This window comes from Saccopteryx bilineata, chromosome 1 (assembly GCF_036850765.1).
Source record: "Saccopteryx bilineata isolate mSacBil1 chromosome 1, mSacBil1_pri_phased_curated, whole genome shotgun sequence".
Classification (NCBI taxonomy): domain Eukaryota; kingdom Metazoa; phylum Chordata; class Mammalia; order Chiroptera; family Emballonuridae; genus Saccopteryx; species Saccopteryx bilineata.
Window position 1 is genome coordinate 388,589,131 of NC_089490.1, and position 143,721 is coordinate 388,732,851.

General features: G+C 47.6%; 2 protein-coding genes, 1 long non-coding RNA gene and 3 pseudogenes across 8 annotated transcripts in view; 2 read left to right on the forward strand and 4 right to left on the reverse strand.

Moving 5' to 3' along the window:
* Positions 1–4,088: 4,088 nt before the first annotated feature.
* Positions 4,089–23,803, reverse strand: CHST1 (carbohydrate sulfotransferase 1). Of its 5 annotated transcripts, XM_066251351.1 has the most exons (5): positions 23,713–23,803; positions 23,366–23,457; positions 8,020–8,124; positions 7,304–7,375; positions 4,089–6,198 (listed from the first exon to the last, which is right to left on the reverse strand). In XM_066251351.1, exon 5 carries the CDS (start codon positions 6,154–6,156, stop codon positions 4,921–4,923), a length of 1,236 nt encoding a protein of 411 aa, XP_066107448.1. In that variant the 5' UTR covers positions 6,157–6,198; positions 7,304–7,375; positions 8,020–8,124; positions 23,366–23,457; positions 23,713–23,803; the 3' UTR covers positions 4,089–4,920. The 5 variants fall into 5 exon arrangements, with proteins under 5 accessions (XP_066107448.1, XP_066107446.1, XP_066107447.1 ...); XM_066251349.1 differs by lacking the exons at positions 23,366–23,457; positions 23,713–23,803 and adding an exon at positions 20,505–20,929; XM_066251350.1 differs by lacking the exons at positions 23,366–23,457; positions 23,713–23,803 and adding an exon at positions 20,505–20,929 and having other exon boundaries at positions 8,020–8,130.
* Positions 23,804–26,793: 2,990 nt separating this feature from the next.
* LOC136319680 (large ribosomal subunit protein uL6 pseudogene) lies at positions 26,794–30,327 on the reverse strand (annotated as a pseudogene).
* A 1,329-nt stretch (positions 30,328–31,656) lies between these two features.
* Positions 31,657–91,572, reverse strand: LOC136319681 (wee1-like protein kinase 2; annotated as a pseudogene).
* A 25,882-nt stretch (positions 91,573–117,454) lies between these two features.
* LOC136320743 (uncharacterized) lies at positions 117,455–128,381 on the reverse strand. Its single transcript, XR_010728374.1, has 3 exons — positions 128,328–128,381; positions 121,553–121,623; positions 117,455–117,650 (listed from the first exon to the last, which is right to left on the reverse strand). It is a non-coding gene; the product is annotated as an uncharacterized lncRNA (long non-coding RNA).
* A 5,935-nt stretch (positions 128,382–134,316) lies between these two features.
* On the forward strand, positions 134,317–134,446 carry LOC136321534 (U4 spliceosomal RNA; annotated as a pseudogene).
* Positions 134,447–143,631: 9,185 nt separating this feature from the next.
* The window catches only part of SLC35C1 (solute carrier family 35 member C1), a 7,798-nt gene continuing 7,708 nt past the window's right edge, over positions 143,632–143,721 (forward strand). Inside the window, exon 1 of one of the 2 annotated variants that reach the window (XM_066251357.1) lies at positions 143,632–143,656. The gene's annotated coding sequence lies outside the window, so the exon portion shown is untranslated. Of the gene's footprint in view, positions 143,657–143,686 lie in introns of those variants that run through there. The other variant, XM_066251356.1, reaches the window with a different exon arrangement.

Sequence of the window (143,721 nt, forward strand, 5' to 3'; positions counted from 1 at the left end):
TGCCAGGCCTTGCCCACCCTATCGAGAAGGCCGGAAACAAGCAAGTTATTTTATCAGGTGCAGAGCACCTGTTTTATTCATGTTTTTATTCATTCTTTTATTCATGCAGCCAGTATTTATTGGATACCTATTGTGTGCCAGTTCCTGTAATAAAAAATGTGATTATAACTGTAGTGAGCACCATAAAAGAGATGTACACAGGGCCAGAAGGGCCTAAAGTTGGGATATGTAAGATATATTATCAGTTACATAAGGGCCTGGCATCAGGATAACTGGACTCTGGACTCTTAAAACTGAGGAAGAGCCCTGGCCGGTTGGCTCAGCGGTAGAGCGTCGGCCTAGCGTGCAGAGGACCCGGGTTCGATTCCCGGCCAGGACACACAGGAGAAGCGCCCATTTGCTTCTCCACCCCTCCGCCGCGCTTTCCTCTCTGTCTCTCTCTTCCCCTCCCGCAGCCAAGGCTCCATTGGAGCAAAGATGGCCCGGGCGCTGGGGATGGCTCTGTGGCCTCTGCCTCAGGCGCTAGAGTGGCTCTGGTCGCAACATGGCGACACCCAGGATGGGCAGAGCATCGCCCCCTGGTGGGCAGAGCGTTGCCCCTGGTGGGCGTGCCGGGTGGATCCCGGTCGGGCACATGTGGGAGTCTGTCTGACTATCTCTCCCTGTTTCCAGCTTCAGAAAAATGAAAAAAAAAAAACAAAAAAACCTGAGGAAGAGTGAATAATGACACTGAGCTCCACATGATGAGGGCATTAATTAGGTAAATGGGAATAAGAGAATAACCCAGGCATAAGGAACGGTCTGTGCAAAGATCCTGTAAAGAGACAGAGAACAGTTTGTGTATCGGTTAGCTTTTACCGCGTAACAAGTTGCTCCAAAACTTCATGGCTACAAACGGCAACCACTTTGTTTAACCCACAGTTTTGTGGGCCAGGCATTAGACTGAGGTCCACTAAAGAGTTCCAACAATGTTGGAGTTCTAGGTAACATTGTAGCTGATCTTGGCAGAGGCTGTCTTGTGCATCTGTGTCCCCTGGCTGACCCCTGGCAAGGTCCTTTAGTTTTTCCCCTCGTGATCTGTAGTTCTCCAACAAGCTACCCTGGTTTCCTATCCACACAATGACAGGCTTCCACAGGGCAGCCAAAAGGACACCTTCCAAAGCTCAGGCACTTTTCATGTCTCTGCATCCGTCCCACTTGCTATTGTCCCAGAGGGCACGTGGCTAAGCCCAGTGTCAGGTGTGCACACATTGGAAGCTATAGCTGCAATAATCTACTCAGTGTGTTCAAGGAATTGAAAGAAAGTGGAGAACTAGAGAGGGGGGAGGAAAGGGAGTATGGGCAGGTAAAACTAGAGGTGGGTGGGAGCCGGGACATGCAGGGCCTCCGAGAGCACACTAAGAGTTTGACCTTCACCCTAAAAGTGGGCAAGCCTTCTGGTTTCTGGTCCTCTGTCTTGTGGGTCTGGTCAGCATACATAAGTCCCTTGAAGGCCAAACTGCCCTGGATGAACTAGGAAAATGGATTTTTCTAAGCTTCAGAAGCTGAGGACAGAATTTAGGGCCTGGTTTACCCCACACAGCCCTGCCCATAGCGCACCCAGATATAAATGCCCATGCTTTCCAACCTCTGTGCCTTGGCACCTGCTTGTCCCTCAGCTGGGGACAATCTTCTCACACCATCCCCAAAGCCAGTTCCTGCCTCCCAAGCCTCAGCTCAAGCATCACCACCTCAGAGAAATCCTCCCTGACTTCTCTAAGCCCCAAAACCAAGGACACATCCAATGACACCATGAGGCTTAGGGAATAATTCTGTCACTTATTGTAGTGACTTTGTGATTTCTAAAACCAAGTTGCTGTGAGGTCCAGCCTGCCTGCGTGGCACACACCTGTGGGCACGGTGCTTTGTCCATGCTGAAACCATCTTTTTATGTTTACCCCCTACTAGATGACCTTTCTTAAAGGAGCCTCCATAAACCCAGGACCCACACATAGAAGAGGCAGAAATACTTGAATGAATGAATGAATGAATGAATGATTCCATCATTAAACAAGACTCTCCTCTTAAAGCACCAACGAATGTTTATTTTAGTCTCTGTCATGACATTTGAGGGGAGGGTGTCTTTCCAGCTATGCCAGGAGGTCCAGTGTTTCCTACTTTCAACATAAAGCCACCCACTTAGAGAAGAAAAGCCCCATGCTCTGGAACAATCCAAGGCAAGGCAGCGGGAGAATGAAAAGAGAGGAGCTCCTTGGGAGACAAGTACCACAGCATCATTTATGTAACAGAGAGAGAACCAACCAACCAACCTGCAGTGACTTCCCCGGGAGTAGGTCTTCCCTGGGCATTAAAACCACTGACCAGGGGCACTGAGGAGGCACTTATGCCAAGAAGCCAATTTATAGGTTGAAGCACTCGCCACAAGCTAAAAAGTAGCCCCTGTGGACCAGGGGATGAAAAGTGGGCACCAAAACCTCTAGGCCCTGCCCACCAGACTTAACCGAGACTTCTCCATATCAGCTTCCTGGTCTTGAAACATGAGAGTTTCAATCATACTGTCTCTCTTTTATAGAAAAGGAAACTGAAGCCCAGAGAGATAAGCCTTTGACCCATTGGCCACTTTAATAGTCATGAGCACCCAGATAAAAAAACTACATTTCCCAGCTCTCCTTGAAGCTAAGTGTGAGACAAGACTGGAAGTAATGTCTATAATTTTAGAGTTTTGCTCACAAAAGAGAGAATAATGCTTTGCTTTTCTCCTTACCACTGCCCAGTGAGCCATCTTGGACCATACAGCCCAGGGCAACAGCTTAGAACAATGGAGCAGCAACAACCTAGAAAGAACCAGGGTCCTGGATATCCAGGCACACACCTGGGAGCCACATCAGCCCTAACCAGCTTATCCCAGCATGCACTGCTAAGTGAGAATGAGATCAAATAGCCTGTCTTGATTAAGCTACTGTTATCTAAGGTATTTGCTATAGCAGCTGAATCTATATCCCCCGGACTCATATTCCAACTTTCCTCAGGAAGCTCTGGACCACTGGGACTGCCTGATCCCAGGTACTCTTATTGTCCCAGGAAAAACAGAGCTGTGACCTCCACCCCAGGAACTAGCTGTTTTCTTGGAAAAGGAGATGGAGAGGCTGCTTGGAGGGAGCTGCTAGGTTGCCAAGGATGGGAAGGAAAATAAGCACATTTGATATTTCACCAGTGTAGACACCAGCGCAGCGGCACTAGTTGTTAAAATGCTGAAATATGGCCCTGGCCGGTTGGCTCAGCGGTAGAGCGTCGGCCTGGCGTGCAGGGGACCCGGGTTCAATTCCCGGCCAGGGCACATAGGAGAAGCGCCCATTTGCTTCTCCACCCCACCCCCTCCTTCCTCTCTGTCTCTCTCTTCCCCTCCCGCAGCCAAGGTTCCATTGGAGCAAAGATGGCCCAGGCGCTGGGGATGGCTCCTTGGCCTCTGCCCCAGGCACTAGAGTGGCTCTGGTCGCTGCAGAGCAACGCCCTGGAGGGGCAGAGCATCGCCCCCTGGTGGGCAGAGTGTCGCCCCTGGTGGGCGTGCCGGGTGGATCCCGGTCGGGCGCATGCGGGAGTCTGTCTGACTGTCTCTCCCTGTTTCCAGCTTCAGAAAAATACAAAAAAAAAAATGCTGAAATATTCCCAGGCCAGATGATGCAAGGCCATTGCCCTGACCCAACCCATCCCTCAAATGTTTCCCCTCCCCAGCTATCTTTGCCCCCAACCCAGCATTTAAGGGAGTAACACCTGGCACAGGTAGGGGTAACCAGGACCTCTTCCTGACCTCTGGGCATTGATTCAGCAAGCCATACTACTTGTTCAAAGCTTTGAACATCACCCCGCGCTATAAGATGTATAAGATGTCTGGTCTCAACTGACTGAATGGAAATGAAGCCCTGACCTCAGCGCAGAGAGTGATGAGGATGACATGAGTTCTGAAAGCTGGAGACTGGTCATTGGACGTCTCCCCCTCCACCTCCCTCTCTCCTCCCAAAGCCAGAAACATCTAGACCCCACCCAGGTCTGCCCGCACTCGTGCAGAATATCCCACAATCACACCCAGATATTATTGCACTCTTTTATTTACAGAAAACACAAAAGCATCTCAATGTTCATTTAGCAAACTGATCCACTTTTTTTTTTCTTTTTGGCACAAAGAAATATCACAGATAGACCCCAAGATCAATCAGAAACCCACAAGATTTATCAGCCATCACTGGTCCAGGGGCAGCCACAAGACTCAGACAGACAGACAGCATAGCCACAGTCTGGGAAAAATAAACAAGGTCCACATTCACCTCACAGTAAAAGCCTGCTCACCGGCAGGCGAGGGTGGGCAGGAGGGGGCAGTTTCTCTGCTCCAAAGGGGGCGAGGGCTTTGTGGGCAGGAAGCAGGATGAGGAGGGGTAGACACCATTCATAAAATTAGAGAGAGGGAGACTCTTTGTTTTTAACCTCTTACCTTGCAGAAGTAAGAGAGTGTAAGAACTACCATACCCTGACCACTCGTCCATTCAAAAAGCTTCAGTTGTGTGGTTTGGGGTGTCTCTCCTTGTGGGCCTCTGTGTGTGTGTGTGTGTGCACGTATGTGAATGTGTGAGTGTGGTGCTTGTAAACATTGTCACCATCCACACAGAGACCCAACATCCTTGTATCTGAATGGGGTGGGGTGGGGGCTGTACCCCACTTCACTCCCTCTCTGCCCCAGTGATTCCTGTCCAAGACATAGTGCAAATTTCTGAGACAAAAGAGGCAGAAGGAAGTGGAAGTGGGGGGTGGGCAGGGGACAGGAAGGACACAAAGATAGGATGGGGGGGAATAAGGCAACAGTTAAAAACGGTCCATTTTATCAAAACCGACACCATGTGCCCCTCACCCCCACCCATGAAGCCCTTGTCACGAGAAAGGGCGGAAGTCCCGCTCCTCCACCAGACTGATGGAGGGGTTCTTGAGCTCCTCCTCCGAGGTGGCCATCTTGTAGCCCAGCTGCGCCAGAACCCGCTGACAGGCGTTCTGGGCAAAGGCCACAATGTCATAGGAGAGGCGGAAGCGCCACTTCTCGGCCGTGGCCGCCGAGTTGCGCACGGTGCCGTACTTGTGCTTGCCCAAGGCGGGGTCGCCCTGCGTGTTGTTCTGGATCCAGCGGGCCACGTGGCTGTCCAGGGGGATCCCCAGGAACCCGTAGATCTCCTCGGTCTTCTTCATGGGATTCCTGGCCAGGTCCTCATAGCGCACCAACATGTACTTGCCTTTGAGCCACGAGGGCCGCGTGAGGCCGGTGGACACGGAGTTGGAGAAGTCCTCGCACACCGTGGTCAGCTGCGTCACGTCCAGGTTGTAGGGCTTCCTCCCGGTGCCGTACCAGAGCCGCCAGAGCCGGTAGGTGTCGCGGAAGGTCTCGCTGCGGGAGGCCAGAATGCCACGCGGGTCCCGGACCAGCTGGATGACCTTGAGGTTTAGCCGCGGGTCCTCCACCAGGGCCCGCAAGTCATTGATCTCCGGCACGCGCACGGTCTTGATGGCCACGTGGCTGTGCTCGCGACAGGCCTCGGCCGCCACCGTCAGGTTCAGCAGGCCGCACTTGCGCACGCAGTCCCCCTCCTCCAGCGCCAGGTCGGCGGGGCCCGGGGGGTCGCACGCGGGGCGCGAGCACAGCACCCTGCTGGCCCCGCGCCGGAAGATCTTGTCCGTGGTGTGGTTGATGGGCGGGGGCTTGATGTAGTTCTCCAGGAAGTGCAGGTCGCAGTCATAGAGGCTCCGCAGCAGGTCGCGGCTGGCGCCCAGCATGACCCGCCGGTCCGCGGGGCTCTTGCCCTGGGTGAAGCGGGGGATGAGCGTGTTCTGGACGTGGTAGAGGGGCTCGAACAGGTAGAAGACGTCCAGGTGCTGGTTGAAGAGCTGGCCCACGAAGGAGGAGCCGCTGCGAGTGGTGGCCAGGATGAGGATGTGGGTCTTGCGGGAGAGGTTGTAGGAAAAGGTGGGGCCCTCCTCGCACAGCCGCTCGGCCAGCCCCGCCTCGGCCAGCCCGGGGCAGGTGTGGAAGGACTTGGCGGTGAAGGTGCGGATGGCCGTGTACTGGATGGCGATGGAGGCCAGGGCAAGGAGGAGGACGGCCTTCCAGGAACATTGCATGGCTGGGCACCTTCATGGGGCTGTTTCTCCACCTTTCGAGGTCTGCGGGCAAAGGCAGTGGTCAGGGGAGAGCCAGGCTTGGGTGCCTCACATGGAAGGGTTGGTTTCAAGTGGGTCCAGGGAAGTACCTCCAGCTCCCTGCCCAGTGCTCCCTCCTGCGTCTAAGGCCTGAGCAGCTGTTACGCTAAACACTGTCCTCTGGGGGAATAGTGGAGACTGAACAGGCTGCTTCCCAGTACCCTGTTCTGCAGGGTTTAGCCTATAGGGGCTTCCTGGCAGGAATGATCAGTTCCTTAGTGGGGTCCCACTGGGCAAGAAACTACTAACTCCTCCAACTCCCAAACACAGGGAATGGCCAGTTCCTGCCTCCAGCCATTCCCCTGCCACTGCTTGTGACCCCTGTTGGCATCTCCTGGGCTCACATGCACCTTCTTCCACCCTCACAAACTGACCCATGCGGTCATCTTCCTGTCCAAACCCCACGCAGAAAGCACCCTGGCACTCTGTGAGTCGGTGAGCTGCCAGCATCTGCTTACCCATGCCCTCTGGGCCAGGAAAGGCAGACAGCGGTGTCAAGCACCACCATCCCCTGACTTAGGGATGCAGGTGACTAACTTGCTCCAGATGAGGACTCCTGAGGCCCCTGGGGTCTCTAAGAGTCACCTGGCCCAGAGCAGAGACAAATCGAGGAGCTGAGAAGCATCCCTTCCCAGGCCCCAGTGTCCCGCTGGATTTGCACCTAACCACAGGGGAAAGAGGTGCAGGCCATGGGGCAAGTGACCCCAATGACAGGAGAGTGGACTGGCCCCTCTCCCTCGGCCAGTCCTCATAGGCCTTCACCGTTCAGCCATCAGCTCCTATCCACAAGGTGAGACTGGGAATCCACCGGTAACCCAGCAATGGTCCCAGAAACCAAGCAGGACAGAGAGAAGAGGAAGGGGTGGAACAGAAGGAGCACTTCCAGAAAGCATGGAGGATGAGAGCGCCCCAGGAGAGCTCTGAAAGTGAAGGATGTGCCCAGGGTCAGGGCAGGGAGCCAACTCAAACATCTGGAGGTCCCCCAAGAGCGGTTGTTAGCTCAGCTACTAGGCCTGGGGAGGGCAGGGGTTGCTCCACGAGCGAATGCAGGGAGGGGTCCGCCACTCACCAAAGGGGCTGCTCCGAGCTGAGGAGTCCACAGCCACCAGGTCTCCGGTGTGGCAGCCCTATGGCCAGCAGACTGCAGGGAAACAAGGAGAGGAGGGGTCCTGAAAAGGGGCTGGGCTCCCAGCAGCTCCCTTCCTACCCTTGCCCTCTTATGTCCTGTGCCCTGCTGACTGCCCCCTGCCAGAGCTGGGTGATGAGGGCCCTGCGTGCTCTCCCAGATCTGTCACTGACTCGGAGTTCCAAATAACCCAGTGCCATCTCTGGTCCCTTTCATCCGGCCCTCGAAGTCCAGAGCTACATCCCACTCACTCTACCCACCCATACCCTCCTAGCAAGCCATAGTCCCCTGCTCACACCAGAACCCAGTGGGCAGGGAGCTGGCACACCTGCACGCCCAGCTGACCCAGAGCTGGTGACCCCCACACTCACTACCCAATGGAGCAGCAAAGAAACCCACTGGCCACAAACACCCCCAGGCCTAGCTAGCTCTGTTCACTCAGCTCCAGTGACCAGACTGACCCAACCATCCACAGGGCTCAGCCTCCAGCCTTGGAACAGACCGTCAGAGTCAAAGTTATCCCAAGAACTGGGCTGGCACACAACCTCAGTTGGTTCTATATTTAAAATCAATAGAACAGCCTGACCTTTCAAAATTCCACTTGTTCAGTGACTACCCAGAAGGGGTTTAGTGGAAATCAGTATGGGCAGGGGCCTCACCTCACACCTGCAGGTGGAAAGGGCAGCAACAGCCCAGATGCTGAGGCCCACGTGGAGGGACAGCTGGGGAGGGAGCTTCTTCCAGCCTCAGGGGAGCCGGGCTACCTGAAACTCAGAGCAGAAGTGCACCAGGGAGCGTTCCTGACCATCACACTCTCTGCACATTCTAAGCTAAAATGCCAAGATCGTAGCATTATTTTGGTCAGCACCCACTGAGTACGGTGAAAGTGCTAAGCCGTCCACCAGGGAGCTCATTTATTCCCCGCGGGACCTCGTGTGGAAGCAGCACAAGCCCCACGGGGCGAGAAAGCGGAGGCGCGGAGGCTGAGTAACCCGCCCGAGCACAATGCCTGGCTGCACCCACGGCTAGCAGGTTCCCCACAGCCCACACTCTTCCCTCGAAGGAGATTTGACTTTCTGTTTCTCCAGCTTACACGTACTTGTCCTTCAAACATACATTCGATTATTGTCCCCATCCCATTTGTGAATCGGTGTGACAGGGACTGGGCATTAGAAGGAGGCGGACGGATGGGTTCTGAGACTTGGCATGTTCCTTCCTGTTGCTGTCTGGTCTCGTTGTTCAGTTGGTTTATGGGTGAGGGGCTGAACTCGTGTGCTTTGTGAATCGTCTTCCCTCATTTTGCATTTCGGTTTGACTTCTTTGGGGGTGGAGCAAAGGGGTCCTCACTTCTCAAACCTGAAGCAATGCCTGGCTCTGCTCACCCTACTCTCAACACCACATTATTCTTTACAACTGCCTGCGGATGGAGAAATTGAACCTCAAAGACTAAGCATACATATAAGCAAATAAGAAGTAGCCAAAACTCAAATCTGTCTGGTTCAGACCCTCTGGCCAGTGCTCGGCCCCTTCACCATCAGCTTATGGGGAGGGGGTTGGTGAGAAACAGAGTGGGAGCTTCTGCTTGCCTGGGGGAGGGGCACAGAGGCAAGGCTGAGATGCAATGGGCCAGCTGAAGCTCTGGGTCTAGGAGTCCTTTTTTAAGTATGAAACTCCCCTTAGAACCTTTAGGAAGCAGCACCACATCCCCAGGTGGCAGTAAATAGGGAAGGAGCACACTCTAGATTCCTGGGAGCCTCCAATGTGAGGAGAGAAAAACCCTAATCCTGACCACACCCCATCCGGCCTCTACTTCACCCCATGACAGCAGAGGATGCTGGGTTGGATGTGGTACCCAGAGAAAACAGCTACTCTGCCTAAATCCCACTCGCCTGCAAAGTGCCAGCCTGCCCTAAGTACCCCAAGACAAGCATGAACGCCTTTGAAGATCAAGTCGGGAACACCATCAGTAATCGTGCTACGTACTATTTAAGGGACTATTCTTTAGTTGCAATGCCACACTGCCTTTGTTGGTACTTCCTTTGTATTTACTCACAACATCTGTCAGCTACCCAGCATGAGACAGGCACTATGGGTAAAACAGCACAAAGGAAGGTGAGTGCTTACTGGGCATTCACGATATTTCTCTGGGGCATATGCTCCCTCCACAGGCACCAGCTCACCTCACCCTCACGCCAACCCTGTAAGACTGATGCTGTCATATCCCCATTTTACAGATGAGGAAGCTGAGGCTCTGTAAGGTTAGATAAATTTCCCAAGTTCACACGCCTGGTAAGGGGTAGAGCCAGGATTCCAGCCCAGACACTGTGCTCTGGAGACTGTGCTTGAATCCTCCTCCCTGATCCCTATTCCACTCACATTTTATACCCTTTGATCCTCACCAAGACAAGAAACAGACCCTTAAAGAGACTTCATTTAACTATAAGGTTCCGGTTCCAAAAAGAGAATAAAGAGGAGCATGCTGCAGGGAGAGGACCATTTCAGTCTTCCCTCCGCTCTCTCTCCCCTTCCCCACCCAGAGAACCTTAAGGCAGGGTTGGAAGCTGCTGCCTTTACTAATAAATTAGAAGTAACTGAAGCATCTTGATATTATAAACCCTAAGAGAGTGGCACTCGACTTCATATGGTGTAGCCTGGGTGGGTACCAAGGAGGGGAATGTGTTCAAAGGCCCCATTACCAGACACCCCCTGCCCCCCAGAAGGGCAAAGCCAGGGCATGGGAATGGGAGGATGGAGGAAGTCAGGTCCTCCTAGAAATGTCCTCGCTGTCCTGCCAGCCTGGCAGAGCAGGGGCCAGGGCTGGCCAAACCTTCTTGGTATGCTAGAGGCATATGCCCTGAAAACCAAAGGCCCCCGGGCCAGGTCCCATTGTTCCCAGGAGAGCTTCGGTCACTGTAAGTGACTCCTCAATGCCCTCCACCTCAAAGCCAGACTGCGAGCCTCCGGCCCCCTCCCGGAGCCTCTAGTAGCCTCTGATATGGCCTCCCTCCACGTCTGGTTACTAGAAATCCAGGCAAAGCTTACACCCAGAATCTGTAACTTCTGTTTGGAAAGCAGGGGAGTTGGTGAACTCCTACTCCCAACAGAAAGCTCGGAGTCCGTGTCAGCCACCTCAATATTAAGGCACAGGCATAGTGGAGGGGTGGTGACAAGCACCTCTCTGTTGAAGAACTACAAGTCAGAGCTCAGGCCGTGGAACCACGCCCACTTAGATGTCATTTAGGTGTGTGGGTCTGGGTGACTCACTGCCACTGAGGTTCAGTTTCCCCATCTGTAAAGTGGGTATAATCCTAGAATTGAAAAACATAAAGCATTTAGTCAATGCCAGGCATAGAATATAGCACTGCCTCATGCTTGTGCGTGAGACACAGGCTCTGACACCAGCCCCACTGATAGCCAGATTTCTTAATATCTCTTGGTCTCCATTTTCCCCTGCAAAATGGGGATAATTTTAACAAGGCTGTTGTGAGGATTAATTCGTTAGTAGTATGTAGCACAGAGTAAGCACTCAACTAATGTAACTTACTACGTATTATCACCATTAAATGTATTATTTGATTTTTGTTTTTGAGAAATGCCTCAGAACAAATCATCACTGCCTCTGGCTCACACTCCCCTTGACCACTGTGCCCAGACCTCTGCCAGGCAGGTCTCTGCCCACTGCCCCTTCTTCCCTGGCTCCTCTCCCAGCAGGAACTCACTCACGCTGAGCTACCGCAGTGGCTCTCCTGCTGTCCTCTAGTGGCCATAAGCTGTAGTGCAGCCTCTTAGACCTGCACCTTTGCTGTGTTCAGAATTCCGGGCAGGTTGGTTGGCTGCAGCTTAATGTGACGATGCAGCCAACGGGAGGTGATGTTGCAGGATGCAATGAGGTGTGGTGATTTCACACCCACCCTGGCTGTGGCCTCTGCTCTGTGCACCCCCTCTTCCTTATCCACACACCGAGAGGCAAGCAGCAACAGGCAGCCAGACCTCATCGCAAGGGCTGCTGCTCCCCGGCCCCACTCTGCTGTGGCCAGGGAAGGAACGCTGAGCTGAATGCGCTGACCAGAATGGCACAGCAGGAGCAGCTCACAGCCCCTGCCTTTCCTTGGTTTGGGGATCCCAGACTCACCCTCTGGTCTCTCTGTGCCTGTTTTTCCACAGATCCAGCAACTCTGAGGCCTCCCAGCTCTGCCCACGGAGGTTTTCTGATCCCAGGACGGCTCCATACTCACTCTCAGAGCCAGGGCCACTCCCATTGGAGGTCGGGGGACCCTTCTCTGGGAGTGGGAATGTCCAGTCATCTTCCGAGAAGATTCAGGACGGGGCAGCTCTGCCCTATCTCATCCATGGCTGTCCCAGTGGGGCCGAAGGAACAAGGGCTGTGCCCTCCTAAGTTAGTGCCACCCTGCCCCCAGCCTCTCCCCTCCCTCCTCCGTGAAATCCCCCATAACCCAGAGTGGGGACTGCATTTTCTGGGCCACAATAACCCCAGGAGAGATGCAATCGTTCCTCCCAGAAAGATCCATCTGTGGCCACAATTCCACACACAATTGGAGAGGTTAAGCCTCTAGGGAAATGCAGGGCACTCATGGGTGGCCTCTAGAAGGTTCAGGAACCTTCTACTAGCAGCATCCTCCCAACCCTAGGATTTTCTTTTTAACTAACTCTATCAGAGAAGGTTCCACAGATACCACCCAAGATATTTTAAAAAAAAAACAAAACAAAACAAAAAAAACACCTAGGGCCAGAAAACACATATGCCATAGTGCACTGCCACTTCTGACTTTTTCACAGGCTGTGTGTACATCAATACTTGTAAGTGTGTAAAACAGCCACTGCAAGGACCTGTGCGGAGCCAGTAACTAGAAGCCCCGGTCGGGGAGCTAGGAGACAGGGGAGTGATGGAGACACAGTTTACACTGAGCTTTTTGATCCAGTTTAAGTTTATTAACTTTTGGGGACAGAGTGAAGCCACCCATGCAAGAACTGGAGGACTAGTGGCAGGGTGGGGCCTCAAAAATCAGCACTGGCACCTCACTGTGCCAACTATTCTCTCCCCAGGGCACTGCCAGCCACATCTCTCCTCCCTCGTTTCTGAGGCACCAGGGTCAGAGTCGCTACCTTTCTGCCAGAATGGGGCTCTGTCTGCTCAGACAGTCCACTGAGTGTCAGCTATGGCTTCTGAGACAGGGCAGGAGCTGGGAGAGGGCGAGGCCTCAAAGGGGACCCACGGGTGCGGGGAGCAGCTGAGGCCTGAGTGGGGGGACAACTGTCCTCCCAGCTTTCTCTCCCTAAAAACAGCTCGTGAAGCTCTGAGGACGTCCGGAAAGCAAAGGAAAACATCTGAATATCGTATTTCTAACCACACTCACGAGCCAGTAAGCAAGGAGGGGCCCCACGGCTCTAAGGTCTCAGGAACCGGAGCAAGGGGCAGGGGACACTGGACAGCGAGGGAGGAGTTGGCAAACAGGCCTCTGGGATGGAGACTGGAGAAAGGAAATGCTTAATCCCTGCGTCTGCGTAGCCAGCGCTGATCCACCTTAGGCGTTTGTTTAGTTAAGGCTAAAACACATAATGCAACAAGGTTTTTTCTTCCCAAGGAAAATGAGGTGACGAAATGAGGCAGGCAGAAAACAAGGATGTGACAGTCTGAGAGAACTAGGAGCCAGGTCAGCGCCCAAGAGTCCAGCCACTCCTGGGATACACACGTAGGTCAGAGCTACCTAGCAGCCAATGGGGAAGGAAAATACTTCATGTATATATTTCATAGGATCCATGAGGTTAAGGTTAAAGCATCTGCTCAAGAGCTACCCAGCTATTCCTGATACTGAATTCAGCACCAGACTTCTCCTGAGGGGTCTCCGAGAGAGCCCCGAGTGGTAACGCGGTCCTCGAGAGCCCACACCTAGTAAGCCCAAGGACAGGCTTCCTGGGGCTGTGTTCTACCATCCTTTAAGGTAAGCAGTATGCCAACACATGATTCATCCACTGCAGCCTTGGAGGTGAGGTGAGCTGATGGTGTCTCCGGACTAGCCTCTGTGGTTGGGTCAGCCCAGGGGAGACAGGAGGCACAGTGCTTCTCTCTGGGGCCATGTCCCCTCTACTGGAAACACGGTCAGGTCGATGGACCTTCTCCCCAGAATCTGCACCAGCACAAACGTAGTATTTATGTGCAATCTCAACAGAGTCCCTCAGCCCCACGAACTAGCCACCGACCCCATGGGCGAGGAACCAGCTCATCCTCAGGCACGTGCAGCGGGGACGAGTTCCCACAATCCTGGTTCCAAGGCAAGCACACAGGGGGGACTGAGCTGCTGGTTTTTCAGACTGACTTTTCAGCAGAGCTCCTCAGCTGTCTCTTACGAGCTCCTGTGTCTCCAGAGCAGGTCACTGCAGTGTCCACGTGTGATGACAATGGGGACACCGGTCAGTGTCTCCAGCCGCCTCCAGCAGTCACCCACAGGCATGGGAAGCCGCAGGCTGCGGGGCCGGCTGGCTGGCCTGGTCTGGACTCTCATGCTGTCGCTTTACAGCTGGGAGACCTTGTCAAGGCGCGTGCCCTCCACAGGCCCCAGCTGTTCTTATCTATGGAATGAGAAAGACAATCACATAACCTTTCACCTAGTCGGGTTGTGAGACAGAAAGGTGACGAATGCCGACAGCTTAGCACAGTGCTGGGTCCAGAACAGCACCCAAACTAGGAACCCTGAGTGGGATTTTTAGGGGATACTCTAACCTACAAACAGGCCACAGTGGCCTGGAAGTGTTTAAGGAATAACATAGCCGCCACTGGCTCCCCCACTAAAGCTCGCACAACTTGTGTGCCTGGGGACATCCGCTGTTTGGGTGACAGAGGCCACCTCAGGTTCCTGCCTGCACCCAGCCGGTTGGTGGCATCGCAGCTGCCCAACCTGAAGAAAGTTTTCCCTGGCAGTGGGGAGAATGACTGACCTCCTGGCACAGGGCCTCAGTGTGCCCAGCACCTCTCGGGACAGGGATGAGTCAGAAGGGTCCAGTTCCCTCAGGCCTGTCCTGCAGCCTGGCCTGTGGTAGGCGGAACCCTCCTGCCCCGCCACTGGGCGGAAGGCCCTGGTTTCCTGTCCTCCCTCCCCTCCTGGCAGCCACCGTCAGAGTCGGAACAGTACTGAGGCCCTGCCCCCTGGACACCGAGCCTTGAGCTCATCCTCCCATTTCAAGAATGGGAAATCACAGACAGGAGCTGGAGCACAGGCAGCTGCTGCCAGATGAGCCGGGAGACAGAGGCAGTGTCCCCGGATCCTGACCCACAGATTCCAGCCGCAGAGCCACCTGCATGAGTCCCTGCTGGCCCCTGAGATGAGGGAGGGCTAGGCCGGGGGAGGCTCACCTGATGCTTGGGGCTCTAATGCACGATGGAGGGGCTACAGGGGATACCCAGAGACGATCGGGGTTCTGGTTCCCATCAGCTGGTTCCTTACAATGGCCACCACTGCCATCTTTCACAGATGAGGAACAGGGAGGCCCAAGCAAGGGAGGGGGCTCTCCAAGCATATGCCAGCTAGTCCGTGGTCAGGCCAGGATTCAAGCTCAGCCCCAAGGGCTGGCCCTAGCCCTAACCACAAAGTTAAGCCCCCAGACCACACCCAAGAACACGAGCATCAGCCAGCACCTGGAGACCAGAGGGGAAGAGAAGGGAATGCAGGGCCCAGGTGGACACCAGTGTGTCCTGGGACCCTGGCGGCCACCTTGGCCTCGGCATTCACCCCACCCCAGGCATGGGCTCAACAAACACCCATTGACCATCTCTAAGAATTAGGCCCCTGGGGTGTCAGCTGGAGCCATGGGAGGCTGCCTAGGGCCCTTCTTGCTGTTCCGTGGCACACCAAACTGTGCTAGAGACTGTGCTAGCTCACCACTTCCCAGGGGTTTTTCTCTCCCGAGCTGAATGACAAGAAGGAAGATTATCACAAAGATTAGAAGAGGATGGGTGGAGCCAGGCCTGGTGCAGTGTGATGTGTGGTAGGCAATAGCCAAAACACACTCTGCTCCCGGGCTGGGGCTCCAGGTCGGGCTAAGAAAGTCAGGGAGGAGGGAGTGGGTTCATGTCCAGGGAGCCCGGGAATGCTGCACCCCTGTGCAGCCTGGAGGACACCGAAAGATGGCGTTGTTACCATCTGGCCAGAAACGGTGTGGACTGGGACACAAGGTCTGGGCTGAAGGCCCAGAGAAGGCCCCCTGCCCCCTAAGCTCAGAACTTATCACCAGCCCCGCAGCTGGTCACGAGGATGCCAGCAAGGCTCAGCCTGTCACTCTATCTCCTAGACAAGGAGCATCAGGGAGAGCCACCCACCGGTAGCCTGACAGCCGATGACTATCCTTGCCCCGATATCAACAGGGACCTGCGTGAGTTGACATAATGGCAGCTGCTCTTCAGGGATCCGTTTCACAGGTGTGGGACAAGGCTCACAGAGGTTAAGTGACTTGCTTCCACAGCTGGAAGGTGGCAGGGTGGGAACTGGATTCAGATATGGGGCACTGTGTGTGAGGTGCGTATACAAGGTTCTCCCTAACGACTTCCTAAAACCCTTGATCGTTCCCCTGATCCTGTACATACCCCTTAAGCGCTTAGGAAAAACAGCAGAGTGTGAAACCAGACCTTGGGTCCTGGGCAGCCTGGCCCTGTCTGAGCCCAACGTAGCTGGCGAGGAGAGATCATGCCCACCTCCCAGGGCAGGTGAGGGGCTTACATGAGACCTTCTGGCCCATAATGCTTTTGGCATACTTCCTAGTACATGGTAATCACTTACATAATGATACCTTCAAATGTTGGCATCATACTTGTCTGTCATTGTCACTTACCTACAGAATCCATGAGGCCCTGCCTCCATCCAGCCCGCCCCCCGGTGTTCAGTTTGGAGACCCCAGGCCACTGCAGGAACTCAGTGTGCACTAGACCACTCTCTGGCCCCAGCAGAGATCCAGAGTAGAGCAGGGCTGTGCCCTGTTCCCCAGCCCCGAGGAGGAGACAGGTAGGCATCGCGGCAGTTCCCGCCCACAGCCTTCCGGCTCTAATCAAGGAGCAGACACAAAGAGGGAATCTCGCAACATTTAGAAAACGCGGGAACTCTGTGCCCCATGTGACACGGTGGGGATTTATAAAGAACAAATCATGCCTGACAAACTTGATAGCTTTTTTGATAGAATTACAAGACTGGTAGATGAAGGAAGTGCAGGCAGGGTAATATATCTTGATTTTTAGCAAAGCATTTGATACAGTGCCTCGAGTAATCTCACAAAATTAATTCACACAGACTTGGCCCTAAGCACTTGTCATGTGGCCAAAGCGGGAGGGGCAGGTCCCGAAGGTCCCAGGTGGGGGAGGCGCGCCCAGGGTGAGGAGGCTGAGGGGACAGAGTCGGGAGAGGGAGCAGGGCTGCCCAGACCCAGCTCTGGGTCAGAGCTTATCTAACATCTTCATTAATGATCCTGAGAGAGGGAGTAAACAGTCCGTTAATGAAATTTGCAGAGGATATTAAATTGGAAGGTGTTGTGAACGCCAATGAGGACAGTAAAATGGTCCAGAGAGACCCGGGGGGAAGGACCCTGGCAGGAGACAGAGCGTGGGGGAGGGCATGGGGGCTGCAGGCCAGCATCAGGGCTACCTGGAGAGCCAGGAAGAGAGACGGGCAGCCCAGGGCCTGTGTGGAACTGGGAGACCCACGGCCAGCTTGGGTTCTGGCCAAACAGGCGGCCCAGAGAATCTCAGTTTTCCCATCTACGAAATAGAAGGGCTGGCAGATAGGAAGGCTGTCTTGCAGCTCTAAGAGCTGGATGCGATGGGAGCCTGGAGCTGAAGGCACCTCACAGAAGGAGAGGAGAGGAACAGCGACACAAAGAGAAAGGAATGACTGCAGGCCAGGGAGGGGCGGGCCGCAGTGGAGGGGCTGGCGAGGGAGACTCGGGCCAAGCCGTTTCTAGCACCCAGAACGTCAGGAGCTGCTGCCCCGAGGCAGGTGCTGCTGAGGTAAGCAGCCGTGGAAGGCCTCTCTCCCTGCCTGCTGGTGGGGAGGGCTGGAGACCTGAGCCTGTCCAGACCTGTAGGGTATGCTGGGAACATTTCAGTGATAGAGGTTTAACTTCGGCCGTGGGGGAGGGGGCGGGTTGGGGGAAAAGGTCAGGGTCTGTTATCTTTTTGGAGAGTTCTCAATCCCTTTTGGGCAGATCACCGGGAGGGAGATGGCCTTCAGTCAGATGAACTAGCTTCTCCAGGACCAAGGAAAGTTGCACCAATCCCTGCTCTCTGTCCTCAGAGCTGGGACCCCTCCTGTCCCTCTCCCTCTGACACCAAGCAAGCTGAAGCAAGAAGCTGCCCATTCATCTGGACTTGGATTTGTTCCCACAAGGCTCCTAGACAGGTGGGGTCTCAACCCGAGCCAAAGCTCCCTAGCATGGTGCCAGGCTCCCAGCACCCTAAATAAATGCTCCGTGGAAGGAAGAGATGGATGGCTGGTGCCCAGCTGGGGGTGTACTGGGGCTGCCGAGGGCAGCTCTCCCGAAGCAGGAGGCCAGCTCTGCCAGATGTCAAGACAACCTACCAGTACACACAAGATAGATCCAAGGGACTGTGCTGGGGAAGTTCCTTTCAAGCCCCAGAATTAGTAACAATGACACTTATTGAGCACTTGCTATGACTCCATCCAGAGTGTGCTCCTCATATTAATGCATCTGACCTCACAACAGCCCTAGGAGACAGGTGCTTGTTTTCTCCATTTCACAGAGGCAGAAACTGAGGCACAGAGTAGCAGCCAGGAGCCTTGGCACCGAGCCAGAAGGGCCACGAGAGAAGCAGCGGCCTGCCAAGAGCCATGGGGGGGAGATGAGCAGCTCCTGATGGGGGCCCCCACCGGGTGGGGAGTGGTAGCCCCTCCTAGGGGCCCCCACAGCCTTACCCAGTCTCCCTCTCTGTCCCCTTTGAAAGGAGTTGGTCCAACTCCTGCCACACTTGTGGAGCCTGATTTTACTATATGTTTCCCTCTCCCCCACCACTGCCGCGCTACAGCGAGTCCTCTGAACAAGTCTGTTTCCATGGAAACCATACAGTGACTCAGGGCTTCGGGACCTTCTCTGAACCAAAGATTATGAATATCAAATGCTCCCTCCCCGCACCAATGCAGAGTTGGAAAAGTAAAGAAGACACAGTGGGAAAGGGAGGAAGAGAGGGAAGTGAGCGAGGAGAAGGGGGTCACAAGCCTGGCCCCCCAGTGACAGCCTGACATCTGGGTTCCTTGCAGATTAAGAGAGCACAGATGCACACCTCCTCCATATGTGCACAGCCAACATCTACACCATCAGCTCCAGCCTTGTCATGGAACTAGGGCTCTATGGGGGGCAGGAAGGTAAGGGGGCTCTACCTTTCTCCTAATGCGACCTCACATGGCAGAGGGGGTGGAGGGACCAGAGAGGAGGGAAGCTGTCCACAAGAGAAGCTTGACTTCAGATGCTAAGGAGGAGACCTCTGGCCAAAAGCTTTGCAGTATTCAGCAAAGAGGAAAATTCTGATTTTAGGGGGGAAATGTGTTCCTGCATGAAGAGGAGGAGGCCAGGTGTTAGCCTATGTGCCAGGAGGGAGCATTGGACATGATTTCAAAGTCCTCCTGCAGCACTAGGTGGATCATTAGGTGACACTTCTTGTCATTTGCCCTCCATCCAGGCTTGGCCAATGGCCATTCACCTGCCGTAATTGGGACAATAGCAAGGAAATGAAAGTTTGCAGTGCCAGGCTCTGGGCCTCCCACATGGGACTAAGGTCCCCAAATCTGGCCCCTCCTTTCCCTAGTAGCTCCCTGAAGTCCCAGGAGGGAAGGGGAAAAAAGATTTTGGAAGCTTGATACCTCCTTGGTAAATCCAATGTGTGAGTCACGACCATGAGAGCACTTAGAAGAAGAAACAGGGTCATGGTGATACCTGTCAAGGTCCCCAGCTGTTGACGACTGGAGTCTGCCCAGGTGAGCTCTCAGACATCTGGCCCCACCTTGAGAGGGTGAGGATCCCCTGCAAGCAGGTACCTGATTCCTTGGCCCCCACTTGCTTGCCTCCCTTACACCTACTGGTTCCTTTGGTTTTGCCAAAGCAGCTAGCTACCTTCCCAGCCAGGGTGCCCACTTCATGCCCCAAGTCCTGGGTCCCCGCCGCTCCCCACCCTTACCAGCCCTCAGAAAGATGCTGAGCTTAATGTTTGCCCATTTCCTGCCTCCACCTCCGTGCCCACATACTCAGCCTCTGGCACCTAGACTCCCCAGCAGCCCTTCTTAGGAGCCTGCCGTCTAAGAGCAGTGTTTAAGTCCATCTAAGAAAACCTGCACCAGAGCTGAGGGACCTAATCCTGGGAAAGGGCAGGCCCGGGATGGGGCGGGGGAGGCGCTGGAGGGAGGAAGGGGCACCCTGTGGCACCGCAAATCAGGCCACCAAGATGCCACCCTAGGAGGACCGTCAGGTCTTACCATTTAACCCTTAGCTTCCCAGCCAGGACTATTCTGGGCTGTTGCTGTGAAAGCGGTCATTGGGTTCCCAGAGCCTGGGAAGCGGTGCTCCCGGCGTCCTACCCAGAGAAGAGCGGGAGTCTGACTCCGGCTTCCCGTGGGGGGCTTTGCACCATCCGAGGACCTGGGCCCCACCGGGAGCAAGCTCATCGCAAAGTGGTCGTGCGGGTGCGGAGCCGGGACTGGGAGCAGCTAGCAGGGGGCAGCCCCCGGATTCTGAGTGCAGCCTTGGTTTGGAAAGTTGTGCAGGAGTGGGGACCTCAGGGTCTCGAGGCGAGTCAGCAGACCGGAGCCGCACAGGCTGTGGGACAGTGAGCCCCAGCAGCCCCCGAGTGCTCCGCAGCGGAAAGCAGCCGGGCGCCTCGGGGCCGCCGCGCGTCTCAAGTTTGCTGCCCTCCCTGAATGGAGGCGGGGTGGGCCGGGGTGATCGCGGCGTTCGCCCGCCACTAGCCTAAGGAGCCCCGTCCCGCGCCCAACACGCTGCTGTCCTCCCGCAGCCCCGCACCGCCGGTGGCGACTGTCCGCAAGCGGAGGGGCGTCTCCCACCGCGCCCGCGCCCCTCCCGCCCGCTGCAGCGAGGGTCCGCTCCCGCCCGCCCGGGGCCAGCCGGGCCCGGCCGATACCTGGTCGGGGGCGCGCGGGGAGCCGCTGCAGCGCCCAGCGCCGGCTCCATCCTCGGGTCTGGAGTCAGGCTCGCCCGGGGTCGGCGGGCGGCGGTGGCGGCGGCGGCATCCTCCGCCTCCCGCGCCCTCCTTCTTGGCCTCCCTCCTCCTCTGCCGCCTCCGCGCGCCCCTCACGGGCCCCTCTTCATGGCCCGGGGTCGCGAACCCGGGGCGGTTCGGCTGGCGGAGAGCTTTCCCCAGAGCAGGGCGCGAGACCGGGGAAGAAGGGTCGCCGGGCCAGCGGCCAGGACCCAGAGCGCTGCAGCCCCGTGCACGGGAGAAGAGCAGCAGCCGCAGGCGCCGGAGCCCCACCGAACGCCTGCCGCCCGCCTGGAGTCCCGAGCCCAGAGCGGCGGCGGCGGCGGCGGCTCCAGCGCCGATAGAACGGCGGGCGCTGCGGTCCCGGCTCCACCCCCCACAAAGCCGCCCGCCCCTCGGCGGCTGCCCGCCCCTTGCTCTTCCCCACCCCGCCCGCGCGCCCTCCGCTCCCTGCCGGCTCCCGCCCTCGCCCCCTCCGCGCCCTGTGCTGCCCCACCACTGGCGCTGCGGACACCCCCTCGGCAGGCCCCTCCTGTGCGAGAGTCCGGCTCCTCCCGAGGGGAGCCACACCCACACCCCGGGTTTTGGAAGGCGCACGATCGAGGACGCAGGCTGCCCGCTGGCATCTCTTCCCATACTGTCCCACCCATCCCCCACCGAGGGCGCTCACTGAGGGCTTCCCGCCTAAATGCCACCCTCCCAAGTCCGTCTGGTGCTCTATCCTCACCCCGGGCCCGAATGTCCTCTCTCTTACCCAGCCAACGCAACCGAGGCACTCCAGAACCCAGAACAAGAGTCAACCACCACCTTTCGGTATCAACACCCCAATACATACCCCGAGGCCATCCATCCCTCACCCCTTTGAATCTAGTTGTGCCTCTTGGCCAGAGTCGGGGGTAAAGGAGGGTTTAGGGGATGTTAGAGTGGATTTGCTGTCGGACAGCCTTCCAGGCCAATCCCACACCCCGCCCACCTTCTTCCTGCTGGACTGCCAGTAGCCTCCTAGGTGGGAATCTGGAGCCACTGCTGCCCCTATATAGGGACACCAGGTGGCATAGCCCGTAGGCTATCTCAGTCCTCATTCTCTGTATAAATATTGACTGAGCATCTCTCACAGGCCAGGATTGCATGGGCACCAGGGACTCGGTGACAAGACAAACGGGACTTCTGGCCTCCCAGAGTGTAGTGGAGTAGAAGCAGGGTAAACAGGCAGAGGACACCATGTAATCAGTGGCCCCTGGGCTAGAGAAGACAGGGGTAGTACCAGTCCTGCCCTCACCTCTGACTGGGGGCTGGCCACCTTAGAGGCCACACCTCATCAGGCTGTTGTAAAACACCAGATGGGAAAATGCATGTAAAACACTCAGCACAGTGTCTGGCACATCATAAGTGCTCAATAATCATGCAGTGTTGTTACTGTTATTGGCTGCTTGGTGTTCAGGGTAGCCAGGAACAAACATTTGCTCACTCACCCTGAGGAAAATGTGGCCTCTGTGCTCCCCTGAAGGACTCAGGCAGACCATCAAGTCTCTCTGTACACCCAGAACCCCAGGGTCCCACCAAACCAAATGGTCGTTTATCTTGGTCACAACTGCAAATTCATAATTATAAGCTCCTACAACCACCACCCGCCTGGCAATGTATCCCCATCGAGCTAGAGTGTGAACCCGTGTGATCCCTGATCACCTTCCAGGGTTTTCCTGCAGTGGCAGCAGCCTGGCCCCAGCCCTGACTACCCTTCACCCACAGCCAGGGTGGCAGTGCCAGTCCTTAATCCTAACCTCAAGGTGACCAGATCTGTTTCCTTCTCTGCGTCCCCCCCCCTCAAGAAGTGCCAGTGCTCTGAGGTGCCTAACAAAAGTGCTGACCTTCCAAGAAGCAAGGACTTCATATTTCAAAATCCCGTTTGTCCCTCCATAGAAAACCAACCTCCAACAGCCTCGAGCTGAGCCATCAGAACATTCCCTTTCACCCAGAGCTAATTCCTCCCCAAGTCTTCAGCCTGACGAGAACAGTCAGGGTTTAGAGAGCACTTCTCTATCTCGCATTCTCAGATACAGCGCCTCATTTTTCAAACTCGGGTGTATTTTGGGGAGAGGAGGGAAATGTACATCTGGCTGACATGAAGATTGGTGTGGCTGTAATATAAAGACAGAGTGGAATTTGGAATTTTTTAAGGAACATTTAAACTCTAAAAATAGACAAAAAGCCTCACCTCGGGAACACCGGGATTCTGTTTCCAGTTTCCTGGAATCTCCCAGTTGAAAAGCATAAATATTTCTTGAGCACCTACTGTGTGTACTACCCTGTGGCAAGTGTTATAGGGGAAAGAGAGGAGGGAGAAAGCACAAGCAGAGGGGCTTTGTTCAGAAAATTTTGATCCCACACAATGAAGCTGCAAAGAACAGTTGCTGCAAACAAGATTGAGTCCAAAATATGTAACCTTCAAAATCAGAGAAAGATGGAGCTTAGGAGAGTCATTCAAGGAAGACTTCCTGGAGGAGGCAGTTAAACTGCAATTTGAGGGATGGACAGGGCATAAAGAGGCAAAAGAGCCAGAGAGCCCATGAGAGAGAGGAAACAGCAGCCAGATGGAGGTTATGTGTGGGATAATAGGAAGATAATATTAATGACTAATGTTTGAGATCTTACTGTGTCAGGCACTATGCTATTTGTTTTGTGTGGGTTATTTTGTTTAACTCTTAAAACAATGCTGTGAAGTAGGTGTGGCCATTCCTCTTTTATAGACAAGGAAACAGAGACTAAGAAATTAGGCAGCTTACCTAGGTTCGCAGAGCTGGTACTGAGTGGAGTCAGGATTTGAGTGAACTGCTTTGCTGGGCCATGTGTGGCAGCCTGACCCTAGTGGAGATGCCTGCAGGGAGGACCAGGAGGTGGAATGGGTTAGGGAGGACAGTGGCAGGACAGAGCCTTCAGAAGCCCGCAGACAGAGAGTTTTCTGAAATAGAATCCCCAAGCCTTGCTGGGAAATCTAAAATGAGGCATTCCCTCTTCTCTCAGCAGGCAGATCCCTGGGTATTTGGAAATTGGCTACGGGACTTGGGGGCTCCAGATCTCAGCTTTTTAATATCTCTCGCCTGTCCATGCAGTGGCAGTCTGTGCCACCCACCTTGTTATTTCAGTCTCTTCTGAGAGATTGATGGCCTGGGCTTTGATTTAAGATCTGTGTCTGCGATTCTCAATTTCCGCTGTCTCACAGGGGATGATGACAAGGCAGCCACCACATAGACGATGGCTCCTTCTTCCCGAACTTCAGGCCTGAGAGCTCACAGCACCTGTAGAGAAAGTTCCAATCAAAGAAGCCTGGGCAGAGGCCGCCAGGCCCAGGGCACTCGTCTTCTGGGCTTCAGTTTCCCCATAGGTGGTGTGAGAAGGTGCCGCTCAGGAGGCCCATCCAGTACTAGGGTTAGAGGAGCCCTTGGTGGTAAGCTGAACCAACTCCCTCATTTCACAGATGAGCAAAGCAAAGCCCAGAGAGATTAAGCAACTTACCCAGTGTCACCAGAAAGTGAGCTGAGCCTTCAGCTGGGTCTCCAGCAGAGACAGATTAAGGTCGATTGAGGTGCAGAAGAAAATATTGGGCACCTTAAAAAAGAGAGAGACAGGGAAGATAAAAATACATGTTAACCATATTTTTAAATAAATAAAAAATATTATGTACTATTAATGTTAAAATTGCACATATGAAACCAAACTTGGTGTCCTTAGAAAAAAGTGTTAAGTTGGGGTTTTGCGGGGCCGTTCAGAAGTCGGAGCCCAGGGCGCGCACCCGGTGCTCCCGCTGTTAAATCTGCCTCTGGTCTCCTGCTGTTTGAGCGAAAGGACTCTCACATACCTTTTATCCTTCCATTCTTCCCTGTTCTAGGTGAATTTTTGTTCTGGGTGAATCAGGGACTTGAACTCCTCTGTGGTTGAAGTAAAACAAATATTTGAGGCCTTACCTCGGGGCAGATAGTAAATGGTTTCCTCAGGTACATAGGATCCCCATTTTTTCCTCATAAGACCGCCGTGGGTCACTGGGCCCAGAAGTTGCCAGGCGTGGCCAGCACCTGGATTCAGAAGACAATATCTTTTTGTCCAAATCCTTAAAATTCCTGTTCTTGTCCTTTCCCATCCTATCAGTTCCTCAGCCAAAGCCCCTTGAAAAGTCAACTTACTGCCCCATGAACAAGGGTTTCCTTTAGTCCCCCAAAGGAACGTTGTGTTGCTCCTAGCCCAGCCTATCAGCTGTAGTCACCACTGGCTATCTGTCATGCTCACCTGTTCCTATCCTAGAACTTGCCAAAGGCCACAAGGTTACTTGAGGGAATCCCCTTACCCCATGCCATGCCTATCTGACTATGGCTCTTGTGGAGAAGTTAATGTCCAGTCCAAGGGTGACTCCTGATGCTCCCATAGCCCCAGTCCTTGGGCTGCCAGAGGCTGGGAGAGTAGCATCTTCCTTAACCCAGAGGCCCCAGGTCCCCAAAGTCCCAAAACTTAACTGTTTGTGCCCCAGGCTCTCAGGATCTCTCTACAAAGAGCTTGCCTTGCTGGTGGCTGCAGCTTCTAACCCCTGGCCTCAAATGTAAGCCAAGGGGCCAGGGAGGAGAGGGTACCATTCCTGCCTTTCTCCTTAGACTTCCTGAAACCACCCCCAGTAGACAGTCTCTCATTTTCCACTTATAGACCAAAGCACCCCCAAGTAAATTAGAGGATAGGCCAACTAATCTTGGTGTATGGGAGGAAACAGGGACACTAAGTGATTTGTTTCTGGTAAGTAGCTAATTCACAACACACCGATTGTCCAGACCCTCGTGGCCACCCCAAGGCTCTGGACCTGCTGGACCTCTCAGGTGGAAGGTAGGCATGGTCTGTGTTGGTTTTCAGCACATTGAAGCCAGGCCTATCCCATCCTCCAGGCTGCATCTTCCTGCCTCTGGCCTCATGTGGTCTGCCCCGATCTTGCCACGGCGAGTCCCATTGAACCCCAGCGTTTCTGGGAGGAAGGAGAGGTCAGTGTCTAGGCATCCTCTGCCTTCTGAGGAAGAGCCTGCTCCAGACGCCCTCTGGGGAAGAGGTCCAGCAGAAGAGTTGACCTTCCCTAAGCCACTTTGTTGGCATTGCTATACTCACTCCCACCCCCGTACCCCCCACCAAGGCCCAGGCTGAGGAATATCAAGGGGTGCCCCAGGGCCCGTTTCCCCAATGCCTTCCAGAATCTTCCTGCTGGGAAGTGGAGAAGCAGCCACAGGGCAGCTGTTCATCTAGGGGAGACTTCTGCCTCAGGCTCCCCACCCAGGCCAGGCCCTGAGACACCCGGCCACAGAGCCACGAGGAGACGGACAGACTGACCAAAGGCAAACAAGGCCTAAGATGGCCACAGACCCTGTGTCTGATCTAAAAATAAGATACACTGAAAAGCTCACAAGCCCTGGGGTTGGGGAGGTGCTGGGAGTTGGGGACAGACAGAACAGAATCGTGGGCTGCAATTAAAACTCCCATCCTGGGTAATTCCCAGGCCTCTGTAAGGCTGTTTCCATGGCAAGGGAGGCTGGTCCGGGGAAGACAGGCTCCTGGCAGGGCTGGGCTTTCTCCTCCGCTCCTGCCCACAGTACCCTCAGCCCCTGGATCAGACAGTTCAGACAAGGGGGCATGGGCCAGCTGAGAACCTGGCAAGTGGCAGGTAGAGAGGCCCAGGCTCAGTGGGACAGGTGCCCAAGCTGGCAGCGGTAGAGAAGAAGGCACAGCGCCTGGGCACAGGGAGCAACTAATGACATGTTCTGGGACCATGGGGAGGCCACTAGGGCTTTGGCCCAGACTCTGAGGGCCTTGGCTTCCTGGAGCATCTGGGAACTCCAGTCCGGTCTCTAGCTGAGGCAGGAAGAAATCAGGCCCTCAGGGAGTCTGGATCCTCATCTGATAAACCCTGACCCAGGTCCCCCCAGCCCCCTCATGCGCTTCCAGGCCAGCCCCTCCCTTTTCTGCTTCCTACCTTCACCCTCTCACCCCTCTTGCTCACGTGAGCACACCTCCTATTGACCCCTAAGGCAGCCCCTTAACCCTGGCTGGAGCTGAAAAGGTGAAAAACCTTCTGGCACATTCTTTGTTGGAAGATGGTAACAAGCAGGGGAGAGTGGGCACTGCTCTGCATCTCACAGGCAGGCACTGAAAGGCATAAGGTCAGGAAGTTGGTGTCTGTCCCCAGGCCTCACTCCGAGGGACCCTGGAGCGGCTCCAAACTCACCTTCCGTGCCAGTACCTGCAGCCCTGCACTGGGGTTCCAGCCAGAGGTAACCACGAGGCCGGCCTCCTGGGTCAGTTTCTGAGGCGTGAGCTGCCCAGCGGGGAAGGCCTGACTCGGTGGATTCCTATGGGCCAGTTCCTCCCCCAGACCCCACCTTCATTCACCCCAGGAGGGGAGAAAGGATAAGGAAGCATCCAATGTCCACTTCCCTTTTCTCACCTGCTCTTCATTTCTCCTCTGGCCCATCTTCTCAGCTCCAAGGTGCCAGCTTACAGCGCACCATCTTCAGGCCCCAGCCCCTGGCGTCCAGGAGCCAGCAGGCCATGTGGAGAACAGCAGGTACCCTCTCAGCTCCCCCTGCCCAGCCCCAGGCAAAACCGGGCTCTTCCCTGCCTTTCTCTGGGGAAGGAGGGGCAGTGAGTGTCCTGCCAGGTATGGTCAGTCCTTGGTCAGGGGCCCATGGACACCTCCCACTGGACAGCCCAGCCCTGGTCAATGCCGCACCGGCTGGCTCTGGGAACTCAGCCCAGGAACAATGGGACCATTCATGTGCTTTGCACAATGATCTTCTTGGTCTATCTCCATGGCTAGACGGTGAGAGAGAGAGAGAGAGTGTGAGAGAGAGAGAGAGACAGACAGACTCTGGGGGTAATTGAAGAGCCCAGGCTACGGCAAGAGAAACAGCACCAAGCAAGGACTTATTTGTAATAATCCTGATGCCCACCTTTGTCAGATGATCACTATGTGGCCGACACTGTACCAGTGGCTTGCATTATCCTCACAACAACCAAGTGAGTCAGTTCCAACATTACCCTCATTTTATTTTTTATCAATACGTGGCCTTTATTGAATCTTTAAAATATCACACACAAAAAAAAGTCTGAAGCATCATCCAGCATCTTGCTGTTTCCATAGCTGAACAACTTAGATATTATTCATCAGTCTGCTGGACGGTCCCTTTTTCAGAAACATAGATACCACCCCAAAATTTTTTTGATATCCTTGTTTTTAACTGTGGTGGCTTGCTGAAGCAAAGCAGCTAAATTTGATATAAGTTCAATGCCATTTTCTTCAAGAATTAACTCATCTTTCTGGGCTTGAGATACTGAACCAGCAATGCCTGACCTCATCCAAACCCTGCTGATATATTTATCACCCAAGAAATTTCTGATTTCAACAAGAGAACCATTCTCTTGAATAACGCCATTGATGGGGAAGGGAGCGTGCACAGACCTCATCTTGTAACGAAAGCCCAGTGTAACGCCCTTGATCATGTTCCGCACAGGACTGCGGACAGTGTGATCCATGGCCAGTTCCCTTCTGTTTCGCCACCATTTGTCAACCGGAGCCTCTTCTTTTTCTTCCAGAGAGACTGAGCTCTACACTGATGTGACTGAAGTCCCTCCGCAGGGTGCCTCTGAGGCCCTTCACACTAACTGTGTGTCCCTTCAGAGTGATGTCGGTCCACCTTTTCTGGGATGTTGACAGTCTGATTGCTCACAGAATGGTCTTCATCCTCGCAATAGATGCAGCAAAGAGATTACCCCCATTTTAAAGACAAGAACACTGAGGTGAGGTTGTAGAAGTCAGAATAAGGGTAACTTTTTGATGGGGATATTGACTGGGAAGGGGTACAAGGGAACTTTCTGGGGCAATGGCAAGTTCTGTATTTTGGTGGTGTTCGCATGGGTACATACATATGAAACATTCATGGTGCTGTCCACGGAAGGTTTATGCATTCTACTGTATGTAAATTATATTTCACTAAAAAAAATATGGTACATCCATAGAATGGAATGTTACCCAGCCATTAGAGACTAAGAAATCTCTTTGTAATCAATATATATCACCAACATATACTGTTAAAGAAAAAGAGTAACATGCAAAACACTATTTTTCAGATAGTATACAAATTGATATTTTTAAATAGTCTATACATACCTGCTTGTGTGTGTTTAGATTATCTCCAGACAGACACACACAAAACACAGCTGCCTCTGCGAAGAGGAGCCATACCGCTGGACACAGAGGCTGGAGAAGACTTTCCACGGACATATCCTTTTCTTTCTTTTTTTTTTTTTTTCTTTTTTTTTTTTTTTTTTTTTTGTATTTTTCTGAAGCTGGAAACAGGGAGGCAGACTGACTCCCTCATGCACCCGACCGGGATCCACCCAGCATGCCCACCAGGGGGCGATGCTCTGCCCACCAGAGGGCGATGCTCTGCCCATCTGGGACGTTGCTCTGTTACAACCAGGGCCATTCTAGCGCCTGAGGCAGAGGCCATGGAGCCATCCTCAGCACCCAGGCCAACTTTGCTCCAATGGAGCCTTGGCTGCGGGAGGGGAAGAGAGAGACAGAGAGGAAGGAGAGGGGGAGGAGATGGGTGCTTCTCCTGTGTGCCCTGGCCGGGAATCGAACCCGGGACTCCTGCACACTAGGCCGATGCTCTACCACTGAGCCAACCGGCCAGGGCACATATCCTTTTCTTAACCCATGCGAGTGTATTACTTATTATAAAAGTAAGTGAAATTAAACAACAATATCTGAGTTGTTGATTCCCAAGCCATTATTTCCATTGTTTCTGTGCATTTAATTCCAAAATCAAATGGCCTCTCTCCTCCCTTCCCAGTCTTCAGCCTCCCTCCCTCCCTCAAATCCAGCAGAACGCATCTAGTGTGGCCGCCCGTCGGGAAAAGTTTATGGCTGAGTTCCACCAAGGACCATTCAGAAGCCACTGTAGCCTGAAAGTCAGGAGGCTGGGCCAGGACTGGAGCCTCAGAGAAGCTGCTGACCACCCTGAAGGGGGTAGGCGCTTCAGGGTTGCCACCACCTCACCCAGGCCTTCCAGCTGAGGGTGGCTGTCCCAGCGGCTGTCGAGCCCACTGCTCCTCACTCTATACTGTCACTGCCTGTCTACGCTCACTTTCACAGTGTCTCCAAGCAAACCGATGAAGGCCCAGGCCCCGGGAGGCCAGCAAGTATGGCCAGAACACCTGCCCAGCTCAGCTGGAAGATGTCAGCAGAAGGCACTTATCCTCAAACAAAGACTAAGCTCACTATCCCTGATCATGGGCTTCTCAAAAAAATGCCAGCATGCTGTAAGGTCCTGAGTTCAAACCCTAGCCTGGGACCTTGGGCAAGTAACTCCATCTCTTTGGGCTTCTGTCTCCTCATCTACACAATGAGCATGATGAGATGCTGAGGAACCCTAGCCCTGGGCCTGCAGCGGCATGGGCACGTCCTAAAAAGCACCTCTCACCACCACTGAGCGGCAGCCTCTGAGCAGAGCCTCATGGAAGTTTATCAAGTGCTTCACAGAAGGGGGTGACCAAGAGGGAGAATCTTCCCGCTCCGGGGCTGCAGGCCCCTCTGAGTTTTCCCTGTGAGTGGATTGTCAGGAAAGTGAAGAGAGTTGACAGGCCGGCGGGAGTGCTCCAGGCTGTCCAGGGGCTGGTTTCAGCTCCGAGAGGCAGACAGGCTCACGGGATATGGGGCCATCTCCAGGTAGCCGAGAGTTACCACAAGGAAACCAAGAGCAAGATGGTGGGAGTTAGGGCAGGACAGGCATCACACAGTGCTCAGTGGCACCTACAAGGCTTCCCTTATCAGACACGGCAAGCTTCCCAGGGGCGTGGCAGGGCTTGTGCCCACACACCCTGCTGCACAAAGCATTAGACCCCTGAGACCCGGGCTGGCCTAGGCCAGTCTTTCCCAGAAGTTTTGTTGCTTTAGGTAAGTGACTGAATCTCTGAGCATCTTTTTTTTTACCTGCAAAGATTACACAGATGTCCCAGCCTGGGCGCTTTCTAGCCTGTTAACAGCCCAGCTGGTCAGCAGTGCCCCTCCCCCTCTCTCCAGGATGGGATCCCTGTGAGAGGCTATCTGTTGCCCTCTGCTGTCTGCACTCAGGGACGTTAAGGACCACCTTAGTGTACAGGCATTGTGCTGAGCGCAGGAGAGAACAAGAAAGGGCAGCAGCCCTGTCCTGAACAAGCTCCCATTACAGTATGAATGGGGCATGGCGGGGACAAGCCAGAAAGGGATCAGCGCACACAGTAGTAAATGGGGGCCCTAAGGAGGAGCCCGATACCCTGGCACACCGAGGAAGGGTCTGCTCGGCCGGGGTCTTCTGCAGACCCCAAGTCCCTGCCACAGGTCTGCTCTGAGCATCGCACTGACAGCTCCTGCCGTCCTCAGGAGTGCACGCTGAGGCTCAGTGCTGGGGCGGCTCCCAGGCAGGCTGCCCCGCCCCCCGCACTCCTGTGGCCAATCAGTGCACTCCACCCAGGCTGTCTCCCCAAGTCATTGGCTGTACCTGGCAAGGCCCACCTCCTCTGTGTAGGTGAGAAACCTCTCTATCACTCAAGGTCATTCCTGGGCAGATGACAGCTGTAGGCACTCCCTTCTGTGGGGTGAAAGTGTCTTCCAGACCCTAGCACACACCCCCTTCTGCCCCTTACCATTCCCCTGCTCACTGTCTCCACAAGACCCTGCTAGGATTATCTATTCATCAAGCATCACTGAGTGCTAACTTCTGGGAGACCCTCGCTGGGCCCAAGCATCCCCCCAGAGCCTAAGAGAAAGATCAGGAAACACCTAGAGTTATTGCAACCAGCCCTTCTGGTTTTCTGGGCATTCCAGAAAAAATCTTCCCTAGAGGTGTTATCTGTTCCTCTCCAAAGTGGTTCAACCATTATTCCTCAACTATTTTCCAAGCAGGCCCAGAATACATCTATCTTAGAAGGATCTCTTCATATTAATAACTAGCTCCTCACTCTCTAAAAGAAAGACATTGTTTTAAAGGGCAAAATCTTCCCATTGCAGCCCTCAGGTCCCCGAGCCAGACTGTGGAAACAGCAGAGCCACATTGCAGGGTACAGAGGGTCGCCGTGACTCCTCGCTCCGCTCCTGGGGCCAGAGTGGGAGGGACAGTCGGAGAGTAAGGGGCTGGACCCCAGAATGTGAGGTCCAGCTCCTGGAGCAGAGAAAGAACGTTAAGGTCCTGGGACCCAAAGGAAGAACATTGAAATAGGGTCCCCAGGCAAGGCTTTTGGGGTCGACACCTGCTTCCAACCCACTGAGCAGGTGAGGACCTAAGTCAAGGAGCTGCTAACAGAAAATATTTCCCCACTCTTTCCAGTGCCCACCTGCAGGAGACCAGCCCTGGCTGACACTCCCCACAATACAGGCAAGTGTCGGGGGTAGGAAGGGTTTCACTTAGGTCGCAAGAACAAGTCTTCTGTTTGTGACCTAAAACAGACGCTAAGGGCCTGCCAAAGAAGACTGTTACCCAGGATCCCCCTCATCAGGCGTGGCTCCCTGAGCCATCCCAGCTGGGACAGAGGGATGTTAGAGAACTGCTCCAGGGAGGAAGCTCTCTCAGCACGGGAGAGGCGAGACACCGCCTCTTCTCCCTGGGCCTCCAGGTTAAATGGGGACAGTAATCGTACCTACCTACTCTGGTTGTTGAGACAAGCAAGTGAAAGAAATGGATTAAATAAACCATTTAACAAAGTAACAAGCACACAGTAGACAATAAATGCCAGTTATTATCATTACTATGACTTTAAGACTGCCTGAAAATGGTCCTTCTGCTACCTCTTCCCCCAGTCACCCCCCAATTACTGACTCCCATATTAATGACATGTCTATCTGCTCAACCTTGCCAAAAAATATTCTGGGCTTCTGGAATGGGACTTCAGACCTTGCTTGGAGATGTGCAAAGCCTTTAGAACCAGAAGTGGAGAGAGGAGGAAAAGGTGGAGGGGTGTGGGCCCCCAAGGACAGCTGCAGGCAGCAGATAAAGGCCAGAGCCAGCCACAGCAGGAGCACAAGCAGAGCAGGGTTCAGACGGGTGTGTGCCCGAGAGACTGGAAGACATTAGGAGACCGATCAACGGGGGAAGGGGTGGGGGAGCCACACAAAGTCACCCTACAGCACCACAAGTGGAGGCTCTTGTTTCAAATCTGTCTTATAAGGAGGAAAAAAGAAACTAAATGAACTTTGACCAGCAAGGGATATGATAAGGTCATACAGAGAGAACTGTCAGCAACCTCTTCATGGGGCCAGAGAACTTGGGGGTCTGGTGTCAGGTCAAAGTCCACACTGGAAGGACCTTTCTGGAGCCTCCCTGCCCATCCTAGCTCTTAGCATTCCCTTAGCCACCTCTGCTCCCTCTACTCGGAGCCCTGTCCTGCAGGAGGCAGGAGGTGACCTCTCAAGACACATTCCTGAAGAGCAAGGCATGGCTGCCTCCTGTCTGGTCGGTCCCTGTTTCCAGGCCTTGGGACAGCACAGTGACCTCAGGGGCTGTTAAGAATGGACAAAGTCCGGCCTGACCTGTGGTGGCGCAGTGGATAAAGCGTCGACCTGGAACACTGAGGTTGCCGGTTTGAAACCTTGGGCTTGCCTGGTCAAGGCACATATGGGAGTTGATGCTTCCTACTCCTCCACCTTCTCTCTCTCTCTCCCCCCTTTCTCTAAAAATCAATAAATAAAATATATAAAAAAAAAACCAGAAAAAAAACGGACAAAGTCCTATTTCACATGCTGAGCAGCACAGGGATTTGAATAAACCAAGACAAGCCCTCACCCTCCACCTGCCTTTTTTTAAATACTGACTTGACACTGGTTTTCAGCACCTGTTCCGACCCTGTGCTAACTCTGACATGGCCCGTGGGCTGCCCCTTGGTAAGGGCGGAGTCTGCACTGGCCCACGGCTCTCCACACCACCTCCGGCCTGATCAGTCTGGCCGGACTGATGCCTTCCCACGTTACAGAGGCGCCAGCTCAGGTCTCCTTACCCCTCTTCACTCTGGAGAACATCTACTCAGTTTTGATGTCTTGCCCATAGTCACCTTCACTGACAAACCATTACCACCCCCCAGCTCCCTCCTATGAAAGTCATCTCATCATGCTTTTCATACTCCCATCCATTTCCATGTCGCCCCTTTAAATGTCCAGGAGTCTGCCTCTCCCACTTGACTGGGAGCACCTTGAGTAGGTCCTAGCCTATTCATCTTTGTAAACCCGTGACCTACTTCAGGGCCAGGCTCATAGGAGGTGCTCATTAAGTAGCTGCCAGATGAATTGCAGAAGTGACCACAGTGTGAGGTCAACATGACCCATTAAGTGAGGTCTCCCAGCCCAAAGCAGGACACTGGGAACTTGAGCTCCGTCTGGGTCTGCAGCCCTTCCCAGTCATTCATCCTTAGTGTATAGAGAATTCCAGCCTGAGACTTGGAGGGGGAGAGGCCCTTCCATCCCCGGAGTAGAACCTTGCCCACAACACTGCAAACACGCCCATCTGATTATTCACCACGCTGACCACTACACCCTTCCCCTTCATTTCAGGGAGGCAGAAAAGCAGCAAACCAAAATACCAACGTCTCTGTTACTCTTCCTCCCCCCCTCCCCCCGCCAGGCTCCAGCTAAACCCACACAAGCTGAGGTTCTCCAAACACCACTCCCCTCCCACACACTGTCCTCCTCCCTCCCAGGGACGGCCTGCTGCCCTGGCCTCTGACCTACCTACAGAGGGGCCTAGTTGCCCTGAGCTGAACTCAGGCCACATCCTTCCCCCAGAAACAGAGAGGAAGGGCTGGGCTACTACAGTGGGACCCAAGGGCAGGATGTGGGGATGAAGCTGGAGCATTGAAAGTCCAGGTGGAAACCCAGCTGCACCCCACATATTTGCAGACTGCCCCCTGAGTGGAACCTCAGCTATGGCTCTGGGTGCTCCAGGTTGACAAACTGAGAAGGACCCTGTGTCCAGCCACAATGTGGGCACTGGTTTTTTTGTGTAGATCATCCACTAATTCTACACATCGGAAGTTCCTGGCGAAGGGTCACAATCCCACTCATGGTCAGCATGCTCCCAGAATGCAAACGGGAAAAGCACGCTCCAGGAGGCAACTTGCACTTCCAGAGGGCAAGCTGGGCTTGGAATCTTGCTATGCTTTCCGGCCACAAAAACACAGAAGCTTGAGGCTGGTGTGATTTTGACCAGGGTTTTCCAGTGACTGGCATCAAGTGGGAAGATTTTGTAGGAACGATGTAAGAGTGATAGAAGATCAATTTTACCAAACATGATGACTAAGCACCATCATTTCATTTGCATAAAAACCCTGTAAGGTGAGCTTCCCCATCCTCTGTGGGGGAAATTGACAAGTTGCCCTTATTTAATTAAAGTTGTTAAAATACTTTTTGTATCTATCACCGTATTTGACGCTCTCTAGATCCTTATGAGGAAGGTACTAGTCTCCCTTATTTTCAAAATTAATAAACTGAAGCTTATTAATAAACGAGAAGCAAACAGTGACCCCCTCCAAGGCCAAATTGCCTGGCTTCATGTCCAGGACTCTGCTGCCCTCTAGCAAGTTGTGATGAATGTCCAGGTTGAGGATGTGGAAGCCTTAGGCAGGGAGAAAAGAGTGAGATAACCATCATTAAGTCACTAGGCGAGAGTGGACTCCTAGCCTTGCATCCAAAACCCCAACTGCCTTGTTCCCGGGAGACATTAAGCGTCGAGTCAGTAAGGGCTAGAGCAAAGGGCTGCTTGGCCATTATGATGCTCTCACTGTTAGAAAGGTTGGGAGACTTCTTCAGCAGTAACTCACATGGTCAGTACTGGAATCCTTTCTGAGGGTCAAAGACTTCCCCCTACTGCATTCAGTAGATGCCTGAGGAGGCCCTGCTCCAGGTCAGGCACTGCAAATGTGAGCACCAAACTAGTCTTAAACAGGACATGATGAATGTGCCATTGCAAGTGGAAGGGATGGGCAGTGTGATCAAGGCACACTTTCACACACACACACACACCCCGCTCACCCACTCACTCCCACGGAACAAGTTCATTCATTCCCCCTTGCATGCCTGGACCCGTTCCCTCATGAGCTCAGGCAGCCACGTTTCCGTTCATTCGTTCATGCACTCATTCATTCCCTCACTGGTTCATTTATTCATTCATTCACTGATGTGTGCTCTCAAAGGTGAGCAGTCGCAGACCTCGCCTCAAGGCCATCTCGGGTCAGGACAGGCAAGGAGGTGACGGGGAAGCCTGACTTCTCACAGCACCTCAGCCCAGGATCCAGGCAAGAGGTAAAAGGAACAAATCCAAGCTATAGTAATGAAGGCGCGGAGAAGATGTGTCTAACAGCTCAGAGAGGATGATGGACGGTGACGGAGAGCCCTCAGCTGATGGGGCAGTAGCAGGGAGGCTATGGTTGGGGGGTGGGTAATAACTGAAACAAGGGCCCCAGGCAGACCCTCAGGCCACCAAGCTTGACCCAGTCCTCCCCTCTGCTGTGTTCCAGGATGGCTTGGTCTCGCCTCTATCAGCCTTCTGTTCCACTTAGTCTACGAAGCTTTTCCAGATAACTGCGCAGCCCCACCACAGGCCCTCCGTGCTCCCATCCCTTATCTATAAGGAGCCAGGAGAAAACAGCAACAGCCTCCCACTGTGCTCTGAGCGATATAAGGAGGCTGGGGGTGATGGAGGGAAAAGGGATTAAAGCCCAGTAAGGGGAGTAGGCAGTGGGCATCATTTAAACCTGGGAGGTAAAAGTCCAGGTTACTATAGGAAATAAACTGACCAATGTTTCCCATCATGTGTTCCACAGAACAAGTATCACCAGAAAGAAAGGAGTCTATGGTCAAGAAAGTTTCAGAAACGCAGGGCTAGCAGGTTTCTAGCAGGACTTCTCATAGCCTTTAATGAGCTGATACGCATAGTCAGTCTCTAAGAGGGAGTGATAGGACATGCCATTTCTCAAACTTGTTGGACCTAAGAACCCTTTTATCACATAAGATTTCTCAGGACCTGTGTTCTAGGGAACATGCTTTGGAGAACACAAAACTAGATCTAAGCAATCCAGTTTCCAAGCTGAGTATTTAATCTAACAATGACTTCGGTTATCAAGTGGGACAAGAGACTTCCCACCAAGAGGCAGGATGTCCAGCTCTGCCATTGTCTCTCAGGGGTCATTTCACTGCCCACCCTGCCCTCAGCCAGGGCTCTTGGGAGGATCAAAGGAAATCTGTAAAGCCCCTTTTAAACTACAGCACTACAAACATTAGGGCCTAAGGAGCAAGCCCCTGGGGAGGGAAGACACACTTTGTGATACAATTTAGTAAGTAAAAGCTCTCTTTACAAAGGTTTTTTTTTTCCATATTCAGTCATTTATTCCACAAATATGAACTTAGTATCAATTAGTTGCAATCTCTCTTTTAAGCCCTAGGAGGAATGCAGCAGCAATTAGACAGAAACAGCATGAAATAATTCTAAAATTACTGTTTAATTGTTATTGAAGAAGTTATGAGGAGTGTCAGAAGAGTTGGAAATGGGGGAATCCAACTTAGACTGGGAGTCGTGGAGGTTCCCTATAGCAGCGACATTTGAGCCCTAGAAAGAGGCACTGACTAAACAAATAATAGGAGGGAGAGAAGGCATTTCCAGCAGAGAATACAATATGTGCAGAGGCCCTGAGGTGGGAAGGAACGAGGAGTTAATAATGTGTTAATGGAGCTGAATTGCTGAGTGCAAGCTAACAATGAGACATAATGGAAATGGAAATGTAGGCAAAAGCTAGGTCACACAGGACCCTGTGTGCATGTTCACCTGAACTTAATCCATAAAGAATGAGGAGAAAAATCATCTACCCTCATCTTGGACCTGAGGACCAAAGCACACCTAGGTACAGTCTTCTTGAACATAATGTTGTGCTATTCCCTACAAACAGTGTTTAAAGAACTTATTTGTTGTTTAAAGTAAGATACACCTTGACCAGAAAGAAATGAAACAATGGCAGAAAAGCAACAGTGAGAGAGAGTTGTGGTGTTGTCAATGGAGAAGACCCAAGTCCCTGGGGCTTCTTCCTCCTCAGTTCTTGTCATGCTTGTGAGAAAGAATTCAGGAGACAGGCAGGGTGCAGTATTCAAACAAAGCAAGCAGTTTATTAAGCAAAGTTATGCACACAAGGCACAAGCGGGCAACTCAACAAACCTGAGTGCCCTGCCTGCTGGGGTCTTAGGAGTTATATACTCTTCGCTTCAAGGCTTTGTTTCCTGTTATGGGGACGAACATATTGGGTTTCAAGGCTCCTCTTCCCTGATGTTGGGACTAACATATAGTGTTTCAAGGCCATTTGAACATTTGGTGATTTTGTTTGAGCAGATCTTAAGACTGCTGATTGTCTCCTTCAGTGAATGAGATAAACCCCCCTTTTTTCTCCCTCCCCTTTCCCCATCCTGGTAGCTGCCTATTCTGCCTAATAGTGTGTGCAGTGAGGAGTGGCAGGGAAATCTGGTAGGAGCCCCTGACACACTGTGTGGCATGGTTCAGTCCCTGCTCTTCTTCTGTACAGCAGGGGGTAGGGAGAGATGACTTATGAGACCCTCCCAGGTCTCAAGTCAGAACTGAAAGCCCAACACTGCTCTGGAGTCTATCTCCTCTGAGGGTCAGCTCCGCTGAATAGAGAGAAGACAAAACTAGCCCAGAATGAAGCCCCCCAGGGCCAGCCAGAGAAGCCAGCTCTGTCCCCAAAGAGGAACTTGGCCATAAAAAATCTAGAAGGGAAGCCACAAATCCAGAATGAGCTCAGAGAGATGCAGAGAGAACCAGAGCCCTTCCACCTATTTTAAGAGCCCCCACACCCTCTGTGGCATCAGCATCACCCTAAGGATGGGGATCTGACCCAAGAGAAAGGGGCAGGGGGAGGCCACGTTGCAGCCTTCTTTGCTATAGAAACCCTGCGAGGGAAACACTTCCTCAGAGTACAAGATGTCACAAAGCCAGGTTTGATGGATGAAGGAGAAAACTGTGTCATCTTGGAGTCCTGCAGGGTAGAGGGACATCACAGCCAGGCCTACGTGGAGGACTGTATTCTTCACAAGAAGGTTCATTTTCCACTTGCTGCAGAGTCGACAATTAATCGCTCTGGAGGCTGAGGGACAGTCATACAGGGCACTCCATCTCCTGTATAACAAACACCAGTCTGGACTTGAGCCCTGTGCCGAAGTGTGTGTGCACGTGTGTCTGTGCACACGCGTGAGCACATGTTTGTCAGAGAGACAGTTTCTCCGGCCCGAGGCTTACACGAGGTGGGTGAGCATGTGGTAATGAGGTCTGGAGACGGTCTGCGAGCGTCTGGCACTTGGTGACTATGTCTGGAAAGGTAGGGGTGCTGACAGTGTTTATTTACTCTGAAAGCGTGCAGACTCTGTGACAATGCAGTCACCCTGTAGCAGGGTCTCCAGGGATGTGTGGAGGCTCTTGTCTGAGCAGGAGACTGGTTGAGCCTGTTTGTGATCCAGAGGTACTTTCTGTCTCCACAGGCCTTGGAGTATCTGTAAGCTGCCATATTGGAGGTGTGTAAGAGCCTTCTATGACCCCATAAGCCCATGAAAAGGGTGTACATGCACGTGCGATTCAGTGCACACACGTCTGAGTGTGTTGGTGGCATCAGCCTGTGATTCTGGGCCCACCACTGTACCAACTCACTCACTGTGGGAGTTTGAACATACTGTTTGCCCATGAACTGTAAAGATGGACCAAACTGTCTGAGCTCTGTGGTCTGATCGCCTGAAGTAGTGGGGGGTGCAGCGCCACCAGGGAGGCCCCCAACAGCCGGAGCAGCTTCCCCCAACAGAAGGGCCCCAGCCCTCCCAGGGGAGGGCAGAGCTCTGTGGGATTCCGTCAGCTGCCCATTAGACAGTCAGGATGCCCTCCTCTGCTCAGCCCCAGCAAAGGAGCCTGAGTTTGGGGGCAGAGAGACTAGAAATGGGGGTTTGGAATTTCAGAGTCACAGTCCTGGTTGAGGCTGGGGATCAGCTTCCCCCTGTACCACATCCAACCCCAAGCAGCATCCCATGGGCAACTGGCCCAGCTCAGCTCCCGGCTAGCTCCTGGCTGCAGTGCACTAAGCCCATGCCAGCTAGAAAAGCTGGCCCAGCTCAGCATGGGCAGTAGTACCCTGTACCTCCCGCTCGTCGGGCGCTGGCCTCGGCGCTGGAGGGGCTTCCACACTGTAAATGTAAAGGAAAGAAAGGCTCAACTGAGAGCATCCTGAGCTCCCTTCCGAGCAGCTCGAGGTGGAGGCCATGATGGAGGAGTCGGATCCTTCAATGGGCCCCTTTCTTCGACCACCTTTTCTTTTCCTTTTCTATTTTTTTCTTTTCTTTTTTTTCTTTTGCAAGAAAGAGTTTAATTGAGTCTCCTTAGGGAGATGCAGCTCCATCTAATTCAGCTCTTAATTAACCCAGCACACCCCAAAGAGGCTGCAGAACTACTCGTAAATTAAATATGAAAAGCATTATTTATCTAGGCACAGCCTTCTAATGGCTCTGACTCTGACATTTATAGTTACTAATGAAGATGAATTCGGAGGGAGAGAAGCTGGAAGGCAGAGACAGACACTGCTCTGGAGGAGAGCGGGGCCCTCGGGCCCCTGAGGGTCTTGCAGGGCATGGAGAAGGTAATCTTCTCAGTCACAGGGGGTGTGCCCCTGGTCCTTGTTTTTCAGGCCTCAGGAAGATGGGGGAGATGAGGACTGGCTGGAGGCTCTGGGGGCCACTCCACAAGGCCCTTCCCACCAGCTACTTGGCCACTCTAGCTGATCCATTTTTCATTTCCAATTTCAGTTCTGACCTTAGTCCTACTTGACTCATCCTGATTTACTGCTTAATCACTCAAATCCATGTTCCAACACTCCGTCCTATCCCTCCAGACCCCTCAGTGTGGGGCCGTTGGGAAATTGCTGGCCAAGGCCACACCTCCAGCATGGGAGTTCCTCCTCTCTCTCCAAATGGCCACAGTAGCCATCAGGAGACTCTCCTCTCTCCTTTTAAGGAAAAAAATTCCTCTTTTCCTACACTTGCATAGACCCAAAGAGGAAGTAAAAAGCTATCTAGAACCCAGAGGGTTCAGAATAGAAAGTCAGTGGTTATCATTTCTCTGCATCATCTGCAGTCTCATAAATCACTGCAGGGTGAGTCTTGGAGACCATGCCTTAGTGGCATTTATAACCAAATGCCAGGGCCTGGCATACCTGTGTTACGAATGTTTATAGATTTGTTGAGTTTGCAAGACCAGGGGAGGGAAAGGAAGACGAAGGGAGAGCAACTGAAACCCGGATAAACAAGTGGTAAACCATCAGAGGAACTCCTGCTGTCGCCGCTTCACCTCTCCGCCGGGGCAGCGCCGCGTGCCCGCCTCCTCCCTGCAGAGCCCCGCCCCACGCGGTCCCCAGGGTCTCCACCTGGGCCAGGTGTACAAGTCCAACTTTCCATTCTTGGGAAACAATGGGAAGGAGAGTTCTAGTTTGGAATTTGCTCTAGGTGCTATCTTCATCTTCTTTTCATCTTCTGTGCAGCCTGTCTGTCTTCCTTTTGCCCCTTTGTCCGAAAGGGGAGAGAGGAACCACTGTAATTCCTCAGCTCTGCCAGGTCACTGGCCTCTCTCTAAGAGGTTAGAATCCCGTTGGGCCTTACCCAGCTGGCAACTTCAATGTCATCTTCTAAGTCACCCACTCTGTGCCAGGTGCAGCACTGGACACCATGAGAAACACCGGGCACAGGCTCCATCCTCAAAGCTTCCAATAGAGTCAAGGGCACATACGGGAAAGAAAGCATCTGAAACCCCCCCATGGCTTTTCATGATGATCGATGGTGATGGAGGGAGACTTCACTTAGAGAGATGAACACAATTTATATACAGGTGATGTATTATAGAATTGTGCACCTGAAACCTGTATAACTTTGTGTAATTTTAAGAATCAATTCCCAACTAGAGCAAATTCCAAACTAGAACTCTCCTTCTTATTGTTTTCCAAGAATGGAAACCCCCATAAATTCAATAAAAAAATTTTTTTAAAAGAAACCGAACTTTGTTCAGTAAGAGGAATGTTGGAAAGAGTGTATTAACAGAAATGGAGGTTCCAGCAAGATTCTGCTAAAGTTCTCACTGCCCGGACTCAGGGCCTTGGACTCCACAAGGCACACATCTGAGACTCCTGGGTCGCAAACTAGGCGAGGTTTCACTTAAGCACCTGTGCGTGACTTGAAAACCTGGTGATTTGGTGTTCTGGTATTCCAAAACAGCTAGACAGAAGCGGCCATTGAGCCTTGAACGACCTCATCAAGTACTGTTATCAACTAAGAGTAGCAAAATGAACTCCAAAGTGTTGATCATTGGGTTTGTGGTTCCCAGATAAAAAGAGACATCGCTGAACTGCTGGGCCTCATCCCATTGGAGGGATCAAACTGAGGATTCTTCTAAACCACAAGAAAAAGCTGACTGCAGAAAAGAGCGTCTGCCTGGACTCAGACAAGCTGCTGACTACAGAGGTGGGTAACTCCCACCTGAGACAAAAAAAAACGAGACTCATTTCGCTTCCTCAGCGCCACTTTTCTTTCCCTTTCCCACTAATCTTGTCTATGACTACACTTTAACACTCTCTGTGAACTAACTAAAAGATTTCTCAGCATGACCTCCTTATCTCTTATTTTCAACCCCTGAGGTCTTCTGCCCCTTAAGAAAAAAATAAAATAAAATTCTCTAGTGTGTTTTGTTCAGTCCATAATGATGTCTGGCACACATTAATAACTGTTCCTTTAAATACTTCAGGTGGTCAATTTCCTTCTTAGCAGCCCCTCTGATACTTAAATTTCCTTCATATAATTAATTCCAAACCTTTTTTTTTAATGGGCCTAGACCCCATGTTGAGAATATGCTTCTGTTTAGGTCATTGTAACCTTTATCAGAAACCTAGCTCATCAGAAAAAGAAATTAATATTAGGAATATTCTTGCTGCCATGGCTTGTTCTCTTCAGAGATACTCCATCCTGCTTTGCAGAAACTGCTTAACTCCACTCAGGGAAACTTCTCATCCTAATAGCAAAAGAAAAAAGCAGCTCCCTCCTATTGGGACTAATGACATTGCCAATATCGTCAGTCCCCGCTGGGTTCCTTTTTCTTGGACATCAGGCTCACACCACCTCACCTACTACATACTCTTTTCCTCTATTTTCAGAACAAATTTGAGACTTTCAGAGTTTAAAATGACCACCCCTCCGGTGAATTATGTTTTTCTGAAAAGAATGTACAGAAACTTCCAAAAAGAAGCAAACACTGACGGCCTGGGGGAACTGAGGACAACACTCGCCCTCCGTGCATAGTACGCAAACTGCAATTCCCACAGTAGGGAGATTTCATTGGAAAGGCCGGTCCAAAACGTGCTCTCAAACCCAGAAGACATCATAAATTGCACAGCTTCTACTCTGGAAGCCAAACCAACCAATTTCAATTTCACTGTGTTAGCCGGAGTTGCCATGGAAGATCATATAGCCCTGAATTTCTTCTTAGATAGCCCAAGGGAATCTACACTGTAGCAATCCCTTCTTGCTGCACCTATATAAACACAATAGGCAGAAGTGGAACAATTTACAAGTCGGCTAAAAGAAAAAGTCATCCAAAAAAAAACACAAAAAACCACTTGAACTTGGGACACGTTTTCATTGTCTGGATTTGATCATCCAGGCCCCTGTCTTCAGGATCAATTACAAGAACCAATAACAAGTTTTGTTTCTGGTCACTGCCTGTGTTACAGCTGCCTCCTGAATTTTGTTCAGAGTCTTCAAAGCTACTGTGCAGTCCTTATCACATCAGAAGATTAGGAAACCCAGGCGGCCACAGGGAGAATAAGTGACTAATCTAACTCTAACTGTAGACTGCATTCTCTACACAACTGCCTAATGAGTGAAACTTCGGCAATGGGGAAGACTTGAATATCATCAATGAATGCTTTGCAGTCTGACTTTGCCTTTGGCAAGAAGGGAAGATAAAGAGAAAAGCAGGAAGACAGGTCTTGCCTTGGAAATGTCACTTAGCCCTTTTTATTATCCAAGCCACAACAATGACTAGACATCTTATCCAGGCTAATATGAGTGACTGCTGCATTTTTAGCAATTATGGCCTGAGTGTCGCTTCATTCCTCCTGTCTTCTAGATTAAGATACCTATCATAGACTTAACACCTCTTCTTGGCAGCATCCAATCCAGAGCAAAGCCCTGCTTTCTTGAATCCTCCTCCCAAAATCACTTAAACAAGCCAAATCCTATGTGTTCTCTAACACCCTCTTACTGAGTTGCATTTCACCTTTGTTGCAATGAGCTAATAAAACCAAGTGTGCTCAACTGGAGACGTGGCTGGAAGACAAGAGCACAGACAAAAGCAAAGAAGCAGAAGGTGGTATGTGCCAGGAGACAGCTCTTCCCCAAGTGGAAATTTTATAAATATAGAGGAATCAATAAGTATTGTATATGAGAAAGGTATCGTGTAAACATTTCAGGATGGATCATTTGTGTTAGGGCGAGAGAAAATAGGACCTTTTTCTTTTTTTATTGGTAGGAAACTGGGATTGAACTAAATGAGCACAATCCAGACAGCCAAGAAAACATGTCTTGATCAGCATGATAATTAGGGACCCCAATATGAGTAAGAGGAAGACACTGTCAGTGTCATCTCTGGCCACAGAGTGCAAGGGAGGCTAAAGCAGAGCTTGGAAAGAGTCTGTGCAGACAGCAAAGCCTGGAGTCCCTTGGGGAAAAACTTGGGTCATAAATGAGAGAGACTGTGTTGAGCCTGGGAGATCAGGGAGGTTAGTCCCAACCAGGTTTACCTATGGCTTCTCTAACTGGTTGACCAATCTCCTCGTGGTACAAATGACTGTGGCAGGACATCTGTCACACGGTTGCTCTTCCATCCCTTGTTTCTGTCACAGGGGAATATCCCTCCTTCCGCCCCCACTCCAGCCTAGCACAGAGAGTGACTGGAGAGCACCACGCTCAAAAAGCAAGTTCAAAGTTATCACTCAGAACATGCAAGGGCACAGAGAAGAGAGCACATTTGAAAAGAAAGGAAGAAACATTGTGATGGTGAAAAAATGTTGAATACATTTTGGGGGGTGTAATGCCCATCACATATTAAAATACATGTCAAGCCAAAATCAACCACACAAATATCCTCTTCACAGACAAATATCACAAGTCACTAAACATGCAGGGACACATGGGCACTTGACCTATTGGACTCATTTGCTGAGCTGTCCCTATCTACTGTTTCTTCCAGGTCTTCATCTTCATCCTACTAACCACTAAATACCAAGACCGTAAAGGGCTTTTCATTTAATTATAGAATGACCTTGAAGCAGAAGGCGCTCTCATTTTACAAATGAGGAAACTGAGGCATAGCAATATGACACAGCTGTTGACACCAGAATGTCCAATCCAGGTTCTTCTAACTCCGGATCTATTGTTTGCCTGTTTTTTTCCCAACAACATCAGCTCAACTTTCGCTTCTCGGTCTGCATGGCCAAGATTGGGACAAGCTTGCATTTTCTTAGACATGTTACAGCACGGTTGGAACACTCCAGGTAAAACATAGGTTAAAGAAACCTCGTACAGCGTCCAAAGCCTTTGCTATTAAGAGACAAGTCAGAGGCTGCACACAGCTTACACAGACCGAGACTGTTACAGTCTAGGACATGGTTGCCTTTCTTCCTCTCCTATCACATACATAATTACTGTCATCAGGAAACTAAACCATTGGGTGGGCCAGAGTCCTTCTTCAGGAATTCTGCAAGTTCTGTTCATTTCACACTATAGGCACTGAAAATCCTCCTAAACCACACACGAGCCTGGAGGGTTTTTTTCATGCTGCAACCCAATTTCAGGTATCTTCAATAGTCATTGACCACCTAGCTTTTGGAAGTTATTTTCCAAAGCTAACTCTGATCAGGGCAGGACATTAAAATTCTTGACACTTCTAGATGTGGAGAGTTGGGGGAAGGCCATCATGTTTTAATTCCCAAATTGTTTCCAGGAAGTATCTAACAGACGACAGTTTGCTTATCTAGATGGTAGTTTGAAAAGTTCCTCTCGGACTTTTTTATTGCTGGTCCTAACACCAGACAGAGCTTAAGGGATATAGAGACGTTCTATTAAAGTCACCTTTAAAAATTGAGTTTTGACCTCATTCTCAGCAGAACCAGGATGACACCTCCATACCACCGCAAGATGGGTGGCTTTGCCAGCATCTAACTGCCCGCTTCCTGTGCCCAGACTTGGACTCATTGTCACCTAATATGATAGGTTGTCACTCTTTTTAGGAACTGGTCAAGAAGTAGTCTCAGATGCAAAGTTACCAGCAGGTAGCTATAACATCCAGATCCAACCAGAGTTTACTTATGAGCCTGACGCATCTGCAGCGGTCATTTAACTTTGCCTGAGCCTCAGTTTCCCCATCTGTGTCATGGAAAAGGAGTTGGACCTCAGAATCCCTAGGTTTTCTCCCAGCTCCATGATACTATGACCTGAATTAAGAGAGGCAAGATGAGAAGTTCGAGAGGAAGAGTGGCTGGAGACACTTTCTGTCCAACTGTCTCCTGCCATTTAAGTCTGTCTGGCCCTCCCTTTGTACAGCTGCAAGAAGTTCAAACACAGAACATCTGTCAACGCTGAAATGGTCCCTGATGAAGACCATTACATATGAAGCCCCCCCACTCCACCACCCAACTGAAAGTGCCTTCAGGAGCTCCAGCTGCCCTCGGAACCTGCGCTCTCAGGAAGGAAGACACACCTCAGGATATGGCCTCTCCCCAGCTCTGTGGGCTCACAGCTTTCTGTGTTCACATAAACACCATGCTCCAGATATTTGCAAGTCTATTTTTCTCTTCTTTTTATTTTATAAATTTTAATTTTTTTTTTCAATTACACTTTACCTTCAATATTATTTTGCATTGGCTTCAGGTGTACAGCATAGTGGTTAGACAATCACGTTTACAAAGTGTTCCACCCGATATTTCCAGGACCCACCTGGCACCGTACATAGTTATTACAAAATTGTTGACTGCGTTCCCTGTGCTGTACTTTACATCCACATGACTGTTCTACAACTATCAGTTTGTGCTTCTTAATTCCTTCACTTCTCTCAGCCCATCTCCCACCCCCCTCCCCTCTGGCAACCACCAGTCCATTCTCTATCAGTTTGTTTCAACTTGGTTCAATTATTTTGTTCTTTATATTCTATACATAAGTGAAATCATATGGTATTTGTCTTTCTCTCACTGATGTTTTATTTCAGTGAGCATAATACCCTCTAGGTCCATTCATGCTGTCACAAATGCTAAGACTTTGCTCTTTTCATGGCCAAATAATATTCCATTATATAGATGTACCACACTTTTTCCATTCATATATTGGTGGACACTTGGGCTGCTTCCATATGTAAATAACACTACAATGAACACAAGGGTGCATATATTCTTTCAAATTAGTGTTTTGAGTTTCTTCAGATAAATCCCCTAAAGTAGAACTGCTGGGTCATAAGGTAGTTCCATTTTCCTTTTTTTTTTTTTTTTTTTTTTTTGAGGAAACTCTACATTGTCTTCCATAATGGCTGCACCAATCTGCATTTCCACCAACAATGCACAAGGATTCCCTTTTTTCCACATCTTGCCAACACTTGTCATTTGTGAATTTACTGACAATAGCCATTCTGACAGGTGTGAAGTGGTATCTCATGGTAGTTTTAATTTGCATTTCTCTGGCAGGTCTCTTTGATTCTTTCCTTCACCTCCTCTCCAAGATCTTTGAATATTTCATTTAATCAACAAAAACCATCTCCCTCAGCCTGCTGCTCCACCAGTTGACCCCCCCCCCCAAGCATTCTTCAAGGTGGGCTCAGCTCTAATACCTCATTCCCTGTGACACTTCCACCCTCACCACCATGCCCCGGACTCCTGCACCATTTCCATCCCACGCACCATCTAGCAGGACATTCGTTAATCACACTACCTTGTAATTCTCTGTCTTTGTGTCTGTCATCATCTCTAGATGAGACACTCCTTGAACACAAGGAAGCATTTTTTTGGAGCACACTGCTGGGCACCCAACACCGGCTTCATACCCACCACAGGCTTGATACATATGTGTTAAGGCAACAAATGAGAAAGCAAATCAATAGATTTCCAACTTAATTGGAAAACTTGAAAAGACAATTACAGATTACAGAGTAGAAAGGTGCTAAACCAGTGAGATGCAGTGTCTTAGACATTTAGTGTTCAGCACTATAAACCACAAGAGGTTGTTTTTATTTTGTTTCTGCAAGGAATTCAAAGTGTTTGGGTGTATGTGGAGAGAGCGAAAGAGGTTCATCATAAAAGCGGTGCTTTGAGATTATCTGCCAGTATGTACAGGATGCATTTAAAGAAAAAATCCAGACAGCAGATAGAAGGTTAGTTATCGTGCCAACCCATGTTCCCAAGTAAGAAAAAAAATATTTTTGATGATATGAATGCATTGCAGGCACTCCTCATAACCATATCACTTGTAATCAATCACATCACAGTTCTTGAGTGATTTCTCTTGAGTGGGTTTGAAGTTTTCTCTTACAGTTAACCAGCTGTGTGACTTTGGGCAAGTCACTGGAGCTCTGTGAGGCTTAGTTTGACCTCTCTGAGCCTGCTGTAGAAAGAAGTCTGAGTTCTAGGCAGGGCAGGGCAGGCTGTCCCCAGCCAGGGTCACCACCCTCCCCACCTGCTCTTCCTGAGGCCTCTGCTGTAAGCCCACACAGTCACTGTCTGCCCAGCCCATACAGCACTTGCGTCATTTCAAGCAACGTTTCCTAACAGTGTCTCCAAAACTCCATCAAAATAAAGCATCTCAGTAACTCCCAGAGTGCCCAGCACAAGGCAGGGACACAGCAAATTAATGTCAGCAAATGTTACCTCATCAATGAGATGCTGAATAACCATCATTCCTTTCAAGCAGCTGCCTCTTGCCTCCAAAAATGTCTGACTCTACAGATTCCAGAGCTATACTTCTCAAATGTGGGCCAAGGATAACGACTGGCCAAAGAAATACCCAGCAAGCTATGGCGTCCGAACCTCTGGAGAGTACTAACTCCAGGGGGCTCCCAGCTCTGGCCAGAGCTCCTGCAAACTCCGGAGCAGGTTTTAAAAGAAGGATCCTATGGATGCTCCCCTCAGCAGCTTGGAGTGGAGGTGAGGGATGGCAGGATGGGGTGTGGGCTGAGGGTGTTGCTATTCTTTCTGTACATAATAACCATTGCTGCAAGTCCCGGGCACTAGTCTTCATCTTCCTCTAACCAAGTCATGATGACAAATGGCCGCTTCCCTGTCCTGTCCTGCCCCCACCACCTGACATTTCTCTTCTCTTCACCTCCCTCCTCTTTCCCATCAGCCCCGCCAGGTTGGATGACACTCTTGCCCTCACTCAGCCTCTCCCTTCCTCCCCAAGATCCCATGTTTCTTCCCCACTGATTTAAACAGCTTCTTCCTTCTCCAGACAAAGACAGAAGTAACTGTTTTACTTCTCTTTGCCCTGCCCCCTAGCATGTGTGACATAGAAAACCAACTTGAGAGAGAGAAAAAAAACACCAACGTGAGGAGCATTTTCAGTCATACACTTTATAACACACCTAATTAAATCTCTGCTGGTTACTCAGGCGGCCTCCCCTCCATCCCAAGGCTTCAGACTTTCAGGCCCCATGAGACTTCTGATGCCATGTTTCTGTGGTTGTGAGCCCCATCACAGGACTGGAGACACAAAGGTCTAAACTAGTCCAAGTTCCAGAGCTGAGCAGGTACCTTTGGGGAAGTCATGTCCCCCATCTTAGTCTCTGAAGAACAAAGTATTTGGACCAGGTGGTCTCAGAGAACCCTTCAGATGTGAGACTGAAGTATTAGAGTACTTCAGTACTCTAAGATCTACAGTATTAGACCAGAACAGAGGGTTGCAGGGCGAGAAGACCAAACAGAAGCAGCTCCCGCCACAAGAGCAGAGAAGTCACCTTGATGGTAGCTATGAGATCTCAGCTTCACATCCGAGTGGGTGCTACCCTGGGAGAAGCCACAGATCTGAAATAACCCAAGGGTACGTTCCAAGAGAAGCAAGTACTCAACCAGAGTAAGAAAATTATCACAATCACCCACATAGCATTTACTTAAAAGTGGGCAACATTCTGAGCACTTTACATGCTTTAACTCATTTAATCTCTGCAACCTTCCCAATAGGCAGGTGCTATTATCCCCATTTTACAGATGAGAAAATAGATGCAGAGAAGGAAAATAATTTGCCCAAGATCACAGAGCCAGTGAGAGCAGAATCAGGATTTGAACGCAGGCTGTCCACAAGTTCGTGCTCTCAACCACAGCTGTTCAACCCTATCAGTTCAGAAAGACACAACCCCAGACAGTGCTGCTCACCCACCTGCCTTGCTCACAAGGTAGTGACATGGATCACCTCGGCCATGGAGGGCACAGATGATGTAGCATGGAATTATACATTGGAAACCAATATAATTTTATTAATAATGTCACTCCAATAAATTTAATAATAAAAAAAGAGAAAATAAAAAAAGTCATGTCCTTAAAGTCTAGAATCAAATGCCCTTCATTCAATGAGACCAAATGTTAACTAGTACATATTTCAAGAATGGATACCTATGGCCTTAGCCCTCGGCAATATTGTGACTTCAGAAGAAAATTCTTTATCTTCACCTTTCTCTACTACCCCTTTCTTCCCAGGCCCCCGCTTTCACCTCCTGACTGCTCATTCCCACCACTATAAAAAGGATGAACTTTAGAAACTAAAGGCCTGAGTATGAGCCCCATTTGGTCACCTACTATGACCTTAATTCTCCTAGTCTCTCTGCCGTCAGTTTTCCCATATCTGGGAAGCTATAGAAGATAAAGGAGGACTATAGAAGAATCACTGGAGTGTGGGATCACAAAGGATGCCTGGGTTCACCTGTGAGTCTGTGTCATGCGCTTGGGAGCCCTGGCTTCCCGACATGTGAAGTGGGCTTTGTTGTCAGGAGGACTCGGGGTGACACCCAGAAAGCTCCTGCTACAGAGCCTAGGACCAGTTAGACACGTTATTTGCTCAACAGTTAATGGGACACTCTTACAAGCATAACCTCAGTTCACACCATGGATGAGGTCACCTCCCCCCAAGGTGGCACTTGGCACCAAAGTCAAAGGGGGATCAGCCTAAGGAAGTGCTTCACAGGCAGCCCACGGGGCCAGGGAGCTCCTCATGAAGACTTGAATCCATTTTTCACGTTTCCTTCTGTCATCTTCCTCTCTCAGCCTTCTGATGCCAGAGTCCAAGCATATTCTTATATGCATCACATCAGCTGCAAATGACAGCCTGGGAAACAAGCTCCAGACAGCCACCAAGGCCCTCTGCTTTCACAGTGCCCTGCACATGCTCCATCACTTATCTCTGTCCATAGCGTCTAGAATGCCTATTCGCATAACTCTTCGACTCAAACCCAGCCTCTTCTTCAAGGCTTTACTGGAGTCTTACTGCTTCACGGCAGGAAGAGTCCCCCAGGCTGCAGAGAACCTCTGCTCTTTTCAATTGCCATAGCCAGCTTATTGTTTTATGTTAGGATTCTATGTGCCTGCGAGTCCCCCTTCGGATCACCTGCTCCTTTAAGAGAAGCTATGTCATACTTTTCCCTTAAACCAGACATAATTCAGCCTGGGGCCTGGACATATAGTAATCATCCAATACATGTTTGATAAATAAATGAGAAGGAACAAAAGAACAAGAGCCCACACACTGACATGTTCTGGTCAAGCAACACAAACAATCAACCGCAGAGGTTTATTTCCCTGATGAACCTGAACTGGGACATTTTCCTGCACCAAGGACCCCCGGACCCTGTCATAGTCACCTAACAGCATCGTGTCCCTCCTGCCCTTTAGACCTGGACCACAAACCTCTTGCTAAAAATGTGCATCTCCCTCCCCAATAGACCATGATCTGCTGCCTGTAGACTTGGAAGCAAAGTCTACTTAGAGGCAAGTGTTGGGCTCTGCTCTGTCAAAGCAGCTTGGGAGGATGGGCTGGAGCCTCTCGCTCCAGCAGGGGCGGAGGGGAAGAGCGAGCCCTTGGCCCAGCTGTGCATCATCTTTTCAACCAGGCCGTGAGAGTTTTGTACTTGGCCAGGGCCCCAGGCAGGTATGTTAAAGAGCATATTAGTCATCCCCATTTAACAGAATGTGGCTAAGAGAAGCCACCTCCCCTCAAAGTCAGACATGTCCAACCATGTGACAATGAGGACAATGTGTTCTCCTTGCTACGTTGACCTTTGGTTTTGTTGGGTTGGCAGTTTTTCTGAGTGGGGAGGACAGGTGATCTTGCGAAGACCCCCTCTCAAATGTGTCTCCCTGGCCCCTTGTTAAAGAGGGACAGGGCACAGGGAAGCACTGGATAGCTCAGACAAAGGGTAGGTGAAGACTTTTTGTCTAGATCTACCCTTATAGGTGGGTCTCTGGATTGGGGTCCCCCCTCAGATAAGTAAAAGACACTTCCTAGGAAGAAACAAATGGAAGAAATAATTATCCAACATACAAAGAGTTATGGACTAAAAGGCTTATTATCATATAATTTATAATGATGAAAAACTGTAAAAATGTAATAATTGAGAAAAGTTGAATGGTCAAATAAATCCTTGGGATAGATTATCACTGAAGAATTTTTATTATTTGAAGAATTTTTAATGGCATAGGGAAATAAATGTTTCAGAAAGAAGAAAGCTTGGCACACTGCTATCCATCCTGTACACTAGGCTTCGCTGTGTAGAGCCAGAGATCCGAAAAAGGAACCAGAAAACATGTATTCTCTGCGCAGCAGGTTCTGAGTTTATATTCTCTTATGTATTTTTCTGTGTGCCTTTTCCAAGTTTCCTAGAAGGAGCATATATTCCTTTTACAATATAGAAATCATCTATAAGAGAAGCAAAAGAGAGAAGTAGAGAGGAAAGAATTAGGAGGAAAAGAATGGAAAGAGCAGAGGGAGGCCAAACAGAGGACCTGTGATGAAAAACAAGCTGGGAGGGAGGCAGGGGAGGGGATTAGATTAGTGTCACCCCAGCGACTGCCAAGTTGGGGGCAGAAGAAGGTAACCCAGGGCTTGTTCCCAAGTTGAGAGTGAAGGTGAAAGGAGAAGACAACAGATTTGGGCCTCAACTTTCACAGCCTTTGTGTGCCAGCATCTTGTCCTCGTCACGTGGTAGGACAAGAATGCCATCTGTCACCTGGAGCCAGTTTCCAGCTGAGCAGAGCAGTCCCCTAAGGAGAAGTCCTGACTCCCTAATTCTACACACACACACACACACACACACACACACACACACTCACACACACATCTTGGAACCTGACATCTGATCCTCATTCTTCCCCCGCAGGCTGCAGAAGGGGGGATGGCTGGGCAGCCAAGGCAGCTTCCTGTCTGACAAATAACCAGCCATCTCTGCCCAGAAAGCTCCCAACCCCACCTCTCCCTCTTCTCCTCCCACCGCCAGCTTTCCACCCTCAGGTCTTGGGTCCGATTACTTTCTTTTCCTACCCTTGGCTCAGGGTCTCCAAGGTGGCTCCCAGCCGCCCCTTCCCCTCCAGTTGTCCCCTCCAGTTCCCAGCAGATCTGCTATCTCTCAGCACCACCTGCTGCCCATTCTGGCCTCCATCATTGTCCCCTTTCAATTTCTGGAGTCCCCTGGGCCTGGCTCCTTATCACACTTAGGGAAGTATGAATGAAGACTCAGCGAGTGCGGGCTTTGCCCTTCTCTCCTGACTGCTCCTATAAAATCAGAAAAGGATGGGCCTGAAAGAGCTCTCTGCAGACACTTCCAAGCCAGCCCTCTCCTTCACCTGCCCAAATCCTGCTCTCCTAAGACCCTGAAGCAAAGACAGCAAACATAGGCCTCCTCCTGCTCCAACAGTTTCATCCTACTCTATCTGCACAAGAGCCCAGATCCGGGCTGCCCCGGGATGGTGGACAGGACCACCCAATCTGCACAAATGTGTCAAAGGGATTTTTACAGCTGGTTAAAAACTGTTTAACTGAGACTCTTACCTTACTCTCATGGCTAGCTCTAATGGCTATCTGGACTAAAAATGTTTGAGGGTCCTAGAAAAATACTCAAACGCAAAACAATCACCAATGGTACAACTGTAACTATTTTAAGACAAGAGGGAAACTACCTGCCCCTTCCATCCTTTTGTTCAGGAGCTACTTATAGCCCCAGTCCAAGAGTAGGCGTTCCAATACGGGAGAGATGTCCTAGACAGAAGGGGGCTCAGGGTGTCTTTCTACTACCCCCTCTCTCATCCCACCAACCCCACAAGGATGTCCTCCTTTCTTCTGCTCTGTCCTCTGTTGGCCCCAGAAGAGCAACATTCATGATGGAATCTTAGTTCCACTGGAACAATAAACCAAATGAGAAGACATGTTCGTGTTTCCTGGTCTCTCCAGACAGTGTGTGGACCACAAGGAGGGACTGCCCTGGCAGTTCTGAAACAAGCTGTCCCTACAGTGATCACCAGGCCCTGCTATCTCTCACCAGCCATCCAGGAGTTTAAGATTAACGCCTCAGAAGAATGACCTACGATCGACTAGAACTGGAAATGCATATCTTAGAGAAACAGGAGTTTGAAGACATTCCAGGCTTGGAGAAGAGGACAGTTAGAGAAAGGAGGATGAAGAGAAGACGAGCAAGGTGGAAAAAGGGACTGAGCACTGTCTTGTCACATCTGGTGACAGGGCCCATCCTGGGCTCTGCGTGTAGCCACTTCTCTCCCCACCTCAGGAAGGCAGCAGCATAGAAAATGGAAAGATCTCTAGAGCCAGGCAAACTTCGGCTCCCGTCCAGACCGCCGTTGTTTCTTAGCTGTGTGATTTTAAGCAAATAAAATTCTCTGAGCCTCAGTTTGCCACCTACAGGTGCACGGTACCAACATCTCAAACTTTTATGAGCACTAAATGAGAAACAATACAAGTACAATCCCTAAAATACTTTCTAGCCTATAGCAATTGTCCAGTAGAAGGTTGTCAGTTCTCCTTTAAATTAAGATACAGAATCGTCTCAGGCAGTAGAGCTATGTAGGCACTTGTTTCCCATTAGTTCAGCGTTTTCAGAAGGACAGAAGGATGATGAAGACAGTTTGCTCATTCAGTCATTTATTCATTCATTTATTCATTCATTCACTTATTCACCAATTTTCCTTGAGTGCCCCCCGTGTGTCATGCCATAGGAGTGTCACTGAACAAAATGAGGTGCTTGCTTGTTTCCCATTCCAACTGCAGAAGAGAGACAATAAACAGGTGAATATACAAAAATGCCAAGGATAAGTGCTACCAAAACAGAAAGCATGGTGTGCAGAGGAATGGTCAGGAAGGCACCTCTGTGAAGGTGACATTTACTGATACTTGGAAGTAAGGAGGCCAGTTTCCTACTTATCTGGGAGAAAAGTGTTGCAATGGGGGGAAGAGTAGACTCTGCCTCAGCAGTAGCATGAATGTATTAGCTTGCAAGAAGGAATACCCCATCCATTTAGGAGAATGCAGAGACCAAGACATTAGGATTGACCTTCAAGACGAGGTAGCATTCTCTGATAGGCACAGATGGGGCAGGAAAAAGTACCAGACGAAAGGCTTTACCCTTTCCAGTTTTGGAATCTAACTCGATGCCCCACCCCTCCCTTGCGTTAATAAAAGAAGAAACCGATGCCCAAAGGAGGGCTTGCTAAAGTCACACCACCAGTTAGTAGTGAAGTCAAAACAAGAACCTGTCCTTTGATTCCCGAACACTTCATAATGGGACCTGTCCTTGTTAAGAAGCCTGTGGGCAAGTCTGCTCCCCAGAATGGCCCGTTTCTCACCGACATGAGCACTCTCATGTGCCTAGCCTGTGCCTAAGAAGGCCAGCAAAAACCTGAGAGAAAAGAACCGTTGCTCCATCTTCATTGGGGTTTCCTGAGCAAACAGCTGCTAGTCACTGGGCGTCGTGTCACAACTTTGCAGAAGTGCCACATACAGTGATTAATGCCCTATCTCCTAGCAAGTAATTATAATTAATGCAGAATAACAAGTCAGGAAATCGGGCATCATTAGGAGGAATTAGCTATTTATTTTCCTTTTACGCTCTGCTCTCCCACCTCAGAGCTCACGTCTCCTGCCCTCTCTGTTTCCCAGTTCCAAGTTGGAGGTGAAGGGAAGGTAGAACTCAGCCCGAGTTTCCCTCTCCCCACCAAGGTAAAATAACACCTATTATTCCGGGCCCTGAGGTAGGAAACAGAATGCAAGGGTGGCCATGGTTTCTGATCTTAGAGAGCTTAGTTTCCCGTGGACACCACAGCGCATCACAACAGAAACATCTAAAGCTGCTGCAGAAGGTTCAGCGAGGAAAAAGAAGCATGCGCGGCCCAGGCTCAGGAAGGCTTCCACAGAAGGTAGCATTTGAGCTGGGCCTGAAAGGATGGGCAGCCATGTTCCGGGCGAGCAAGCAGGGCAGAGGCATTTCAGAAGCAGCTCTGAGCTACAAGAAAAAAATAGCCAAAGAGCCAACAATGTCAAAGGGGGCAGGAGGAGTAAGCAGTCTGGGCAGGAAGGCAAGGCTGTGCACCATTAGCCTGCTGGGCATGGGGTTGCTGAGAAAAGAAGGTTCGGTAAGGCCTCGAGTCGAGATGCGCAGATTCAGCCCAGCTGCAGGAGGCAAGCTCCAGAAGCCAGTGTCTGGAGATCAGGAAACGTAGGACAACACGAGAGCATGGGGGTTGAGGGTGGAGGTGAGGACATGTGCTGAGAGCCCCAGCCTGGGGGACAGCACAGCAGAGGGCTGCTTCCTCCTGCTACACTCCTGCTCCTGGAGGCTGGCGGGGCTCTGCCAGGCTTGGGTCCCAGGAGCACTGGTTAGTGAGATTCAGTTTGAGGGCAAAAAGAAAAGCCAGAAATGAGTCAGAAATGAAAGAGGGTTCGTTGTTCATGACCCTGTACACTCCAGGAGAGCAGAGATGGCAGACTCAGCTCACACTGGTTAGACAGTTGATGGTCAGTTTACAGCTTGTATGAACGCACTCTGGCAGCGATGGAGAGAAAGCGGTGCTGCAGAAAGGGAAGCTGAGGAAGCGCGGCCACTGAGGAAGCCACTGCAGTGTCCCAGCAGCGGGGCAGACAGAAATGCACGGACCCACATAGAGATGGAGCCCCGCTTCTAGTTAGGGAGGATGCTTGGGTCACCCCTGGGAAGGAAAGGATTGGGGAAAGAATCTGAAGAAAGGACCAGCGGAGAAGCCCTACAAGATGAATCACAAAGTCCCCAAAATCTCCACAGTCCTCAGTCTCTGCTGCTTTGTCTCAAGAAAGGACAAACAGGAGAGTTGCTTCCCCAAGGACCACCGATCGCTTTCTGGGAGAAAACACGGTCTCAAATTCTCTAATCTGAATTATGGCTGATTAAAGGAGCTTGCCCCGGGAAGGAGTGGTGTCCTAAGAACCAGGAAGTATACGAGAAGCCTGAAAGACACGGCAGGGCTTCAGGACCAGGCGTGACGGGGCAGGTGTCCCCGACGCTCGCCTGTAGGCATGTTATCTAGGAGGTATCCTCTGAGTACCTGTTGCTGGAGACTCGGATGGCATGGCAGCCAGAATAGGTTAGGCCTCTCCTACCTGACCAAACTGTCTGGATCTAATCGACCTCTGCCCAGCTTGGACGGGCATCCTACACCACTCCCTGTGATAAAAAATTCTTAAGTCTTTCTCATTGCTGATGTCATCCCTTTAAGATCGAGTGCAAGACCTGATTATAAGGATTCATGACATTAAGACCCCATGGAATTCCCACCTAGGGGTGTCCTGGAAGGCAGCCTTCAACACAGCCCTTGGGGTCAGAGTGTCCCATATACCAGTCTTCCTCCGGCTTTGTTACTGAGCATCCAAGACCTTGTCTACAGACATCTAACTCTAACCTGGCATGAAAAGAAAGTATCCCCGGTTTTTCAAATGAAGAAGCAGGCTCGGATAAGTGAAGTGACTCTGTCCAGTGTCGCACAGCGGCACTCAGCATTTCAACCCAGATCTGACTGACTCCAAGGTCAAACACCAGATGCCTTTGTCCGGTCCTGTCTACCTTAATTGTGGTGTGAGGAGCAACAATGGCACCGAGTCTATTCTGGATGGAAGGCAAACAGTCAGTTTTGAATTGACTACAGTTTTGCCCCATCTAAAAGGAGAATCAGCCTTTCTTAAGTGGCAACGACATACCAAAATTATGGAATTTGCTTTGTTTCCTTTGAGATATTTTTATTCTGGATGCCTCTGCCCAGCTTTTTGAGTTCAACCCACTTTGGACTAGGGTCTCTCTTCTCCTTCTCTTCCCTTCCATTATTCATGGAAGGCTGTTTTCCCAGATCCTCTCTGTTCCTCCAAGCCACCAAACTGGATCTGTCTCTAAGAATCACCGCCCCCTCCATCCATTTTCAATTATTCCTCCAGCTACAAAGAAAATAATGACTCCATCTGATGCCTTCGCAGTTTCTGCCCCCGGCTGAAGCCAAGCTATACAACAGACCCCAGAAGGACACTGAGCTCCTTTTACAATGGTAGTCCTACAGGATATCCTGGTTCGTTTTCCTGGCTATAATTCTCTCCTACAAATCATCACCACCACCCCCCAGTGGAAAGGAAGATCATCACCCAGTAGCACAGTCAGACTGAAATCAGAAATGAACAAACCCAAAAGAAAAAAATAATCTATAGAAGGAGTGACCAAAAAAGGGAAGGCAAGAGGGTTAACTGGTCTAGAAGTTGCCCAAACCCTTACCCTCAGGAACCCCCTGGCCAGGATCTGGCTTAACCAGCTGATTACAAAACAACCTTTTCTATATTAAGCTAGCCTCCAGCTGAAAATCCCAAGCAGTCAGTCCCCTCAGGGAACAAATGACTTGGTTTGGCACCAGAAGCAGGCACTACCCTCAAAATACTGCTGTGTAAATTGGGGCAGCTCATTTAGGTCAACCAAGCCGTAAATCCCTCGCCCATACACTGAAAATCATATTCTCAGGCCGGCCTACCTTATAGGGTTATTTTGAGAATCCAGTGAGACCTTGGATACAAAAATGCTTTGGATATTGGGAGAGAAAGGTGGGTGGGGGGAAAGCAATATGAAATAAAAAATCAATGGGGAATACACTTGAGCTCAAGAAACGCTCAAGAGACCCCTCCAATCCTACCAGATAATATTCCTTCTGAAAAGGTGTAGGGGCTGGTTATGCCTTAAGGTAGAAGCACCTCCTTGGGGAAGCGAAGTTTCAAGTTTGATATTTTGATAGCAGTGAGGTTGCCTACAAATTCTGTTGAAATGTAATAATACTACCCGGAGAATAATAGCAGGACTTCAAAGAGCACTAGCTCTGGGGACAAAGACTTAAGAGTCCTAGCTAAGCCACTTAGATTTTTACTTCTCTGAGCCTCTCTTCTTGTGTGTAAAATGGGGATAAGGTACCTAATTTACAGGGCCATTGAAAATTTGTGAGGAGTATGTTAAATAATGTATGCAAAGTACCTGGCATAAAAAGTAGCCTTTTGTATTGTTATTATTAATAATAATAATTCCCCCTTTGCTATACCTCATCCCTAAAGGTAAGGAGGCAGCACTGCATGTCCATTAATAAAAAAGTAACAATCCGCCTTAGAACAGGCAGCCAGTGAGCCTTCAACAAACTAAACCTGAAGTTGAGCAAGAATTTGTGTCCATGTAAATGCCCACAAGGCACTAGCTAAGAAAGAAAAATTGTCTGAGGGGTTCCTACGTTGGTGGTGGGGATATATGGTCAGAAAGGCAGGAAAAGAGAGAAAAGGCAGCTTATCTCTAAGGCGTAGGCCCAAAACGTCAATTGCTCCTGCCTGCCTGACAGCGTCCCTGCAGGCAGGGTCTATGAGCCCATTGAACACACTTTTCCAACCCAGGATTAAATGCTCAACAAACTCAACCTTGGCCATTTTTAAAACTGAAAGCATTATAATGTTGGGTTTCTAGGTTTGAAGGGTAAGAAGAGTTAACTCCAGTAATCTTAACAGATGCTGTGATGTAGTATCCACCCCAATGGGACATCTAGGAAGCAGCAGCAATCACCTCTGTAGAAAACTAACTTTGGGGTTTTCTGGAAGGGGATTGCAAGGCACAACTTGATAATGCAAGGAAGAGAAAACAAGAAAGGCTGGAACAGACTGGCCCAACAGGTTAGGAAAACAAGAAAGCCCAAAGAAAAGTCCAGTACTAAAAGACCGAATCCAGTAGGTGTCGGAACGGAAGAGTGTCTGTGTTCCTGATCCTGTACATAAAGGCAGACAGGAAAGAATGTTTTTTTCAATGCCAGCATTCTGTCAGGCACTGTGCTAGGTTCATTATAAATGTTATCTCATCTAATCCTCTCACCATCCTTGATCAAGGTGACAACTTTTATCACCACCTCACCAGTACATAGATGAAGAATATGAAGTCTGAGCCATTGAATAACTTCTACAGTCATTTCTTATCTTTGTTTTGTTTTTTGTGTGGGTTTTGTTTTGTTTTGTTTTGTTTTTTGGATCCTCCATTTACTTTTAAGCAAGGCAACAAAAAACGAATTTTGGTATTTAGATACTCTGAGACCTGGTAAAGAAAGATTCAGGGGAGGGGAGCTAACAGGGGTGGAAAGAGACTGCATGGGGCCTGGGGGGGCAGTGCAGTGTGTAGAGGGTGTTCTATTGAGTGGGACACTTGAAACTATGCCAACACAATAAATTAAAAATAAAAAGTTTTATGAAAAGGAAGATTCTATAGCCACATGATGCAGTGTAAAGGTTGTGCCCTGACCCTGTAGCTACTGGGTCTCCCTTCTTCAGCCCTTTCTCTTTGCCAATCCCCCGCTTTGTTAAAAAAGACGTTATTTCAAAATATCTAACTGCAAAAGCAGACATCATATAACCCTTCTTTTTAAAAACTATTTATTGACATGTTTTTAAAGAATAACGCCTAAGTTAAAAATTCAGTACCTTTCTCAAGAATTCTAAAGTTTCATCAGCTTCCCCTGAATTTGTGTTTGGAGACAGAACTTGGTGCCATTGACATGACTTTGACCTTCACAAAGCCCCTCACCCTGCAGGCTCCTTCTCAATGGCAGTTTCTCTCCCCTTCTCTCTTTGTCTCTTTACCTCTCCCTCCCTTCCCTCTTTTGCAGTCAACTGTTTGTTCCCCTTGCTGAGATTGTTCAAGTCAATCAGAGGGTGAGCATTAATTTGCCCTTAAACCTCACTATTTTCAGAGCTGCATTCTTTCCCCTTTTATAGCAGAAAACAACAAATAAGAGTGTTGAGCACCCTGCAAATGACCCTCTATTCACAAAGCCTCATCAGCCAGGTTGCTTCTATTTGCTATTTGGAGACCATCCCTCTCTCAGCTCAGTCCTTGCCTGGATCATAGAGCTATACGAGTCAGGGCCTCCCCATCCCAAATCCATCTCCACCTTCCCAAATGCTATCCCTAGTACAAGATTCAACATAACTAATATCACCTTGTCCCAAACATTTTCTCGTGTCTTCCCACTACTTTACCACCGATCTGAAGAACAGCTCTTTCCTGAATTACTGTGGCATTATTAGCAGACCTGTTAGCTCTGTTGCCTTACAGTCTAGTTGTTACTTGTCTTTTCTCTCTCCCAGACCATAAGCACCATGAGGACAGGACCTTAAATATAATGTGGAAGAATTTCAGCTGCCCTCTCCAAGCTCAGTCTCAAAGGACCAGACTTACATCTCCAAGATTTCCCAAATTGGAGTTATAACATTCCCCGTCCTCCACAAGAAGGAACCTTTCCTGGGAGGAAACTGCATGAAAACATGGACCCTTGTCTTATCCATGTCCAGCAGCTGTAAGAGAGCCTCCTTCAGAATGGATTCCCAGTAACTCTGTGCTTAACAATGTCTCCAGGTTGGCATTTTCCAGGACGATTCAGGACCCTCAACTTCCCCTGCATCCAGGCTCATCCTCTAGGACCTCTTATGCCCCCTTTGAGTAGGATTAGATTGTTAATGAAGGCTTTTCTCACTCACTAGAATAGCCAGCCCCTGTTTATCTGCTATTCTTTAGAGCTCATTAGAACTAGAGGCATTGTTACTGGTGTGCAATACCTGTCTACTTCTCAGATAGCCTGGTACTACCAAGATGTCATCATTCATAGGAGATAGAAAAATTCCTTTAGTAATTATAATTTTAAAGGTTCTAACTTTAAGTGAAAACATTGCTTAACACATAAAAGTCACTTGATAAATGCTTGCTTTCCTTCTTTCCTTCTACAGAACATACAAAATTCAAACAAAATTTCCCATGGAGATTTCAGTTCTTTCTCATCTGTGCACACACAGGTATGTCTGGGCACAGAGCACTGCCCATGGAGGTAAGGATACACTTAAGGACACACGTGGATAAAATGATAGGTGTGAGTGAAGAAGTCGCCGTCGCTGGTATAAAAATTTAGGTTCTCAAAAGAGTTTGATCTGAAGTGGCACAGGTGGGAATAATCCCTGCTGGAAGAATGAAGTTGGGAACCACCTGGAAGAGCCACACCTGGCAAAAAGTGCCCAGTAAGCCTGCAGTCCCAGGTGGCATCATTCACTGTGCAGACAAGACATGTTAATCCTTGTGGTCTTCACAACAACCCCAATGATATTGATTTGAACATCCTTCTATCAAGCCACCTGAAAATAGTCTCGAAAGGATGCTTAATTTCCAGCTTTGCTGCATCCTTTGACTGTTATAAGGTTAACATATAAAAATCATTAAAGGCAGTCAGACAAGAAGGAAAACTCCAGGGAGACTATTAACAACTAGCATGTTCAACTGATGAATGTGGGTCAATTCATAGCTAGCCTTTCTATATTTAATGAGTGAGTTAATTCCACCCAAGAAGAAGAGATGGTGGTCACTTGGTTGAGACTTTTGCTCCTAAGAAAACAGCTATCGCACAACCATGAGTTGTGAAAGGAGAAGATAACAGGACCTCTACAAAAGCATTATTTGCACACATATTATCAGTGCATTCAACACTCATTTCAACATTCAACATCCAGTCATTGACTGAGCATTTACTATGTAGCAGGTGCAGAGACACAGTGGAATATATGAAAGAAAATATTCCTGCTTTCACGGAGCATATATGCCAGTGGGAAAATGGATAGTAATTAAGAAAATGAGATAATTTCAGGTAGTGATGTGGGTTATGAAGACAGCGTAAAGGACCATGGCAGCGTGCTGCAGTCAAGGTAGCATTACTAGATAGAGGACCCGAGAAAAACTCTGAAGAGGCAACATTTGAAATAATACCTCATGAGGAGAAAGATCCAGTCCAATGGTCAGAAGAAAGGATATTCCGGACAGAAATAAGGCATGGAAAAGATCGTGAGGAAGTAAATCGTTAGGAGCATTTGAAGGCTCCAGTAGTTGGACCCAACTGTTTAGGTAGTTGGTGAAACCAGAGAAGCAGTCTGAGATAAGAGCATGCTACATCCATGGCAAGGAGTTTGAATTTTACTCAAAGAGCAAGACAGTCAGAGAAGGGTTTTGAGCAAGGCAGAATTGAATTTACAGGTTTTGTTTGTTTGTTTTTTAATTCAGTGAGAGGAGAGGAGGCAGAGAGACAGACTCCTACATGCGCCCAGACTGGGATCCACTCAAGCAAGCCCCTGCCAGAGGACAATGCTCTGTCCATCTGGGGCATTGCTCAGCAACCAAGCTCTTCTTAGAGCCTGAGACAGATGCCACAGAGCCATCCTCAGCACACATGGCCAACTCACTCCAATCTAGCCATGGCTGCAGGAGGGGAGAGATAGATAGATAGATAGATAGATAGATAGATAGATAGATAGATAGATAAATAAGAGGGAGAGGGATGGAGAAGCAAATGTTCGCTACTCCTGTGTGCCCTGACCAGGAATCAAACCCAGGACATCCACATGCTAGTCTGACACTCTACCACTGAGTGTATCTGGCCAGACTGGATTTACAGTTTTAAAAGACCACTCAGCTGTTATGTAGAGAACAGGCCTAGGGAAGGCAAGAACAAAAGCAGTTAGGATGCTACCCTGATTGCCTGACCAATTGTCTAAGTGAGCAGAGACGGTGGCCTTGCTTGAGGGTGGTAACAGTAGAGCGAATGAAGAAGTGGATAAGCTGAGAATATATTTTGGAGGTAGCATCAACATGGCTTATAATAAATTATATGTAGAGGTGTAAAGAAAGCAAACAAATCAAATATGAACTCAGTTTGGGGGCTCTGAGTAAACGTTAGGTCCCATTATTAAAATGGGGAAGACTGCAGTAGAAATAAATACAGGTGAAATTGAAAAAGGAAATCAAGAGTTCTGTTTAGACATGATATGTATGAAATGCCTGTTACACCAGTGTTACAACTTGACTCTGGACCTCATGGGAGGGTCTGAGGTTGGAAATATATATTTGTAGAGCCATTGACATATAATATAGTATCAGGAGTTTGGCTGAGATCAAGAAGTTACAAAAATAATTTTTTAAAATGCCCGGGACCTATTCTAGCCCCACAGAGGGCACTGAGAAGTGGCTTATGAAGAAGCTGGAAAAGGGCTGTGTCAACCAAGCCAAGGAAGAAGTGGCATCACCCATGTCTATATAATAACCCAACTGTACACCATCCATACTGAAGGGCCTGGGCCAAGGCACTGGAATCGTGGTGATGAACAAGACCCAGCCCTACCCTCAAGGAACTTGCAGTCTAGTGGAATAGGGTGACACCCAGGGAATCAAACATTTACATTTTGTTTCTTGCAGAACAGCTTCTGATTCAACTCCTCAGCATCAGAAGAAAAAGCAGAACCCAGACCAATTGCTTAAAAAAGTGAAAGCTCCAAGGCTATTGTTGGAACCCATCTGTTTTATGTGCAGATCAAGAGACCTTTAAACATAGGCTGTGGCACAACCTACTAGTTATTGAACTTGTATTCTTTCAACTTCTAACAAGCTTCAAGTCTTGCAAGTCAGGCTTGCAAGAGGGACCATCAGCTGCCCGGTGGCATTTAGTGTCCCCAAATAAACAGTTTGAATGTTGAGAGCAGACAGGGAAGGGGATCACACTTGATGTTTCCCAGTTATCCCTCAACACAAGTGTACAAATAATTCCTGTTAGAATAATGACATGAACAGCTCTGAAGACAAACAGTAAACTCAAAGGAGAAATCCTTGAGGTTCCTTGGGACTGGATCAAGGCAGTCATTACTGAATTTTCTTAGGACTGGGTGAGGTCTGTAAAATGGGCTGTGGGTGTATTTCTGATACAGAAACTGTCCTCCTTTACCCTGCCTCCCTGATTCTCTGCCTGCACTCCTGCAGAAACCACGCCAGTCATCACATAATGAGGAACCCTAAAGGTCTAAAGAAATGACCCAACTTACATACTAATATTGCCTCTGGCAAAGCAGTCTACATGAAAGACTTGTACTAAATTATGTACACATTTAGAGCTAGAGCTTTCTAAGGTTCTCGGAATCTAAAAGTAGCTCCTCACCATGGCTGAGGTGAGATAATCATTTGACTCACAACAAGCAAGGAAAGCAGATGCTGATAAGTGGCATCTTCTCTATTGTGGCCACTTTGGAAAGACAAAGTAGCCATAAAACCAGAGCTGAGAGAGGAGACCTATGGGAGTGTATATCAGGAAACTGTTGAAAAAAGTGGAAAGACACAGGGACAAATTGTGGCTTTAGAACATACTTGTGCCAGGATTATTCTCTTAGATATCAATTTTGTATTTTGGTGCTTTTATTTTTTTCTTTCTCCCTCCAATTTCAACATGGTAACCTTAGGCTTTTAAATCCTTGCTTCAGGGACATTGTCATGTCAGAAAGCTGAAGCAACCTAAAATGAACTCCCTGGTTTTGAAGAAAGCTCAAATCCATTCAGTCCATCTTACTGGAGGTAAAGGCAGAGCGTGACTATGAGAAGGGAAGCGAGGAAGAAGACTTCCCAAGTGTCAGAAGAGGGCAAGGTCTAATAAAGTCCCCTCAAGCAAATAAGGACCAGACCCTTTTTCCTAGCAAGACACTAAGAAAGCAGAAAAAGCCAAGAAAGGAACAAGAGATCTTATTTCTTTTCATTCCGTGGATGAAATGGAAGAAATACAAAGACTTGTGACTGATGAGTCACATACCTTGGCCTGTTGAGACCTTGGAACCAAGCAGTAGCAGGGAGCTAGAAGAATGAAGTTCAAGGTAGAAGTTCAAAAGTAAACTCATGGGTGTAGCCAGTTTGATCTAAGCAATTAGTTAGAAGCATCATGGATAGAAAGCATTCTTACTGGACTTTACAATCCATCATAGACTCGATTAAAAGCCTTGTGGCTTTTCTATATCAACTACCCATACAGAACAAGCTAACAAATTATGCCCATTTCCTTGTACATTCCTTCCTGGGAGTCTAGGGGAGAAAGGAATAATAAAAGACACAAATGAACAACAGACTTCTCTTTCTCACCCCTCCAGGCAGGTAGTTTTTCCTCATCCTTATCATAAAATCTACAAATGATTTCTCCCCCATCTAAATTCTGGTTGGCTGCTGTAGGCTGATCTTCCTTAGACAGCCACCCTTTGGGAAACAAAGGCATTTGCTGAATATGTCCTGCAAACTTGATTTTATCATTTCCTCAGTCAAGCTCCAATAAACAGATTCACACTCAACAGGTTTCTAAGAAACAGATTTTATAGCTCAACTACTACTCAATTCCATAGCAATAAGCAATTTGCCAGTGTAGGTTCTCAGCACAGGGCATGTCCTCCTAGGAAAGGCAACACAATGAAGAGACCAGAAGAGAATATTGTTTGGTAAACACGGAAGCAGAAAAGAAAAAACACTGTCTTGCTCAAAAGATATTAGCCTCAAAAAATAGAGGTTGGTGATATCCTCCTCTTTACACCTTGACCAGTAATGTGTTTGACAAAGTGTCTCCTAATATCCCCATCCACCAAACAGAGATTCGTGTACAGAGTAATAGGACAAGTAGCAAACCCATCACAGCATGATAAACGACACTCACACTCTGCTTCGTTCCATCCCCCTCCCATTTTTTTTAATTATTGTAATAGAGATATACAAGTAGTGTCTCAATATATGTTAATATCACAAATCAGGGGTATAGCTAATATTGCCTGACTGAATTAAGACTCAGAACTATCTCAACAGACAGGATATTAACCTAAAAAGTTGAAATTCACTCAGGATAGTTGATAAATCTTGCACATAAAAGAAATCAATTGCATTAAGTGTAAAATGGAGAACCTGGTTTAGCATCCACACAAACTTCATAAAAATGGAAAAAAATAACAGCGATTGGGACTTTTATTGTCTGCAACCCCCTCGGGCTGCATTAATTGGATTACAAATGTCCAGGAAATGATCTACTATGCCCTCTGTTTAGGAGGGACATTAATGACCTAGAGCAAGTCCAGAGAAAAGTGGAAGGACTTAAAAATATATTCTATGAAGAATGGTTGGAGAGGTAGAGGGAGGGAAGGAATGATTGGGGGAGCCAATAAGGCTTACAATAACCAATGGGGTCTGGCTTTCTTCATATATTTATGTAGATAAGAGACTTTGAACATTTACAGGATACTGAAGACTGAACTAAAACCAATGGGTTCTAGTTATAAGGAAGGAAGAATTTAATAAAAATAACTTTTAAAAGTTATCAGAACTACCCCATAGTAAAATAAACTATCCTGTGAAGATGAGTATTCCCCATCATAAGACTTTTAAATACAAATCAAATGGCTATCTCTCAAGACCTGCTGCTTGCCAAGAAGCACACCAGTCCCCCATCTACAACTCAGAGACCAAGGGGCCAGCTTTTTTTTTTCCCCTCTTATTAAACTTATTCTGTATTGGGAGAGACAAATTAAAAGATAATGATATAAGTAAATATATACAATTAATGGCACAAATAAATGCAAACTGTCAAAAGTATCAAGAAGCAAAAATTGAGGGTCTTACAATAGTTGTAGGTTTGGTGCTGAGTGTCTAACCCCATGCTTCACTAGAAGAGGCACTTCATTATGCTTATGGAAATGACAGAGTGAATTTATGGTTCATGAGGCTTTATTTTTCATCTTAGACTCTGACTTGGCACTTATAACAATGGAAGCTGAACAGAATAGTTTTAGGAACAGTGTGGAAACAGAAAGACAGGACTATAAGATTCTGATGGAGAAGATGGACGTTGAAAAGGCTGAGAGAGAGTCACTGTTACACACCTACAGGAAGAAGTGCATCATCTATTGGAACAGCTTGAGCAAGCCGGTCAAGCCCAGGCTGAACTTCAGTCCCGATACAGTGCTTTGGAGCAGAAGCACAAAGCAGAAATGGGAGAGAAGACCTCTCACATTTTGAGTCTTCAAAAGACTGAGCAAGAACTCCATTCTGCCTGTGATGCTCTAAAAAATGAAAATTCAAAGCTTCTCCAAGATAAATGTGAATGGAAGATAAAAGTGAACAGGCACTTCATTCAGCCTAGGTCTTTCAACAACTGGAAGGTCAGTGTTTGATTGCTTTTGACTCGAGTGGTTCAAGCAAGTTGGCCCTGGGCACTGAGGATGGCTCCGTGGCCTTGCCTTAGGCACTTGCCGGGTGGATCTTGGTTGGGCACATGTGGGAGTCTGTCTCTCTGCCTCCCTACCTCCCTGCCGCCCTGCCTCTCACTTTATTAAAATAAAGAAATCAGGTTGCTGCAAGTGTGCCTGTGGGAAGAGGAAAGCAGCATGAGCGTGGTTAGGGTAGGCCTTTCTGAAAACTTGAAACCTGAATGATAAAAAATGAACAACCATGCAAAGAGTTTGAGCAAAGAGCATTCTAAGCAGAGAAAAAGAAGTACAAATACCTTGAGGTATGAACAACCTTGTATGTTTGCAGACAGAAAGATGTGTTTGGGGAGTAGCTTAAACATTAAAAGGGGCAGTACAAGAGGAGGTTAGAAAATAAATGCAGGTCCAATCATCAGGGCCCATGTAGATTGTGTCGAGACATACGCATTATAGTATGAGCAATATGCTGGGGACTTTTTCTTTACTATAGCTATCTTAACTTCTCAGAAAGAATATAAGCTCCTTGGGGGCATATAAATACCCAATATTTTTATCCTCCACGGTACTACTATGCTTTTTAGATATATGCATTATAATAGAACATGGGATAGGACTCGGAAGACTAGACTCTGATTTCAGCTCTCTTTGAATTAGCTAGGTCATGTCATTTTTTTCACTTCATATGGTCATCGAGGAGATTGGTTAGCTCCTTCTAGTGCTAAATTTGATGTCTTTGTGAACATAAATGAAAGAAAATTGAAGACATTGTAAGTGCTATATTAATACAAGGTGTATGTTATGAACATAGCAGGAGGGTATGGATAAATGAAGGCAAACTTATTACCCTAGAAGTCCCAAATTATGCTACAAAATAGCTGCTTCTTATTACATGCTCTGGTGTCCTTCTACTTTAAAGCCTCCACTATTTATTATGCTTCACTCAGGTTAATTATTATCACCTAATATCAGTCTATCTTATATTTTCTCTTTATTTTCTATTTCTTTTTCCTTTTATCTCCCCAAACTATTTTGTCTGTTTTTCTTATTAATTTTTATTTTGACAGTGTGTTTATTAAAGCTGGAGGCAGTGAAACGAGGAAGGACTTAGAATAGAAGAAGCAAGAGGAGAGAGCCCAGGTGGGGCTGCTTTGGCTCACTGGGAAGTCAGAAAAAAAAGGGGGCCTTGGAGGCAGGTTCGGGAGTTAGGCCAGGACAGGCAGCAGCTGCCCATTGTTCCCAAGGGGCCAGCTTTGTAACAAAACTATTAAGAGCCACACAGTGGAACTGGACCAAGTCAAATAGCTGGTTCTCTTGCTCCAACTCAGGAACCTGGACTCTAACATCTGGACCTTTGGTACTATTCCTGATGAACACGTCATTTCCTCAAACAGGATACCAATAGATGAAGCCATTCTACTTGGCCCTCAAGAGCAAGCTGGTATCTTAATTTCCATTCTGTCTACTATTTCTGAAACTGGAATCTTATCACTGAATCCCAGTCTCTACAGGTAGGTGTCCAAGACCACCCACAAAGGATAAGGCTGTCAAGCACCCAAAGCATCAAACAGCTGCCAGCCTGGATCAATGCCTATTACCCAATGCCAAGAGGCCTGAAACGGACTTAGCCATTAATTTTAGAGCAACTAACAAAACTCCCTGCCATCAGCTCCTGATGGGTTGGACTATAAGTCACTTCATATATGCTAGGCACTGAGGATACAAAAAATAAACAGTCCTTGTCTCCCAACCTAGCAGGGAACTCATCACCTTGGCACATGGTTCATGCCACTGATAGAACACATAAATGAAAAATTAGAAGATACAGTGCTACTGAAATACAGTCCTTCCCGCAATGGCAGTGGGCAAGGTTCTCAGGATAGACTTCAGAGGACAGGGCACTTGAGCTGGTTTTGAAGGATGGGCAGGATTCTGCCACTTGGAAAATGTGAAGAAAAGGAAAGCATTGCATTCCCTGCTGAAGAAAGAGCACAAAAAAACAACCCCGTGGCATGAAACTCTCCTGCATACTCAGGAAATTGGGACTAACTAGTCCAATGTGATTTGAGCAACAGTGGCTGCTGCTGGTATCTCTATGAGGTGCTAGCCCCCAGGACTCAGTTTGGCTCCCAGTATGGGCTATTTAAGTTAGCTGATCCTGCAGTTGAAGCAAAGACAGGCAGCAGAGAAATAGATTGGATCAAGATTCCTCAAGACAAGTGTTGACCAGTTGGCCCCCAAAACAAGTCAGAAAAACAATGTCTGTTCTAAGATAATATCCTTCCTACTTTTCTGGCATTGAAATGCTTATTCTGTGTAATGTGATAGCGACTGTAAATCATATTTAGATCTTTAATCTACTGACCTTAAAAAACTCTTTGTTGCCTGACCTGTGGTGGTGCAGTGGGATAAAGCATTGACCTGGAAGTGCTGAAGTCCCCGGTTCGAAACCCTGGGCTTGCCTGGTCAAGGCACATATGGGAGTTGATGCTTCCAGCTCCTCCCCCCCCTTCTCTCTCTCTGTCTCTCATCTCTCTCTCTCTCTCTGTCTCTCCTTCTCCTCTCTAAAATGAATAAATTTAAAAAATCAGCTGCTTTAAAAGAAAAAATCTCTTTGTTCCCCAAAATTTAGAGGATAAATTTTTTTATTTGTAGAATCCAAGTCTGGGAACCACTAGAAGACCTTTGAGGTACCTTCCAACACATACATTTCCAAGAACTTCATTCCAGGCCTTTAGTGCCCCTCTTCCTCAGGGGTCAAATCAGGGATCCCAGGCCCACCCCCCCTTTTCTGCAGTCACAATTGCACTGCCTCCCAGTAACACGCTACATTCCCCAGATGACAAATTACTGTGGAGTAACATTGAGACTGTGGATTCCTGAGGCTTGAGGGGCCTCTTAATGACATTTACAACATGTAACAAATTAGCTCCAAACTAGGAGGTCAATCTGAAGAGCATCTACAGATGGCAGATCATATCTGTGACCCATAGAAGCTATCTTTTATTTAGGTAGTAACTCTTCTCTGTTACAACCCCTATTTAAGGTCCACCATTACACACATCCCCATGTCTTTAGAATTTTGATCCCCAACTCTCATATCACTTGGGAAATCATCCTCTCCCTCTGCCTCCCAAATCCTAAGTATTGGCAGTCTCTGACTATGCTGTGCTCTGTAGTAAAGGGCCAGGGACCCTATTTGCCAGAACTACAACCTAAAACAAAGACTCAAGACTTAAGGACTTTCTGAAGAAGAAGTATGCTCAGGTTCAAAGGCAGCAGTTCTTGTGTAGGTTCCGTCCTCTCCACACACTACATTTCTTCTCTCGCCTCCTACGACCCTCTCCCTTTGGCATATCCATTCTATCCCCACTCCTAATAGTGGTGATTTAAGATATAGCCCACTTCTCTCTTGTGGATTTCTAACTTCAGACCATTTCATGCTTCACCTTTTATCGTTATGGTCCCTTGTTCCACAGCAGGAGTTAATTTTGTGTATTCACCCCCAATGGAAAGTCAATAACTTAGTTCAATAAATACCTATTTATTGAGCTCTTACAATATGCTAGACATTCAGGATACAGAGATAGAAAGAGACTGCTCTCTGCCCTCAGGGAGTTCAAAGGAACAGGGAAGAAGCCATCTTCTACCAGCCCTGACTTTAAAAATTTCTTGCATTTCTATCCCTCTTCTCACATGCAAACCAGAGCCCCACCGGCAATTAACAAGATAAACAGTAGGTTTTCATCAAGACAGTCCCTCTTGTAAGCTTGAAAAGGTTAACAAAAGTGGCTTGGTATAGAGTTCCAGCTGCTTTTCCCCTTTTTGCACTTTTAAAAGGCTCTGAAGACCTGGTAAATACAACTTTGAATCAGAAGAACCTTTCTGAGGGACAGCTGGTCTAGGGGGTGACTTGCAGGGCCTCACAAGTGGCTGGGTGCATGCAGCCTCTTCTAGGTTTCTGCCCTGCCATCACTATCCAGTGTTTTCTGTTTTTCCATGTCTCTCCTTTAGCTCATCTTATTTGTTCTCTCCCCTCACCCCATATGGAACTAAACCTTGAGAAGCTAGAAAAGGTGTGGGCAAGGGGAGAGAGGGCACCTGCTACCACCCAGCCACAAAAGCAGGTCAACGCAACCAGGGAAGCCAGCTTGACCATATTGTGCTTCCTCTGAAGCCATTGCTTCTGAATCTACACTTCTCAGAAGAAGCTTTCCCCATTCATCAGAAACTCTGCATGTCCCATCTGTGGAAGGATAACTCAGGCCCATCCATGCCCTCCCATCTGCCATAGTGTCCTCAAGGAAAATAGTGGGAAGACGACCTTCTACGTCCATGCGCTAATGACGTACCCTATTCCCAGGCAGACCAGAACACGGGAGTAATGAATCCTAACCAAGTTCAGGCCTGCGTCTGTGAAAGTAAATATCTTCTGCAAAGCTCAAAGCATTTATCTGAAGTGCACAGGGGAAATGAATTTTTCCTGAGGCTTGCAGCACTTTAAAAACACCATAACCATGCTCTGTGAGTTTGTTGAACTCTTTCTGATGGGACACGAGAGCTTGGTTGTCACCTTTTCCTCAACTGTCTGTCCCCCTTAATCTACTTTAACTTTTTTCCATGCCACCGACTCTGGTATGTTTCCTCCCCACCCCACCCTCTCTCGAGCTGTCCTTCCATTCCCCTCAGGAGAGCTGGGAGAGCCTAGGAAGTAGAGATCAATCTAGGAAGTGGGTTCAGAAGAACACCGCCGAGCCCTTAGTCTCGGGCAGCCATGCACAGCACACAGGAGGGGCAGGAAATGACCCCTAGTACTTCCCACTTCTGCATTGTTCTATCTTGCTAGACTCTTCCTTGCTTCCCCACAGGAAGACCAGTCACATCACTCAGAGCCCCTGACCCAAAAGCCTCTTTGTGGGTCCTTCTAATACTTTCCTAACTCTAGAGGATGCCGGGTTTCTCACAGCAGCCAAACATGGGCACCTTAGACTCCAGTTTGCTGATGGCCACCATGACCTCGCCCTCCCCTCTGCTTTGCTAAATGTTATCTAGTCTGTCCACATTCTCAAGGGTTCCATTTATTATGCTGGACTTGAAGATTTCTTCTACAATCTCTCAGTGAAGCCGTTTCTCGCTGTCTCCCCTACCCAACCCCTTGACCTCATCTCACCCAGTAATCAGATATGAACCCAGGGATGAGAGGGAAGGGTCAGAAATGCTCTGGCAAATGAAAAAAAAAAAGGAATGAGAAGCAGACGGTGTCCACTCTCTGAAGCATCCCAAGAGAACTGTCACAGTTGAAGGCCTCTGCTTTCTCATGATCTTTAAGAAGATCCCTTGTATCTAGGAACATAATGGATTTCTTCAGTAAATTACCCCAAATTGCCATCGTGACTCGCATTCCTCCCAGACTCAGCAACTTGACAAGGGGCTGTCTTGACCTAGAAGTGTCTGCCCCACCGTTATGCTGTAACAGTGAAAGCCACATCCTTCCAGCGGGCCAGGATTCCCCTGGGACTCCTGCCACAGGCTAGGACACAACTGAGCTCCTTGGAGAGGTTCACCCTTCTCCCGCTTTCTCCTCTCCCTTCCCAGGTAGTTTCCTTTGAAGTAAATTTGCTCAGATCAGCTGAGTCTATCACGAAAGCCTCCTTCTGTCACCTCAGCCAAATAGTATCTTAGCTGCTCTGAAGTCACTCAGAACTTGAGCTGTGTTGCACACATCCCTCACTTACTGCCTGGAAGAACACCCTGAGGCCCAGGCCGTGTACCCATAACTGACAAGGTTCAGGAGTCTTCCTGGAGACTAGATCACTAGATCATTCGACTCCAGAGCTTACTGAAGGCAGCCCCCATAACCTTTCTGTTCCCTGCTGCTTGCCCACCATTTTACCAGTTGCACAAACTTATTATTTTATTTGTACATAATACTAACATAAATAATAGATACTTTTAGCCTAAATATTAAGTATGCTCCTACTGTCTCTGTGAAGAAACAACCCTTGTCTTTTAAGAAAATTTTCTTTGATCATACTTCTATTTTTAGTATTAATTTTGTAAAACTGTGAAGACTAGATTCTGTAACCACTGGGAGGCTGAGAAGGTGGGGGCACGCAGGAATGGGAGACACGGAAGTCTTCAAAGAGGGAACAAAGATGGAGAGAGAAGCCTCTGATGATGACCTGAAAACGCTAGCCTGCATTTCACAGGTACGGCCCAACTCCCAAAACAGCCCTACACAGGTCAGAGCAAGAGGACACAAGGCTTTGCACCCTACCTATGTAACAAACAGAAGACTAGGCTAGAGCACAGGACCCTAAAACAGAGGAGCTATTCAGAGGACGAGGGAAGTAGAAGTAAAACATGTAAAGATGAGTTTTATGGGAGACTGGGAAAGGCCTTATTCCACCCACAAAAAGCAAAGGAGACGTCCCATGGAGAAGACCACCCCTGGAGTGGTCCACCTCCCATGAGGTCAAGATAAAAACAGGATTGAACTATATAATAAGTCCAAACTGCTAATAGCAAAGCTTAAAATCACAGCAGGTTATAAGCCAGTCAAAAGATTTCTTAACTCCTATCTTTCACATGTTCTTATTTGGTTGGTTTTCTTGGGGTTTTTTTTTTTTTATTCAGTGAGGGGAGGGGAGGGGAGGCAGAGAGACCAACTCCTGAATGCACCCCAACAGGAATCCACCCAGCAAGTCCACCAGGGGGCGATGCTCTGCCCATCTGAGCCATTGCTTTGTTGCTCAGCAACTAAGCTATTTCAGTGCCTGAGGCAGAGGCCATGGAACCATCCTCAGCGCCCAGGACCAACTTGCTCCAATTGAGCAATGGCTGCAGAAGGGGAAGGGAAAGAGAGAAAGAGAGAGAGAGAAGTGAGAGAGGAAGGGGTGGAAAAGCAGATGGGCACTTCTCCTGTGTGCCCTGACCAGGAATTGAACCCGGGATGTCCACAAGCCGGGCCGACATTCTACCACTGAGCCAACCTGCCAGGGCTTGGTTTTTTACTTTTTTATTTATTTATTTATTTTATTTCTCTGGCAAAGTTCTTCTTGAAAAAATCCAGTTTTGTCATGGGCTGCTCTGGTGAAAGAGCTCTGTTCACTCCTATGGAAGAATGATGCTGCAGCCACCATGGCAACTCCTCTGCCTGGTGGCCCTTCTTACAAACAAGGACTTGGGAAGGGGAGGGAAAGGAGAGCTGCAGTCAGAGAACAACAATAGTGTACAAAGTCTTTCCAAGGATGGGGAGTTTTTACTTCCTGTGAATCCCATTTAATGGAATTCCTCCCATCCTCAACTAAAAAAATAATTCACCCAAAGCATCAGTCCTGAATGTTAAAAGCATCAAGTTTCAATTAAGCCACAAATAAAAGAATTGAGGGATACCATCTCTTTTTCTTGTGATCTCTGGGCCGACTTAACGATTTCATAATACAACTACCCAAAGAACCCAGCAGCACAAACAGCTCTTTACCATTACTCTCATGGTGTTCCCATTTGATTTGTAACACCTCTTCTAGCTGATCTGTCCATCTCAACACTCTTCTCCTCTCCTCTCCCAACCAGACTAGTTCAGCAGATATGGGGGATAGGACTCACAATTCCTTTTTGCCTTCTACTCCCCATTTTATCCCCTGTCTTATCTCTCCCCAGAATTGACCACCTGGAAGGGAAAGGGGGCAGAGGGTATGGTTGGTCTCTCAGAAATGCCCTTCAGGGTTCAGAAACTAGTACACAACACTGTCTCTGGTTCACTGCAACTCTTTACAAGCCAAAGAAGCATTGTTTAGCAAGTAAAGGACCCAATGCAAATTTAGCTCAGGAAGTATCATGGTTGGAGCAGACGACCTTAAATTCTTGGTTAGGGAAGTAAATATTTCTTGAAAATGAGAATATATTTTAAAAAAACATTTTTAGAAAAAGCTTTTTCATTATGATTTTTAAAAAAAGGTTTAAAAGCCACAGAAGATCTGTTACTGTCTCACTGCTGTCTTTCTGTGTCTGTGTATGATATCAATTTGACTCAGCCTCTCCCCATCCCTGTCTCTCCCTTTCCCTCACTCCTTTATCTTCAATTTATTATTAAGACTCATGGCAGGTGACGGGCTTAGGGGGCTGAGAAGGGTGGGAAGTCTCACAGATAGGCCTGCTGTAGGAGATGGCTTAGGAGGGACAGAGGAAGGTTGATGACTAATGTGCCTCCCTACCCTCCTCCCACGGGCTGTTTCTCCCTTAGAGTAAGTCTTCTCTACCCACCTGCCTTCCCATCCACTCCTCCAAATCCCCTCATGACCATCACATCCCATAACTACTTCCTGCTGACCAGAGCCCCTTAGCCTGGTTAGGCTAATCCAAGTAACTGTCCATTTCAATTGTAGGCCTGCCAGCTCCCCACCCTTCAACCGATCTGAATTGAATAATTTGGGGATTCAGGGCATTCTTCACTCTTCCTTCGACAGCACCTCTCTTAGCTACCTAAGCACTGCCCACTTTGTGCCAACCAGTAAATGCCTTTGATTCAATGGCTTGATAAAGAGGAAACACAGAAACTAGTGAGGATGGGAAAGGCCAGGGGAAATGCACTATGACATGGGAGTTTCCTTTTCTCTATTCAGAACCGTTACAAATTGTACTATGTCCTCCACAGAGTATTCAGGAGCCTCCATTGATAGATACCCTCTTTGTTAAATACAAAATGGTTTCCTTGTCTCAGGGCCTTTTGGAGGATTCTTTCTCTCGCAATCCTCAAATGTCAATGGTATCTGAGAAAGTTGACACTTGTGACAATGATTGGTGCGAGTTTCCAGTGGCATCCTATATCTTAACCCCAAAAGAGACTAGATGGCTGCTACTCACAATCCTCCCCCACACACACACACACACACACAAGCAACTACACTAGCAGTTAATGCCTAATAGACATAGCTCACCAGTGCCTGCCCACACCAAGTGTCATTCTTGTTCTCATCTGTACCTCCCTCTCTCACTTGACTGCTAATATGACTCATTTAAGATAGATTTGGGAAGGATAATCTCTTCATTTCTACTTCCCATCCTTTGGGATCCCAGTTCCAGCACATAACAAAAGCTTTTCTACTTAGTTCAATCTCCCTTCAGTGGAGGGGTGGCTTTTGTGATTCTCTAAACATAGGGGAGACGGAGAAGCAGGTAGGATGTCCTGTTTTGCTAGCTTTCCCTTTTACTTCGCTCAGTTCCCTATCCTATTTAACTACTAGACTCAAGCAGCCCCTTCCCCACCCATCCAAGAGGAGCAGTGATGATAATAGCCAGCATGTACTAAGTAACAGCCAATGTGTCAAGCAGCAGTTTGTCCAGCTTGCCTGAGGCTCCCACTCAACCCCCCATAATACTCTTTCCTTTGTCATATGTTTCATTTCATAGCTCCCTGTCTCATCTCTCTCTCTCTTTATCCAACTTCCTCCTCTAAAATGTTATGCGGTGAGCCACAGACATGCTTCCAGAGGACACAGCTGTGACTGTACCCTTAAGATGAGCTGCTCCACCTCTGTGCTTCAACCATCCTCCCACACGCTGAGAAATCATCTAGTAGGCCAGGCCACGCCTCTCACCATCCAAGCCAGCTCTTACTTAGAAGTCTGTGCAGAGAGACCACTTCCATAGTTAAAAACACACCAAGGCTGCCTTCCTTGCCTGCCAGCCTGAGCCCTACCAGTGAAGTCCCCAGAAGTGTCCCCATCATATCCCCCAGGAATGGCCTCAGCATTTCACACAGTCTACAAAGGCTGCAATGAACACCTTAAATCCCCACCTTCTTAGGGCTACCTAGGTGTTCTGTCCCAATCTCTGACCTCCTTTCCTCCTTCCAGCTCGCTCATTTTCCTACCAACATTTTAATTTTATTTTAGAAGGAGAAGAGTTGAGAGAGAGAGAGAGAGGTCTGTTTGTGTATGTGCTCTGACCTGGGATCGACCAGGCAATCTTTGTGTATCAGGACAACCACTCTAAGCAACCCAGCAATCTGGCCAGGGCTTCCTACCAGCTTCTTAGCTCATTACGCCCCTCCCTTTTATTAAGTTTTCAGTATGACAACACCATACTCTTTTTGAGGATTCATTTTGTACTTTTAGACCTTCAAATATGTTCCTTCTACCAGGGAGAGAATTGGCTTTCACCATCTCCTCAGACGACCCTGGACTTCAACTATGGAAATCTTTAACTGCTCTTGCCGAAACCGTTACCCCAGAGTCTCACGAGACCTGGCTGAACAGGCTGGTGGTAATTGCCAGTTGGTTTCCAATACTCGTCATTCATTGGGCTACTGACCTGTCAATCACTTCTGCTGGAACAATCAGCAGCACCACCTTTAACAGATGTTGGAAGGCAGGCCAACGGTTTCCTGGCTATTTGAGCCTATGGAGGTGATCTTACTCCCCTTAACCTACTCTTCTAACCTCTAAAATTTATTAGAGTCTAAATCGTCTGTTCTAAATGGTTAGTAACCGTGATCGCATTGAGAAGAGTGTGGGGCTGGATGCTGCCCCACTCAGGCAGTTCCCCTGGGACCTTGTCAATCTCCTCCTTGGCCTGAGCTTCAGTTGCTTTTTCAAAAGGAAGAGGTTGATTACCCATAATCTCTGAACCCCCTTTTATTTTGGAAAACCCAAAATAAATGGAGAACCCAGCCCGATCATGTGAATGTAAGAGAAGGCAATGGGGCAAAGGTAAAGAAGCGCTTCCCCGGTCCACAGCCAAGGGGACGCCCAGAAAGAATGAAGGAGGAATTCCCTCGAGCCTAGGGAGAACTCGAGGGCCCACAACGAGGGGGAGGGAAGACACGGCTTCCCAGGAGGGCCTCTGAGTGTGGGCTCAAAAGAAACAAAGCCTTCTAGTTGTGTGTACTCAAACGGGGCTGGGTGTGAGGGGGAACTGTGGAGATTAGATTAAGAACCTCCTTGAACCCCATTTATAGGTTGTTTTTGTTTCTTTCCTGTCGTTTCCTATTAGGTGTTCTTTGAGAGGTTCCATCTCACCAAGTTGAACAAAGATGTGTTCCCGCAGTATTGAATGAGCCGTGTATTTGCCAGCTCCTCCATTTTCTCCACACCACCTGCAGAAGCTGACAGTGACCGATGGGCTTTTTCAGTGGACACCAGAATGCCATTTCCTACAGAATGGAAGCAAACAGAACTGTGGCAACAAAAGGTGAGTGGGGGGAAGGAGAGTGGGACTCTTCCTCCACATCCCAGACCTCCTCCTCTCTCTTTCTTTTCCCCACACCCTTCTCTCCAGTCCTTCCCGCCTCCCACCCTCAGGCCACGTTTCACACCCTCCCCCAGAAATTCAGGGGTCTTCCAGGCATGCTCAGGAAAGGCAGTTCCCTGGCCCAAACTTCTCATTGTCTGCTCCACTGAGAAGTAATCAGCTTCCAGGAACTTTGAGAAATTGCTTTTCTATAAGAGGGCACCAAACCGATTCAGAGGGATGGTCGATAGTGAGTAGAGTTGTCGAAGCCACTTCTCTGACCCGTGGGGTATCAGAATCAGCGTACTTGACATTGGCCCCGATGAGTTAGAGGTTGTCAGCTGCAGAGGTAGAATAAGTTTGTCCAGACCCAGAGTATCTGTTGCTGCTTCAGCTTCTTCCCAAAAGGTTTCTACTTCTCAAAACCATCAGCCTTCCCTATAGCTGGTTTTTCTTCACCTCTATTTCTTTTTTTTTTTTTCTTTTACTCTATTCTTCTCACTGTCTTTTTTCCTTTGTCTTTCTCACTGGTTTGAATTTTTTTCCTTTTGTTTCTGAAGCCAAACAGAAACCTGGAGAAGCTGTGAGGATGGTGGTAGCCGGAAGAAGGAACGTTAACCTGAACACCCACCATAAAAGGCAGATCCACACCTTGCCTCAACAGGAATGAATATTGCTACCCCCCCCCAACACACAGTCACTCAGTCATCCCCAAGGGGATACATGGATTTTTCTTCGTGCCTACTATAGATGGGTAGCCCCCACTCTAACCCAACACTGCCAGTGATCAGAAACACTGACTCCTGCCTCCCATGTCCACCCCCATGGGAGGTCCCTACAGAAGCAAAACATAGTCACCTTAGACTCGGGCACACTGAGCCAGGCCCTGATCCCTATCTCAACTTTTTGCCAACTTATTATTTAATTTTTAAAAATGTATTAAGTAATACTCATATGTCTAAAGTATTATTTAAATATTTGTTTCAGCTATGGCTGATTGGCCTAGTGGTAGAGCATTGGCCCAGTGTGTGGATGTCCTGGGTTCCATTCCTGGTCAGGGCGCACAGGAGAAACTGTGCTTCACCATATGCTTCACCACTCCCCCTCTTGCTTCTCTCTCCTTCTCTCCCTCTCTCCCTCTCTCTCTCTTTCTCTCTCTCTTCCTCTTTTCTCCTGCAGCCATGGCTCAATTGGAACTGGTTGGCCCAGGTGCTGAGGATGGCTCCATGGCCTGTGCCCCCAGGCGCTAAGAAGAGCTCAGTTCCTGAGCAACAGAGCTATGTCCCACATGGGCAAAGCATCCCCCCGCCCAGTAGGCTTGCTGGGTGGATCCCAGTCGGGGCACATGCAGGAGTCTGTCTCTCTGCCTCCTGTCCTCTCACTGAATTAAAAATAAATAAATAAACAAATAAACATTTGTTTCAATATAACATTAAGTTGTATTTCCCTTTTTTCTCCTCATTTTCCCCACGGTATCCTTCCTAGGACCAAAATGATAGGGAGCATCTGAGAATGACGGTAAAGTCTAAAAATGTCCATTTCTCTGCAGAGAGCAACCATGAGGCATGCTACTCACTCATGGGCAGGGTGTTGGGGAGCACAAGTACCCCTCTCCCCCCCCAACTAAGAAAACAGTTTCCCTGAGCACAGGACACAGCACTCGGTGGGAGGGCATGTCCCCTACTCTATTGGCACATTATGTAATTCTATGGCACATTATGGTTTACAGGTAAGAAGGATCTCTGTGTTACTTAGAATAATAAAAGCCCTAAAATAGTTACTTCTGGGTTGGCATGTAGTAAATTATTATGCAGCTGTTAAAAATGCATTTGAAGGCATACCTTTTTCATGACATGAGAAAAAAAAGCATATTTCAAAAACTGTGTGTACAGGAAGTTCATAATCTTATAAAGTATCTGTGCGCATGGGAACTTACCAGAAAAATAAACACCAAAATATCCAGAAAAGATTGGAATTGTGATTGATTTTTATTTTGTTATACATTTTTTTATTTTTTACCATGCACATATAATGAGAAATAAAAAATCCAAGTTGTAGAAGTAGTTGATTCTTCATTGTCATCAATGGCAAGGGAATTGGAACTGGCGTGAGAGCTTTTAGGGCTGGTGGTCCCTTACATGGCAGCTTGGGCTGGTAGGGTTGGAAGGTCCTAATGGGAGCCAGAATCCTCCAATCATGCAAATAAATTATCAGAAAGACAGATGCAGTAGAGCCAAGTAAAGGTGTTCCACCCTCGCCTCTCCTCCGTTCACTTTTCCTTTCTCTCATACCTCTATGCAGTAGTGACCAGCACTCCGTACTTAAGAGCAAAAGACCTGGCACCTCATAGGTGGGTAGCTGGGCAAACTATTTAGTCCCATGGGAACTCGTCTCATGGATCGTCGCTCACTCACACCTCAGGGCTTCCATCATCACTTTCCCCTCCTTCTACAATGCCATGCCCGCACATTTTCTTGTGCTTTGTTTCTGTCATTTGGGTCTCAAAGCAAATGACATCTCCTCAAAGAGTTCCTCTCTCAGGTCACTTTCCCTAACATCTTTTCTATTTTCTGTAAGCACTGACCCATAACTTCTTATTGTCTCCTAGAAATTAAATTCATTGGGAGCTGGAATCTTGTCTTGAGCACCGCTGCGCCCCACTGCTTAACGCTGCCTGTCACTAATGGGCCAAGCACCATGCGATGCTTCTGCACCATGTTTTCTTACTTAATCTTTCTAAGAACCTAATGTGGTTTACATACAAGCAAAAGGTTAAGAACGGAGAGGTGAAGTACAATGAGTAAGTGGCAGAGCCAGAATTAGAACTAATTCCAGAATACTTTCCATTTCGCTACCCTCCCTCCCAAGCAACGGGTTGGAACCTGTTTTGGAGAGAGAAGACTGGGAGAGTTCAAGAGCAGGGACCAACAAGAAAGCCAAGTCTCTGCTTCCAGAAATTTTAAAATAGTGTTCAACTGAGCCGGGCACAGTCCTGGGAAGCAGGGAGAAGGGAGGAAAGGAGTAAAAAAGCCAGAGGGATTTGGTTACAGTTCAGCACCTTCAGTCTATTTTATACGTATCTGAGCAACACACAATCTCTTTTGTTCATTTCATAAGTAGAAACTGAACACTTCCCATGGGTTTATTTTTCCCTTTTTTTCCTCTTCTGTGGACAAGATAAAAATCTTTATTTACAAATAGTCTGTTCCTTTAAAAAAAGTTCAGAGAAAAAGATTTGGATAAAATATGATATAAAGGCCCTGGCCGGTTGGCTCAGTTGTATAGTGTCAGCCCAGCTTGTGGAAGTCCTGGGTTTGAATTCCAGTTAGGACACACAGGAGAAGTGACCATCTGCTTCTCCACCCCACCCCCATTTGTCTCTCTCTCTCTCTTCCCCTCCCGTAACCATGACTCTAGTGGTTCAAGTAAAAGTTGGCCCTGGGCTCTGAGAATAGCTCCATAGCCTTGGCCTCAGGTGCTAAAATAGCTTGGTTGCCAAGCAACAGAGCAATGCCCCAGACAGGCAGAGTATGGTCTGGTAGGGACTTGCTGGATGGATCCCAGGCAAGGCACATGCTGGAGTCTGTCTCTGCCGCCCCACCTCTCACTTAACAATAAATAAATATATATATAAGATAAAAATCACAGGGAACAAAGCCAAATTCTGATAATAATCAAGGAGAAATGTGGTGACATGCAGAAAATCAAACCCAGTCATAACCGTTACAAGAGAGTCAGGGCAAACAGACTAAGGGAAACTAAATCCCATCACATTTCCCTAAGACCCTCCCCCAGAGTCTTTGTTCTATAAGTTAGTAGCCAGCTCAGAAATTTCAAGTTATTTCTACCTACCTCAAATAACAGTAAAGTCATTTATATTTAACAAATACAATATCAGAGGAAGAGCTTGTCTCCGTTAAAGTGTCTAAGAAGTCTTTTATGAATACCATCATATAACCTGGGAAACATTTGTTGACATCCAGGGCTATTTTCTGGTAAGCTGTTACCTCAACTCAAAACTGTATTTGTTTCTATGTGCAGGAAGAGTCACTGGAATCCTCTATAGGTAATTAGCTAGAGCAAACTCCTAGTCCACAGGCTGCACCTCGGGCTGATTCCATCTCTTCCATCAGTTCAGAAGCCCATGCTTTGCCATTGTGCCTGATGAATGTGAGAAATGAGCTAAGGATAGGTGGTATTAGGACTATAACAATAGAGATTACTGAAGCGGAGACCATTGCTGACAGGAGGCTTCCATACCTTTAGGATCTTGGCTATAAATGCTAAATTAGGAGTAGCATTTGACAGCTTTGGGCCTTTAAATTGGTTAATCTTTCCATTTACAAGGGCAAGTTTGGCACGGTCAGTATCTACTGTGGGTTGGTGTGAAATGAGTTCTAATAGGGAAAACTTCCTCCTTGTGAAGCTTGAAAACTTCGCACTCTTTTCTCCCATCAGGCATTTGGTGCTTCTTGATCCTGTGGGGGTCACTATGTCCTCCCTGGGGGATCTGGGCCTGCGGGGCGTCCCTCAGTTCCCTTCCCAGTGTGGCTGTCTTCATCCTTTCCACATCGAGCTGCTGCCGGACACTCCTGTTTTCCCCAGGGAGCGGTGGAGAACTCAGCTTCTGCCCAGAGCTGCTGCAGGTCTCTTCCTGGATCAGAGTGGATCATATTCCTGGGTAGACTATAAAATTCTTCTGAGAGCTCCTGAGGAATGCACGGAAAATCACCTTCACGGATATGATACCACATGGCATTGTTAGATAATGCCGCCGCTCCCACAGCTGTTACAATTGCTAATCCCAAAGTATATTGTCTCCTTTCGGGCGATGCTGGGAATCCTTTTTAGCCAGGAAGTGACTGTCTCCCTCTTCTACTTTGGGTTTGTTAATTGATGCTGCAACACCCACGTCTCCAATTTTGTCTATCACATTAGCAGAGGGAAACCAATTGGCATCCCTTTCAATCTCTTCTTGGACTACAGGAGAGGCACTTTACATCTGATGACAAATGAAGATGTTACTCAGTTTGATGTCCAGGTGCAACCACACAAGAGTTGTGAATGTTTGTAACCCCAAGGGCAATCTGTAGAAGGATGTCCTTGAGTTTCGGCTCTTCAAAATAATTGCCAACCGGAGAGAGAAGATGGCAGCGGAGTAGGCGGATGCACAGACACCCAGCTCTCAACACCAAACTGGAATACAAATCAATTTAGAAAAAATCAGCATGAAAAACCAACACTGAACTGCAAGAACAGCTCTCAAAAACCAAGGAGCAAAGAGGAAGCCACAATAATCCTGGTAAGGAGTGCCTGAATCTCCTCTGCTTACAGGAAGGGAAGGAGGGGGGTGAGGCTGAGAGCCCAGAGAGGATTTCACAGAGGAAAAAGAGCAGAAACTACTGCTCACAGCCACTTACCTGGCGACCAGGGAGCAAGGTGGGTTGAAAAGACCAGCTTATCTCCCAAGTGGAAAAGACAGGGAGAGGGACAGACTGTGAGGGGCTAAGGTATGCAAGAAACAAAATAAAAAAGCTGACTCATTTGTGCTGGAGGCGGCCATAGCTGGGGGAGGGACTGAACCTTTCACAAAACAGAGCTGAAGTGCTTCCGGATCAGAGATCTCCGGACATCTATCCAGCTCCAATCAGCACAACAAGACACAGCTGAAAACAAGAAGTGGGGAGGAGGGGCAGTAACTCAGGTCTCCATGGAGATCTGAGATACACCTCCCCCTACTGAAGCTGAGAGAAAAAACCCTGCCCCCAGTGAGATTAGTTGGAGGAAGAGACCTTCAGCGTCTCAGGTTACACCCACAGCATTCCTGGATACAGTTTCAAGGAAGCCCCCTGCTGAGATCAGTTAACAAGACTATCACCTGTTAAGAAAACAAACAAATCAAGACTTCAAAGCTGCCCAAATCCGAAAGTGGATTACAAATAATAGCTGATACCAACCCACGAAGACCTAAAAATAACACAACTGAAAACTGGAGGCAGACAACACCAAGCCTAGACTCAATCAACTCTACAAATAAAAAAAAAAGAAGAAGAAGATGAGAAAACAAAGGAGTGCAATCCAAATGAAACCACAAGAGACACTTTCGAGAGATGAACTGAGTGATATGGAAATAATCAAACTTCCAGATGCGGAGTTCAAAATAATGATTGTAAGGATGCTTAGGGATCTTAGAACAACAATGGAGGGGGAGTTTGAAAACCTAAATAAAGAAATTGCAAGTATAAAAAAGAATCAGTTGGAGACGACAAATACAATATCAGAAATAAAGACCACAATGGAAGGAATTAAAAACAGGATAGATAGAGCAGAGGATCGAATCAGCGAGTTAGAAGACAACTGGAATGAAGGCATGAAAGCAGAGAAGAAAAGAGAAAAAAGACTCAAAAAGTCAGAGGAAACTCTTAGAGAGCTCTGTGACAACATGAAGAGAAATAACATCCGCATCATAGGGGTTCCTGAAGAAGAAGAAAAAGAACAAGGGATAGAGACTTTGTTCAATCATATCATAGCTGAAAACTTCCCTAAATTAATGCAAGAGAAACTCTCACAAATCCAAGAAGCACAGAGGACTCCATTAAAGAGAAACCCAAAGAAACCTACACCAAGACACATCATAATTAAAATACCAAAGCTAAGCGATAAAGAGAAAATATTAAAAGCTGCAAGAGAAAAAAAAGTTATCACCTACAAAGGAGCCCCCATAAGGATGACATCTGACTTCTCAACAGAAACACTTGAGGCCAGAAGGGAATGGCAAGAAATATTCAAAGTAATGCAGAACAAGAACCTACAACCAAGACTACTTTATCCAGCAAGGCTATCGTTTAAAATTGAAGGAGAAATAAAAAGCTTCCCAGACAAAGAACAACTCAAGGAATTCTAAGGGGCCTGGTGTAAACAGATAAAGTGGGAAAAGAATACAGAAAAAAAAAAAAGAAAAAGGAATACACCTTTAAAGAAGAAAATGGCAATAAACAACTACATATCAATAATAACTTTAAATGTAAATGGATTAAATGATCCAATCAAAAGACATAGGGTAGCTGCGTGGATAAGAAAACAGGACCCATACATATGTTGTCTACAAGAGACACACCTTAGAACAAAAGACACACACAGATTGAAGGTAAAAGGATGGAAAAAAATGTTTCATGCAAATGGAAATGAAAAAAAAGCTGGGGTAGCAATACTTATATCAGACAAATTGGACTTTAAAATAAAGGATATAGTAAGAGATAAAGAAGGCCACTACATAATGATAAAGGGAGTAATCCAACAGGAAGATATAACTATTATAAATATCTATGCACCTAATATAGGAGCACCCAAATATATAAAACAGACTTTGATGGATTTAAAGGGCGAGATCAACAGCAATACTATAATAGTAGGGGATTTCAATACCCCACTAACATCACTAGATAGATCCTCAAGAAAGAAAATTAACAAAGAAACAGCAGACTTATTGGAAACACTAGATCAACTCGATTTAATAGATATCTTCAGAACCTTTCACCCTAAAGCAGCAGAATATACATTCTTTTCAAGTGCTCATGGTACATTCTCTAGGATAGACCACATGTTAGGGCACAAAAGTGCTCTCAACAAATTTAAGAAGACTGAAATCATATCAAGCACTTTCTCCGATCACAACGGCATGAAACTAGAAATGAATCACAGCAGAAAAGCTCAAAAATTCTCAAACACATGGAAACTAAATAGCAGGGTGTTAAATAATGAATGGATTAAGAATGAGATCAAAGAAGAAATAAAGAAATTCCTAGAAACGAATGACAATGAGCATACAACAACTCAAAATTTATGGGACACAGCGAAAGCAGTGCTGAGAGGGAAGTTCATAGCACTACAGGCACACTTTCAGAAGCTAGAAAAAGCTCAAATAAACAACTTAACCCTGCATCTAAAAGAATTAGAAAAAGAACAGCAAGTAAAGCCCAAATGTAGTAGAAGGAAGGAAATAATAAAGATCAGAGAAGAAATAAATAACATAGAGGCTAAAGAAACAATACAGAGGATCAATGAAACTAGGAGCTGGTTCTTTGAAAAGGTAAACAAGATTGATGCACCTTTAAGTAGACTCACCAAGAAAAAGAGAGAGAGGACTCAAATAAATAAAATTAGAAATGAGAGAGGAGAAATAACAACTGACACAACAGAAATACAAAATATTGTAAGAAAATACTATGAAGAACTGTATGCCAAAAAACTAGACAACCTAGATGAAATGGACAAATTCCTTGAAACGTACAATCTTCCAAAAATCAATCTGGAAGAATCAGAAAACTTAAACAGACCAATTACACCAAAGGAGATCGAAACAGTTATCAAAAAACTCCCAACAAAGAAAAGTCCGGGGCCCGATGGCTTCACAACGGAATTCTACCAAATATTCAAAGAAGAACTAACTCCTATCCTTCTCAAACTATTTCAAAAAATTCAAGAGGAAGGAAGACTTCCAAACTCCTTTTATGAGGCAAGCATAATTCTGATTCCAAAACCAGGCAAAGACCACACAAAGAAAGAAAATTATAGGCCAATATCTCTGATGAATATAGATGCTAAAATCCTCAACAAAATATTAGCAAACCGGATCCAACAATATATGGAAAAAATCATACACCATGATCAAGTGGGATTTATTCTGGGGAGGCAAGGCTGGTACAATATTCGTAAATCAATCAATGTGCTTCATCACATAAACAAAAAGAAGGAGAAAAACCATATGATAATTTCAATAGATGCAGAAAAAGCATTTGATAAAATCCAGCACCCATTCATGATCAAAACTCTCAGCAAAGTGGGAATACAGGGAACATACCTCAACATGATAAAAGCCATCTATGAGAAACCCACAGCCAACATCATACTCAATGGGCAAAAATTAAAAGCAATACCCTTAAGATCAGGAACAAGGCAGGGGTGCCCCCTTTCACCACTCTTATTTAACATAGTCCTGGAAGTCCTAGCCACAGCAATCAGACAAGAAGAAGAAATAAAAGGCATTCAAGTTGGAAAAGAAGAAGTAAAACTATCATTATTTGCAGATGATATGATATTGTATATAGAAAACCCTAAAGTCTCAGTCAAAAAACTACTGGACCTGATAAATAAATTCAGCAAAGTGGCAGGATATAAAATCAATACTCAGAAATCAGAAGCATTTTTATACACCAACAATGAACAGTCAGAAAGAGAAATTAAGGAAACAATCCCCTTCACAATTACAACCAAAAAAATAAAGTACCTAGGAGTAAACTTAACCAAGGAGACTAAAGACTTGTACTCGGAAAATTACAAAACATTGATAAAAGAAATCAAGGAAGATACTAACAAGTGGAAGCATATACCGTGCTCATGGTTAGGAAGAATAAACATCATTAAAATGTCTATATTACCCAAAGCAATTCATAAATTCAATGCAATACCAATTAAAATACCAATGACATACTTCAAAGATATAGAACACATATTCCAAAAATTTATATGGAACCAAAAAAGGACACGAATAGCCTCAGCAATCTTAAAAAAGAAGAATAAAGTGGGAGGTATCACACTTCCTGATATCAAGTTATACTACAAGGCCATTGTACTCAAAACAGCCTGGTACTGGCATAAGAACAGGCATATAGATCAATGGAATAGAACAGAGAACCCAGAAATAAACCCACAGTTCTATGGACAACTGATATTTGACAAAGGAGGTAAGGAAATACAATGGAGTAAAGACAGCCTCTTTAACAAATGGTGTTGGGAAAATTGGACAGCTACCTGCAAAAAAATGAAACTAGATCACCAGCTTACACCATTCACAAAAATAAACTCAAAATGGATAAAAGACTTGAATGTAGGCCGTGAAACCATAAGCATCTTAGAAGAAAACATAGGCAGTAAGCTCTCCGACATCTCTCGGAGCAATATATTTGCTGATTTATCTCCACGGGGAAGTGAAATAAAAGACAGGATAAACAAATGGGACTATATCAAACTAAAAAGCTTTTGCACAGCTAAAGACAACAAGAACAGAATAAAAAGACAAACTACACAATGGGAGAACATATTTGACAATACGTCTGATAAGGGGTTAATAACCAAAATTTATAAAGAACTTGTAAAACTCAACACCAGGAAGACAAACAACCCAATCCAAAAATGGGCAAAAGAGATGAATAGACACTTCTCCAAAGAGGACATACAGATGGCCAATAGGCATATGAAAAAATGCTCAACATCACTAATCATTAGAGAAATGCAAATTAAAACCACAATGAGATATCACCTTACACCAGTCAGAATGGCGCTTATCAACAAAACAACACAGAATAAGTGCTGGCGAGGATGTGGAGAAAAGGGGACCCTCCTGCACTGCTGGTGGGAATGCAGACTGGTGCAGCCACTGTGGAAAACAGTATGGAGATTCCTCAAAAAACTGAAAATCGAACTGCCTTTTGACCCAGCTATCCCACTTTTAGGAATATACCCCAAGGACACCATAGAATGGCTCGAAAAGGAGAAATGCACCCACATGTTTGTGGCAGCATTGTTCACAGTAGCGAAGATCTGGAAACAGCCCAAGAGTCCGTCAGAGGACGAGTGGATTAAAAAACTTTGGTACATATATACTGTGGAATACTACTCAGCCATAAGAAATGATGACATTGGATCATTTACAATAACATGGATGGACCTTGATAACATTATACGGAGTGAAATAAGTAAATCAGAAAAAAAACTGAGATGAATCCATACATAGAAGGGACATAAAAATGAGACTCAGAGACATGAACAAGAATGTGATGGCAACAGGGGCGAGGGGGTTGGGGGAGGGGGGAGGGGGTGAAGAAGGAGAGAGGGGTTAGGGGAGGGGAGGGGCACAAAGAAAACCAGATAGAAGGTGACAGAAGACAATTTAACTTTGCGGGAGGGGTATACAGCACAATCAAATGTCAAAATAATCTAGAGATATTTTCTCTCAACATATGTACCCTGATTTATCAATGTCACTGCATTAAATTTAATAAAAAAATATTAATATTAAAAAATAATAATAATAATTGCCAACCTTTGTGTTTTCAGATGCAGCAGCCTGCAAGCTTCCGCCATTGCAGTATTCATTCTGAATGATCACGCAGTCATCTTCTATACATGTGGAGTGGTAACATACCACATGGGGGTGATGACCTAATACCACATGAGCATAAACATCATGCAAAGCCGAACGCTCCCTTGATAATTCTGCGAAAGATTGCGTGGAGTGTTTTTTTGCATAAACACATCCATCCAGCCTCTTAGTGCTCTAATAGACTATACCAGATTCTTCAACCCCAATCGTTTCTACCTCCATGAATTCCTTCCCATAGCAGGAGTCTTGTTACTTTCTCGTAGAACAGCCTCTTGGCAGGCAGCCCCTTTGTTCTAGCTTTCCTCTCTGGATCAGCTTTCCTGAGATCTCTCCTCAGGTTTTCTTCTTGTCACTGGATTGAAGGAATTGTTTTCTATAGCACTCTGGGATGAGGGGATTAACATTAACCCCAGCTGATGAGATCACTTCATCTGTGAAGGAAACAGGTATGATTCTAAAATGCTTAGAGCCCCGGGAGGGTGTCTTCCCTGTTGAAGAAGTCACAGACTGGCCCCACACGGCCTTTGGAAGTGAAGGCACTCTCACAGTGTAGCAGATTGTTTGTGTCGTCTGGCTGGGCTGGTGTTGTAGGACGTTTGGGAGATTCTGATACCAGAGTCCCCAGAACAGTACCTGGACTCACTTTGTCTTTTTCCTGAAGTGTGTTGAGTTCATGCACTTTATTAAGGGGTGTGCTGGGAGGTGTAACCTTGGCCGCTGAGTCCTGAGCCTCAGACTCCTCTGGGGTGTGGCTCTGGGCCTTCCTGTCCCCTGGCGCTTCCTTCTGTCCTCTGCTCTCACTCTCTTCTTCTTTTAGTTTCTAGCTCTTTGTTAATACTGTTGTCATCCATCGCAGCCAAAGAGCCTGACAATGGAAGCAAGAAGTCCTGCTTCCCCCAGGCCTCTCTGCAGTCTGTTCTCCTTCCTGTGGGTTTCAAGTGATTCAGAACGTCCCTGGACTGGGCAGTTCCTGTCCTTAATTGAACACTTACTGTGTGTGTTTCCACACAGTTCGGGACCCATCTAGGCTCGAAGGTTCTTGTCCTTGTCCTCTCGGTGTCTGCATACTGCATCAAGCCCACTGGGTGTCTGGTTAGCGGGGTTACCTGCCCTGAGCAGAGACAGATGGGAGATTTCAGTCATCATTAAGGTTTATTGACCAGCACGGCTGGAATTTCCCAGAGAGAGGAATTAATCTCGCTACCGACTGAGAGCAGACATCCTGCTGGGAGTAGTTACATAAATTCTGTTGCTCAAATTAATTAGGATTGTGATACATTTGTTTAATGAGGAAGAATCTGGTGGTGGCGTGAAGCTAGCTGGCCAGACCCTTCAGAACCCAGCCAATCCCAGGTGTCACTGCATCAGGCGGGGGGGGGGGGGGGGGGGGGGGGCTGGCCTTGTCAGACAGGCAGGACCTGACTGGGATGGAATAACGTGGTCAGTCAGTCAGAGGAGTAAACTGAGGCAGGCAGGGAAGCCCATCAGAACACAGTGCTACTTTAGAAGGGGGTCTGGGGCTTCGCAGACTCCCAAAGCGTGTGCCTCGTCAGCCCCCGAGCACGGAGGGCGGCTCAGCTTCATCCACTGTCCTCCCGCCTCCTCTTTCCCTGCTTGTGAGGAAAATGCTAACATTGCCTCAGTAGCACCCCAGGGACTCATCCAGCCATTTTTCCTCCCATCCCCCAAAATGCCAGATTATACTATCCACAGGAGGAAGAATTCTTTCAACAAAGCATAGATCTATTGCCTGAAGCATATAGAAATCTTTTTCTCTTACTCCTACCTCTACTTAAAAAGAAAACACTTCCTGCCTGACCTGTGGCGGCGCAGCGGATAAAGCATCGACCTGGAATGCTGAGGTTGCCGGTTCAAAACCCCAGGCTTGCCTGGTCAAGGCACATATGGGGGTTGCTGCTTCCTGCTCCTCCCCTTCTTCTCTCTCTCTCTCTCATTCTCTCTACTCTGTCTCTCTAAAAATGAATAAATAAAATCATATATATATATATATATATATATATTCCTTTAAAAAAAAAAAGAAAACACTTCTTTCTACCCACAATGCTTTTTCTGCTCGTCTAAGGCCAATCCTAAACTCCACTGTGCCCTTCACTCTATCTGTGCTGGCCCAGGTTCTACCCTTGCATGAGACCTGGGTCTCGGCTGCAGTAAGTCAGGGGAAAGACTGGATGGTAGCTGGACTAGGTGACAGTTGTGGGGATGGAGAGAAGCAGAACTTCTAGAAAGCTCCAAAGGACATCATTCACGTTATAGTCTTCGTGGGGCGTGCCCTGTGGGATAGAACAGAAACAGTGCTTCTTGGTGGCCCTGGAGAAAAGTGGTCAGACGCAGGAAATGGTTTCAGGGAGAGTCAAAAGGATTTGCTGATGAGCTGGAAGAGAAAAAGAAAACATATAATTTTAGGTCTTAGTTTTTCATGCCAACATTTACAGAACTGTCTAAGGAACCTTATTTTTCTTTCGAGCTCCCTGCCCCCTGCTCCCACCTCTTCTTATGACTGACCACGACGGCACAACCTGAATACACCAGAAGTTGGGCACCACCAGACGTTTCATGAAGCAAGAACATTGTCAAGATCATGTGGTCAGCTGCCCGAGAAGGTTCATCCCCTTCCTAGACTGAGCGAGACCCTTAGCCTAGGGCTCAGTCAGCTATGCCTCGTGTAGAGGAGGGCCACGCAGGGGCACTGATCTGGGAACCTGAAGTCCAAACCCAGGTGGCCTAGGATAAGTCATGTAAGCGCTCCGGTCTCAGTTCCCTCACTCCTCAAAGACGCCTACCTTGTGCTGCGGGGAGAACCGAGCTCCTGCGCTTGCGTGCTACAGATGGTCTCTTCTGCAGTAGCCAGGGAGATGGTTTTAAACAGTAATTTTTGTCACATCCCACATTTAAAAACCCTCCAGAAGCTTCCCAACACATTCAGAATTTTTTAAAGTAAACAAATAAATAAAGACCACGCGATGGCTAAGGAGGCCCCGATGACCGAGCCTAGCCCTGCCTTCTCCGGCCCTGTCCTCAGAGGCGCCCTCCCTGCTCCCCTCCACGTTCCTTCTGACCCTTGAATGTGACAAGCCAGCCCCGCCCCAAGCATAAGGCCATTGCACTGGCTGGTCCCTTTCTCTGGAATATTCTTCCCCAACTCTTGGCATGGACGAAAACCCAATCTAAAGTGTTCCAGGCTCTATCCATTACTGTCTTATTTTTTCATCAGGACACGTTGTATTACTGGGCTATTGGTTTGTTATCCATCTTCCCCAACTTGAACTTGAGGTCCACAAGACCAGGGACCTTTCCTATTTTATCAGTCAGGGTCCCATCAGGAAAACAAGAATTGCACTAGATATTTTCACAGTGATAATTTAATAAAAGGAGTTCATTTAAAACATCCTAGAAGGAGAGAAAGACTTTTAAAGGGAGCACTGAAGACAAACAGAGATCAGAACCACAGGAAACAGTGGGGTTGTGAGAGCGTAGGAACCCAGAGCTCAGACCCAGCCCTCCGCCGGGGCCCCTCCAGCTGCTGCTCACCTCTGAGGAGGATGGGACGCAGCTCCAGGACTGTTGAAAGGGGCTGGAGAGGCCTGACCTGTGGTGGCGCAGTGGATAAAGCGTCGACCTGGAAATGCTGAGGTCGCCGGTTCGAAACCCTGGGCTTGCCTGGTCAAGGCACATATGGGAGTTGATGCTTCCAGCTCCTCCCCCCCTTCTCTCTCTCTGTCTCTCCTCTCTCTCTCTGTCTCTCCCTCTCCTCTCTAAAATGAATAAAAAGTTTAAAAAAAAAAAACAAAAAACAAAGGGGCTGGAGACCAAAACTGCTCTCCCAGGAACAAGGCCATTGATGAGACAACCCCAGCAAGATCCAGCTAGCAGAGAGGAGGGAGCAGGTCCCTACTTCCTCCTCCTGCCTGCCTGTCTCCTGCTAGAACCACTGCTGGTGAAAACAGAAAAGCCCACGACAAAAGAGAAAGTAGCTTGTAGCATTCCCACCTGGCATCACAAGTGAAGTGTAAAAGGTAAATGTGGAGCTGGGAGGCAACAGCTGAGTAACTAGGACCCCCGTCTGTACAATCCCTTAGCCCCATGCTGGAGGAGTGCTCGCATATAGTAGGCAGTCGATAAATATGCGTTGAATGGATGAATGGTGTACCATGTAGAGCAGGGGTAATTAACCTTTTTATACCTACTGCCCACTTTTGTATCTCTGTTAGTAGTAAAATTTTCTAACCGCCCACCGGTTCCACAGTAATGGTGATTTATAAAGTAGGGAAGTAACTTTACTTTATAAAATTTATAAAGCAGAGTTACAGCAAGTTAAAGCATATAATAATAATTACTTCCAAGTACTTTATGTCTGATTTTCACTAAGTTTGGCAGAATAAATCTTTATAAAACAACTAACTATAGTTAAATCTATCTTTTTATTTATACTTTGGTTGCTCTGCTACCGCCCACCATGAAAGCTGGAATGCTCCCTAGTGGGCGGTAGGGACCAGGTTGACCACCACTGATGTAGAGTGTTAGTAGCTAGTGGGACAGAGATGAAAGACAGACTCTGACCTCAAGCTGCTCACACTCTAATAAGAGAGACAGACATCGGTTATGCTTCAGGGTAAGTATAATAACAGAAATACCCACAAAAGGGTGCGGAAGCTCAGAGGAGGGGCTCTGCTCACTGCGGGCACCTCAGGAGGCACTCCTACAGGGGAGCCTGGTTCAGCCTGATGCTCAAGGGCAAAGAGGAATCTGTGGGGCCCAGAGAGATGCTGAGGGTCCGGAGGTGGGATGCAGGATACTTTAGGTCTGGAAACAGCTTGTGCAAAGACAGAGAGCTTGGAGGGCGTGACTCGAGCAGTTCATGCTGGCCGGAGCATTCTTGGGTAGTGGTGGCAGGGTCACTCAGGTCAAGCTCATGAAGACCTCCCATGTTACTCTAAGGAGTTTGGGCTTTGACCTCAAGGCACAGGAGTGCCAGTCAAGGTTTTTGAGCAGGAGAGTGACATGATCTGATCTGAGAATTGTGAATTCGCAGGGATGAGAATGAAGGCTGAGACCGATTGGGAAGCTATTATAGCAGACCTGGGCGAAAGGATGGGCACTGAGCCAGATGTGCGTTCACTGGATGCAATGTGCTGTACGTAGGTTACACTGCAACAAAGGGCTAAAACCAAACCAGATCATGGGGGCCTGAGCTCCGATGGTGGGGGTGAGGACTAGAGGAAGGGAAGGGAAAGCTGGGGAGCTGGGACTCTCTGTTGCAGGTTTCCTCGAGCTGTGGGGCCCTGACACTGGCCAGTTCCTTGAAGCTGGAAGGGGCCTTCAGAGGATGCATCAATGTCCCAGATGGAAGCAGAGCTCCACTCACAGAGTCCAATTGAAGATACCTTAATGAGAACAGACTACTTACAGGGAGAATAGCATGATTAAAGAAACCAAGAGCAGGTGTGAAAACCCCTAGACCTACAGACAGACAGCAGCCACCCCCTTCCTGAAGGATTGAGGGGAGGAAGGTGTGTTCCTGGAGCCCAGTGAGGGCTGGAACAGAGCACGTGGGCTGCTTGGCAGGAGCTGTGGCCAAGCAGAGGGCACTGCCACCACCCCTGCAACACAGCAGAGAAGTCAGGGAAGGAGTCCTCCAACCGCTCTGTCCTGCTGCCCGCCAGCCTCCTGCCCATGTCTCCCACTGGCCAAAGCAAACTGGAGACAACTGGCAAGGGTGCCCCTTAATTCTTTGCACAGAGGTCACCCTCCTGAAGCACATGGCAGGGCAAAGAAGGGAAGACCCTAAATCAGGGGGCAGATAGACAATAATAGCCTAGTAGGCTTCAATTTCCACCTCCTTTCCCTGGAAATCTGAGACAAGAGACAACTTGTCCAAGGTCAAGTAGCACGTTAGGTCAAGGCCATCGGCCCCTCTCCCTTGGGGTCAAGGTTCACTGCATGCTGGGCCTGCACTGAGGGCAGCCCGTCATCTTGGAGCCGCAGCTCCAAATCCAAGTGAACCAGAGGAAGGCCAAAGGGCAGAGCTGCAGTGGACAAGACCAGGGAGGATGAGCGCCCAAAGGCTGACCATTCACCTTCTGTGTCTGGAAGGTAATAGATACCTGCTTCCTTGTCTCTTTGTGACCTTCTGCCTGTCCCTGACCCCCATTTTTTTCCTCTTGGGTCCTCCCCAGGCATGGGGACAGGAGCTCAGCCCTGGTAGCCAGCCCCGCTCATCAATTCCCTAGAGCTGCTCACTGATCCAGCACAAGATGGCAAGATGGTTTAATTGAAGTCATTACAATTAATGATGCAGAAACACAACATTCGTAGTTTGCCAGGAGCCTCAGAGGAGCGAGTGAGGGCACTGGGAACCCCGGTGGCAGCAACTGAAGCTAGATTGGGTGGCTCTGGCTGAAAAGGGATGGGGCTGAGAAGTCAGAGAGTCCTAAGTTCAAATTCTGACTTGGTCCTTTACAAGCTGTGTGACCTTAGACAAGTCCCTCTATCTTCCTGAGCTTTTGTCTCCTTGTCAATAAAAATGGAAATATTGTTGTCTGTCCATGAAGGCCATGCATGACCCTGGCTCGCCTGCCTCTCCTGCCCCATCTCTGCTGCCTCCAGCTCCCTCCGCCTCTCCTAGTGCTGTCACCCCGATGGGCTGCTCTTCCCTAACACACCACTCCTCATTCTTTACTTATAAGGGTCCCCCTATTCCTGAAATACCCTCCCACTTCTTCCTGGGGTTATTCTTACCTTTCAAGATTCAGATCGAAGGTCACCTCCTCTAGGAAGTCTTTCTCCCCCATCTCTCCTTCCCCTGAGTCCCTTTAGCACTTTCTAACTGTGACGCCCATCTGAGATTTAGCACTCACTGTTGTGCACAGCAATGTTTTTCTCTCCCCATAACTTGTCTTCTCATCTAGATAAAAATCAGAAGCTATATCTTCTCTTGCTCACCCTCACATGCCTTACACATGTCTAACATCATAATTCAACTGTGGGGGGGGGGGGGGTGACAGGGTGGAGTGAGGAGCAGAAATTCAGAGCCCAGGGGTGAGCCCAGAAAGAACGTGCAAGCACAGGTCGATGACAGTCTGCCCTGAGCTCCCTTCCCGTATTATAAAGATGATGCATACATCGCCCTGGCCAGATAGCTTGGTTAGTTAGTGTCATCTCGACTCACAGAGGTGGCCAGGGCACATACAGAAACAGATCGATGTTTCTCTCTCTCTCTTTCTCTTTCTCTCTCTCTCCCTTGCTCTCTCTCTAAAATCAATAAATAATTTTTTTTAAAAAAAATGATGCAGCCTGACCAGGTGGTGGCGTAGTAGATAGAGCGATGGACTGCGATGCGGAGGACCCAGGTTTGAGACCCCGAGGTCGCCAGCTTGAGCGCGGGCTCATCTGGTTTGAGCAAAGCTCACCAGCTTGGACCCAAGGTCGCTGGCTCGAGCAAGGGGTTACTCGGTCTGCTGAAGGCCCGCAGTCAAGGCACATATGAGAAAGCAATTAACGAACAACTAAGATGTCGCAACGAAAAACTGATGATTGATGCTTCTCATCTCTCTCCATTCCTGTCTGTCTGTCCTTATCTATCCCTCTCTCTGACTCTCTCTCTGTCTCTGTAAAAAAAAAAAAAAAAGATGATGCATATATCAATTTTTTGCATCTAGCATGAGACACTGGTCTCACTGTGCCCAGGGCCAACTGGCACTCTGCTCAACTTCACAACCTTGTATCTGATTCAGTAGCAGAGAACAGAGGTTCTAGGTCATGAAATTACAAAATTTTAGCATCACAAGAAACCTCAGCATGTAGTAAAAGTGATGCCCTGGTACCTCCTCAGTCTAAGTCATAAGAAACCTTGCAGCTTCCACTTGGGTGCCTTGGAACAGCTCCTCATGAATCCATCACTCCTGGAGCCGCATCACACTGTGAGAAGCCCAAGTAAGTCACACAGAGAAGCCATGTCTAAGGACTCCATCTGACAGTCCCTGCTGAGTACTCAGCTAACAGCATCAGCTGCCAGCAGGATAGTAAGGTGGGCCATCTTGGACATCTGGCCCCTTCCAGCCTTCAAGTGACATCAGTACCAACTACTATCTGATGCAACCACATGAGAAATCCCAAGAAAAAAAAAATCCATCCCCCATTTGAGCCCCAAATCTGTAAAGAGATCTTTATAGAAATGTAGAGATTTACTGGTAAGAAATTAAAGCTCAGAAATGCCATGTGGGCCCTGGCTGGGTAGCTCAGTGGATAAAGCATCCAGGAGCGCCAGAGGTTGTATGTTTGACCCCTGGTCAGGGCACATAGGAGAAGCAATCATTGAGAACACAACAAAATGGAACAACTAAGTGGAACAATGAGTTGATGCTTCTCTCTCTCTCTCTCTCTCTCTCCCCCTTCCTCTCTCTCTCTTTCTAAAATCAATAGAAAATGTTTAAAGAAAGAAAGAAATGCCTGTGATGGATACAAGGTCACACGATGACTCAGAGGCAGAGCCCAGTGCATTTAACTGTTGTCACCCCATTGCCACCTTAGTGAAGATAAAGAGGAGTGCGCTCTCTGGGACAGGAGTGGAGAGAGAGAGAAGCACAGAGCTGGATTTTGTAAAACATATCCCAATTCAATTCTACTCAGCAAGAAAGCTGTTCCATACTAAATGGATATGCTTTTATTTTTTTTAATTTTCAAAGAGTGTCTCATACCTTCTTAGATCTTACAGAGTTAACTGTCCTTTATTTCAGCTCTGGGTTTGTTGTACCTTTCCTCCTCCCTAGAAATAATTAACCAGAAGCCTACCTGAGTACATTTGTCATGTCAAGAATACAATGGCTTCAAAAGAAGGGAAGGGACCCAGTAAAGAAGGCCAAGTGACAAAACAAAACCTCCCAAGGAAATAGTCACATTTCCTGAATGATCTGTCACCAAAAATGCATGCACAAGAGGGAGGACAAAGGACAGAGTGTCAGAACAAACATTCGCGGGGTCACTGCATCCAAAAGTGCTTGGAGTACTTGACCTAAACCAAACCCATACCCGGGCAGAAGCAGCAGCCCTTTCCCAATCCTCTACTATCTGTTTGCCTAAACCAGGGGCCCAAAGGAAAGTTAAACTCAGCTTTTTTTTTCATCCCCCTCAATTTAAGCAACATTAGGTTTTTTTGCATTTTTCTTTCTAAGGCCCATCCTTGCTCAATATCCTACAATGGAGGTTTCAGGGAAGCTGCCTTTCATTGCAAGGACAGAACCTAGCCATCTGGACTTTGTTTTCACCTTTGAGCTGATGGAAAGGGTGTTGACTTCACATTTGGACAATCCTCGGTCTGCTTGGTCTGGGCCCCATAGCCCCGTAGTTCTTTGTTTTGAGACATTGTTGTGAGAAGCCACCCTTTTTTGGATATCCTCTGTTATCCACACTGTGTCCCAAGACCTTTACTTATTTCTCCTTGTGTTTAATCTTCCCAGCAACCCTCCAAGGGAAGTATTATTACCTCACTTTAAAGATAAGAAAATTAAGTCTCAAAAAAAAACGCATTCCAAATAGCGGAGCCAGGACTCGGAGATTGCCCGATTCCAAAGACCAGCTTCTCCCCACAGACTGATTCTATGTGTTACGTATATATTGCCACAGTAATGCTGCCAATCAAATAACCACAGAGTCCCAGTGGTGTGCAAGACTAGGCAGTCACTGCTCAAACTCCTGGGACAATTAGCTAGGTGGTTCTGCTGATAATGGCTGGGCTTACCAACACGCCGAGAGTTTGGTTAGCCATTGAGTGATCTAAGCTGTTTCTGCCGGGACAATTGGGGTGACTCAGTTCTGCTCCACATGTCCCTCATCCTCCATTAGGCCAGCCCAGCCATGGTCTCCTGACAATGGCAGAGGTACAAGAAACAAGGCAAACCAAATTAATGGCACCAGTATTTTTCAACCTTAAGCTTCTATCACATTTGCCGTTAACCCCATTGACCAGACCAAGTGGCATGGACAAGCCCAGAGTCAGAGAAGGAGGGCATTACAGGAAAGATGGCAAAGGTGAGGATGCAAGGAAGGGTAAGGATGGGGGCCACTTTGCAGTCTACTGCACTGACCGTGGCATGTTCCGACCCCTCTTGGAGCATCTCTTCTTGCATTTTTCAACTGGAACAGATCTACTTTGCCAGGTGCCTAAGAGCATTTAACAAGTTATGCTTTGTGAAACACTACCCAGGTCAAGAGTATTCTTTCTGTTGAGTATTTTAAGTGTGTCAACCTGGGGGGTGTATATTCACATTAATAGAGGTACATAGAAAACACAGTTTCTAATTCTAGAGTCCAGAAAATTTACAGAAATCTCAGAATTGAGACAGGCCAATCACTGAGATGATAAACAAGAATTGTAGGAAGAGGATAAATGAAGGGGGAAAAAAAACAATAAGCAAATGATGTAATTAAAGTTAATGCTGAAGAAACTATCAAGGAGAGAATGAGTCAGCAGCAAGTTTCTGCAATGAATCAGGCACGATGTCATGTTTCTAGAATTCTTGCCTATTTCAAGAAGGCCCGGTGTCCCAGTTAAAAGAGCACCTTGAGCCTGTAGCAACAACATCTGGAAGGAAACGCGCTTGTAATTTTAATTTCTCTTCAGTGCCACCGTTAACAACAAGGACAGGGCCAAGAGCTGGGCACAGAGTAAGCATCCCATAAAATCTTGTGTAGGGAGGGTCCCACAACGGCAGCATTACTTTGGAAATATTCAAGGGGATTTTAAATTATTTTTGCAAAAGAACTCCCTGTACAATAGGCCATTTGATTGTGAAAACCAGGCTGTGAATTCAGCAGCAGGACAGTTTTACTTGCTCTATGCAACAGATGAGGAAACTGAGGCTTCAAGGGCCCTCTAATTAGTGACAAGGCTAGACCTCCCCAGTGCTCTTTCCCCAACTAACAGAGAACCATATTCCTACTACTGGTAATCTGTAAGAAATGACATTGAACATTTATTGAATTCTCATAAGCACTACGGATCATTTAATCCTTGCCACAAACTGAGAGGTTGGTATATGAATGGACCCATTTTGCAGATAAGGGAAACTTGGAGCTCAGAGATTTAAGTCCCTTGCTAAGAATCACATAGCACATAAATTGTGAGCCATGACTCACACTCAGAAGCATGTGACCTCCACACCTTCCTCTACACTGCCATCATATTTTTTTTAATTTTTTTTATTTTATTTATTCATTTTAGAAAGGAGAGAGAGAGGGAGAGAGAGGAGAGAGAGAGAGGAGAGACAGAGAGACAGAGAGAGGAGCAGGAAGCATTAACTCCCATATGTGCCTTGACCAGGCAAGCCCAGGGTTTCAAACTGGCAACCTCAGCATTTCCAGGTCGACGCTTTATCCACTGCGCCACCACAGGTCTGACCCATCATATTTTTTTAATTGGATTTTCACGTACACTTATACCTAGGGGATTAAAAGCAATAGCGTAAACAAATCTGCCCCAACCCTGCACACACACATAGGCATTTGCCTTGGTTATTCAGGGCACACTGTTTCTGACCTATATTTTCCACTTCACTTTGCCTACTAGGACGCTGCCTCTAACAGACACAACTCAAGGCAGAGGGGCAAGTGATATTGGTTCAGGGAACCTGAGCTGTGACCCTGAGCTGCTGACAGAATGTCTGATATTTATAGCAACTTAGAGTCAAGTACCAGGGAAAGTGTGTTCTGGATTGTTGCAGACGTCCTCAGGGGGGAAGAAAACATCTCTATGAAAAATTGAGCGGACGCTTAACTGATGGAACATCAAACATGAGAGGACAAGTCAATGGGTTCGCATTCCTGTTAAAATTAATAATAAAAGGATGGCCCGGGCGGTCTCTGTGGATAGCATCCTTAAAACACTTAGAATATAGCCACAGGAGAGACCACATCGCTAGCTGAATATATAAATTGCTCCTCTACACTTTTATTTGTGCCTTTATTTATTTTATTTATGCATTTATTGATTGATTTAGATTGTCTCAATCCACAAAGGATTTAAAGCTGATAGTTGAACTGGGAAGACTATGGTAGACTGACTGCATTGATAGCCCAAATTTTTATGCTTCCCCATAACCTCATCCTTGGGTACTGTCCTCCATACCAAATCTGAGCTTGGCCCTGTGACTTCCTTTGGCCAAAGGAGCAGCAGCAAACTCGATGCAAACACAACTAGAACAGCATGCAAGATAGAGCCAGGTCACCAGCCAAGCCACTGTAGACCAGTCAGCCTCTGGATGAGTTGCCAGTGACCACAGAGCCCAACTGAGAATGGCCGGTCCTGGCCTAGATCAGCAGAACAACCCAAGGACCCAAGAGAAAGAACAGATTGTCATTTAAAGCCACTGGGTTTTGAGGTGGTTTGTGACACAGCAGTAACTAACTGATACAGAGACTTGCATTTTGAAAAAAGACACACTTGAGTGCTCATGCTCAGTCCTGCCATGGGTTTTGGGAAATACAAAAATATTTAAGACATGATCCCTACCTTCATGAGGGAAACAGGAGCTAAGTATCTCCACTGGGGCCCGCAGTTAGAACTGATGGAATCCATGAACAGAACTCAGGGGGCCTGTGAACTTGAATGAGGAAAAATAACATCTTTGTGTTTACTAATCTGTAACTGAAACAGCTTTTCCTTCCGTTATAAGTGTAAGCTACAAACCATCAGGTAGATATAACAGATATTCTCCTATCTCATACACTATTGCAGATATCTCAATAGTATCATTCGTATTCATCACTATTTTGAAATGATAGAGATTACTTAATATGTTAGTAAAGACTCAGTATGACAATACCTCAATTTAAAAAAAAGATTTTTTTATTTTTCTAAAGTTAGAAATGGGGAGGCAGTCAGACAGACTCCTGCATGTGCCTGACCGGGATCCACCCGGCATGCCCACCAGAGGGCGATGCTCTGCCCATCTGGGGTGTCGCTCTGTTGCAGCAGGAGCCATTCTAACGCCTGAGGCAGAGGCCATGGAGCCGTCCTCAGCGCCTGGCCAACTTTGCTCCAATGGAGCCTTGGCTGCGGGAGGGGAAGAGAGAGACAGAGAGGAAGGAGAGGGGGAGGGGTGGAGAAGCAGATGGGCACTTCTCCTGTGTGCTCTGACTGGGAATTGAACCCAGGGCTTCCACATGCCAGGCCAACACTCTACTGCTGAGCCAACTGGCCAGGGCTCAATTTTTAAAATATTTTAATAACCACATTATAATGTTTCCTGTGTATTTTTTAATGTATTTAAAATTATATTTTTGAGGAGAGCTTTATAGGTTTCATCAGACCACTGCAGGGATCCATGGCGCTAAGAGCCCTCCCCTGCAGAGGAGCTCTGGGCTGTGACCACACAGACGAGAGAGCAGTGGACAGATGCCCGTAGAGATGACCGGCACACAGACGCGGGTGGGGATGAGTATGAGGTGCGGCCGACGGAATGTGCAGCCCCTCCCCGCCGTTGAGGAGAGAGTCTCCTTGGCAAGATGAAGCAAAAAGGCAGAGGCATTGTTAGCATAATAATGCATCAGAGAAGTGAGAGAATAACTGATTTGTCTCAGACATGCGCCAAGAATTTGGAGAATTTAAATTCGTAAGGATCTAACACCTCCCCTGAAGGGTGAACCCAAGACTCTAAGGAGAAAGCTGAGCTCTGAACCTCACAGAAATCCCTGTCTCCTCCACACACATCTCTAGTCAAGTTGATGCCAAGAAGAGGCCAGCGCCTGCCCCTGGGGGACAGATATGTTCAGAAAAAAAGGCCACACACTGTCTGTGGCAGTTTGGGAGAACTAGTAGCTGAGTCATTGAGATAAAGGATGCTTTGCACCACCCTTGGACTCTATATGTAATCAGCTAACACTGAGACCATCTTAAAAAAATGCGACTGTGGCAGTGTGCCCTCCCAGATGGCGTAGACATAACAGAGGAGCGACCACATGTTTGGGGACAGCGTGGAGACCACCCTGATTAGATCAGAGGGCTGGCTCAAGATGTAAAGCTGAGGGAAAAGTTGGCAGGAAGCAACAAACGAGAGAGAGGCAAAGAATGGTTCTAGGATTTCAAAAGCCTTTGACCATGACAAGGAAGTGAGGTGATGAGGGTTTGGGACAGATGGCAGGGTCATCTTAAGGGTGAGGTAACATCAAGACTTCTCAGGGAAAATTTCCAGAAGGCCACGGGAGATTCAACAGCAGAACTCCAGGCAGAGACTGGAATGAAATGGAGAGAGACAAGGGGGCCATCTGCATAGAGGTGATCATTAATGGCCCCCGGAATGAAGGCAATGAAGTAAAAAAAGAAAAGAAAGGACTGGACCTTGGGGAATAATCGCTGAGTCAAGAGTGAAAACAAAGAAGTTTAAAAATAGTAAACAAATATGGAGACTCCTTTTTGTGTCCAATGCCAAGGGAGAAGGACATTTCAAAAAAGGGGTCAAACACAGCCTGAAGAAGGAACTTACGCAAGGTCTGTGGACGTGGCCAGCGGGAGTGCTTGGTGACTTATAATCAAGCATTGCCCATGGAGTGGCGAATGGAGGCCGCTGTGGGTGAGTGGGTGGGTGGAGCGGGGAGGGAGGCAGGAGACCTGGGAGCCAGTGAAACGGAGAGAGGGAAGCTAGGACATATGCAAGGCAACAGCATTAAATTAATTTTCTTTTTTTCCAAGATGATCCAGATCCTCATTGACAAAGAAGGAAACTGCAGATCAGGGGGATTCAAAGGTCGTGTGAAAAGCATGCAAACCTCAAGTTGAATCTGTTCCCACCTAAATAATTTTTGTTTAGAAACCAGGCAAAGCCACTGAAACCATGTCAGCACAGCTCTTTAAAAGGAATGACTCAGATGTCCCTGAAATGGTGTAGATGCTCTGACCGCTCTGCTAATATCCAGTCAGCCCACACCGAGCCCAGTGTCCAGGGTGTCTGACGCAGGAGCCGGGGCTTCCCGGACGTTCTGGAAGGACCGGAATCCAGGAAGGGGGGTCAAGGAAAAGCTGCTGTCACCGAGTGCCCTGTAGCTTAATAAAGTCATATACCATTTAACCAGTTCCTACTGTGTGCTGGGCACTTTACCTATATTTTCCTAATCCATAACAAAAACCCAACAAAGTATTTTTTCCTCTATTATTCTCCAGATGAGAAAACTGAGGGTCAGAGTGGAGATAGTGTTGGGACTTAGGTATGTCTGTCTCTAAGTCCCAACCTATTTCCATCTGCCTTATGACTTCAACTAACCCCACCCCACCCCTGATGTGAAAGGGAAAAAAATGTGTCATTACTACCTGTGACAGCCAACAAAAGACAGATCTCCCTTTTGCTAGTGTGACTTTTCCAATTCAACCCCTTCAAAAGTTTTTCTTCTGAACGTAACCAAATCTCTTTTTTAAAAAAGGAATTCATTCACTTATCCTCCAAGAACCCTTCCTGAGCCTCTGCTGTGTGTCAGGTCCAGGGACACAAGCCCCAAATGGCTCCCAGAGGGGAGGGGTCAGGCTGCTTGGGGTAGTCAGGAAAGTCTTCACAGAGGACAAGCATGACCATATCTATTTTTCATTTTTCTTTTCTGTTCTAATCAAAGTATTTCTTGTAAATCTTTTGAAAAGACAAACAGTGCTAAAAGGCTTTTACAACTGAAAATAGCAGTCTCCCGTTCTCCTTCCCTGGCCCCACCATCCTCACCTTGTCCTTCTCAAGCTGGTTTTTCTGCTGCTTACCGCCCTGTTTCTAAATAACACGCAGGCTCTTCTGTCTCCTGAGTCATGTCTTAAACATTGATCAACGGCTTAGTGGAAAACAAGAAGCTTTTCATCCACTTCCTCTTTCTCTCTGCCGCCCTCATCCTCTCAAAATACTTATATCTCAGGTAATTAAATTCTTACTCTACATCTTCACTATTATGACCATGTAGATAGCTTTTTATTCCCATGCCAAGACGTACACTATGGTCCTATTTCTTTTCATTTTTGTTTTTCCCGTTAACAATCACCTCATTTTTCATCAACTTAGGTTTGTTTTTTTAAGAAACAATTGACTAAATCTTTCCATGCCCTCAATATAATTTTCCACATGACCAACCTGTCAGATAATTTGTCAGTCTCATTTATTTTCCTGGGACAAACCTCCTTACCCCCTGCAGCTTTCTGGCTTCCTGCTGGTCTGGTCAGCTTGTCCTCCGGCCCAAGGCACTGCAGTCCTCCTGACATTCCCTTAGCCATTACCCAAGGAATTCCCTTCCCACCTGTCTCCTCTGTTGAGATCCCTAGTCCGGGTCCCACATCTTCTTTCTTGATTCCCTAGTTTTAATTGCGCACATTCATTGGTAGTTTCCTAAGAAAAGGTACATGAGTGGGCAAGTGATTTAAAGACATTATATGTCTAGCAAGGTCCTTTTTTTATCCATATATTTAATTGATAGTCTGGGTTGGTATAAAATGATATCAGATGGAAAAATATTTTCAATCAGAATTTTTAGAGGCATTGGTTCCATTGTCTGCTAACTTCCAATGTTGTTGTTGAGAAGTTTGGTGCCACTGTGACTTTTGATCTTTTATGTGCAGGGCTAAGACCAAGGTGAGGTGAGTGAAGTACTCACCTCAGGGCAAAATTTAAGGGAGTGCCAAAAAATTCAGTGATCAAAATATATAATATTTAATACATATTTTAAATATTAAAATTAATGCAAAAAATCATGATGAATGAAATAGCCATCTTAAATCAAGACAGGAGCTTCATTTGCCTAAACCTATTTCCAGTCCCATCAAATCCAGTCTTTATTTTAAATCTTGCTATTTTGTTCAGCATGGATTACTTTGCTTTTGTTTTTTGTTTTTTTTTAAATAGTGCATTAATTTTTTTATCTTGATCACTGAGTTTTCTGATGCCCCTTTAAATTTTGCAAATAAGGCAAGTGCTTCACTCACCTCATCCTTACCCCATTCTCCTCCAGAAACTGCCCTTTATATCTGCATCTGCAGTGTAGTGATGAGTTTGGGTGTGGGTGTTTCCTTCATTCATTGAGATGGATACTCTGTAGACCTGAACATCTGGAAACTCACATTTTTTAATTTTGGAAATATTTCTTGTATTATTTCTTTGACAATTTCATTACCTCCTTTCTCTATTTCTAGAAGTACTATTAACTAAATATTAGAACCCTTCCATGGATCCCCTAATTTCTTAAGCTTTCTCTCCTGTTTCTCCCTCTAGCTATCTCTAGATAGATGATAGATAGATAGATAGATAGATCTCCAGAGAAAGTTTCTTGACTTCATCTTCCAACTCTTAATATTTTTTTAACTTTTGCTATCAGCATTTTTACTTCCAAAAGTTCTTTCTTATTCTCTGATCATTTCTTTTTTATTCCACTCCATACATTCTTTTGTCTCTCTAGGAATATTAATTATGACTTCTTTGACCTTATGTCCCACTCACTGCATAATCTTCATTTCCTCTTGGTTCATGTTTCCCTCAGAGAAAAATGAGGGAACTTTACTTCAGTTGTCAGTGATCCTTGGCTTTATGTTCACATCTAAGCATAGGCCACCAAAAGGCCAACTGGAGACTTCAAAGGCCTGAATGTGACATATCGATTGGATGAATTCGTTGTAGAATAGTTAGGTGTTCCTGACAGCTTATCTGCTATGGACTCTTATACTTAAGACTCTCAGGTATTTCTTTGCGACTACTTAGTTCCTCCAGGAAAAATATTCCTCTATCTTCTTGTAGGATCAGGGTGGGTGCAAATATAAGCCTGATTTTGATGATCTGGAACTGGATGGAGATGAGGGTTGAGAGTCTCTCAGTTTACCTGCAGACTCAACCCCCGAGCTTTCAGTGGGTCCTCCTCACCCCACCCTTTATACACCTGGCATTCCTGAGACCAGAGCCTCTGGTCTCTCAAGGGAGTAAGAGGGACATACACCTGGATGCATAGGATGAAGGTGAGGACTTGGGGGTCTGCCTGTTCCTTACACAGACTTTCAAACTACCCCTCTATTTTCAGCCTCTGTCTCTATCCCACTTACTATAGTAGCTGGTGCCCCTAACCCTTGACCTCCTTGGGTTACTGTAAAGGAAATCAGCTTGCTTCTCCTCAATACTTCCCCACCCATAAACCAGAGGTTTGACCTTCCTCCTCTCTGCTAAGTCATTTATCCCTCCTCTGGTGGCTGTCCTACCTCCACATGCTGAGATTGGGGAGTCTAGAGTTCTCCTACTTCCATCAAAGAATTCAGGTTTCTGAAGCTGTCTGTACAGTTTTCAGGAGGAGAATGGATTGTAAACATCTGTCTTCCACCATCTTGTAAAGTCTTGAGCTAAATTGCAAGGGTGGATAAAGGTCTGACCTGTGGTGGCGCAGTGGATAAAGCATTGATTTGGAACGCTGAGGTTGCTGGTTTGAAACCCTGGGCTTGCCACAGGATTTCAAACTGACACAATGACAATGGTTTACACATGGGTTAAGGCACATATGGGAATTTGATGCTTCCTGCTTCTCCCCCCCTCCCTTCTCTTTTGCTCTTTCTCTCTAAAAATGAATAAATTAAAAAAAATTTTTTTAATTAAAGATGGATAAAGGCTGACCAGGCAGTTGAGGCAGAAAATGGTATTTCTGGCTTAGGGAACAGTGTGTTCACAGTCAAGAGGAATGGACAAGACCGGGCCAGTTGGTTCAGTGGTACAACGTCAGCCCGGCATGTGGAAGTCCCGGGTTCGATTCCTTACCAGGGCACACAGGAGAAGCGCCCATCTGCTTCTCCACCTCTCCCTCTTTCTTTTCTCTCTATTTCTCTCTTCCCCTCCTTCATTCAAGGCTCCATTGGAGCAAAGTTGCTCCAGGCATTGAGGACGGCTCCATGGCCTCTCCTCAGGTGCTAGAATGACTCCTGTTGCAACGGAGCAATGCCCCCTAGTGGGCTGCTGGGTGGATCCCATTTGGGCACATGCGAGAGTCTGTCTCTCTGCTTCCCCACTTCTCACTTCAGAAAAATGAAAAAACAAAAGAGAGAGAGAGAGAGAGAGAGAGAGGAATGGACAAAAACTGCCCACAGTTTTACATGGCTGGGAGCAGGTGCAGAGGAGGCTGGATGGGAGCTAAGGAAGTGGGTCATGAAGGGTTTTGCGCGTGTCAAGGAGTTTGTCCTTGATTCTGGAGCAGATGAGGATGATGAGGGACAAGAGTCACATGACCAGATATTTGCCATTTGGGGAGCAGCATGGCAGATGTACTGAGGGGGTAGGGGCAGACACACCTGGAGAAGAGTGACCAACTGACACAATGACAATGGTTTACACATGAGAAATAAACATGAAGACCATGCAAAGGTAGAATCAACAGGTCTTGTGACTAATAGGAATGGAGCATGAGGGCAGAGGGGGGAGTCTAGTTTGAATCCCAAGTTCCTAGTTTGGACAACAGAGTAGGTGACAAGACTGCTCACAGAGATGGGGAGAGGCTGGAGGAGAAGCAGGTGTGGGGAAGCTGGATTTGCATTTATATTGCATTCCTCTCAATTCCGGGCTCTGAGAAGTCCACACTGGTATTATGTAGTTGCAGTCAATATCCACACGGCAATTTGGGTCCTGCTATTTTCTCTTAGCCGTACTTTCAGAGTGTCAACAGAATCCTCAAACGTCCTTCTGTAATTTGGCCACAGAGTCCCCGTCATGCTAAGAAATGCACGGTGTTTCACCTCCTCTGGCCTATATTCTGGGCATGCTAAGGAGGACTGCGATGAACTGTAAGGTGGTCTTGGCAGCCTGTCACTGGTCTCTGTGGTCCAAGTCTCCTGCTTTATCCAAGACTGAGGACCCTTGGAAAGCAGTGGAGTCTGCTCCAGCTGCTCTGATATTTTAAATGGGAGCATTGAGGAAGCACGTTTGACCACACAGCTCTTGTAGCTTGTTGATCTGCCAAACCACCCCTGAACCTCGTCTTTTGGTCAACAGATGACTGACCCAGCTGGGCTTATCAGTGCAGCATTGGGTTGGTGGTATAGTCGTGAACATAGCTGCCTGCCAGTGGGCTTGGGGAAGGAGTATGGCTTCATTCTCCCCTTCCTTGGGCCCTCTCCCCTTCACAATGGCCATGCTGCTTTCCAGTACCATCCATCTGTCACAGCTCTCCTCTCAAGAGGATCCCAAGGTACATGAGTACAGTGACATCATGGTCACTCAGTCCTGAGAAGAGTGGCACCCCCGCAGGGAAGCCAGAGGCCCTGTGCAGGGTCGGAAAAAAAGGAGAGTACCAATGGTTGTTATGGCAACTGGCACTCCCAAGATGGAGGAAAGAGAAAAGGTGGCCCTGCTCAAGAGTTGCCATAGCAACCCAAATCCTTGAGGCCAGCTTTGAAGACAAAAACCACACACTCCCTGCTTACAATGAAGTACCCAGGACTCCTCAGGATTCTCTGCGGTCCAGAAGGCCAAACGGAACGAGTCTTGTTCTCCTGGTCCCACAGTGGATCTCACAGACTTCTTAGGGACACAAGGGCTTCTTCCACTTCTCTGTGGGAAAAGGGATAGGGCTTGGCAACCAATCAATTCCCGTAAGAAATGTTACTGAACCTACTATGTGTCAGGGACATTGTGGTAAATAAGACCCAGGCGTTGTTCTCAAGTGAGGGAGATAGACATTAAATGCTAGTTGCTGGAAGGGTAAATGGTCCAACCTTCTCTGAAGACATTTGGCTGCATTCATTAAATTTTCAGGTGCATGAACTCCGCGAGCCAGCAATCCCGTTTCTAAGGCTCCGCCTGCAGAAGCACTTGCGCATGACAGGGGCTGTTGCAGCGTTCTTTGCAGCAGTAAAGAATGGGGAACAACCTGAATGCCCCACCACGGGCCAGGTAAACAGACAGAGGTGGGCACATCCACAGATGTGGAACACACATGTGAGAACTAGCACAGCAGCTGTCAGCAGTGATGCCCCAAGAGGAGTGGGCTGAGTGGTAGAATGGGGGGGAGGATTTCACTTTTACTCTTAACCCATTTGGATATGTCACAAACTCATCTATCATTTATATTTTTTTAACTTTTATTGATTTTTTGAGACAGAAAGAGCAAAACATCGCCTTATTTCCACTTGTTAAGGCATAGGTGATGCTTGAATTTGCCCTGACCAGGAATCAAACCCTCAGCCGTGGCATACGAGGATAACTAGTCTAACCAACTGAGCTACTAAGACCTTCATTTTTATATTTTAAAGAAAAATGTTAAATATTAGAGCATATGTAGAACGGTTGACAATATCATGAGATTGGTGGAGGTCAAAGGAGTGTCCATTGCTGGTAACAGCACAGTGCAAACCCCACACTGGAGAGACACCACAGTGCACCGAGGAGGGAGGAAGGACGGGGTGGGGGGAGGCGGTGCGGGTCGGATCAAGTTCCATCATAAGGAAAGGGAGGACAGCATTGTAGGCCGAATGGATGGCAGGGGCAAAGGCCAGGAAACATGGAAGCATGGGCATCTTAGAGAATTCCAGGCGGTGTCCGTGTCGAGGTGGTGGAGGTGGGTTGCCACTACTCACTTTCCTGGGGCAGTAGGAATCCATCCACGTTTGAAGGCAGGAGAGGGACAGGCGGAGAGTTAAACACAGACAGAGCTCCCCGGCTCCGGTGTGGTTGTGGGCTCAAGAGGTCAAGCACCAGAGGCAGGGCAACACCTTAGGAGGCTGCTGGAATCCCATAGGGGAGATATGGTGAGGACCACCAGAGAACAGACAGAGGAGGGGTGTTAAGGGAGTTTTTCCTAAGTAGGAAGGACAGCAGTTCATGAAGTTCATGAATATCATACATAGATATCATAGACATATCATACATTCTGCCAGACTAGATGAGACTCCTCTACCTACAGATAGGGAAACTGAGGCCCAATAGGAGAAATGAGGGATTCCAGGCCATTGGTTTTATGACTTTGAGTTTTCTCTGAGCCTCTTGGAGGGTAGCTCTGTCCTTCTAGGTCACAGATCGGGAAACTTTTTGGCCGAGAGAGCCATGAACGCCACATATTTTAAAATGAAATTCCATGAGAGCCATACAACGACCCGTGTACATTACACATTATTCAATAAAAATGTGGTGTTGTCCCAGAGGACAGCTGTGATTGACTCCAGCCACGTGCAACCATGAACATGAATGGTAGGAAATGAATGGACTGTAATACATGAGAATGTTTTATATTTTTAACGTTATTAATTTTTTTTTATTAAAGATTTGTCTGCGAGCCAGATGCAGCCATCAAAAGAGCCACATCTGGCTCACGAGCCATAGGTTCCTGACCTCTGTTCTAGGTCCTGGCCTCTTTTAGATTCTGATTCTGATAGTCTGCACTGAGGGGGTGGTCACAGTGGGCACTGCCTGAGCAGGAAGGAGAGAAGGAAGGCAAGGACAGCACCTTTTGACGTCTGGGTGGCAAGGGTCGCATTCAGAGACCCAAACCTCCATGGGGGACTATTCCAGGCAACACACTTGGGCATGGCTGCCTTCGAGGAGCTTGGCCAGCGCTGGAGACCAGGAAGGGGGGCTGGCAGCGGGGAAGATACCCTCAAGAGCTGGTCCAGGGACTGCCTCTGTCACCTGCCTCTCTGGAGTCCTGCCCCGTGCCAGGGGACAGACATCGCAGAGGCTCAGACAGAGCACTGGACTCAGGAGTCAAGCCCTGGAATCAAGCGCCTTCCTGTCCTGGCACTCGGTGAGGTGCCCTGGAGCTCACCGCCGTGTACCATTCCCACGAGGGGAGAGGCACACAGCTCCCACTGGGGAACGCTGTGTCACCCGTGGCCCTGTTCCTGGAGAGGAGAGGCAGAAGACATACTGCCCAGCTGCCAGTATGTCTGCGCTTATCAGATTAGTTAACAGAAGAAACAGGGCTGATCATTGTCATCCCTGAAATGTGTGTAGGAATGCAGTTCACAATGCACCTCTACACACGGTGACCTCCCATGTGACTTAAAAAATAAATAATCGCCCAGGGCAGGTGCAGCTATTCCATTTTACAGAGGCAGGAAACAGGTTCTGAGAATTCCAACTCAACCAAGGTACGGCATGCTCACGTCACGCCAGCCCCTGGACAGCAGTACCAGCAGCTGCTAGACTTACGTAAGATCTGTTAACGCCGGTCCAAACATTCCTGCATGAAGAAAGGCCTACCCGTCCACCAAGTCTGAGAAATGCTACAAACTCTATCCCGCTTTTGAAGAATCACAATGCCTCTGACATTATCAAAGGTTCTTAGAAGTCCTGCAGTAACTCTGTTGGCACGACCTGTCCCAAACCATGGCCTCTTTTACAGAAAACGGCAACAGCCTGCAGAACTTGGGCTCCATGAAACACATTTTGACAAATGCTGATCTGACCGATAGAAACAGAGCACTAGAGATTGGCTTTCAGACACACAAATGAAGGCTCCGTCCTTGGGTGGTCTTCCATCTGTCCTTCAAGTCACAACAAAGGCGTCGACCTCCTCCTGGGCCTCGGGACAGAGGGAGCTGATGCGGCTGAGGTCTGAAGGACTCCTGCGCACTTGCCTGCCAAGGGGAGGACCGAACCTTGGCGGTGGCAGAGTTTGGCTGTGGCTCTGGGACCTGGCGCTTTCGGGTGGGCGGCGGGTCAGGCATCTGGAACAGCCAAGACACAGATGTTCCAGCCACTGTTGGATCCCAGCCTGGGCTCCTGCTTTCCCTAATTCCAATATTTGGCTGCTGCTCTCACCTAATTCACATTCCAATGTCAACACTGCATAATCTCACCCAAACACTGACTGACAGGCTGGGAGCTGGGAAAGGGGCAGGGCAGCCCGTGAGCAGAGGGACCGAGGGGGAGGGGAAGTGGAGGCGAGCAGGCAGTGCTCTGCCACCACCCCCGCTGGGCCGCTAGGACCCGGGAGCCTCCCTGGAAGGACAAGACTATGTCCCCACTGCCGTCAGTGCCACAGGATGTGGCCGTCTTGGGAGGGTGGGTTTTGTATGACAGACAGGAGACGCAACCATGTGACCATAGTCAAGGGGACTCCAGGGTCTAGCTCCAGCTCTGCCTCTAACTGGCTGAATGACCTCAGGCAAGTCACCAACTTCCCTGGGTTTCATTTCATTTATAAAAATGAAGAGGTTGCCCGTCTCTGTGACACACCGGCTCTAACATTCGGGGAAGAGGCAGTAGAGCATCGTGAGAAACGGCAGAGGCCCGAGTGCAAAACGGACCCTGTACGTGCTCTCCACCTCCCTGGACTCAACCCTCATCTGTAAAATGGGAGCAGGGTGGTGCAGTGTCTACAGACAGGGAGCGGGGCAGGATAAAGGAGAGAGCGCGTGTGGAGTGTGGAGCTCGGAACTGGGCTGTGGAGGGCACAAGCGCTGGAATGAGTCACTGCTCACATGCCCACCGGCCATCCTTGTGTGTCACCTCAGGCCTCCCGAGACCTCTGCGAGGGCGGGACTGTCACAGCCCATTCCAAGGCTCAGTAACCGCTGGAAGGGACACAGCTGGAAGGAACCTGAGGTCTGTCTACGGTAGAATCTCGGTGTCCCACGCTGTCTTTCTGAGCATCAGGAGCAGCTACGGATTGGACCTGATACTCAGGAGTCGCCCCACCGCCTGACAGCCGACAAGGGTGCAGAATGCAGACTGCAAGGCACCCCGCACCCCCGCTCAGCCTCCCTCCTTCCACAGGCTCCATCCTGATGGGTCTTCTCTCCCACCTCACCCCAGAGGGCTCAGACCCATCTGACCCACCCATACCATTTCCACCCCCCATTCCCCTTCCCCCAGCCCTCCCCCCACAACCCATTCCCAGGCAACTGCGCCCCTGCTTCTGACTGCAAACTCCCTGGGATCCAGTGACCTCCACCCAAGTTTTCCCCAGGGCCATCCAGTCAGACTTGCTGAGGAGGGCTGCTAATAAATATGTGTGTGATTTGCATGTTATTTGCATACACTTATAAGGACCTGGAAGGCAATTTTCAAAACAAGTATGATCCAGGCGGCTTCCCCCTCCTTATCTCTCTACTTCTTCCTGTTTCCGTGAACCCACCCCGGTGCTGGCCCTGCTTTCCTATTCTGAATGTATAACAAACAAGGGGAACAATATTTTTAAAAATAACAATTATTATTTATTGAGCACCTATTATGTGCCAGACACTGCCCCTCACAATAACCAGAGGAACTGCTGTCTGAGGGGCTCTGAGGGGACCCAGTAAAGAGAACCCCTCTTCCCAGCCCCTGTTCAGAAGCAACAGAAAGACTGATACAGGCAGATGAACTTCAAATGGCCCCTTTACTCTTAGTAAAGCTGATTTGGGACAATATGTCTTATGTCTGTGCTTTCCTAATTCTGAGCCCCAGAATTAGATACACCCACTCATCCCCAGACTGCTGGGTGCCCCACTACCCAGCCTCCCTTGCCTAGACAGAGCTGGCCCTTGTAAAACTTGGGGTACAGAAAAGCATGGGGAGACTGCAGCTTTCTGCAGGGGGTCAGACCCCAAAGAGAACGAGGAGAAGGGTCTGGGCTGCACGTGGCAATGACTTAGTCCCAAGTTTGCCGATTGCAGAAGTCACCCTCTTCCCTGGGGAAGACTGAGCTGGTGAGCAGAGTCAAGGATATTTAGTGGATGCTACCTGTATGTGTAAGGAAACATCAGCAGCAGGTAAGAAGTGTCCCCCGCCTGACCAGGCGGTGGCGCAGTGGATAGAGGATCAGACTGGGATGCCGAGGACCCAGGTTCGAGACCCCAAGCTCACCAGCTTGAGTGCGGGCTCATCTGGTTTGAGCAAAAGCTCACCAGCTTGGACCCAAGGTTGCTGGCTCGAGCAAGGGGTTACTCGATCTGCTGAAGGCCCGCGGTCAAGGCACATATGAGAAAGCAATCAATGAACAACTAAGGTGTTGCAACGCGCAACGGAAAACTAATGATTGATCCTCTCTGTCTGTCCCTATCTATCTCTCTCTCTGACTCTCTGTCTCTGTAAAAAAAACAAAAAAAAACTGTCCCTCTAGTTTACAGATGTGAAAACTGAGGTTACTTCTCAGAAGGGTAACACAACTTGCCCAAGGTCAACTAGCAAGGAAATGATGGGGTTGGCATTGAAACCCAAGGCTGTCTAACTCAGAGCCTGTGGGTTTCTACCTCGCCACACCCATCTCTCCAAGAAAGGCAGACAGCCGGGGGAGGGACCACAGCCAGGGCCTGGGGAAGAGGACAGAGGGAAAGCAGCGGGGACCCAACTGCGGGCCCCCTGCAGCTGGGGAAAATCTAGTCTCTCAGAGCCAGAGCGGGAGGGCCTTCAGGCACCGGGGAGTCCAAGCCCACACGCCCACACGCCCACAGGGGCAAGGCAGCCTGAAAGTGAGTTCATGAGGTGGAAGCCAATAGGGAGTGGTGGGGACTGTGGCAAACAGAGCAGGGACAGCCCCAACTCAAGCCTAGCCCTTGGCCAGGCAGCCACACCAGCCCAGGCTCACCAGATCCGACTTTTCAAGAAATGCCAGAAATCAGAATGACTACCTGAACTCTCCCCATCTGAATATATTAGTTCAGTGAGTGAGATAATGAGCAAATCCTGTCAGGCAAACAAGGCACCACTGCTTCCTGACTCCAGCCCACTGGCCACAGCAGCGAGCTCTAAATACCCAGCCCCGTCACCTCACCAACGTGCTCACAGGAGTGTGAGCTCCTGAGCGCCAGGACAGGCTGCACTTGTCCCCTGCCGCCTCTGCAGGCCTGCACAGCGGATGCTCAGTCGGTCGGGAGGACACGCATGGAGGCCCATCCCAGAGCCAATGAGCGAGAGAGCCAGGTGTCGTGGTTCCCGTTCGGTGCCCCTTCCACAAACACACAGCTGTTCTCACGCTCTTCGGCTCCAGAAGATGCTTCTTAAACACACAGTCAGATTCTCTGTGGTAGAGGTTGGAAATCCGCACTTTAACAAGCCTCCCCCACCCCCAGAAATTCTTTTTTTTTTTTTTTAATTTTTATTTTATTTATTCATTTTTAAAGAGGAGAGAGAGACAGAGAGGGAGAGAGAGGAGAGAGAGACAGAGAGAGAGAAGGGGGGAGGAGCTGGAAGCATCAACTCCCATATGTGCCTTGACCAGGCAAGCCCAGGGTTTCGAACCAGCGACCTCAGCATTTCCAAGTCGACACTTTATCCACTGCGCCACCACAGGTCAGGCCTCCCCAGAAATTCTTAAGCACACTAATGTGTGGGAACATCGCAGGGAGATGGAGTGCCGAGATGGAAACACACAGGCATAGGTTGGACTTCCAGCCCTGCCCTCTGTGACCGGAAGTCATTTAACCTCTCTGGGCCTCAGTTTCCTCATCAGTGAAACAGACATTACTGCCTGCTCCACACATTTGCCTTGCGAATAAAATAAAGTCAGGTACGCAAGAGCCATTTGTATGCTCAAGCACTGGTTTTCAAACTGCAGGTTCCAGCCAATAAATGGGTCACAAGATCAATTTAGTGGGTCTTGATCAGCATCATTTTTAATGAAATAGAATAAAATAGAAAATAGGAAGTATATCATTTCATGAATGTTTTCATTAAACATGAACTCTACATGTGTATATGAGAATACATGCACATATGAGAATGCTAGGTGCTGATACGTTAAGATTTTCGTCCCATAAGTAATAGTCCAAAAAGTTTTATTTTAAAATATACACTGCTCTAAACATAGTTATAAATCTTCGTGACCTTGAATGGGCAATAGTTACTTAGATATGATGCCAAAAACATGAGCAGCAAGAGAAAACAATAAATATATTGGAGTTCATCAAAACTGAAAACATTCATGCTTCAAAGGGCATTATTAAGAAAGTGAAAAGACAAGCCATGGAATTGGAGAAAATATTTGCAATCATATACCTGACTAATGTCGAGTTTCCAGGATATAAAAAAAGAACTGTAATTCAACAATAAAAAGGCAATCCAACTTAAAAATGAGCAAAGGGCTCAAACAGATATTTCTCCAAAGATATTCAAATGAACAACAAATGCTTTTTTTTTTTTTTTAGTGATAGAGACAGAGACAGAGAGACAGAGAGACAGAGAGAGGGACTGATAGCACCAGACAAGAAAGAAAGGGAGAGAGATGAGAAGCATCAATTCTTCATTGTGGCACCTTAGTTGTTCATTGATTGCTTTCTCATATGTGTCTTGACTGGGGGGGCTACAGCAGAGCAAGTTACCCCTTTTTCAAGCCAATAACGTTGGACTTCAAGCCAGCAACTTTGAGTTCAAGCCAGCGACTACGAGGTCATATCCATGATCCCACACTCAAGCCAGTGACCCCATGCTCCAGCCAGATGAACCCAAACTCAAGCCAGTAACTCAGGGTTTCGAACCTGGGTCCTCTGCATCCCAGACCAATGCTCTATCCACTGTGCCACCTCCTGGTCAGGCAACAAATGCATTTTTAAATGTTCAACATCATTAGTCATTAGGGATCAAATCAAAACCATAGGGATGCCTGACCGGAGCTGGCGCAGTGGACAGAGCATTGACCTGGAACACTTGAGCGCGGGGTCACTGGCTTGAACCCAAGCCAAGGTTGTTGGCTTAAGCCCAAGGCCAATGGCTTGAGAAAAGGGTCACTGGTTCTGATGGAGCACCCCAGTCAAAGCACATATGAGAAGCAATCAATGGACAACTAAAGTGCCACAATTACGAGTTGATACTTCTCATCTCTCTTCCTTCCTGTTCTCTCCAGTGTGCACGCTAAAAAACAAACAAATAAAACAAACCAAAAAAAAAAAAACCATAGGGAGATCCCACTTCACACCCACAAGGACGGCTTTAATCAAAAGGAAACAGTAACAGGTGTCCACAAGGATGAGGAGAAGTTGCAACCCTCACACAGTGCTGATGAAATGTGAAATGGTGCAATTGTTTTGAAAAACAGTTTCTCACACAGTTAAACGAAAAGTTAACATATGTAACTTTGGTAGAAATATCCTAGGTATATACCCATGAAAAATTAAAATATATGTCCACATTAAAAAAAAACAACTCAGCCTGACCAGGCAGTAGCGCAGTGGATAGAGCGTCAGACTGAGATGCAGAGGACCCAGGTTTGAGACCCCAAGGTCGCCAGCTTGAGCGCGGGCTCATCTGGTTTGAGAAAAAGCTCACCAGCTTGGACCCAAGGTCGCTGGCTCGAGCAAGGGGTTACTCGGTCTGCTGAAGGCCCGCAGTCAAGGCACATATGAGACAGCAATCAATGAACAACTAAGTTGTCACAACGAAAAACTGATGATTGATGCTTCTCATCTCTCTCCATTCCTGTCTTTCTGTCCCTGTCTATCCCTCTCTCTGACTCTCTCTCTGTCTCTGTAAAAAAAAAAAGTGCCGAGGCCTTGAGAGACCAAGCTGGACTGCGTCATTGTCCCAGACCAGGTGCACCTGGAGAGACCTGACAACGTGCGGTGTGAATCCTGGAACGAATCCTGGAACAAAAGAAGGTTATTAATGGAAAAATGGGTGACATCTGAACAAAGCCTGTCAGTAAACAGTACTGCACCATTGTTAAGTCCTTAGTTTTGATCATTGTGTTACTGTTATGCAAGAAGTGAACATTAAGGAAAACTGAGTGAAGAATATGAAGAGAACGCTACTATTTTTGCAACTTTTCTAGACACCTGATTATTTCAAATTTTAAACATAATGGATCCCATGATCCTGGTTTGTGAGCATTTGCAGGTTGTCTTTGGCACTGGATTGAATAGTGTTCCCCAAAATTGATGTTCACTGGGACTCTCAGAACACGCTTTTGTTTGGAAGTGGTTCTTAGCAGATGTAATTAGATAAGACGAGGTCATACTGGATTAGGATGGGCCAAAATTCAGTGGCAGGGGGTGGATAAGAAGGCCGCATATAAACACACTCAAACACCAGGGAGAATGCCCTGCAGTGACGGAGGCAGAGCCTGGAGTGACACATCTACAAGCCACAGACCCCACGTGCTTCCAGCCCCCACCGGAAGCGAGAAGAAGCGTGGGACAGCTTCCCCTCAGCAGAAATCGCCTTGCCGACACCTTGATTTCAGGCTATCAGACCCCAAAACTGAGAGAAGAAACTTATGTTGTTTTAATTACCCTCAAGTTTGTGACAATTTGTTAGGGCAGCCCTAGCACACCAGTACATCCTGGTGGCCAGCACTGCCCACCTCACCTTGGTCCCAAAGTCCCAATTTTCCATAAGGACGCCTGTGGTTCAGTGAAGTGGACTTGCTCCCGTCGCCACTGGCTTAGGCCAGTCAGCATGTTCCATGTCCCCAGCCTCTAAGATGGGCTCAGGGCTGAGCGGGTGACCCAGTTTCAGGCAATGAGACTTAAGGACAGCCAGCTCCTGGGAAAGAGGCTTCCTTGCTTCCAGAGGAAACTCCTATTAGACTTGAATGAGGAAGCCATCGCGCTACCATTGTTTCCCCAAAAATAAGACAGTGTCTTATATTAATTTTTGCTCCTAAAGACACGCTAGGTCTTATTTTCAGGGGAAGCTTATATTTCTAAGCTTGAAAAAAATTGCACTAGGTCTTATTTTCGGGGGATGTCTTATTTTCAGGGAAACAGGGTATATTGTAAGGGGAACCAGGCCAGATGAAAAGAACAGAACAGGAGGCAGAATGGAGATAGATCCAGTGGGCTGCTGGATCAAGCCTCACCTGAAACTTGTGTCAGCGCTGGACTTTTGAGTTATGTGAGCTACTGGTTTCTCTTCTGGTTTTAAACCAGCAGAGTAAAGAGTCTTGACTATCTCAAGTAAGGCCAGGTCCATGGAAACAAGTTCTCACCGTGATCAGGGTTCTCGTCCGAGCTTTAGCTCTGCCTCCCTCTGTGTTGGCTTCTTAGCGTCGCAGCCTTTCTGGAAAGAGAGCATCTCTTATGTCAACCAGGTGTCTGCTGCAGTGATGCTGTATAACAAGCAACCCTTCAGATCTCAATTGCTTACAGTAGCAATCATTCATTTTATAGTTGTGAGTCTATACCAGGGGTAGTCAATCTTTTTATACCTACCGCCCACTTTTGTATCTGTTAATAGTAAAATTTTCTAACCACCCACCGGTTCCACAGTAATGGTGATTTATAAAGTAGGGAAGTAACTTTACTTTATAAAATTTATAAAGCAGAGTTACAGCAAGTTAAAGCATATAATAATTACTTACCAAGTACTTTATGTCAGATTTTTGCTAAGTTTGGCAGAATAAATCTCTATAAAACAACTTACTATAGTTAAATTTATCTTTTTATTTATACTTTGGTTGCTCCGCTACCGGCCACCATGAAAGCTGGAACGCCCCCTAGTGGGCGGTAGGGACCAGGTTGACTACCACTGGTCTATACATTGGTTGAGGTTGGCTGATAGCAGCTGGGTTAGGCTGCCTCAAGTCTTCTGATTGGGCTCAGTTTGCTCCACATTCTGCATCCTAGGACTCCTGATTCAGTGGATTCAAGGTGGGGACTGAGATTTCTGCCTTTCTAAAAGGTCCCTGGTGATGCTGGAAAGGACCAATGGCAACGATTAAGAATGAATTTGGGAGTCTCGACCTTCCTAAGCCACATTCCCATTTATGAAATGACCGTTCTGCCTGCCACGCAGACTTTTCCTGGTGCCATCCAGGGGTAAGGGGACGGGATATTTGTACTATTTTTCACAGACTGCCCTTCGACCCTCCCCTCCCCCAGCCCCCAGGAAAGGGCTCACAGTCAGACCAGCAGGGAGATAAGAAGCAAATATCACAGAGCGAGTACAGCTACCCATTAACTGCTTTAAACTGCTCCCCGCAATAATGCCTGTGTAATCCGTAAGATTCAATTATGGCCATCAGGCAATTAGACACACCACAGCGAGGTTATTGCATAATTAGTGCTCAGCCCCCACCCAGCAGGTTCTGAAAGTGGCACAGGTAACACCACCCACCCACCCCCACCTCTGGAAGAGGAACAGGAGACCCAAGACTGGGGCTGCCCTCTCTTCAGGTTCTGAGGAGAATATTCTTAGGTAATGAGCCCTAGAGGCATGGTGAGGGGACAGACTGTGTGCAGCCAAGACAGCTCGAGCCAGTGCCTGCCAGGGAGCCCTCACACTTGCCACTGTGCTAGAATACTTGGGTTTATCCTCCGGGCAGAGTTCAAATCCTGCCTCTGCTGGTGATCAGCTGTTCAGTATCAGGCACTCACCTACTGGTTTTCAAAGCCTCAATTTCCTCGTCTATTAAAGGAAGGAGTTGATAATAACCACTAGGGTGTTGTGAAAACTGGATAAGGAAGTTTGCGTATTGCTTCCATAGCTCCCACAGGCCTATATTACCTCCCTGTCTGGGCCTCAGTGTACAATGAGGGGGAGTCCCTCCCCAGGCCTAAGCTCGAAGGACTATCATGTAACTAAACGAGGTGACCCGTGTGCACGGGGAGTCTGGGACATATGGTTAACATGCCATTGTGTCTTTGCTACCATGTGCCTGGCTTTTTGTTCAACCGTCCAGGGCATAGCTGGGTACAGTCCCCGTCTCTGCTCTCCAGAGACCACCCTCTAACGGGGCAATAGGTGACTGACCCCAGCCAGGGAATGTAAATCTAATGGTGCAGGTGGATAGAACAGAGAAGAATCATCTCTTGCGCCATGATCTATGACACTCAAGTGAGCTCAAGTGGTGCAAACGAGAAAAGATAGTCAAAGAAGATTGTTGAAAAGTGCAGGTGAGAGGCGGGTTTTTCACGTCGTTCTTGTGCATCTCAGTGGCCGAAAGACACATCCACATGGGCATGTACACACTGTCACATGCAGAAAGACACAGATGCAGGCACAGACACACGATGCACACGTGCATGCATACACCCTTAAACAAGCAAAGGCAAACACACACGTAAACTTACAGTTTGCACCCACAAACAAGAACACACAGAGACATGCACAGAGATTCACACACACACGATACATGCATGCACACGTAAATAAAGCACACACAAACACACATGCGCACTCACTCTGTGATATCTTCCTTAGAATCCACCAGCCTCTCAGAAATTGACTCTGACCCTTTTCCCACGAACCTTTCCCTCTGAGCATGTGATTCCAAAGCTGTCCACAAGAGGGCGCGCAGGCTGATCCTGAGAATCCGGAGCTCAGGGGTTTCTGGGACCCTGCATTTTATAACTGGGGGAGCTGAGGTTCTGAGGGGAAGGGGACTTGCTGTAGCTCACACCTAATTATCTTTGCCCTGTCTCCCTACAAAGATTATTATGGTCAGGACTGGAGAGGAGGAGGGAGTCATTGTCACTGTCCTGGATGGAGAGGGAAAATTAAAGATACAGAAGGTAAGTTCTGAAGTTGTCAGACACCGTCCCTAACTTACTGTGACCCTGAGTAAGTGACTTGGCTTCCCCGTCCCTGAATTTTCTCATGTGTGAGGAAGCTGCTCTCTGTCGTCACCTGCTCCCCCAGTTCCTCTAGACTCTAGTCTAGAGACCCCTAGACAGCCCCTTCCGGTACCATATGCATGCAGATATTCGGACTTCTGCTCGTCGTACCCATTCAGGCCTCAGGCTGTCACGCCTTCCGGACAGGATAAGTGCCCCACCCCATCGCTATCTTATTTATAAGCACTACATGTTACTACTTGAAACTGCCTTGTATATTACTGTGCTCACGTGTTTATTTTGTCTCCTCCAGGAAATGTAAGCCCTCGTGAGAGCAGAACCTGGAGTGTCCTGTCCCCACTACCGACCCGCCCCTCCATCACTCACACCCAGGACGTGCCTGGCACCCGCCGGGCTGCAGTAAGCGGAACGAACCATTAACCTCCCGGTGCGGCGGGACAGGAGTCCCAGCTGCGTGCTGGTGTTGCCCTCTGGTGGTTCTGGGTCCCCAACGCACCTGGCTTTTTAATCTCCCATCCCACCTGTCATAGCCCCCAGGGCACATCTTTGTGGAACTCTGAGGGTAGAACTTTTCCCCAGGGTTCATCCCTAGATTCAGATGAGTGAGGGACCCTCTCTGGCACCTAGTATATCTCTGTCCTGGGAAAGGTACCTCAGGGCAGGAGTGTGATGGTGCCTATTTAACAGAGAGAGCAAGATAAGCCAGTCCAATGGTTCCATTTCACAGATGATGTGACTGAGGCCCAAGCAGAACAGACAGATAAAATTACCATGCCTAAGAACACCCTCGAATAATTGCCACCCGTTTTTCCCACACTGATAAGCAGAGAGCAGTCACATTTTATGCAAAGCATGTGTTCCTGAAGACCTTGCATAATTCAGAACGTGCATAATTCCAGACTAATTTTGCCACAGAAATGAATGCAAAGCAGAAAGAATGTGTTGCATAAATCTACCCCCATTATGGCATATTTTTGCTCTAATGCTGCTTTTTATTTTCCTGGCATTATCTCTAATATTTCACAGTGTGCTCTCTGCTAAATTAACAGCGCAGCATTTCCTGCGGGCGGTTTGGCCTTCATAACGTCTTATCACATCTCACTCCCTTTCCAATGTTATTGATTTTCAGGTGTGTTTTTCAGCCCCACCACTTAAAGAACACTTGGATGACATTGTTACAGTATATAGATAAGAGATTTAAAGTTACAATAACTGGATGTTGAGAAAGCGGCACAATCATCTCCCCGCAGAAATTAGAAATTGGAATGCATGCCAACCACAGTGCATTCATATAAAAAGGCAAGTATTTCTATTTAATAATCAAAGTGACATCACCACATGGCAGGTTTACAATTCCCAGTTAACAACTCACTTAGCTCCTCCAACTCTAGGAAGTTGTGCAATTCTGATGAATTTTTTTTTTTTTTTAGTTATTATTTTTTCTTTTTTTTTTCTTAAGCTGGAAACGGGGAGAGACAGTCAGACAGACTCCTGCATGCGCCCGACCGGGATTACCCGGCACGCCCACCAGGGGGCGATGCTCTGCCCTTCCGGGGGGGTCGCTCTGCCGAGACCAGAGCCACTCTAGCGCCTGGGGCAGAGGCCAAGGAGCCATCCCCAGCGCCCGGGCCATCTTTGCTCCAATGGAGCCTTGGCTGTGGGAGGGGAAGAGAGAGAGACAGAGTGGAAGGGGGGGGGGTAGGGGGTGGAGAAGCAAATGGGCGCTTCTCCTATGTGCCCTGGCCGGAATTGAACCCGGGTCCCCCGCACGCCAGGCCGATGCTCTACCGCTGAGCCAACCGGCCAGGGCCTGAATTTTTTTTTTAACTGAAGAGTTTTGCATTATTTCCAACTTAGTGCATGATCATTATAGTGGAAGTTCTCATGAACCATGACCTCACCCTGAATGATCCTCCCTTGTTATGTCCTTAACCCAAGAAGGGTGAAAATGCACAACCACACCCAACAATAGCAGATATGGGTTAGAATTCAGAAATTTTAGTTACCCACTTCATTCTCACACAGGGGTCCTTTCGGAGGCAGCATCAGCAGAGCCCCCGCCCCCAGCTGGGCGCCACACCCCCAAGCTCACATCTCTTGCAATCTGGAGAGAGGGCTCCACCCAAAGGAGTCTTCCTGTCTCCTCCTGCCCCTTCTTCCCATCGGTATGTGGTTCAAGTTATCTGTCATGCTGTTCCAGCTGCCCCCACCTCAACATGGAGCCCTGCGGGGCCTTAGATCCATGTTGGGGGAGGCGGAAGATGAAGGAAAACCAGTTTCCAGTACTCACGAGACCATCAGACTTTCCACATGGCCGAGAAGCACCTCTTGACACAACTCCTGTAAATTGTCTGTTTGGCAGAATCCTCTGCCTGGAAATCCTTTCTGAAAGTTTCCTTCTGCTTGGTCAGGACAGGGAGGGCCAGACCCTAAGGAGAGGAGGGGCAGGCTGGGATCCCTGTCCTGCCAGCTGGGATCCCTGTCCTGCTTCCACTTCCACCTGACCTCGAGCAAATTCTTATTCAAGACACATTCCCTCTCTAGGTCTCAGTTTCCACCTCTGTAGAATGGGTGTAAAAATACCACCTACTTCCCAGGGTCACTGTGAAAAGGAAATGTGTTACTGAATTAGAGAGGTTCACATCAAAGTCCCATAAAATGCAAACAGGAGTTTGCAGCCACAAAAGGGAAGGTTTACTTTTCAGAAAGTGGCACCATGCCCAGAGCCACAGGTGAGCTTGTGCTCAAAGATCTGGCTTCTCAATGGTTTCTAGGGGGCAGGTCAGTGAGGTGGTTCTGGCGCTAACAACACAACAGAGGCCTAGATGTTATCTCTAATTTGACTGAAATTGTTTCTGTGATCAACAGTCCCAAGACTTAATTCCTAAGGTTATTTGACGCAGACCAGAACATCATTGTTTGAGGGCTTACTGATTAAGGGAGTGGACATGCAAGGGAGTGGGGAGGCGGGTGAGTCAGGGTGCCGGATGAGGCCAGGTTGATCAAAAAGAAAGAGATGAGCCTGACCTGTGGTGGCGCAGTAGGTAAAGCATCGACCCGGAAGGCTGGGGTCGCCAGGTCAAAGCCCCGGGCTTGCCCAGTCAAGTCATATATGAGAAGCAAGACAAGTTGATGCCTCCTGTTCCTGACACCCACACACACACACCCTGCCTTTCTTTCTCCTCTTTCTAAAATCAAAATAAAAACATTTTTTAAAGGAAGAAGGAAAGAGAGAAAAAATGGTCATATTAAAGAAATAAAGTTTGCATGGGTACAAATGCAGTCCCCACCCCCCTTGTGACACCACATAGCTACAAATATGGAAGCCTGGGATGTGTGAGGGCTGACGTCAGAATCTGGAAAATCCCGCCCCTCAGAGAATTCATGGTGCAATGTTAGTGACCCAGCCAGGGAGACTCTTCCTGCTCATTAACAAGGTCACAGGAATGCGGGTGGCTGGTGCTTGGTAAATTGCTAGCTGAAGAGGGGAGGGTTGCCTACTCTGGCTTTGCCCAAATGTCTGTCAAGTCACCTTCCGCCTTTAAAAGTGCAGGGGTACAGACCGCAGCCAGATGGCCTCTTTGTCTTCCAGGTGATCCTGGATTCAGGCAAGCCCCGCCCACCGGCCAGGCCCCTCCCTACAAGTTTGCCTAGTGAGTAGGTCCGCAGGACCCAAAGCCACATTGTCTCCTAAAGTGATGACCACAGCCTGGGCCGGCTCTTCTAGACCCCGCCTACTCCCACTAAACTCTTCGTTTTCCCCCTTAGCACCCTGGTCATACTCTATGGACAATCCCTTGCTCTGTCTGGGCCTCACCTTTCCCCTCCGGAAAATGGGCAGCTTGGACTTCTCCAGCTCCTTCAGCTAAGCCATTCTCAGGATGTAGGAATTCGGCCTCATCTTCCACTCCTTACCCCCCCCCCCCCCGCCGGTGACCGCCCGCCTTGCCCCGCCTGGCCCCTGGACCCCTCCCCTCTCTCCTCTGCTGCATTGGGCGCCCCTTCCGTGAGGATGGAGTGACGCTGAGCCTACTGTTTGCTGGCTCCCAAGCACCAAAGGGGGCACCCCAGGGAAGCATAGGAGGAGAGGGGGGGCCTTGGAAGGAGAGAAAGTCACTGTGTCCAGTCCTAGGTCGAAAGCCCCAGGCCCTCCCAGGTCGTGTCTCCCACCCCCACCCCACCCCCCACCTGTTGTTGGAATCCTCTCTTCTATTCCTTCACGTCCTTATCCCCCAGCCGACCCGGAGGCGCCCGAGAGGTACCAAGCCCCTCCTCTCTGTGTCCGCAGCACCTGGTGCTAGGGCCTACTTCCTGACTGGACAGCGACAGGATGTTTCCCCTGGGCAGGTGCCAGGATGGTAACTGTTCCCGGCTTGTGGACTGTCCAGCGTGTCCCAAATGTCCACACAGGCCCGAACCATGCAGCCGAAAGGAGCTGCCCCAGACTAGCCCTTGGTTCCCACTTCCCTCTCTCTTTGGCTGTCCGAGCCCTCTGGCCTCTGGCTGCCTCCTCCCCGCCACCCCCCTCCTCGCCCCACCGTCTGGCCTCCCTCCTGGAAAACCTCTCACTCCCAGCTCTTTCTGGTTCCCTTCAGAACGGGGACGGGGTTCGGGGCAGCGGCTCTGGGTCGCCAAGTAGAGGAGAGAAGCCAGGACGCCCGTCTGGCTCCCGCTGCTCCAGCTTCAGGGAGAAGTGCCCACAAATCGCTCGGGCCTTTCTCCTGCGGAAATTCACCACACTGCAGACTCTTCATATGTAATTATGCCACTACGCGAGTGTCTGTGTCCTTCCACCTTGAGTCACATTTCTAAAAGCTTTCTTTTGAGACACTTGCTGCCCCTGTAACAGAGAAGCATTGCTAAGTGTAGTTTCTTGGAACCCAGGTCCTGGAGTTCGTCCTGAAACTCCTCCTCCCCCGGGAAAGCTGCGTGGGCTGCAAGGGGAAGGCCACGACACCCGAACCGTGTTCAATGTTTGCTGCGGACGCCTCTGGCTCTCCTGCCTCCGCACCCTGAAGCCTGGAGATCCCTCCCGCCATGACACGCCCAGGGCTCCCATTGGTCAATGCCAGGTCTGAGTGTCACTCCTCCCCGGGCGAAAGCGACTGTTCGCCTGTTAGGACTTTCTATCCTGGGCTGCTGTGATCACAGGTGCCCAAGGAATTGCTCAGCCTGAGGATTCATGGCAGGTCCCAGCCTGGCTTTGTCTGGGTGTCTTTCAAGTCACTTTTAGCTTCAGGGCCCTCTCTTCCACCTGAGAGGTAGACATGAGCATGGAGGCCCGTCAGACTCACCCACCCCGGGTGTCACCGCCCTGCTAGTCCATGAGCGAGGTCCCTGACCTGCTCACAGGGCTCTGAGGAATCAGTGTGTGTGCCGAGGAACTAAATGAATAGATTCAGAACTCGGGGCCAATGAAATCTCCAACACTCTCAGAATTAAGCCTCCGAGTTTCCTCAGCCCTATAACTGCCCTTTCTTCCCTTCTCACCAGCCCAGTAACAAAATCACCTCCTGAGCCCCCAGCCAGCCACAACCTCAGCATGGCCCCGGGTGAAATGATCAAAAAGGTCGACAATATGTCCACTCACTGTCTTTTTTTTTTTCCAATGTAATTATGCACCATGGAGGTAATAATAATAACTTCAAATATTTATTAAATGCTATTCTATGCCAGGCACAGGGCTCTAGGTTTTCACATGAATTATCTCATTTAATCCTGGTGACAATCCATGAAGTAGGTAGGCTCTATTATTAGCTCCCACTTTCCAGGCCAAGAAATGAGGTTGAAAGAGGTTAAAGTTGCCCAAGGTCACACAGCAACCTAGTGGCAGAATTCGGAAACATTATGAAATCATTTTTTAATGCATTGGTATTGCAATATTTTTGCAAATTTTTATAAACTTTGGATATTTGTTTTTTTTAATTTAATGTCCTAATCTATTTTCAGCCCATTATGCCTGCTCTGTTTGCTTGGCACTGTCCCTGCGGACTGTCAAATCGGTTTTCCTCTCTAAGAGAGCAGAAATATTCTGTGTAATTTGTGAAAACATAGCTAAAAAGGTAAAGTGGACATGGATGACTGAAAATGAATTTTTAAAATGAAACAACATAGAAAGCAGAAAAAAATGCTTTCAAAATGCATATGAAAATCGCAAAGTCTCCGCAGGGTGCAAGATTCTTCTCGAGACGTGAACTAATGGCTATGAGCAGTGGTTTCCAACCAAATTCCTTTCTGTTGATTCACTTAGAACCTGGGGGGGGGAGGCTTTAAAATTTGTTACAACTTTTTCAGACAAAAAAAAAAGTTGCTGGAGAATTGTTTAGAAATTAAAAGCCCAGCCTGACAAGGCAGTGGCGCAGTGGATAGAGCATCAGACTGGGTCACAGAGGACCCGGGTTCGAAACCCCGAGGTTGCCGGTTTAAGCACAGGCTCATCCGGCTTGAGTGCATGGTCGCTGGTTTCAGCGTGGGATCATAGACATGTCCTCATGAATGTTGGCTTGAGCCCAAAGGTCATTGGTTTGAAGCCCAAGGTCGCTGGCTTGCACTAAGGGCTGGAACCCCTGGTCAAGGCACATATGAGAAGCAATCAATGAACAATTAAAGTGCCACAACGAAGAACTGATGCTTCTCATCTCTCTCCCTTCCTGCCTATCTCTGTTCCTGTCTGTCCCTCTCTCTGTCTCTCTCTCTCTCTGTCTCTCTCTGTTTCTCTTGCTAAGAAAAAGAAAGAAAAAAAGAAACCAAAAGCCCAGAAACCTGAAGGTGGAGATGGAGAATAAAAGCTAAAATGATGGAGATGTCGGTAAAAGCTAAAATTTTAGAAGTTTCAGGTCTATCCCACCCCTACCCCCACCCCCGGTACATAAAAATAACACTTGAAAGAATGGAGACCAGAATTACTTGTTTCAACCAACTTTTTTTGGTGTCAGCTTTATTGACATATAATTGCATACAATAAAATGCACAGATTTTTAAACCTATAGCTTAGGTGCTGACAAATATATATTGATATATACCCATGTAACAACCCTACACCCAAATTATTGATTGATATTGATGTTGATGAGAGAATGAACATTTCCATCACCCCAGAAAGTCCCTTTGTGCCTTTGTAATCAAGCCACCCACCCCCAGTCAACCAATGGTCTGCTCTCTCTCTCACCAGAACCTGTTCTAGAATTTCATGTAAGTGGAGCCATGCAATACGTACTCTTTTGTGTCTGTCTTATTTCACTCAGTAAGATGTTTTTGAAGTTGCCCGTTTTGTTACTTGAGCCAAGGAGCTCTTTCATTTTTATTGAGTAGTATTCCATTGCATGAAAATACCGCACTGTGTGTATTCATTCATCTCTTGATAGATATTTGGATAGTGTCCAATTTTTTACTATTGTGAATAAGGTTTCTATGAATGTATTTGCTTAAGTCTTAGTTTGAATATCACTTTTCATTCCTCCTGGGTGAATATCTAACAATGAGATAGCTAGGTCATGTGGGAAATATACATTCAACTGTAGAAGAAGTTGCCAGATTTGTTTTCCGAAATGGAATTTTCTTTTCCCCCAGTAGTGCGTGAGGATTCCAGTTGCTCCCCTTTCTGGAAACATTTTATAGTGTCGGCTTTTTACAGTTCTTTTATTCCAGGAGATAAAAGCTGTATCTCATTGTCCAACCAAATCGCTTTTTATCCAATAGTTAGCTTGATTCTCAACATCAACTCTACAATAATAGTTGTAGGCCTCTACAGCCACCATCAATAATGGATAGAGCAACTAGACAGAAGGTAGATACGGAAACAGAGGACTTAGCGCTCTGTATACCAAATAGGTACACTAGGTATAATTGACTTATATCAAACACTCCACCCCAATGATTGCAGAAATTGAAACATGTTTATGTAAAAATTTGAACATTCATAGAGCATTATTTATCATTTAAAAAGTGGAAGCAAGCCCTGGCCAGATAGCTCAGTTAGTTAGAGTGTCATTCGAAGAGCAGAGGTTGCCAGTTCAAACCCCAGTCAGGGCACATACAGGAACAGAGCGATGTTCTTGTCTCTCTATGTCTCTTTCCCTTTCTCTATCTCTCTCTTTCCCCTCCTTTCTCTCTAAAATCAATAAACAAATATTTTTGTCCCTTGTTGTTTGGCTCAGTGGATAGAGCATCAGCCTGGCATGCAGATGTCTGGGTTTAATTCCGGGTCAGGGCACACATGAGAGGCGACCATCTGCTTCTCTTCCCCTCTCTCCTCCTTCTCTCTCTTCCCCTCTCACAGCCAGTGGCTCAATTGGTTCAAGCGCCTGTTCCAAGCACTGAGGATAACTTGGTTGATTCGAGCATAGCCCCAGACAGGTGTTGCTGGTAGGTCCCAGCCAGGATGCATGTGGGAGACTGTCTATCTCCCCTCCTTCCACTTAAAAACAAATTGAATTATATACTTTAAATGGGTAAATGATATGGTATGTGATTTATATCTCGATAAAGCTGTTTCAAAAAACTATTAGAGTTTATAAGTGAGTTAAGCAAGATAACAGAATATACAAAAATTAATTGTATTCTATATACAGAAAAAAAACAAATGAATATTAAGATATTTTTAAAGTACAGTTTAAAATAGCAACAGGCAACCTGAAAAAATTAGGGCTGAACTTAGCAAGGTTTCTATGCTAAAAACTACAAAGCATTAATGAGACAAAGACCTAAATAATGGGCAGATAGGTGACATTTAAGGATCAAAAAACTTAAAATTGTTACGCTGTCAATTCTCCCCAAATTGACCTATGTATTGAATACAATCTCAATAAAACCTTAGCAAGTTTTTTTTTGTAAAAAACTAGCTGATTCTAAAATTTATATGGAAAAGCAAAGGACATAAGCTAGTCAAAACATTGTTTAAAAAGCTGAAGGTCTCACAGTGCCTGATTTTAAGACTTAGTATACATGACAGAAATAAGAGGGTGTAGCATGGGGGAAAGGGTGCAGATCACCATAACAGAACAGAGTTTAGAAATAGCTAGCCAATTGTTTCTCAACAAAGGTACCAAAGTAATTCAAAAGAGAAAGAATATTATTTTCAACAAATGGTGCTGGAACTGTTTTTGTTTTTTTTTTTGTTTTTTTTTTTTTCTGAAGCTGGAAACGGGGAGAGACAGTCAGACAGACTCCCGCATGCGCCCGACCGGGATCCACCCGGCACGCCCACCAGGGGCGACGCTCTGCCCACCAGGGGGCGATGCTCTGCCCATCCTGGGCGTCGCCATGTTGCGACCAGAGCCACTCCAGCGCCTGAGGCAGAGGCCACAGAGCCAACCCCAGCGCCCGGGCCATCCTTGCTCCAATGGAGCCTCAGCTGCGGGAGGGGAAGAGAGAGACAGAGAGGAAAGCGCGGCGGAGGGGTGGAGAAGCAAATGGGCGCTTCTCCTGTGTGCCCTGGCCGGGAATCGAACCCGGGTCCTCCGCACGCTAGGCCGACGCTCTACCGCTGAGCCAACCGGCCAGGGCCTGGTGCTGGAACTTTTTAACATAACTATGTTAATTTTTTTATTTTTTAAGATTTTATTCATTTTAAACAGAAGGGAGAGTGAGAGAAGGGGGGAGGAGCAGGAAGTATCAACTCTCATATGTGCTTTGACCAGGCAAGCCCAGATTTGTAACTGGTGATCTCAGTGTTCCAGGTCACTGCTTTATCCACTGCACCACCGCAGGTCAGGCTAACATATCATATTTAGGTTAAAAAAAATAAAATAGGCCCTGGCCGGTTGGCTCAGCGGTAGAGCGTCGGCCTGGCGTGCGGGGGACCCGGGTTCGATTCCCGGCCAGGGCACATAGGAGAAGCGCCCATTTGCTTCTCCACTCCCCCCCCCTCCTTCCTCTCTGTCTCTCTCTTCCCCTCCCGCAGCCAAGGCTCCATTGGAGCAAAGACGGCCCGGGCGCTGGGGATGGCTCCTTGGCCTCTGCCCCAGGCGCTAGAGTGGCTCTGGTCACGGCAGAGCAACGCCCTGGAGGGGCAGAGCATCTCCCCCTGGTGGGCAGAGCGTGGCCCCTGGTGGGCGTGCCGGGTGGATCCCGGTCGGGCGCATGCGGGAGTCTGTCTGACTGTCTCTCCCCGTTTCCAGCTTCAGAAAAATACAAATAAATAAATAAATAAAAATAAAAAATAAAATAAAATAAAAAAAACTTTGCTCAGTGGCAGTATTGTAGCCAATGAGGTTTACCCGAGGCGCAATTATTGCTAATTGAAGAAAAAAAAAAAAAAGCACCTTGACTCATACTTGTTGCCATATACAAAATTAACTCAAAAGAGATCATAGATCTAAGTGGAAAATATGTGATTTGAGTAAGGCAAAAATTTTAAAAATAAGTTCCAAAAGCATACATCATAAAAGAAAAGTGATAAATTGGACTATCAAAATTTAAGACACCTATGCTTCCACAGATGCTGTTAAGTGAATGTAAACACAAGCCAAAGGCTGGAAGAAAATATTTGTTATGCAAACTTCCCATAAAGGGTTTTTACCTAGACATATAAAGAGCTCTTACGACTCCATAATAAAAAGCAGACGTGAGAGCAGACACTTCACCAACAGAGAAATATGAATGGCATTTAGGCGCATAAAAAGGGTGACATCACTAGCCATTAGAAGAATGCAAATTAAAACCATAATAACAGATCTCTACACATTTATTAAAGTGAATAAAAATTCCGAACTGACAGTGCCAAGTACCCGGATAAACGCAGAACAGCAGGGACTCAGGCATCTCTGGTGGGTACAGCCATGTTGGAAAGCAAATTGTCAGTATCTTAAAAAGTTAAACATACGGGCCTGACCTGTGGTGGCGCAGTGGATAAAGCGTCGACATGGAAATGCTGAGGTCGCCGGTTCGAAACCCTGGGTTTGCCTGGTCAAGGCACATACGGGAGTTGATGCTTCCAGCTCCTCCCCCTTCTCTCTCTCTGTCTCTCCTCTCTCTCTCTCTGTCTCTCCCTCTCCTTTCTATGAATAAAAAAAAATTTTTTTTAAAAGTTAAACATACGCTTGCCATAATGCCTAACAATCCCACTCCTGGGTGTTTATACCCGAGAGGAAAAAATGCCCAGCAAAACATATACACAATTGTTTAAGTCAGCTTTGTTCATTGTCCCTCCAAACCCGAAACAACCCGGAAGTCCTTCAACTGGTTACTGGATAAAGAAATGGTGCTACACGATAATAGGAACAAACTGACAGGTGCCACACAGGGGAATCTTCAAAGCATTAGGCTAAGTGACAGAAGTCAGACACAAAGGCTGTACACTGTGTGATTCCATTTATATGACATTCTGGAAAAGCCAAAACTACAGAAACAGAAATCAGTTTGCTGATGACCAGAGGGAACTTGAGGGATGATACAACTGCCCTCTATCTTGATTAGAGGAGTAGTTACCCAAGCGTATATACACTTGTCAAAATTCATAGAATAGGATACCCAAAATAAGCGTTTCTATATGTATGTACCTCTTCATAAAACTAACTTTAAAAGAATTCGACATTATGTGCAGGAATTCTACTTTCTCTGTATCGTCAGCAGTCACATTGCTCCACAGTGACGGGCCGCACACTTGCCACATTAAAAGTAGTCTCTCATTTTATGCCTGACCTGTGGTGATGCAGTGGATAAAGAATTGGCCTGGAATGCTGAGGTTGCCAGTTCAAAACCCTGGGCTTGCCTGGTCAAGGCACATACAGGAAGCAACTACTATGAGTTGATGCTTCTTGCTTCTTCCTTCTCCCTCTAAAAATCAATAAGTAATCTAAAATAAAATAAAAGTAGTCTCTCATTTTCCAGTGAGGTTAGTGCAAGAACAAGGTATCTAGGAAGAGGGGGGTGCCTCTTTATTTTTAACTTTCTGTCTTTTTCCTTCATACTGTTTATATTCTTTATCATGGGTTAATTTAGCATGGCTTTTGTTGTATTTGATATCAGAATTTTTCTTCCTGGTAAAATTCTGAAGTGGTGAAACAGATATGTTGCTTTTAATTGGTTCCACAAGATTGGAATAATTTCCAAATAGACATTTTTGTGAAAGATTAATGGTCTAAATGGAATTAAATAATTCCAAGTTAAATACAGTTCTTAAAAGTTATTTTGTTGAACTTTAAAAGTGCTCCTGCCAAACAATTCTATTAAAAAATGGAATTATCAAAGATAATTAAATCTCTATTATTCTGCCTAGTACTCTTATTTAAACTTGTAGAAACATTTACTGATTCCTAAAGAATAAAATGTTCTTCTTAAAGTTATCTAGCTAACACTCTTCAACATTCATATGAACAATCAGTCTATTTTCCTATTTATTTAAATATGTGAAACTTAGCAATTATTTTTGCATGTAAAATTAATAGCTTTTAATTATCACTAATTATCATACCATTTTAACCTGGAATAACATATGTATTCATCAACTGATTGAAATAATTTCAATATATTAAGCACAAAAGGAGATTTATTTTTCAGTGTGAATTACTGCTAAAATACTTATCTATGTTTTAAAATGTTCAAAAAAACAAAATAAAAATGTTCAGGTATTAATAATAAACTCAAATGGGCTGCCTTCTTTGTAGTCCTGACGTACTGACATTGGTTAAATACACGTCCCTTTCCTGATCACAGGCTCTTGCATAATTTCAGAGATGTCAGGAATGACACCCAAATAGATGTTCAGATATTTGACCTTCCAAAGGCTGAATGGGGGTTAAATTGAAGAGTCAGGCTGAGTGGAAACTGAAACCATTTTGTTGTATGATGACATATGATTTTTCTCATGTAAACTGGGATGCCTCTTACAGGAAGTCAGGAGAGCAGTTGGTTCTCCAGCATGCCACAGCCTGCAGCCCAATTCTTCATTTATTCAGACAACAAGCCTTTATTGAACACCTACTCTGTGCCTAGGTACATGGACACATTGGTGAATAAGAAAGAGTTTCATTGGAAAGAGAGAAAGAAGTAATCAGTTATAGTATATTATACAGGATAGATTTGACTGTATTAACAGGCTCAATTATTGGCCCCACCTATATCCATATCCTTTGCCCTGTACCTTAGTAGTCTCCCCCCACCCTGACCCTGGACTAGTCTGGAGACTTGCTTTGGCCAATAGAATAAATAAGGCACAAGCCATGTGCCATTTCTAGCTCAGGTCTCCAGAGGTCTTGTTACTTTTGTTGTTTCAGACTGCTGTCCACCATAAGAACAAGCCCAGGCTGGACTGTTGAAGAATAAGAGAACTATAAAGGAGAGCTTAGTTATCCCAACTGAAACCATCCTAAACCATCCTATATGTGAGACCACCAAATATGTGAGAAAATCCAGCCAAGGTCAGTTGAACTGCCCAATTTAGCCACAGACTTGTGAACTAAATTTCTGAAGAATTTGTTACACAGCAATAGCTAATTAATACAGTTAATGCAATGATGAAGAATGAATGTGCCCAGTGCCAAGAAGATATGTAAGAATCATTGAAAGAGCAGAGCAGGAAAAACACACACACACACAAAGAATAGTAATAATAGGTAACAATGTGTAATATATTAGTTAGTGTAGGACAGACACTACACTAATATATTATCATCATTCTCTTTTATGTTCCAAAAAGGTTAAGTAATTTGTGATGGCCATATAACTTGAAAAGTGGTGGACCCAGGACTTGAACCTCAGTCTATATGACTCTAGAGAGTAAGGTTTTAATTGCTATGCTGTACTACAAGAGACAGAAAAAAGTAAAAGGTACTGAGAGGACTCTTAGTATGGATTCTGCAGCTCCAGAATTGGAATTAACTTAGTTCATTTCTGCATTCAGTCATTCATTCAAATAATCTGTATGTTAAACTTGGGTTCTTTATGTTCATTTCAGATCATTCAAAACCCACTAATTGCAAAAAGCCCATTAGCATGCCAGTGTAAGGTGTCCCATAAATCATCTGAACTGAACAGTAGAAGGGATGGGGTAAGTGAGGGTGTCAAGCATCAAGAGCATACAGATGTTTGTTAAATTCAGCCAATTTCAAATTCCCTGGCATCCAGACCAGCCTGCCTCACCACCACCATGTCCCCTATGCCAGGTTTACAGCAAACACCCAAAGAAAGAAGCAAACCTTGACCCACATCCACCAGCTGGTGGCCCTTCTGCAAACAGGCCAGTATTCACACGTCCTGGTCTACACTTCCTGTTACCTGACCTTTCCATTTCTTCCACCCTGCTCTTTGGAACCCCTGTACTTGGGGGAGGAGTGCGCTGTAGTGGCCAGTTACTCCCCTGACCCCTCTTCTTACCAGAAGGAGACACCCACAGTACCATATAGGGTCCTCTGATTGCAAGCAAAAAATACAGACTCCAGGCAGCGTATGCAAAAAGAAGGTCGCTGGAAGAGTCGAGGGTTGCACAGAGAACTGGGGGAAAGCTGAAAAATGAGGCTGGGGAGGAGGAGCAAGCAAGGCAGCTCTGGGGCAGTAGCGTAGCTTAGCGTAGCGAGGGGGGCGGGGCGAGGGGGTCTATCATGCCCTGGGCGCGACTCGCAGAGGGCGCCAAATGGTCTCCAAGACAACAAGAAAAGTTAGTAGAAGGGGAGGGGGCGCCAATAAAGTGTGTGCCCCGGGCGCCACTGCTCTGGGGGTCTCAGAGGCAGGAAATGGGCTTTCCGGGCCCAGCTGCCACCATGAATCAGCTGTAACCAATATAGGTGTTGTTGTTATTGTTGTTGTTTCCGCTCCAGATTCCATTTCAGAGAGAGAAAAGTGAGCAATGGACTCATCGGCCAGGCTGGGGTCGTGTATCCACCCATTTGACTAGAGGAAAACAAGCACATGGATTGATGGCCCCCAAGGACTATAAGAAGGGGACACTCTCAAAAGGAGATTGGCACATTCTTATCGAAAAAGGGAATAAATGCTTCCTGTGCATACTCTTCACAGCTCATCCACCAAGGGAACCAGCAAGAACGCTGCATGTGGGAGACCTAACCTCATCCGAAGGGTCTCCCTAGGAAGTGATGTCTGCACTGAGTCCTGAAGGATGGGAAGTCAGCCAGGCTCAGGGGTGAATGTGAGAAAGCATTGAATCCAGTGGAACCACATGGAAAAAAGAAGAGGAAGGAGCTTTGGGCACACTTCCAGATGCCCTCTCTCCAACCCAACGCAGGCCCCGCACTGTGGACACTGGTAGTTTGCCAGTCCAGCATCTATCCCCCTTCTTCTGGCAACACCTCCTAAATTTTATTTCCAGAGCCACCCATTCCCACTCTCAGACCACCTTGTCTGGTCCAGGGGTGGAGCTAGCCATGCAGGACTTAAGCCAGAGTCTAGGTTTGTCTGCCTGGCAAAAATGATTGGCCAAAAGTAGTCACATGACCCGAGCCAAACCAATCAGGGTAAAGCTCAAGACTTCTTGAGAAACAGAGAAATTTTTACCCCCAGACTTAAACTTGAATAATGTTTTACAGCAGTGAATACTCTGTAAAACTACATGAATACATGTCATTATACATTTGTCCAAGCCCAAAGAATGTACAGAACTAGGTGAGATGCCCAATACAAACTATGGACTCTGAGTTATAATGATGTGTCATTGCGGGTTCATCAGTCCTAATAAATGTACCACTCTGGTGGATGATGTTGATAATGGGGGAGGCTATGTATGTGTGGGAGCAAAGGGGTTATGGGAACTCCGTACCTTAAAAGAAAATCAGTCATAGGATTTAGGGTCCACTTTAACCCAGTTGAACTTATTTTAACTAATTACACCTGCAGACACTCTATTTCCAAAATTAGTTCACATGATGAATTGGGAGAAATACTATTCAACCCAATACACTCATGATAGGCCACACATCAGGATACATACTAGATGGACTGATACTCAGTCTTCACAGATTAGCAACTAATCTGAACATACATCAAACCTGCTTAGCGATTACTCAGGTGCCTATGACAGGAATTTTGGGGAGTGACACTTTTTTGCTATTCTAGATCTTTAAAAAAAAAAAAAAGAGGCCTGCACCACCCAAACTAGGTGCTTAACAGAAGTCATAAAGATGATGTCTCTGTCTGGTAAATGTTATTGTCTAAGAGGAGCAGGCCAATCCTCTGCAGTTTTCCTACTTTTTTTTTTTTTTTTAACAGAGAGAGGCGGATAGACAGGGACAGACAGACAGGAATGGAGAGAGATGAGAAGCATCAATCATCAGTTTTTCGTTGTGGCACTTTAGTTGTTTATTGATTGCTTTTTCATATGTGCCTTGATGGGGGGGGGCTACTGCAGACCAAGTGACCCCTTGCTCAAGCCAGCGACCTTGGGTCCAAGCTGGTGGGCTTTTTTTTGCTCAAACCAGATGAGCCCACACTCAAGCTGGCGACCTCGGGGTCTTGAACCTGGGTCCTCTGCATCCTAGTCCGACACTCTACCCACTGCACCACCACCTGGTCAGGCCAGTTTTCTCACTTTTTTTTTTTTTTTTTTTTTTTTTTTTTACAGAGACAGAGAGAGTCAGAGAGAGGGATAGAAGAACAGACAGACAGGAACGGAGAGAGATGAGAAGCATCAATCATCAGTTTTTCGTTGCAACACCTTAGTTGTTCATTGATTGCTTTCTCATATGTGCCTTGGCCATGGGTCTTCAGCAGACCAAGTAACCCCTTGCTCAAGCCAGCGACCTTGGGTCCAAGCTGGTGAGCTTTGCTCAAACCAGATGAGCCTGCACTCAAACTGGCGACCTCGACCTCAGGGTCTCAAACCTGGGTCCTCTGCATTCCAGTCTGACACTCTATCCACTGCGCCACCGCCTGGTCAGGTCAGTTTTCCCACTTTTACTTGCAGAATACTTCCCGCACATTGGGATTTATTTATTTTTTTTTATTAACAGGCTCTCATTTCTGGTCACTCATCTCATACTTTGGGATTTGCCAGTCCTAATGTTGGTTATCCCACTCCTAATCCTTGTCTGAAAAATGGGTCCTGCCTTTATAATTCTCCACCCCACCTTAGCTCTGCAGCTTTGATTCATTTCCTGATAATTATATCCCCTACATTGCTGCCTCAGACCCAGTGCTGGCCAATGGCAGCTCATCCAAGCTCTAAGGGTCTCAGGCTCTCTCTATGTTTCCACTCTGTCATCTGTAGCTTTCCTCCTCCTATTTTTTGTCTCATAGTTACAAAATGGCTGCTGTCCTTCCAGACTTCAGGCCTGCATTAAAGACAGAACATAAAATAAAAAGAAGCAATAAAAACTGTATATATATTAAGAAAGAAAAAGCTTCTCCCCAAAATTCTTAGCATATGACTCATTGGCCAAAATTATCACATGGTCAGATCTAGCTGCAAGGGAGTCTGGGAATAAGTATATTTAGGTGAACACATTGACATACAAACAAAATATGGGTAATGTTACTAAGGAAGAAGATAAGTTAACCTAGGGCAAACCAGGGAACAGCACACTACAATTAATAAAGCAAATCCAGCTCGTGGCCTGTCTTTATAAACAAAGTTTTACTACCTGACCTGCAGTGGAACAGTGAATAAAGCAGTCTATCTGGAATGCTAAGGTCACTGGTTCAAAACCCTGGACTTGCCCAGTCAAGACACATATGAGAAGCAACTACTAAAGTTGATGCTTCCCATTCCTCCTCCCTTCTCTCTCCCTCTCCCCTCTAAAATCAATAAATAAACAAAGATTTACTGAAATACAGTTGCACCTATTTGTTTACAACAGTAGTTTTGAGTAGTTACAACAGAGACCATACTCCAATGGTCTAGAATATTTACTTGCTGGTCCTTTACAGAAAAATTTTGTCAACTCCTGAGGTAGACAGTAGTGTCTGCCACAAGTACTAGTGAAGAAAAGATAGCTGTTGTTGTTGTTGTTTTCTGGGGGGGAAATAATCATTTTCAAAGGAACATCCTAATCCTCATGAGGAAAAATCAGAACATTTTTTCTCTGCTTACATTTACTTTAGAGTTTAGTACTAATTTTTATTTTGAATTTCATATAAGAGGAATGAGGAGACTTATAAACTTGTCAGTACTTAGGGGCCAATAAAGGTCTTAAATCAGCCTTGATTTTCAAGTATTCGTACCGGTGGTCTGACTTCCATTCACTTCGCAAATAGGTACTGAGCATCTAATATGGTAAATATTGTGCTTGCTACTGGGTAAGGACGGAATGGATGGATGGGTGAATGGATGGGCAGACGAAAGGCAGATAGATAAATGATAAACTGTGAATCAGGAGAGACAGAGAGATCATTCTAACAATATGCCCTCAAAATTTTGCCTAGAAAATATCTATGTGAGGAAAAGGAAATATTAACCATGGTGGGTATGGGGGTGAAAGCCTAGCTATTGTAACAAAGAGCCCCTTTTATAACCCACAGGGACTTAAACGATGTAAGTTGATTTCTCTCTCACATAAGAGTCTCGGGGTAGGCAGTCCACATTGACAGGCACCTCTGCACCACACAATCAGGGACCCTGGCTCTTTCCGTCATATTGCTTCTGGCCTATATAAAGTATATATCTCTTCCCTCAGGGCTCAAGATGGCAGCACATTCATCAGATAAATTAATTCCTGTTACTATAACAAGGAGAGGGGCCCTTCCAGGAAACCAGGGACTCTCAGAGACAAGTTTCTCCTGTCCCTGTTTGTCATTAAATTATTGCTCATAGTGAAATACCAAGCCTAAGAGACTGGAGCCAGCATTGCTCTTAATGAAACCCACAACCTTCAAAGTTTGATCCAGAAACAATACCATCCAAGTAAGGTTCAGATGACCAGCTCAGTCTATTCAAGTCTTTTCCTTCCACAAAGGGATAATTTGATTCCAAAGATGACCAGATAGCATCCTCCACCTGCCCATAACTAGAAAGCAGGAAGTCCCATCTGTAGAGCAAGGGAGAGTGTGGGTGTCACAGAGTGAAGGCCAGAGGCCTGCCTAGTAGAGGGGACAGGGCCTAGGACAGAGCTCACATGGGGAGTTCGCACCAGCCCTGGGGCTGCTGCTTATGTACCATAGCCCTTCCCAGTTTCCTATAGAACACCCAGGCTGTGCTTAGGCAGTTAGCATGTGAAACTTGAAATGTACTCCTTGGGTTTTCACCTTTTATTATGAAACTGTTCAAATATGCACAAAAGAAGACTCCACCAATAATCCCCAGGTACCCATGCCCAACGATTACCAACTTTGCCTATCTTGTTTCATCGACCTTTTTTTTTTCTTTCTGGTGAATATTCTTAGTATTTTAAAGCAAATCTCAGACATATCACCAGTAAGTTAAATGGTACTAATTAAATGGTGTTTGAAATATAACAAACAGATAGTACTTCCTACTTTCAACCATACTAGCTAGGATTTTTAGTAAGGAGTTTGAGACCCACTAGTAGAGTCCACCACTTAGTTTTACAAGAAGAAGAACTCCGGAGAAGTAGGCCGCCCAACATTGATGCTTGAGCAATAAACAGGAAGAAGTCAGCCCTCGATCCTGCCTGGTAAGTGACCGACTGGTGACTGGCTGGTGACCGACTTCCTAGGCTTGGTCCCTGGGAGGGGATCA

What these genes read in the sequence shown, in the direction of transcription:
- CHST1 (XM_066251351.1), bottom strand. Translation starts at nt 6,156, where the DNA reads ATGCAATGTTCCTGGAAGGCCGTCCTCCTCCTTGCCCTGGCCTCCATC.